The sequence below is a fragment of the Amphiprion ocellaris genome, chromosome 4, assembly GCF_022539595.1.
Source record: "Amphiprion ocellaris isolate individual 3 ecotype Okinawa chromosome 4, ASM2253959v1, whole genome shotgun sequence".
Lineage (NCBI taxonomy): Eukaryota > Metazoa > Chordata > Actinopteri > Pomacentridae > Amphiprion > Amphiprion ocellaris.
Genome location: NC_072769.1, coordinates 11,414,389 through 11,531,733, shown reverse-complemented (window position 1 = coordinate 11,531,733; position 117,345 = coordinate 11,414,389). Strand labels below are relative to the sequence as shown.

Below are 117,345 nucleotides of genomic sequence, written 5' to 3'. Positions count from 1 at the left end.
CCTGTCCCCATGGTGACAGATCGCCACAGCAACTGCCTCTGATGTTCGGTGTGAAACAGCGAGGCTCTCTGCAGATGATTAAGTCAGCGGCCTATCCAGATACACTGTCCAGCCTTCAAACTCTGATCACACATGCACACACTTACACATATGCACTGCTCTGCTGAGTCCACACCTGCGCACACACACAGGCAATGAAATGCAATCTCATACTGTACAAGCACACCTTTTCCCAATAAATTTAATTTTATTCCACTTCATTTAATATTGATAGTCATTTTTATTTTTAATTAGCCTTTCCCATGAATAATTCTATCATCTATTGCTCTGTGGTATCTTCACGTATTATTTACGTTACATCTGCATCTGAATTCATACACAGAATAATGGCAATAACATATTGCATGATGTGAAATTTAAAGAGTTTTATTGTAGTCATGAGAAGAGCAGCCTTGGTCATGTTCAAGTCCAGTTTTTGCATCATTGATCCAGTTAGACTTGACCCTGTGCACAGATGATGGAAATGATCCCACGCTGGAGGTGGCTATAAACTAGTGGGAGGTACCGTATTATGCTAAATGATGCATGTATTTTTGCCAGACCATGGAGGCGATGCAGCCGAGGAGACTGAAAGGACCCAACTGACTGACAGACTGGGTTACACACATAGCATTAAAAAAAAATGTTAAAAGATGTAAAAAAAAAAAAATAAAAAAAAACACTGGTCAGTGTTTGTGTGAGGCTCCTTTTAGAGCCATGCATGAGTAGGAAATCTACAGAATATGTAGATACTGTGGGTACCTTTAAAAAGCAGCCCAAGACTTTTTAAACTTGCTTTTCTTTTTGTTTTACATTTCTGATTTCTTTATTTCTTGTCGTTTGTACTGTCTTGTCTATCATCTTTTACAGTGAAGAACTATTTGATGTCTTACCAAGAAAGTCTACTTACTTATGCAAAAGTGCAACCAGCAAAAGGCTTAAATACCCATCCAGGCTCTGTAATGACAGCACACACTGGTGGATAGGTGTTCAAATATACTTAATAAGTGTCAGATAATTCATTCAAGTGCAGATGTCGCTTAAAAAAAAAAAATTAAAGATGCAAGCTACAGGCACCAGAAACAATTATGGGAAAAATTAATGCAAAATAAAAATTACTATAAAATTATAAAAAATAGTTTAAACTACAAATAAATAGGAATGGAAGTTATTTTAAACTATTAAATTCAAAAATATAGAAAGAAATTTTGGTTCAATGAAACATATTTTCCCCAAACATATAAGAATTTCACCATAAAGGGAAAATGTGCATGTTTTCCTGTTTTAATTTTGAAATGGGTAATTAAATAGTTTGGAAATCTCCCTCAAAATAAATCTTATTTCTGTTTATTTCCCCAGTTACTTTGCTTTATGAGGTGCTTCTCAGCATGCAGAGTCAAACAAAAAGGAGCAGGAACAGAAAAGTACCGTCAGCCGGAGATAATAACCTTAACTGTCAGTTCACTGTCATGATGACAGACGGGCTGCAGCCTGTTGTTACCGACTGCACAGACTCAGAGGTTTCCTTAATTAAACCCCACTGATTAAATATTTTGTTGTTCTCACTGATGTGCTTTGAAGCTTGTGAGTTTCAACCTGTGATGTACAAATGCAGATTTGTAACATTATAAATACAACACGCTGATTTATCTAATTGACTCTTCGACTTTGCTCGTTTTGTACAGAAACATCAAGTCACCAGAGATGTCAAAGCAGCTTCATGGGTGATTTGTAGAATCATAATTAATCTTGGATGTCTTTCCCACTTTAGTTCTTAGTTTTGGAACACGCTGTTCATCACAATATCACCAGAACCCCAATATTCATTATCACCTTCATCAGTGCTGGAGGGGGTTAAATGATTAGCAGATCCATATTAAAATGAATTATATGAGGGACTGTTTTCGGGAGGAAACCAGCTAAGAATAAGAAAATATTGTGCAACTGAGTTTGTAAGTATATACTTAAATATCACAAATTTGCATGAAAAGGAAAAACTTGAATCTTTTTCAAAAACAGGGACTGTCTGCACATGCACGAGTACACAGTGAAAAAAAATAATAATTAGCCCACAAACAAAAAAATATCTGGAAAACACAACAACTTCGCTTCCTCCAACACACCAACAAACAAGAGAACTAACTTAGACATTTTTTCTTGTTTGTTTTGCAGATTGATTGGAATCATTAAATAAACAGATGATAAAATCTGTGCCCTTACTATGTCCTACGCATGCAAGAAATTAAAAACAAAAACAGCTCACAGCTTAAAAAAGACAGGACTGCTTTTCTGAGCTAATCAGTTATAGATATAGACAGTCAGATCAAACACACTTTTACAAGGATCTCAAATTTTATATGTTAATTGAACTGATTCAAAAAATCTGAAAATATCAATAAAATTACAAAAATAGATCATCAGTTTACATGCCTGATGTAAAATAGCATTTAAAAAAAACTGTGATTCTGAATAACCACTAAATTTATTTCAAATCAATATTTGAGAGAGGAATAAACTGCTGAATGTCTCACTAGTATTTCACAGTCGCTGTATATGGTCAGTTCAAAGTGTGGATTGGAAAACCTAGTGCACATCAACATACAAGCCACTAATTAAGTCAACAGCAATATTACATGTAAGCTGAATGACACAGAAGCCTTAACTGAATAATCGCTGCATATTTATGGTGATTTTTTTGTAGCGACAGTTCTAAAACAGACATCCAAATGAACATTATCGAACTCCTTTCCCACAGGCGGCAGAGTAATGGGATTTTATACACTTTAGTAGAGTTTTTGTTAGGTCCAGTGGGGGAGCTGATCTGTGTCTGGATCCATTCTCTCCTCCATTACTCTGAACCGTCCCAGTAACTCAGCAGGCAGTGAGGGCATAGAGGGCTGCAGATGTGTGGAAATGACAAAAACAGAGGAGGATAACATACATCACTGTCCTGGAAGTGTACACAGGCACAAAAAAGATATACTTCATGGATTTATGTCCTCATACTAAACAAGCAGCATAATCTGATAAACATTTAAATCATCATCAGTGGGAACTATATCTAAAAAAAAAAAAAATTGGAGACACATTGAGCAAACATTATACAAATGGCACCTACTGTTTTAACTATTTAGACAGAATTTTAGTTTTCAGTTTGTCTTCAGCTGACATCTGCTTTCAGTTGGCTAAGCTCTTCCAATGTTTAAGACGAACTAAGGATTTGTGTTCGTAAATTTACAGTGTTTCTGTCCTGTGCATATGGTTTATATACGGAATCAAAGCTAAAGAAAAAACCCACACACCTGAAATGGGCATTTATCAAAGACAAGTGTGAAACTGGTACACTACGATACCTCAGTGAATTTTAACTAATCAGCAGCATAGTTAAGTTAAAACATCATATGAAGGGTGGGATTTAAACCAAGGACTTTCCTCTCATAAGCAGCACTGTTGGCTTTCACATAAGACACAAGAGGTTTTTAGATCTCCCAAAAGAACCCCATCAGTTGGATGCTTCCCTCCTGGTGCACTGTGGCACTGAGCTCAGCCAAAAAGAGCCAGATGTTGGATGTGCTCCACAGCCTCCAAGATCACTCAGAACTCATCATAATATTCCAATGCCAGCAGGGCAGCATCCTCTTCCTTGACCAGTTCATGCATCAACAGGCCCATCTGTCCTCAAGGCGTCGAGTCAAGTGCACACGATTCTGGACAAGCACAGAGTGGAGCAAGGCAGGATCATACATGATTCTTCCTTACTTCTCCATGTTGTCGTCAGTGGAAAGAACAGAGAAGGCTACCATCAACAACCTGATATCTACTCTTCTACTGTATGTGTCAGTGTGCTCAGATGTTTGGGGATGTGTGTTTATATAACCGTGTCAGCTTTGTTTTAGCACTTTTCAGAAGTAAACCACATGTTTGTCCAGCTGTACAAAGTATCACACATCAAATATAACCTTCAAATTTCTCTTGACTTCATGTATTGTATTGCACTGCAGCCCACACACTCCACTTGTCCCTATTCATGCACAGTCACTGTCAGTTCCGCTGTGCATTAGCCTGTCATTGTTTGACTCAGTGCAGCAAGCATGACTTTAAGTTGAACTAACAGTCTGTTTTGCAAGTTGGGTGACACTTTTTCTCTTCACTGCAAGTTTAACCATTAGGAATAACAGAGGTGACGTGATGTAATTCACCAACCACAGGCTGAAGAAGGGCACAATGAGGAATGACATGAGATTTCAAATTTAGCACGGACACTTGAGGTTTGGTGCGCTGTTCTGGGAATATTTGGTTTTTTCCCACTTTGTCAAACTGATAAACACATTTTTTTAAATGTCATTTTATTATAAAATCATTTATTTGGGGAGATTTTTAGTCGAATATTAGCCAAAATTAGAATGTGTTTGCCTAAAAATCTTAGAAAATGGCCTATCCTATCAAGTTTTATTTGCAAAGTCTTGGTTCCTGTCACCTTGAATCTGTACACTGTTATGAACAAAAAATGGCAAGGAATACTTCATTTTACAGATTATTATCATTTAAATTTATTATACAACCAATCACCAAGCAAGGATTGACCAAAACATTCTGCTTGAATAGGTTCAATGACAAAAAATGATTAAAGAAAGAATTAGAAAAATGTTTGCAATGAACATTAAAAAACACCCAAACATGTTTATTGCCAACATTTTCTTTTTTTTTTTTTTTTTTTTTGTCTTTACAGTAATTGCACAAGATAATTATGATAAAATGAAAGAGAAGAAAACTTATTGTTTCTGACAAATAAATGTGAGTGATAAAGTTTAGGGGAAAACTGGAAATACAATACTAATGGCACTAAAAAAGGGTCATTATTGAACTTAAAGGCACAGACTTACAATTCTGTTTTTCCTTCTTACATAAGGGTGTATTGCTTCCTATAGTGGCACAGTGACATGAGACAGAAGCTATAAAGTGCAGAAAAATCAAATATGGGATACTGGACTAATACTGTACACAGAGGAGCCAACAAGTATTTGTGCAGTTAATCTGTCAGCAAACATCCATGAGCTTCTTAAGATTATTTAGCAAATGTTAGTTAGGCTGGGAGCTGCACATTAGCTTGGTGGTTAGCACTTTCGCCTTGCAGCTAGAAAATCCCTGGTTCACATTCTGGCCTTCCTGGGATCTTTCTGCATGCAGTTTGCATGTTCTCCCTGTGCATGTGTGGGTTCTCTCCAGGTTCTCCAGCTTCCTCCTACAGTCCAAAAACATGCTGAGGTTAATTGATTATTCTAAATTGTCGGTAGGTGTGAATGGGAATGTGATTGTTTGTCTCTATATGTAGTCCTGTGATAGACTGGTGACCTGTCCAGGGTTTCCCCTGCCTTCATCCTAAGTCAGCTGAGATAGACTCCAGCCTGCAACTCTAATGAGGATTAAGTGTAAGGTGTATAGATAATGGATGGATGGATAGTTAAGCTGGATCTGTTCATAGAGAAGCAAATGCAGTCTTACACCAAAACATGTAATAGCTAGTCCACAATGTACAACGTATTAGTTTCATAGTAAAGACTTTTAAATTAGTCAGTGTTTTGATGGCCTATTAGTTCATATTGGCCTGTGTGCACATCGTGTGGCTCTCAAGTTTCTTTCATTTTGGGCATAAAAACTGAACAATAAAGCACATGTAAGGAAAGATGGCGGGATGAAGGTTACAGAAACCACAGGACGTTCACTCAGGATGTGTTTGAGTCCTATGTTGGACTGTTGTTTTGTGAAATTCTTAGTTTTATGTCACTTCTTTGAGTGTTTTTCAATCTGTGGTTGCTTTTGTTTATGCTGCAAAACTATTTCATTAAAGTTGGGTAGAAAAACTACTTGGTTATGTGAGGAAAAGATAATGATTAAAATCGGTCCATGCAAATGCTAAACAGAAATCTCTGGTTGTTTTCTACTTTTCCAGATTGGTGAGTCCTGTCCCAAGAGCAGCAACTTTTTGTGAAAATGATGCATCTTGTGCTATTGACCAACATAGTAATTATACATTTTCACTGTGAAACTGGGCGGGAAAATCACAATAAGCGCAACTGTAAAAGAAAAATAAATTTAAAAATCTACTTCGACCTTAAATATCTAATTTGTTGGTGGGGTTTCTTCCACTCATTCATTCACAACTGAAAAGTTCCAGGAATTAATGAAACACAAGAATGAAGTCATGATGACATGCAAAAGAAAATGATCACACCTTTTAGAAGCCAACATCCTGTCCTCTGCCACACCTGAGGGGAGGTTGTGCATCTCTGACTGGTTGCAAATCTTGAGCTTACTCTGTTTTGCATCATCTGACCTTCTTGTGCTCTAAAGCTTGACAAGGCAACAAACAGGGACACATTTATCAGTGTTAAATGCATTATATTTGAATTATTATTAGCTGTTGTGTGTTTTGTTTTTGTTTGTTTTTCAACTTGGAACTTCCTCACAACGTTGCTCAAATGCTTCAGAAGAATCAGGACAAAAAACATGTGAAATGTCCTCAGTTTGTGTCAGTGTTACAACAAACAGTTGTCGTTTGGGATACAAGGCTCAAAGTGAAAGAAATGAGGGAAAATATACATAAAACACCATAATTATGGTGTGTGCATGTGTTGCCTTTTCTGCACCTAACTAAAAAACAAAAGTTCTGTGATTAAAGGTTTCAGTTTCACAGTTTTACACAGGTGCTACTCTGAGAAGCTAGTTTTGTATTTTTGATTCCCTTAATTGCTCAAATAAAGGCTCAAACACCAACAAGTTATGTTCTGTGTCGGTCTGCAGCAGGAGAACAATTCTCTAACGATGGAGCTGGATGAAACTGAGACCTGCTGTTGTTTAATTACCACAATAAAAATCCATTGTGCAGTTTCTCAAGCTGAAGGTGTTGATGTCGACCATTATCACAAGCTTTCAGTTCTGGAGAGACTATTGAAGAATCAAAATGAAGAGTCCTCACTTCCAGCTGCTCTAATAGGAAAGGAGCCACCTAAGCACTCCATGAATCAGTGTTGTCACAAACTAAAGGAGAGGTTTTGTCTAGTATTTACATCATGATGGACAACATCCTAAGAAGAATAACTGGGGACTTGAGGAGGAAATACCGCTCATGAGCTCAAAGAATAGGACAACTAGGATTAAATCTGCACAAGAACATACACAGAAAGACGAAGACAGCAGCTTGTGGAGACTTGTGTTATTTTCAGATGAGTCCAATTTCAGCCTACATGGATGTAATGGTAGAACACTTGTGTGAAAAGAGCCAAGGGAAGAATTCCTGAGGCTGCACAGAGGGGCACAGTGAGGCATGGAGGCGGGAATGTCAAAGTCTGTTTTTATTTCAGTGATGCAGGTGAACCGTGAGGATGAAAAGAATGTCAGCTTGTTGATATTCTGGTGAGGATGAACGTAAAGCTATGTTGGCTGAAGCATGGAGGAAACATTCATCACAGCTATTACACAAAGCGTTTGTGTCCATGTCCAAGATTGAAGGATGGCACATGAAGCAGTATTCAGTTCTCAATTTTTCAACAGTATATGTGTTGTTTTATCAACAAACTAATTAGTTCAGTTCAATTCAGTTTTCGGAAATTTATTTGCTTCACAAGTGTGTTTCTGCTGTCTTAATTAAGGATAAATATCATTTACTTCCTAACTGTTATGTAATATAATATAGTTACATTGTTAAGAGCAGCTTGAGTGTCATTTCAAGGCCGCATTAAACACTATTAAATGATTATTTGTCATCAAATTGTACTCAAATTGTAGTTTTCTTGACAAATGGCACACAATATCAAGTATCTTGTGTTAAGGTACACACACACACACACACACACACACACACACACACACACACACACACACACACACACACACACACACACACACACAGAAAAAGTATTAAATGGTCCGACTGCACACATAAACAAATACAAACACATCCGCCCCCTCAGAGGACAAAGCCATTACAGTTAACTCCACTATGAAACATGTCTTTCCACAGAAGGCTCTGTATGACCTGCCATGGACATTATAAATATTCCACCTACCATCTACTGCAATTCTCTTTAATAGCCTTTTCCAAGTCCAGACTGCAGCTCAAGTCTGCAGTGCAACCACACTTACGGAAGGAAGAAAGAAGAAGAAAAAAGGAAAAATAAAACACTGTAGACACTACTGCCTTTTGAATGTGTCCAAAAAGAAACACGAACAGGGAGAAAGAAGTGAAACTTTAAAGTGATGGACATATATTGGTTTAGAGAGAGACAGAGGCTATCAAGGGAAATTTATTTAGGCTTGAGGCTGAGGCTGCTGCTGGTACACAGGCTTTATTGGTGTTTGGAGGAAGGTGGATGTTAAGCCCTCTGCACACTGAGGCACATATTTTGTTTTCGTTTTTTTTTCTTTAGGTAATGGGTCTACCAGAAGATGGAGGTGTTTCGATGTGCAGAGGATATAATTAGGCATTTAAAACATTAATGTCCTCATGCTTTTTACATTTTGGGAAAGAGACAGCGTAGTGAACACACAAAAAGCAGGATATCTTCATCGACGGCTTTTGAGACAGAGACAGTGATTTGTTTCTGGCGTGGGCTAATTGTCCAAACACTAAAACCAAATTTCTAATAATAGCTTACAAGCCTAGAGCTGAAATTACACACATTATTTTATCATTCGTTTCCTGCTAAATTTATGCTTTAGGTGGTTTTGTTTTTATAGGCAGAACCTGGAGGCAAAGTGAAGTTTATTTCTTCACATTAGGACTAAAGCACTCATAAATATGAGTACAGACACCGAGTAGGAGACGTCAAAGGCCTCGCAGTTGTACCCCATTAAAGCAACTCACACAAACAACACGATAAATATGAACTACAAAACTATTGCAAAGCAGCAGAATGTAAAAATGCACCTGCTATAAAGCTCTTTGTGCTACACTGTAGAGGAGGGAGAGACGAAAGAAGGATGCAAAACTTTTTCTCAGAGTTAAGCATCTGCAAAGCTTGAATATACAAATAATATATCACATACACTCCCCTCCAAAAGTATTGGAACAGTGAGGCCAATTCCTTTTATTCTGCTGTAGACTGAAAGCATTTGGGTCTGACATCAAAAGATGAACATGAGACAAGTGATCAACATCTCAGCTTTATTTCCAGGTATTTACATCTAGATCTGATACACAACTTAGAAGACAGCACCTTTTGTTTGAACCCATCCCATTTTTCATGTGAGCGAAAGTATTGGAATGTGACTGACAGGTGTGTTTTGTTGCCCTGCTGTGTCCTATTACATGGGTTATTCAAATAATAAAATTTGTGTATACACTACCATTCAAAAGTTTGGGGTCACCCAGGCAATTTCATGTTTCCCATGAAAACTCACGCTTTTATTCATGTGCTAACATAACTGCACAAGGGTTTTCTAATCATCAATTAGCCTTTCAACACCATTAGCTAACACACTGTACCATTAGAACACAGGAGTGATGGTTGCTGGAAATGGACCTCTGTACCTCTATGTAGATATTCTATTAACCCTTTGATGGAAATCATGTGTCAAAAGTGACCCATATTCAGTGGAAAATGGGTATCTCCTGATACATGTTGTGCATCAGAGGGTTAAAAATCAGCCGTTTCCAGCTAGAATAATCATGTACCATATCAACAATGTCTCAACTGTATTTCTGATTAATTTCATGTTTCGTGTTTCATGTTCATTGAAAAAAGCTGGTTTCGTGTTTCATGTTCATTGAAAAAAGCTGCTTTTCTTTCAAAAATAAGGACATTTCTAAGTGACTCCAAACTTTTGAACAGTAGTGTATTTACACCGATCAGCCACAACATTATGACCACTGACAGGTGAAGTGAATACCATCCATCATCTTGTTACAATGCAACGTTCTGCTGGGAAACCTTGAGTCCTGACATTCATGTGGATGTTTGACATGTACCACCCACCTAAACATTGCAGGTCAATCCACCCCCCACACCCCATGTCAACAGCAGTCCTTGATGCCAGTTGCCACCCTCAGTAGTGCAATCCACCCCGACACACCGCAAAACTGCTCAGGAGTGGCCCGAGGAACACAACAGAGCCAAGCTGTTCACCCAGGTTACACACTCCCCAGATCCAAATCTTGTTGAGCATCTGTATGTGCCAGGATAAGCCTGATCTGGGTAGGTGCCACCCTACAACCCACAAGACCCACAGAATTCACTGCCACAGGACATCCCCAGAGGTCCCGTGTACATGCCCCACTGGGTCAGAGGAGTTTTAGCAGCATAAAGGAGACCAACACAATATTACGCAGGTGGTCATAATGTTATGCCTGATCGGTGTATATGAGACGTATAATTTTACACTTGTATGTCTTTCTTTGGCTCTATTGTCTTTCTTTAGTCTCATTGTCAGTGGTTAAACTTGACCGCTGCAGTGTAAGGAAGAAAAATGGATTTGTTAATTGTGGGTGAAAAAGAATCACACTCAAAGTGAGGATGTTGAAGTCAGCGTTTTTTTATTCAGGCATTGCGCAGAATCTCACACAACACAAGGTTGTGGGAGAGGAGCTCCCTGAACAAAAGGCACAACAGAGTTTATGCACTTGTATCACGTTGTTTAGCTACATGTAAGTTCTCTCTATTATGCACAGTTTCTCTTTGTTCTGACATGGGAAGATATCTTAACTGGCACAGGGATGTAACTCTCTCTTCAGGGCCACCTGCACAGTCTCACACTTTTAGACTCCTACAGTACAAGTAATACAATCCTGAGTACTTTTCCATCATTAATGAAAAGCAGGAGCACCATGGAGTCATTTATACACCTCATGTAAATAAGTCTCCTCTGTTGTCAGTCGATACACACAATAAACACTCCCCAAGGCTTTATATCACTTCTCTTCATCTTGTCAGTTTTGTCATCTTATTGTATTCATTTTCCCATCATCTGACAGTGTTTCAGTTTCTCTAACTTCCTCGTTATTTGCCATTTTATCATCTTACACTGCCCGTCCTTGCGTTCACTATTTCCTCTCTGCCTTTAAAACACACACACAGTGAAGTAGACACACAAAGAGGGACTGGGATACTTAATCTCTTATTTTCATAAACACACACACATACATCATCTGCGTCTCTCTTCCTTGTGCTTTTCATACATTTTTGTGTGTGCGTACACAGTCATCCCTCCACCTTCTGTTGAGTCGGAGTCGGTCTCCAGCGGGCCGACCTGTCCGTTCCAACCAAGGTCGCCACGGTGACATGATGGAGAGCCTGGCCGAAAACATTTAGCCAGCTCCATTACTCCCCTTCCTGGGCCCTTGTGTCTCTGCGTGTGTGTGTGTGTGTGTGTGTGTGTGTGTGTGTGTACATTGTGTGTGAGGCTGCACTATGAAGTGATTAACAGAAGCAGGGCTATCAGAGGTGGACAGAACAGAGGGTAGAGGGGAGCACAGGAGGGAAGAAAGGAGGGAGGAGCAGAGCAGAGTAGTACGTCAAGACAGAAGTGAAGCCAGAAACTCAAGACACATTTTCAGAATTCTATCTTAGATCATCAGGGATCTTCTGCTCAACCATTTCTGATTTGCTTGAAACTTTTTCTTTTTTTTAATCATAAACTATGGACGTTTAAAATGGTGTCTCTGATTGATGTGATTTAGACTGATATATCAAATACTTCCCCACAGAGGTTTTTTTTGTTTAAAACTTGCCCGCCGACCCACTTTCAGCAAATTGAGGTTATATTTGAAAGACAATATCCTGAAAATATTAAACATAAAAGCCTCAAGTTCTTACTGTTATTTCTCATCATGTTATTTCTCATTGATTCAGAATCTCCAATATTTGACAAGTGCATCAAATAGTCTGATAATGAGTGAGCTGAAAAAAAGTTTTGTTTTTGTTTTTTTTTTTTTTTTTTAAAGTATGATAATTGATTGAACAGATGTGACAACAACAAAGATAGACTGATCCAAGTAGTTTCAGAGTTCTAAAATGGTTCTCAACATATAAGGAAGACCAACACTATGGAAGACCTCCTGTCTGGTTTTGGTGCCCAAGAAGTCATCACCATCGGACCTGAACAACTGCCGACCCGTTGCCCTCACCTCTCATATGATAAAGGTGCTGGAGAGGCTGGTCTTTACCCACTTGGAGCCACAGGTGAAACCATCTTTGGACCCTCTGCAGTTCACCTACCAGCCCTGTCTTGGTGTGGATGATGCAGTCATCTATCTGCAGCAGTGTGCTCTCCCACATCTGGATGGTGTCGAGTGCACCATGAGAATCACATTCTGTAATTTCTCCAGTGGATTCAACACCATCCAGCCATTTCTGCTGAGAGAGAAGCTGTGGGTGATGAGTGCAGACACACCCACAATCTCCTGGATCACTGATTACTTGACAGACAGACCGCAGTTTGTTCGTCTGGGCAGCGCGATGTCGGATGTCGTGGTTAGTGGTACAGGACCTCCACAGAAAACTGTAGTCTCCTTTTCTGTTCACCTTATACACCTCTGACTTTCAGTACTACTCTGGGTCATGCCACTTGCAGAAGTTCTCTGATGACTCGGCTGTGGTTGGGTGTATCAGTGATGGACAGGAGGGGGAGTACAGGCCTTTTGGGTGATTTTGTAGAGTGCTCCGGTAGGAATCATCTGCATCTCCGTGTGGTCAAGACCAGGGACATGGTGATCTACTTCCTGAAGAAGAGGACAGCTACACAGCCGCTGCACATCCTGGGTGAGGACATCGCCATTGTGGAATAGTATAAGTACCTGGGTGTCTACCTTGACAGTGAACTGAACTGGAGGACCAACACTGACGCTATGTATAAGATGGGGATGAGCCACCTCTATTTTCTGAGGAAGCTGAGGTTCTTTAACGTGTGCAGCAGGATGTTGGAGGTCTTTTACCAGACAGCTGTGGTCAGCGCCCTGTACTTTGTAGTGGCCTGCAGGGGGAGCAGCATCACAACCGACTGACCAAAATGATCAGGAAAGCTGGCTCTGAGATTGGCTGTAAACTGGACTGTTCTGAAGCTGTAGTGGAAAGAAGGACTTTGAATGAACTGTTGTCCATCCTGGACCACCCTGACCACCTGCTTCACCCCCTGCTGGACAGGCAGCGGAGCAGCTTTTCCAACAAGCCGGTCCAGCTCTGCTGCCACAAGGACAGATAGAGGAAATCTTTCCTGCCACAAGCAATAACTCTGCTCAGTACATCACCCCTGGCTGGCAGAGAGCTCTTAACCCCCTCTGCCTTGTAGCATCTGTTTCTGGTTCTGTAATTTGGAATTGCACACTTTTTTTGTATATGGGTTAGGGTTAGGGGTTATATAGGGTTGTGACTAATGTATATATGTGTATATATAGGGTTTTATAGATAGATAGATAGATAGATAGATAGATAGATAGATAGATAGATAGATAGATAGATAGATAGATAGATAGATAGATAGATAGATAGATAGATAGATAGATAGATAGATAGATAGATAGATAGATAGATAGATAGATAGATAGATAGATAGATAGATAGATAGATAGATAGATAGATAGATAGAACCCTGACTGCCCGGATATAATATATATTTAATTTACTGCACATTTTTGCTTATTTATCTGTATTAATGGTGATGGGAACTTTATTCTTTCTGCTGTAGCAACCAAATTTCCCCTTGGGGATTATTAAAGTATTTGTATTCTATTCTATTCTATTGGTCATATCTAAGCTCACAGCTGAGAAGTTTCAGAGGCTAATAAAACAAATGATACAGTTTACAAAGTCAGGATGAGGTCAACATCTTGTCCTCTGCCACACCTGAAGGGAAGTTGTTGAAAATCTTGAGCTTATTCTGTTTTGCATTATCTGACCTTCTTGTGCTCTAAAGCTTGACAGGATTATGGCAACAAACAGGGACATATTTATCAGTGTTAGCTGCAAAATGCTTAAACTATTATTAGTTGAGGTTTTGTTTTTTGTATTTTTTTTCCAAATTAGAATTACCTCGCAACTCAGATGCTCCAGAAGACTAAAGACCGCCGAAACCAAAAGAAATGTGCTCTGTATGTGTCACGAATACAACAAATACAGTTTTTCTTTGACGGAAATAAGGAAAAATTCTCAATATTGCCCTTTTCTCTTGTTGATATAGTTCATGTATGGAGTATTGATGTGTTACCTTTTCTACTCCTAACTAATAACAAAAGTCTGGGATTAAAGGTTTCTGTTTGTGACACAGCTCATCACAGGCACTATTCATTTAAGTTAGCTTTGTGTTTTTGACACATGGAAAAACTAAAAAAAAAATTAAAGCTAACTTACCTACAAGTTATGTTCTGTGTCAGTCTGCAGCAGGAGAGCAATTCTCCAAAGACGTAGCTGGATGAAACTGAGGCCTGCTGTTGTTCAATTACCACAATAAAAATCCATCGTGCAGTTTTTCAGGCTGAAGGTGTTGATATCGACCATTATTAACAGCTTTCAGTCCTAGAGAGACTATTGAAGAATCAAAATGAAGAGCCTTCACTTTCAGCTGCTACGTGAATAAGTGTTGTCACAAAGTGAAGCAGCTCTTGAAGGAGAGGATTTGTCCAGTATTTACAGTTCGCCTGTAGATGGAAAATGGTGTGCTTTGAGGGGAAAACCAAGGTCCAGTTTTATTCTGTGAAGGTTAAACAAGCAAAAATGGAGGGAAGATGTCAAAGGGACCCAGGCGAGAGGAGAAAATGACCAGATAGCAACCATTAAGGTCTCCAAATCAAATGACAAAATATAAGATCAGCAACATATCTTTATGAATCTGTTAAAAATCTAATCTGTTTTAAGATTTAACATTTGTGTGGCCAAGGATTAGGTTTAGGCACATTTGCTTATGTCAGTAAAAGTTTGGAATTTAGATGAGCTTTGTCGATATAAATAAAATTGTAAATCTGTGGTTTTAACAGAACAATGGTGGTCATGCTTAAAAGAAACTAATACTGACTGAAACTGACAGCAGTTTTCCATGTTGGGTCAGACATTTTATTGATGCATTTAATCACACTGAACTCCTCTCTGTGTAGTCTTTGCTCCCCTAAATAATTTATAATCTTACTCATACACACTAATATATATTATCTTAATTTTGGGCCACAGACTGAGACAACCGATGCTATTTTTCTTCTTAATGCTAGTGCAACAGCTGCTTAAAAACATCCAACCATAACCTTACTTCAATGCCACTGAAATGTGAACTAATTCAACGGACCTAAAAACTTGTCAGCGGATGTAAAAGGGTATGTTATCATTAGAAAATCACTAAAAATATAGCATTTATCATAGCCAGAATGTTGTGACATTTTAAGATCCAACAAACGATAAAATTAGACAAATAGGATTTGTGAATCAAATTCAAGAGCTAACAAAGTTACCTTATAAAAAAAAAATCTGTGACTTTTAATTTCAGCTACAGTCTGTGTTAACACATAGGAAACACTTCTGAGAGAGTAAGAGCAGAATCAAACAATAAAACTAACAAACAAAATAAATGTGGCACGATTCAGAATTTGTAAACAGAGTAACAAAGTTGTCTGTAAGTCATTGGAAGATACTTTCCTCAGTGGAAGTGTTTTTCCAGAGTTTATATACAGAGCAGAGTAAAACCACCTACTTTGTAAGCGTTGTAAAAATGTAAATAGTACAGTACGTATAGCATGTACAGCACTTGAAAAAAGTTTATTTTTTTCTTTAATGTGATTCATGACATTATAGCTCCGTTATACAACACAGAAGACGTTTTTGAGTTCTGTCTACTTCTAGGGCTTTTTATTGCAGTGACAATGAGCCCAAAGTGAGTACAAATGTGACAGGAGCAAAAAAAACGAACAGAAACGGTTTGGACTTGAGATGATTAAACCGCATACAAATTTTCAAGCCATCTGTGGTTCTCTTTTTGAGTCAGTTCAGACTGACTGACTTCCATTATGGTCAACACCGTCATCAGAATCAACAGTTCCTTTAGCTGCTACGTTGCAGATAGTTAAGGACAGACCAGATGTTAGAAGGCCACAGTGTTTTATCAGCTCAGCTAGACGGAAAGTACACTGGAAGAAAACGGGTGTCGTTCACATTTTTTTTTTACATTTGTTTATTTTATGTCTCAGTTATTGGGGTTTTCAGTACAAAACAAGCATTACAGCCACACTGTCAATTTGGACGTATTGCAGATGGAGAAAAATAATGGTGTCACAAAAAGATTATGCTTATCTTTTTTAATGTGCTTCCAAACAACACAGTCTGTAGGTAGCTACAACTTCCAAGTAGCTTTGTAACATTGTTGACTTGTCATTCTCTAAGTGCAGGGAAACCATGTGTTACATGTGTGTGTGCAGATGCAGGTGCAGTGTGAGCATGCATCATAGATTATGCATGTATAGTAGCATTTTCTTTCCATTTTCCATCCATCTTTGCAGTGTTTTCAATGAACATGTTATGGCAGGTTCAAAAGGCTCAGGAAGAGGAAATGAAACAACTCCAGCGTGAATGTTTTAAAAATGCTTTTATTCACAACAAGAAACTCTATACAGGAATCACAACTGGAATCTTAGACAAAGAAGAACTAAACTACTACTAGAACTAAAAAACAAAAACCATCCAGAGGTACGGAGGAATAACTACATGAACATGGAAACTGAAACTAAGGTTAACCCACGTATGGTAACACCAAGGTAGGGAAACAACTGAAAATACAAAACTAACCCAGCCTAGACTACCAGTAATTATGAGCTGAAACCCCAGACTAAAGCTATCCTATGCAAAGCATAAAATACATGAAGTTAAACACGGAACGCAGATTACTTAATTCGACGTATTAACAATACAAGTAGTCTGGCGATACTGGGGCTTGGAAACTTAACTGATGAGCTGAGAACACTCCTCTTGGTTTGACTTCATCCAGAACTCTCCCTCCCGGTGTTCGCCATGTGCTTGGTAAGTTGGTGTCTGTACAAAGGCAGATGTTCCATGAGAAAGTCCTCTTTTCAGGTGTACGTTGATGTTCCCAGGTGAAGCTGGGGACAGGTGGAGATCCTCCAGAGAAGAAGGCAGAATCCACGGTAGGGCGGAAAACCAGCAGACAAAGGAACCCAGGCAACTCAGCAGGCAGGAATCAGCTTACTAAACACAGAAAACAGAATTACTGGAAATTCTAGGCTGGTGGCAAAGACAGTTCTACTCCCAGCACTACCTGGAGATTAGACAACGGTCCAGCTTCGACTGACCGGTGCCATCTGCTTTTATAGAGACGTTCAGAGACCAGTCACTCAGCTCCACCTGCAGCTCGTCTGCTGATTACGATGCACCACACCTGCTGCCAGCTTCACCAAGAACACACCTAGGAGAGAGAGAGAGAACAGGGCTGGAGGAGGAAGCACTACCACAGTCCACAGCCTTAAGCTGTGGCTGTGACAGAACAGGCCACTCCACAGCCTCCCAGAGTCTTTTTTTTCCCTGTTCACACAAAACATTCCTAAACCAATGTTTTACTTTAGCTTGGTGCAAATTTAGCTTATATTTTCTTCTGATACTAGGAGAGGCAGAAGCACATGATGATTACCGGAAGATAAAAGGAGACAAAGTGACAGTGTATGACAATGAAGATGTTCTTAGACCACTCACATCTTTTCTCATACTTCATCTTCCATATCACTTTAGTTCAAAAATACTTCTTCTTTCTGTGTGGTGGGTGTGTTCGGTCGTTGCATTTCCCTTCTGATTTGTCGCACCATAAAGCCTTATGAAGCCTACTAAACAGATGATAACTATTCCCATTGGGTGAAGGACTGAATTACCATTAATGCTTTTAGTGTAAAGCGAATACCCTCTAACCTTGCAAATGAATATTTTCAAAGGTAATTACCCACAATCCCTCAAAATGTGATTAATCATTACAAATGAGCCAGGGGGAAGTACTGAGTTGAACCCTGCATTAGTCACATGTATAATGTATGCATATATATTTCAGTCCGAAGCTGAGCTTACATGTGTATTAATCAAGTCGTCATCATCAATAATTTTTCTGAACACATTACCTCAGACGTAAAGTCAGAGGGGATTTAGCCTGCTGCCTTTAACATGCTCTGTGTCACTGAGAAGCCTTGCCTTATATAAGTTGATCACCTGCTTCATGTGTAAGAGTGCAGGTTACAACATGCTGTGTTAATGAAGTCATTTGCAGGTGAGCCCTGATAAAACTGGCAGATCCTATGGTTTGCATCTCATAGACGGTGTGATGAGATTGTCAAATACCATGAGCTGTTTACACAGTATGTGGTAAAACGTGGACTCTTTTTCATGTTTTTTAATGCTACATCTCTATCTACATAATAATTATCTGTTTAAAATAAATACATTTGATTTCAATGAATCTAGGACCAAATAATGTAAAGCACACTGAGAAATCAATTCTCAGTCAGAGCCTCAATCCAAGAATGAGACAGGTACGAGATGGTTTTAAAAAGCATCTCAAGATTGGACTTGATTACTTCAGCCCTACTTAGTTACAACTGCTAGTAATCAGCAGTGACAAAGCCTTGTTTGAGTGTTCAAATCTTATTACCTGAGAAATAATTTCCTAAATAACCAGAAGAATGTGTTATGGGGCCCAAATTTAGTGATTGAGACCATAATGACTTGCTTTAAAAAATTATTGATATAGTAATTTGAGAGGGTATCAATGCTTTCTGATTGGGAGTTAGTTGGAGGCGATTATTTTTGGAGTCAGCATCTGGCGGCCTATGCAGGCATTGCACATTAAAGTCACTTTGAAGGCATGCATGGATGGGAGACAGATGGTTCACCTTCTGTTTAACTAAAGTTTTCCTGTGTTGGATGTTTGCCCTTTTGGTTCCTTGTTGTACTCAGTATTATTCATGTACAAATCATCCTTTAAAGGCAGTTCACTGGCCTCAGACTGAGGATGATCACCTACTTTGATTGGGTCTAATGATGTTCATCAGGGCCACTTATGGAGGTTTGACCCTGTGCATCTATGTGTAGGTGCCTGTTAATGACATGGAGCTTATCTGACCTCCTGGAAGCCTTTGGGACAGCAAAGTCAGTTGACTTTCAACTAGACGTGCAATTACACAAACTCTGACCCTGTCAAGAGGAACAAAATCATCTTGAGTTGATGCCTATAAACATGAGCCTCCCAGACGCCAAGATGCACTTTATTGTCTGAAGAATGATTTTGTCACCATACGCAGTGGTTGACTTAGTGGATTGCACCATTGTCAGGGAGAACATACAGATATTTAGAAATGCTGCCTCATGTCTTCTTGTTGTTCAAGTTTAAAGGTTTATCAATGAAAAATATCAGCAGAGATTCCATACTTTTAAAAGTAGATATATATATAGATATATATTACTACTGATGAGACAAAGAAAAGACTATTGTGAGCAGTAAAATGTCCCTCTGGGCTGCAGTTTCACATGACTGCAATCAAAGGATTCACTACAAACTGTAGCGAGGTTGTTTTAATGCAACTGACTGTGCCACCAGCAGTGTTGTTACTGGTCAACTGATCCATACAATGTGAACAGAGGAGTAGAGGTTTTGGCTATGTAGAAAGGTTGAGTAAAACGCACATACTTCCCCGGTACACATGGCTCTTTCTTCAATGGCTCACATTTGTTTGTGTGTCTCCTGTGTATTATTCAACTTGACAATACTGGTTATGGAAACTGCAATAAGCTTTAAGAGGTAAACAGCCATAGTCTGAATCGCTGTGGGTTCTACTGTCCTTCATGCAATGTTTTGCCTTTGAAGGTTATTCCATAGGCTACCAGATGGCCGCTGTAGAGAGTGTTTGTGTATTTGTGTGTAAGTGAGAGTGTGTCTGTGCAGTGTATAAGCACATAAGCAGGTCCTGCATGTGCAGCCTCTTATCTCTGTTCTGACTGATGCAGTTTGTCCAGGGGCCAGAGAGCAGTCAGGCCCTTTCACTCTTGTAAAAACAAACGTACGCACTCACCTGCCTCGCAATGGATTATCTGTGCTGTGCTCCGCTTGATCCTCACAAGGCGGAGAGAAAATACAAACAGGCAATGAAGAGTGATCATTTATCTCTCAGCCAACTCATTTTACTTGACCTTTTTTTTTTAAGCTGACCTTTTCACTTCAAGCGAATCACAACTATGTTCAACGAGGAAACAGAAAGCTATTCAATACAATTATCATTTCATCTACAAAAAAAATTAGCATACGATGGTGCACAGCACACTCTGAGAACAGAAGAGAGGAAGAAATATGCTTTTAAGATCCATGAGCTCAGAGCATCTTTGTACATAACATACTTTCATCCTATTAGACCTCTGTGGGTTTATTTTCATGAATTATGGACATATGGAGAAAAGCACAGTCACTGGCATAAACTGAATTGTGGTTGCCTGAAACTGGTTTGCCCAGACAAAAAGAAGCCTGTTTAGTAATTGTCTTAGTACTTTACACTCTTTACACATGTGATGATATTTAACATGTTCACACCATTTATCGTTATTAAATTCACAGTAATAAACTAACAACAGTGGTATCGATTGTGATTCTTCCTTTAAAGGAGAAAGCTGTGGGGATCTCAATTCACACACTGCTTTTTGTGATTCCTTGTTCTCCCAGATCTCTACCATGGAGTTAGAAGACCCACAATATCCACATTACAGTGGCATACACCGGTTTCAAATAAACCAGAAAGCTCCTTAAAGGTCTATTTAACATTTTGTCAATGTGCAGTTGTTCATTATAGACTTTTGTCATTACTGATAAGAACAATTAAGAGTGTTGCATGACTTCATGTTTTAGCCCTGCTGTTTTTGAGAAGCCTAAATGTGAATTATTACTTATAAGAGTTTTGTAGTTGGTAGGAGACATTGCCACCCAGGCCTAATTTTCCAACCATTTTCACCAGACAGACTGATGAACTGCAATCTAGGTGACTTCTGTTTCATACCGACCACATGGCTTCATGACATCACTCCTTCCAGTGTCAACAAATGCGTTCAATACAGCAAAGTCTGGTTTGAAAACACTGCTACTATGTTTTTTTTGTGCTAGGGAGAATCATTTGTTTTTCTCTTTGGTTTAAAGCCTACCATGAATACATTTTGTTTGTGTAAACAGGGCAAAGCCATGCAACATCATATCCTTAGATGGCTTCAGTGGCACTTACTGAAGAATCAGACACAGAAATCATTCTCAGCTTGGACTACAGAGCAGTGACCATGGAAAGAATTATTGTCCTAATTTTTTCTTGTATTGCTGTTGAGGCAGATATAGGAAAACACATTTATATCTCTAAGACTTTGAATTGGAATGATGCTCAGGCTTACTGACGACAATATCACACTGATCTTTCCTTTTTTAATAGCCAAAGTGATATAGAAAAGCTCTGACAAGATGCAGGTGGAAATATTTACCGAGGATGGATCAGCCATCACCGAGATCTCAACAACACTGCTTGAATGTGATCAGGAGGGGGACACATTACATACAGGAACTGGGCTGCTGGACAACCAAATAATAAGTCAGGCAATCAGAAAAATGCAGTCATCAATCTTGATGGAAAATGGGGGGATTAACTCCTTCCATTTTTACTGCATGGATGTCATGTTGTCCTGGAAGGAGGAATGTTGTTGAGGGTCCGCATTGTTCAAGTGCTGTTACAATGAAGCACCAACACACAACAACCAAGTTACAGGACATCATTAAAATTTACCTCAAGACTAAAACAAATGAAAATATATCAAATGTATCTAGTCTTCATATGTGATGATCGCCCTGAGAAGCTCACTCTGTGTTGTCAGTAAATAACACATTCCATATTTCATGGCTGTGCATTACTAAGACATAGTTGAATCATCTTAATCCCACAAATGAACTCATTGCCACTCAGTTTTCCCACCAATATTAGCAGGGGGTTTCATTCTTTATATCTTTTACAAACATTCATTGTAGACAGTAGTGACGGTTTAGAATACAGGTGATAAAAATCATTCTGTTTCTTCCTGAAATCGACCACATGACTTTATGACACCACTCCTTCATGTGTCAATAAACTTGGTGTACATTGCAGCCTGGTTTCTCAACCTTTAAGCCTACCATGAATACGTTTTGTTTGTGTAAACAGGACAAAGCCATGCAGCGTCATATCCTTAGATGGCTTCTGTGGCACTTACTGAAGAAACAGACACAGAAATCATTCTCAGCTTTGACTACAGAGCAGTGACCATGGAAAGAATCATTGTCCTACTTTTTTTTTGCATTGCTGTTGAAGGAGATATAGGAAAGCACATTTATATCTCAAAGAGTTTGAATTGGAATGATGCTCAGGCTTACTGTCGACGATATCACACTGATCTTTCCTTTTTTAATAGACAGAGTGATATAGACAGACTCAGAAAAGATGTAGGCAGAAATATTTCCCGTGGATGGATCGGCCTTCACCGAGATCCAGACGACACTGCTTGGGTGTGGTCAGGAGGGGGACACATTACATACCAGAACTGGGCTGCTGGACAACCAAATAATCATAAGGGCAAACAGAAGAATGTAGTTATCAAACCTGATGGAACATGGAATGATCTCAATGGCAAGGTAACCTTCCATTTTTACTGCGTGGATGTGACTGTGGTGGAGGAGAAGATGTCCTGGGAGGACGCTCTAAACCACTGCAGAGAGAAACAAACTGATCTCCCCAGTCTGCTCTCTGACACTGATCTCCTTCTGGCCCAGACTGAGATCAAGAACATCACTGAGCGAGTGTGGATTGGCCTGCGTTTCCTGGGTGACCACTGGATGTGGGTGAACGGTGACCCTCTGGAATATGAGGCCTGGTCCCAAGAAGGAGGTCAGGACCACCAGTGTCCAATCAGGAAACGCTGTGGAGCTTTAACAAACGAGAGACTGTGGGAGAACCGGGACTGTCAAGAGAAACTCTACTTCATCTGTGTCTGACACATTCTGAAGAGAGAACATACTAACATCCACATATGCTGATATTTATACTATATAAATGAATCTAAACTGCCAACTTCATTTACTTTTTTGCAGTGATGCTATAGTCATTTTTTCTATTCTTATTTGAGGGTTTGTAATTGTCAGGTGAAGGTTTTGTGATTTACATTAGAATACATTGTCAGGCTTTTTAATACATTAGTGATTTTCAAAATATCCTCTGGTTGTGTTGTTGTAGATTAAAGTTTTCGAGACAGCTGACATGATAACTTGTTCACAGTTTGTTGTTCACCAAGAGCAAGCACTAAAAGAAATCAAATCAGGTATGTGTTCTGTGCTTTTTTCACTTTGTGGGATGTTTTTTTGTGTGAAAAGGGACAGTTTATAGCTTAAATATAAATGTCACATTCGATGTACCTTTTCTTTTGTCTTATTTGGTGGCTTGTACTTGTCAGGTGAAGTGTCTTTTGACTGAAATTAGAATGCAATGTTGGGGATTGAATGGATCAGTCATAAAATATCCTCTAATTGTGCTGTACAATAAAGTTATGGTGAGAGTTAAAATGTTAACTTGCTCATAATTTGACTTTTTCAGTATGTTACAATAAAACGTTCTTCCATTGCATGTGCATTTTGTAATGAAAAGCCGGGAATTCCCTTAAACTAAATATATTGCCATTTAACATTTAAATATTGTCATGATAAGCTGATTATAACCTGTCCTGAACTGACATTGTCTTTTTTTCATACTCATCTTATAAATCCTGACTCGTATGTCAAAACTTTGAGACTAAACATATTCTCAAAAGAATTAACTGCTGTGGTCAGTGTTTGTACATCGCATTATTGTACATGAATACATGAATTGTATGTGTTTATACTGGAGTCCCTTTCAGGAAAAAAATGGTTTTCAATGATTAAGTAACATCCTACAAAATGAAAAAAGAAATTAAGCAACTGTTAGACAGAGAGCAATGAAAACACACTCAACACAGTATTATTGTTTCTGGTTTTATAGAGAACGCCCGCACAGACACTAATGAGGAAGGAGGAGAGCAGAGACTACATGAAGAAGGTGTTTATTTAAAATATGTTATGGTTTTTTTCAGTGCAAACAGAGAGACGTGACACAGAGTATTGTTTTTACAATTTTTTGACAATATTAACACATTATACAAAACGGTACAAGAGGTAAGGGAGCAGGGACAAGGGCGACAATAAAAAGCAGGGAATAAATCTAGAGAATCTAGAGAGGCCCAACAAGAGGTCAGGGGAATGCAGGCAGAGAGTGGCGTGGCTGCAGAAATCCAGGAAGCGTGACCAGGGTGGAGCAGTGTGCTGGGAGAATGGTTACCATGAACCGCGATCCAGGCAGGAGTGGAATGCTGACAGCATGGAATCAGAAGAACTGGACTGGGAGCAGCACAGAGAACTGAGCAAGAGAAACACAGTTCGCACAAGCGGCACAACAGAACAAGAACTTGAACTGAGCAGGCCTGAGTTGACTGACTGGTTGTAGTACAATGGTCCGGTGTCGAGTAGTGGACTGAGCTCTTCTTTTATGGCAGGCAGACAGTGTAGAACAGGTGAACCACTCCCAGTCACAGGTGTCCATGCTCAGCTGATTTTCCAATCAACTGCACGAGGAAATCACACACTCACACATACCACACTCATGGTCACAATGGAAAGGAATGGAGAGGAGGAGGAAGAGCTGCCAGCGGAGCAGTGGAGATGGAGGCCATGACAATATGTGAAATAAGCAAAGGGGTATACTGTGAAGCAAGTTTGACATAATTAGGCTTTCTTTGTTTAAGTTGGCACGACAAAAAATAAAACTTTGTGCTTCAAATTCTGTGCACGTTCCCACAAAAGTGGATATTTAACATGTCGTGACATTTCTTGTTGAGAATAATGAGGAATATAAAAATGTACAATGGTAAAAAGCACTGCTTCTGCAAATGATGCAAGACAGGAACGCTGGTAGAAAACTGTTAAAGGTGCATAATTATTTATTTTGTTGATATATATATATATATATATATATATATATATGTGTGTGTGTATAGACACACACACACTGTTTTTTATTTGCTTTTCTGCAATAACTTTATATTTATTTCTTGTTTTCCTTACTTTGTTTTGTGACTGAAATTAGAATACACATCAGGAATTGGAGACAGCTGCGGTGATCGGCTCACCTGCCTGTAATCACCTCCTTCTATAAAAGCATAGCTCATTCATCTACTCTCCGCCAGACCATAGACTCTTCAAGACTCTGTTTCCCTCATAGTCCTGCCGGTCCCCGATCTGTCTTCAGCCTGCTTTTCCTGAGCTGCTGCCTTCTGCCTGCCCTGCATCGCCGACACACTTGCCAGCCCAATCCTGCCTTACCTGCAGCCTGATCCTGCCTGTACCTGCTGCCAGCCCAGCTCGTTTGCCGACCCTGGATTTCCCAAGACTGCCTGCCTCCCTCAGTTTAGCGCCCTGTCTTGTAAGTAAGCCGTTTTGTTAGTTTAGTTTAGTGTTTGATCTGTGGTTTTTGTAGCATTTCCCCTTTGAGGGTTAGTTGAATTTTTTTTCTAGGATTTTGCCTTTTTTTTGTATTAGGTTTGGTTTAGTTTTTTCCCCAAGCTTAGTTTCTCCTTTTTCCCTGGTTTGAGGTTGTTTCTGGATGAAAAAAATTCTTTTGAACCCTCCACCTGTCTGTCTGTTCTCTGTCCGCACTTGGGTTCTCTACCCCGTGAACAGTGAACTTCTTCACAGACTGACCTTTTCAGCATGATATAATTAATAAATTATATTTCTTTTTATGTAGGTATCCAGTAAAATTTGGAATGTCATTCCTTAGAATGTCTTGTTACTGGTGTTAGTGGTGTTATTACAGAAGAAAGACTGTTTAAGTTAGTTTTGACAGTGTTGATAGAGCTGAAGCTCCTCATTAGACAGCCTATTTCATTTGTAACTGCTACAGAGAAAGCTGACTGCTCAAAAGCAGCACAACAAAATAGTGTCGTACAATCTTTGTCCCCGTTTGCTGAAGGAGAGCCCAAGCGCAGACACTAATGAGGACGAAAAGATCAGAGACTAAGTGAAGAAAATGTTTATTTACAAAAGCAAATTACAAAGTGAAATCAAAGTGCAAATACACAGTGAATTACTCAGTGCAGGAATCACAGAACAAATAACAAAACAACCCAGGGGAGTGAACTAGAAAGGGTCAGCAACTAACTAAACTCAAGACTGAGTAAACTACAAACATAGAACAGGGGGCAAGCAACAAACACTAGGATATAAAGCTAAACACATGGGCCTATGAATCAAATGGGATAACACAATACACTAATGATCGGCAGAATGGGGAAACAGGGCATGTAATAAACAAAACTGAGAAAGCAAAACTAAAGAAAAGATTGAAACACACACACAGTCTGGAGGGCAGTCCAGAGCCTGGTCAGGCAGACAAACGTGTAAAGAACAAAAATGTCCCAATACATGAGGGTTAACCACCATCCCTAACCATGACTTGTTAGAGCTGTCGGAGGTGATATTACCAAGGGAGCCCGTTTCATTTTTTAAGTTACTTTTGACAGGGTTGATAGAAATTTAAACTCCTCACATCATTAGACAGGCTATTTTATTTGTGGCTACTACAGAGAAAGCTGACTGTTCAAAGGCAACACAGTAAAATAATATAGTACATTCATGTACACAGGATATTCTTGAGAGTGTAACAGAAAACAGAGCAAGTGTAAACAAAATCTGCATATCATCATAATTTATGTTAAGTTTAAAATCAAATGTGTCTAATTTTCTGTTCTCTTAAATTCTTCCTTTCTGTATTTCTGGGAGTCATTTGTTTTTCCATTTGGTCTTAGGTTACCATGAATATGTTTTGTTTGTGTAAACAAAACATATTCATGCAAAGTCATATCCTTAACTTATTTAAATGACATTTGAAGAAACAGCCAGAGAAAACATTCTCAGCTTGAGCTACTCAACGGTAACCATGGAAAGAACCATCGTCTTTGTTTTTCTGTGTATCGCTGTTGAAGGAGATTTAGGAAAACACATTTTTATCCAGAACAAAGTGAACTGGACTGAAGCTCAGGCTCACTGTCGACGATATCACACTGATCTTTCCTATTTTAATAGCCAGAGTGATATAGAAAAGCTCCGAAAAGATGCAGGTGGAAAAATTTACCATGGATGGATCGGCCTTCAGAAAGATCCCAACAACAGCACTGCTTGGATGTGGTCAGGAGGGGGACACATTACATACCAGAACTGGGCTGCCTGGGAACCAAATAATCGTAAGGACAATCAGAACAATGCGGTCATCAGACCTAATGGAAAATGGAATGATGCCAAAGGCAAAAATCCCTTCCATTTTTACTGCGTGAATGTGACTGTGGTGGAGGAGAAGATGTCCTGGGAGGACGCTCTGAGCCACTGCAGAGAGAAACAAACTGATCTCCCCAGTCTGCTCTCTGACACTGATCTCCTTCTGGCCCAGACTGAGATCAAGAACATCACTGAGCGAGTGTGGATTGGCCTGCGTTTCCTGGGCGACCACTGGATGTGGGTGAACGGTGACCCTCTGGAATATGAGGCCTGGTCCCAAGAAGGAGGTCAGGACCACCAGTGTCCAATCAGGAAACGCTGTGGAGTTTTAACCAACGAGAGACTGTGGGAGAACCGGGACTGTCAAGAGAAACTCTACTTCATCTGTGTCTGACACATTCTGAAGAGAGAACGTATTAACATCTACATATGCTGATATTTATACTATATAAATGAATCTAACCTGTCACTTTCCATTTACATTTCTGTTGTGATGTCATGTTAATTTTTTATTTTCTTATTTGGGTGTCTGCACTTGTCAGGTGAAGTATTTTGCGTGTTTCATGACCTTATTTTGTGATTAAAAGTAGAAGACATTGTCAGGGTTTTGAATAGATCAGTGATTTTCAAAACTTTCTCAGGTCACGTTGCAGAATAAAGTGACAGATAACATGTTAACTTCTTCACAGTTTAACCTGTTTAACATGTTATGATCAATAAAAAAGTTTAAAAAAAAAAAAAAACTTCTCCTTCTGCACGTGTCATCTGTAATGAAAAGCTGGGCATCACAAGAACCTAAAAAATAATGTCATTAAACCTTTAAAAACTTTAATGATGAGCTGATTATAATCTGTCCTGATCTGACATCAAGTCTTTTTTCATACTCATCTCATGAATCCTGAACCTTATGTCAAAACTTTGCAAGTCTGAACATGCTCCTAAAATAATTAACTACTGTGTGCAGTGTTTGTGCATTGTATTACTAAACGTGTATTACTACACATACAATGGAGTGCTTTTCACCAAAAAAAAAATGTTATTCAACGATTATGTTACCTTCAAGTAACATCATGAGAATGGAAGAGGAAATCTTGTAATTATCACGCAAAGAGAGCAATGAAAAACACTCCAGACAGTATTATGGCTTCTTTCTACAAGAAAAAACAACAAAATATGTATTATTTTTACATGACTTTGTATAGCATAGAAAATGAAGGAATTGCATTATGTAAAACTGTGACTCATTAATTGCAATATATTGTTTTCCATCTTAATTGACCTGAAAGTCTTTTCAGAAATACTTCCTTTTCGACGTGCAACAGTAAGTTGTTAAAATATTCCAGAAGTAGTTTCTGCACATCCAAACAATATGCAAAGAGTAGCACTGCACAAGTTAAACTGCAATAATGTACAGTATCAATGCTAATAATAATAATAATAATAATATAGATTCTTGTAATACTTGTGCTTTGATGAAGCTTGACTGTACTCTGGAGTTTCTACAGGATCTGGAGCCAAAAAGCACACCAAATATATCTGCTCTGCTTTGACTATGACCTCATGCTGATCTGGCATCTACTGTGTTTACTGAAGTTACAAGTGTTTCCCAGACCCCAGGTAGGAGCAGGAGAGATTTTCTTTTTGTTTTTCATTAATTAGATTTGGAATTCACACCCTGCCCTCACTGCAGAATTTTACACTACATTTGATACAGTTACATGTCAACTTACAACCAATGCTGGTGAGCAAAGCATGAACAAGCAGTGATAAAACAACGTGCAATGTAGCATTAAAGTTGTATAATGAACTGCAGGACGTGCACGTGAGCTAATCAGATATCTAATAGCAGCAGAACAACAGAAAATGGTACAGCGTTTGTGGCGTACTAAGGAGCAGAACAACACTTTATTGCCAGGTGCATTTTCAAAGCAACACACATCCAGAGATCCTTTCTCACACCTGTAAATTTGGTGGGAGACCATTTGAGAAGACAGCTACCCTAAACTTTCACCTGAATGCAACACGTAAGTCAGATGTTTACATCAAAATTACCACTCAAGGCTCTGGTGGAGACAAGAGGAAGAAATCCTGAGGATAACCACACCTCTGGAGAAGAGGAGTCTATGTTCTTTACTGTGACCTCTTGACCTTTCTTTACCCTTAACACCCAGAACTTTCTACACAGAAAGGAACTGAACAGTTTAAATCCCAATTAAGAAAATCTAACATCACCAAAATAATGATCCCAACATCTGCACTCAATCTATGATACCAGGTCATAAGGACTACTACTGAAGAAGAACAGTTCACATGTGGAGTATCTTGAAATTCCACACTTTCTATTCATGTTTCCTTTTTTTTTTATCTCAGGAACCATATGAGATACACATATCATGTTTGATATGATTGTAGTGACCTGGTCAGTGGTATTTTAGAACATGGCTTCATGATACCCCTCCTTCCTCTGTCAACCAATGCAGTGTACACTGCAAAGCCTGGTGCTACAACCTTGTACGTGTGTTTTCGGTTCTTGTGAGAGTCATTTGTTTTCCCCTTTGGTTTTCAGCCTACCATGACTGTGTTTTGTGTAAACAAGCCAAAGCTCATGCAAAGTCATATCCTTAGCTGATTTACATGACACACCCTGACAGCCACAGAAAACAATCTCAGCATAGCCAACAGAGTGATGAGCATGGAAGAAACCGTCTTCTTAATTGTCATTTTTTGCATTGTTGTTACGGGAGATGTAGGAAAACACAATTTTTCAATTCAGAAAATATATTGAAATGAAGCACAGTTTTACTGTTGATGTTATCTAACTGATTGACACTGTTTGTGTGTGTGTGTGTGTGTGTGTGTGTGTGTGCGCATGCGTGAAAATGGTAAGGAGAAATTGTTGAGGGCCTTTTGGAGCATCTTTATTTACGTCAAGCTCACATTTTATCTCTGTACTGAGCAGAATGAATGAAAACCAATGTTATAACAACCACTTGGTCTCAGCTCATATGGTGGTGGGGTCACATTCAGCCACATGTAGATACAAAAATCCCACCCTGCAAAGATGCACACACTCCCACCACACACATTCAAACACACATACATCTTCAAAGTTGAAGATGAAGTCACGCTTGCCACACACACAGGCCCACACGCATCTTCAGTGCTCAAAAACCAATTGTTACTCGAACACAGAAATGCACTGCACCTTCGAGGTATGATACATTTCATTCTATTGAGTCTGTAGACCTGGGTGTGCCTGTTTGTGCATGTCTGAGAGTGGGTAAAGTCGGGTATATGTTGGGTTGAAAGGGACAGGGCAAGAGACAGGAGGACACACACACACACACACACATACACACCCATACACACACCACACTGTATCATCTCTACCAACACTCCCAAACCATTTCAGTTGGATACATTTATTCCATTGCCAAGTACGGCCTTGCACCTATTTATTTGGCTGAACTTCTTTCTGTCCGAAACCCTGACAGGGCGTTAAGGTCCACAAATCAGGTGTTTCTGGAAGTCCCTAGGGCCAGGTACAAACACTGGGGTGATCAGGTACAAACACTGGGGTGATCAGGTACAAACACTGGGGTGATCAGGTACAAACACTGGGGTGATCAGGTACAAACACTGGGGTGATCAGGTACAAACACTGGGGTGATCAGGTACAAACACTGGGGTGATCAGGTACAAACACTGGGGTGATCGAGCTCTTTCAGTCGCTGGGCCCAGACTTTGGAACAAACTGCCCCCTGACATGTGCACCATCACTGACTTTTGCTTTTTCAAAGCCCGCCTCAAAAAGTATTTTTTCAGACTGGCTTTTAATACTCAGTAATGTGGTGACATTTTATCTAATTTTATTTGATTTTATTTGATTTTATTTTCTTGACATTTGTTCTATTGTTGCTTTCTTTTAATTTGTTTTTATTCTAATTTTACTGTTTGATTTTAACTGGAAAGCATTTTGATCAAATTGAGTGTTGTAAAGTGCTCTATAAATAAATTTTGATTGATTGATTGAAGTAGTGCCTTATATTACAACAAAATACGATAAAACGGAAAAAAATCCTGTATTTGCCCCATAAGGCAAATATGAAAAAAAAAAATACAAGATCTGGTCGAAAACAGTAAAAATGTCAATTTCGAAGCCAAGATATCAGAGTGAAATCTTAATAACATAGACTGTATTATTTGAGGATTTAATGGTATCATGCTCAAAAAAGAAGTATTACTGGACTTCAATGGGAACATTTTTGAACATAAGGACCTAGCTGTATTTTTTTGTACACAGTGTATTATTGATGCACTATGGGAGTTGAAATTGAAATTCCCCCCAAAATACATACCTTTTCCAAAAAAAAAATTAAATAAAGAAATCAAACATGTCCTTTTGGTCACGTGATTTAACCACCCTCCCTTACATTGACTTGTTACTAGTGTTTGTGATTTTATTACACAAGCAAACCTGTTGAATTTTTCAGTTAGTTTTGACAGTGTTTATAAAACTAAAGACAGACTATTGCATTTGTGGCTGCTACAGAGAAAATTGACTGCTTTAAAACAGCAGAACACAATAGTACGATCATTAATGTACAGAGAATATTCTTGAGAGTCGAACAGAAAATGCCAAACAAGAGTAAAAAAAATCATGCAAGGGAGAAAAGGGCCAAGTCATTTAAAATTTTATTACCAAAGGACCAGTTTAAAACATGGTCTAAGAAGAACAAAGCTCTGAACATTGGATTTCTCAGAACACTACAGTAATGGAAGTGCACTGACTTTTTTGTTTTTAGTTTTTATCGTTTATCTACCAGTCACCTCTACACTGTTTAAATGCTGTTACACTGCAGCGCAGACACACAACAACCAGTGCTAATTATGTGCAGCTCTCTTGCTTTGGAGACACATACTAGTATATGGATCCTGCTGTCATTTAATGTCACAAGTATTTGATAAACTCAGGCGGAAAACTACAATCAAACCTAATTTCATGTTGTTACTGTGTTTTAATCACAGTTCAATTTGTAGCCTAAAAGATTCGAAATTAAAAAACAAATTGGCAGAAAAATGCATGTTTTATTTTTGTGTTTGACACACAAGCCATGTCTTTTGTTCTCTGTGATGTTATTGGATGGAGATTGGTGCCAAAATGTTGATAAAGTCTTCTCTAAATCATTTCACACAACTGAGAGTATTGTTTGCTTGTGCGTGCCTATCTGGTACTGTGACTGGGTACAATTCACACTTGTGCTGTATTAAATGAAATGTAAATTAAAAGAAAGAGCATTAAAAGAACAGGTTGATTGTCACCAATGCTTATTCCTTTTTCAAACATTTAGTTAAGGCAGTGGTGATGATTTGGAATCAAGATCCATTTATCCATCTATTATCTATACACCACTTAATCCTCATTAGGGTCACGGGGGGCTTTAGTCTATCCCAGCAGACTTATGGTAAAGACAGGGGACACCCTGGACAGGTCACCAGTCTATCACAGGGCTACACATAGAGACAATCACACTCACATTCACACCTATGAACAATTTAGAATCACCAATTAACCTCAGCGTGTTTTTGGACTGTGGGAGGAAACTGGAGAACCCGGAGAAAACCCACGCATGCACAGGGAGAACATATAAACTCCATTGGAATCAAGATAATAAAAATATTTCTGCTCCCTATTGATATCAAAATCTTGTTTTTTTGACATCAATACTTCCAGTTTTAACAAATGTGGTGTACACTGCAGCCTGGTTTCTCAACCTTTAAGCCTACCATGAATGTGTTTTGTTTGTGTAAACAGGACAAAGCCATGCAAAGTCGTATCCTTGGATGACCTCTGTGGCACTTACCGAAGAAACAGCCAGAGAAATCATTCTCAGCTTGGACTACAGAGCAGTGACCATGGAAAGAATCATCTTTCTCATTCTTTTTTGTATTGCTGTTGAGGGAGATGCAGTCAAACACATTTATATCTCTAAGAGTTTGACCTGGACTGAAGCTCAGGCTTACTGTCGACGATATCACACTGATCTTTCCTATTTTAATAGCCAGAGTGATATAGACAAGCTCCGAAAAGATGCGGGTGGAAATATTTACCATGGATGGATCGGCCTTCAACGAGATCCCAACAACAGCACTGCTTGGATGTGGTCAGGAGGGGGACACATTACATACCAGAACTGGGCTGCTGGACAACCAAATAATTATATGGGCCTTGAGAACAATGGAAACATCAATCCTGATGGAACATGGAATGATGCCAGTGGCAGCTCTTTCTTCCATTTTTACTGCATGGATGTGACTGTGGTGGAGGAGAAGATGTCCTGGGAGGACGCTCTGAGCCACTGCAGAGAGAAACAAACTGATCTCCCCAGTCTGCTCTCTGACACTGATCTCCTTCTGGCCCAGACTGAGATCAAGAACATCACTGAGCAGGTGTGGATCGGCCTGCGTTTCCTGGGTGACCACTGGCTGTGGGTGAACGGTGACCCTCTGGAATATGAGGCCTGGTCCCAAGAAGGAGGTCAGGACCACCAGTGTCCAATCAGGAAACGCTGTGGAGCTTTAACCAAAGAGAGACTGTGGGAGAACCGGGACTGTCAAGACAAACTCTACTTCATCTGTGTCTGACACATTCTGAAGAGATAACGTATTAACATCCACTTAAAATTATATTCATACTATATAACTAAGTCTAAACTGTCATTTTTTATTTGCCTTTCTATTGATATTACACTCATTTCTTATTTGGGGGTTTGTACTTGTCAGGTGAAGTGTAAAATTAGAATGCATTGTCAGAGTTTTGAAAAGATCAGTAAGTATTTTTTTTTTTATTCATTTATTTTTTAAAATGGGACAATTCGTATTGATGTACATTTTCATGTAAATACGATAGATTGTAGCCATACGGCTAATTTCCGTCTCGAGTCCCATTGGATCAAAAGATCAAAATTAGAGAACATCATAAGACCATAACTGAACAAAAACATATATATATATATATATATATATATATATATATATATATATATATATATATATATATATATATATATATTAAAAAGACAATAACACTTAGTGGACATGAGAGACAAAAGCTGAGATATCGAGGCAGCTACCAACCACTAATTAATTAATATTTACACATGATTATATTGCAAATATCTCTTTGTTGCTATTGCACATATCCCTCTAAGTATTTTTTAAAATATCCTCTGTCTTAGAAAAAAAGCTAAAGTGACAGTTAACTTGTTCACCTTTTGACCATGCTTTGATCAGTGAATTAAAAAATAATAATTAAAGCCCTTTTTGCTGGTTTCATTTGTATTTTAACCTCTGTCCATTAACATGAATGGTTACTGCTGTGGGTGGTGTCATTCCACAAATAAGCATGTCAAAGTTGACATGGAGCAAAACTTACTCTATGTAAGTTGAGCATCCCCTAAACACACACAAAAAAAAATAGCATTTTGATATTTAGTATTTGGGACTGAGTTGATCTTCAAGTCTGTTTCTATACTCATTAATTATGAATGTTGTGTCAAAAATCTGAGCATAAGCTTAAAAAAATCTGAACTGATGTGTACAGTATTTGTGCATATTAATAATAAACATGACTACATTTCCACTGGAGTTCTCTACAGTAAAATGTTGTTGGATACATTGTAAACCTCAAGTAACATCATGAAAAGGAAAAAAGAAATCAAGTAATTTTCACACAGAGAGCACTGGCAAAAAGCATTGCACACAGTATTATGTCTTGTTTATTACAAACCTGAACCTGCTTATGTTCACATGCATTTGTAATGCAAATGAAATGAAGGAATTGCATTATTTAAAAGTGCTACCCATCAAGTGGAGTGTATATGCGCGGTGTAGTGATTGTCCTGAAAGTCTTTTAAAATTAATTTCCTTTTAGACATGTGGAAATGGAGGAAAACATGCCATAAGCAAATACTATACATCTAAACAATTTTCAAAGTGCAATAATATGCTAAAAACAAAAAAAGAAAGAAAAAATCAGTTTTGCATAGTGTCACTGCTAATGAAATTTAAATTGAGTGTGACTGTATGCTGGAGTTCCTGCAGGGTTTTGGTGCACATACACACACACACTAAAAGAAAACTAGACACATTCATGTGAAAGGAGGTTCTTGTAGCATACAAGTTAGGCACCTCATAGTACTTAATGACATTATATGAGTCTAATGTCAGCAGAAAAAAATCACTGACACAAGCACAGCAACAATGGAAACACTCCGGGTATGGCAGTCTGCCAGTTAACGGACTCTCCAGCTGTTGCCAAATATGGCAGCAGACACTAAAAGTCAAGTCCAGCTGTCAATCCGCCCGGCCTTCTAGCTTGTCCTCCAAATTAAATGACAAAACGTGTCATGGTTCCTGCTCTTCTCACAAGCAGAGGCAGTAGCAAGAGAAGTAACCAGATCCTTTACTGAAATAAAGGTTGCAACATGACAATGCAAAAATATTTGTTTTGCGAGTTGCATTTTTAAAAAAAAAGTAAAAGTCATGATTATGTTGTGAAATGTTCCCTAAATGGAAATGTCTTGTCAGTGGAGTCACCAACAACTCACAGACATATTTAAGGATAATAACTTAAGATGTCATATGCAAAAAGGTTCAAGACAAATTTTTAAAAATGTGTTGGATTTTATATTTTGAACTTTCTTTTTTTTTCTGGGAGCACCACTATTACTGTCGAATAAATGTAGTGCAAGCAAAGGCACAATATTTCCCTCTGAACTGTAACAAATTACAATTAATAGTATAGTACAAAGTGGAAACAATCTCAAATTATATTTATGTAGGTAATTTATACTTCAAAATTATGTTTATTAATAAATTATATTTTTATGTGAAATACAATACCTAATTAATTTAGTGCATTTAATTAGTTTTCTGTATTGTGTTGAATTTTCTGATTTGAAGGCACAATCGACTTGGTAAACATTGCACAAAAGTAACTACTTCATTAAGGATGATGTTTTCAAAGGCTTTTGGCTGCTCCTAATGGTCTTAACACTTCATACGTATTTGATATTTATTTCAGTAGAAATATCCTACAAGTTATTATCTTGCTTTGTTAGCTTAAATTTTGATTTTAGCAGGTTTACCTTGTTTGATGTTTTGCATATAAATTTGTAGCTGCCTGCCTGACAACATGTGCAACTGTCCGGTAAATTCTGGTTGCTATATAAATACGTTTGGTTTGATTTGATAATTACTGTAGTCATCAGAGGTGTTATTTTCTATACCGTGTCAACTGTAAGTAGTTTAGAGGTTTTCTCTGCAGCCACTGTTGCTGCCATTTTTACAAAGTACACTGTCTCAGATTGTAAAGGACTAAGATACATTTTCAATAATCATGTAATACAAGCAACAGGTATTTAGATCACTCACTATGTCAGCAAAGTAATAATTTCCCTACATCTCGTTGGGAAATACATGCATTTTGAAGGGTAAAACTCAGGTACTGGTTTGAAGGAGATGTTTGAGGCTAAGAGCTGATAAACCAAAGCTCCAATAAAGAACAACAACAGAGGCTATGGAGTGAACACAAATTGTTCTCTTGCATGGTCGGATTGTTTTCTGGTCAGTTCGTAAGTGAACAAGAGAGGTAGCTGCACGTTTAGGAGTTCACAAATGAGAAGCAATAAATACCGCAACTAAATCGTGGGCAGGTAGATTGTTTAAACAGAGCATCTTATTGCAAAGAGTCCACTGGATTTACTGTACGTATATCGTATCACAGCAAGTACTCATAAGTCACTGCATTACATCATAGGTTTTGCTCCATTAAAGAAACACATATTTCCCTTTTTTGGAGGCCAGATATTACATTTTTTCAACACTGAGTGAGCTGGGGGAATATTTCTGTGGACATGAACTGCAAAGAGGAAACATGTTTATTGAACATGGGTTACGAAAAAAATAAATTAAAAAAAAATAATCTCTATAAAAATCTCTATAAATACGATGCTTGGACCAAGCTGAGAATTTAATATTTCCTTCAAAACGTTGTAAAGATTAAAGCAACACTGCTGATTGCCCTCAAAACACTCTGGCAAGCTTTAAAGCCAGCCTGAATTAGTATGAACAAGTCATCAAGAAAAACACACACACAACTTCCTATAAAAAGTAGGAAAAGTGTGCTCCAATTTGCTGACTTAAAAATCAAACCCAGTGCTCAGTAACATTTCCCACCCTGCTGTGATACCTGAAATAATTTCTGAAATGTCACTCATCACTCAGCGAAATGGCTGCAAGATTCATCAGCAGATGAATGTTACAGAATCAAAACTGAAAACATGCCACCAAGCCTGCTCCCCTCACTGTGTAGTTTCTAGTGTGTGTGTGTGTGTGTGTGTGTGTGTGTGTGTGTGTGTGTGTGTGTGTGTGTGTGTGTGTGTGTGTGTGTGTGTGTGTGTGTGTGTGTGTGCGTGCGTGCATATAGTATGTATACTGAAAACAATAAATGTGGCTGAAAAGGGCTCCACAAATAGAAACTACACTGACTACTGTATGGGTTTTAGTTGTGTGGGAGTCTTGTGTATCCATGGCAACCATCATTCTCCAAATTGGTGACGTTTGACCATGCACAAGTCAAGTGTCAGCACCTCTGCTTATAGAAACCACTTAGAGTACAGTCAGGAAGCCTGCTATTAGTCCACATTTGCTCTTTATCTTTACTTTTTCTGTTCTTGAGCATCATTTGTGAGCTGCTTTTGCAAAGCAGCTCACAAATGATGCTCAGGACTGCAATGTATACTAGGAAGGCTGTAACAGAATCAGAAAAAGATACAAATACAACATCAACGCTGCCCCCTCTTCCCTCAGAAATTTCCAGGTTGTATTTATTTGTATAACACAATTTAATTACAGCAATGAACTGTAATAATAGCAGATATAACGAAATCCTGCAGACAAACAACCAGTTAAAAAAAATAAACCAAAGTGTCTCTTAAAATGAGAGGGGAGTTTGTTTGTTGCTGCTTTATATTATACTTTATTATACTCCAGCGACAGAACAACAATAAATCTGAACATCTCACATATGAAAGCCATGTAGGATTTTTCATATGTATTTTCCGTTCTAATTTGAATTTATTATTAGTTTGTTGACTTTGTTCGCCACTTAAATGCGTAGTGGAAGACAAGGTGCCATCAAGGTAGTTGACTGCATTTGCTTTAATTACCTTAATTGATTTCAAACAACTTCCCTGGAGAGGGAGGAAATCCTTTCACACTCTCCCGTGTCAACATCCAACTGTTACTTCAGCTTTTGTGGGCCTTCACCTCTGGGTCCACCTCCTGCAGGTCTGTGTTTCATGGCGCAAAAGAAAGAGACGAGTTGTTCTTCGTATTATATCACGATCATCGTTTCTCTCCTCCCAATCTGTCTGGCCATGTCTGACCTGACATTAGAAACAGTGCAGCTCTGGTTCTTTTTGCACTGTTTTCGCTTTGTAAAATATCCTTCTTAGTCATTTCATGGTGTCACATTTTATTACACTTTGAGGAAGGCAGTGTGCTTTTCGACTCACTGTCATCCCATCGGTCACGCACACACTACTTTCTTTGAGAGGGCATTCACTGGTATAATGTATTTCATAGCTCCTTACCTTAACCTTGACTCTAAATGACTAACATAAACTCTTACCATACCACCGATTCTACTAGAACTCTACATCAAGTCTTAATCCTCAAACAGCCCAAAGTATGTCAGAAACAGAGGGCCAACAAAAATGTTTCCCAAAATGTCCTAATTCCTAGGATCTAAAACTCAAACTGGTCCTCGCAAAGATATATACACAAGGATTAGCCTCTCACTCACAACTCACATAAAAATGTCTCTATTCTTTTTTTCTGCCTTTGGCAAAAATACAAAAGTATTCATCAAACACTTTTCTCCAAGCACATCATCACTTGATGAACTACAGCTCTTCACATCAAAGGAAATCAAAGGAATCTATTCACAGATGTCCTCATTCCAACCATGTTTCAATTTCAGCAAAAGTAAAAGAAATGTCCTTATTAACGGTTCCTAGTTTCAAGGTGGCCAGTGTAGCCCTCATTCCCAAAATACTCTCATCTGCAGGTTTGGACTAATAGCACTAATTGCACTGACCCTGTGTGTGTATGTAAAGATGTGTTATTATGAGAAAGTTTGTTTTGTTTTGTTTTGTTTTTTTGTTTTGTTTTTTGTCCCCCAGGGACTCTCAACAATATAAAACCAATCAATTCAATTTATTTTTATTTTTCCAGCACCAATTTATAATATATGTAATCTCAAGCCACTTCACATGGTAAAATGAAGACCTGACAATAGTACAGAGAGAAACTAGGAGCTGGTTCCACAGCAGAAGAGTCTGATAGCTGAAGGCTCTGCCTCTCATTCTGCTTTTGGAAACTCCAGAAGTAAACCTGCACCCTGAGGGAAGTGATCTGTTGGGATAATATGATATAATAAGGTCTTTAGGATAAGATGGAGCTTTATCATTAAGAGCTTTGTAGATTAAGAGATAGATTTCACATTATATTCTAGATTTTACAGGGTACCAGTGAGGAGAAGCTAATATGGAAGAAATAGGATCTGTCTCACTGGTTCCTGACAGAACTCTGGCTGCAGCTTTTTTTTTTTTTTAATCAGTTGGAGTCTTTTCAGAGAGTCATTGGGATATTGTGATAACAAATACTTAGAAGACAAACATCCTTGAGATTTGGTTTATGTGTAAAACAACATATCCTATTCGAAAATCTTCTGAGTAAGAATGAGTAAGAACATCCGGCTCTGCCCCTTCCAGTACAGAGCATCTGTGTTTGTGGACCAGTCCAGTTTGTTGTCAAGGTGCCAACCCAGATATTTGTAAGTTTACATCGCGTCAACGTCCCCCCCTCCAACACTGACAGGCTGTAGCAGGGACTTAGACCTGCAGAAGGTATGGTCTTTATTAGGGCATCTTATCTGGGGACATGAGTCATTTCAGCTGTTTTGTGCCCAGACTTCTAAACCTTTCTACACTATGAGTAAGTTGCTTGTCGTTGTATCTTGAGATGAAGGCTACTGATCAGATTTACAGTGGGTCACCATTGTGCAGGCACTGGAATGGCATAACTTTCTTTCATAATAACTCACTAGAATCATTGGTTGCCTCTAGGTTGTTATCTGATGCTACTGTCTCAGCAGGTTTTGGGGGTCTTCAGGTATGGCCAAGAAGCTTCGATCCTTGCCTGGTAGCTGCCAGCCTAAAACTCTGTTATAATCTATTTCCCTTTCTGCAGGAAAACAATGGTAAAGAAACTGATTGTCATGTTTTGTAACATGATGCATCAGTCATCATTATTATTGCCAACATTTTATCAAACCAATCAAGTCCAAACATGATCTGGTTCTCTATTTGTTCACCTCTTTCACTCTTGAATCTTTAAACTTAATTTCTAAAGTCCAGTTTCATGTGAGACATCCATTTCCACCCTTCAGTTTCTGGTTCACTGAGAATGGATACTGTTGCTGGGGTTTCCATCTGCTTCCTCTTCAGTGGACTAAAGAAATTTCACCCAGAGGGCAACGATAACATCTTACTTACTCTTTAGTTTATATGTAAATACCCTCTTAGAAGAGTTCTTTTGTGGCTTTTAGTGTTTTTTTTAGATGTGGGGAGTTTATTTCACATACTAAGAAATTTAATCCTTTGCATGACCTCACTATATCGTACTTCTCTAAAGATAAGCATAAACATCCCATTAACCTTAAGCTTTCAAAGCTAATTAAAATTATAAAGGTGCTCTGATCACCATTGCTTCCATTCTCTTCTATGACTCTATACCTGGAATGGATAATGCAAGGGGAGATGGGCATCTGCTCAGCACAGATTCTGGGAAGACCTTGTCCATGGGTTGGTTTGCTCACCTCCACATCCCATTGCAATGCTGTGGTCTCCCCTGTAAGCTACAAACCCATTCTTTCTGCTCATCCTCTGCAGCGTATGAACAATTCCTCTGTACTGAATGCCATCAAATATTGCTCAAATGTATATATATATCTATATCTATATCTATATATCTATATCTCTATATATATATATATATATATATATATATATATATATATATATATATATAGTTATGAGCTTGTGTGGTGTCTTGCCCAATTTTGGTGGCCATATGTTTGTGAGGGGACTTTTTAATTCATGAGTGACCACAGTGAAGGAAATAATGCTTAAAACACATTGATCAGTTCACTTGAGTTTTGTGTCTTGTATTTTTGGCCATTTCAAACTTGTTTTGTGGCTTTGTGACTGCAAATTTGTGTTGTTTTGCTGTTTTTCCATATGTGTCTATGTGATCACTGTTGGGACGCTGGTTGATTAGGCTGAGTGGCTACAGCTGCTGCATCCGACACACCTGCTGGAGTGATTGGTGACACTCCTTTAAAAGACAGACTCTTGAGCTGTTCAGATGGGCTCCGACTTCAGAGAACTGCACATCATATTTCTCTGTTCGTTTGAGAGCGTGTGTCAAATAGCTCTCTTGTGAGAAATAAAGCCCCTTTGAATTGTGTTTACACTCTAAGCACATTTATTTCACCCTCCCCTCCTTTTGTTTCGTTTTGTTTATTATAATTCTTCTACTGGCTTAGTGGGTGATAGAGGCAATCTACCTCTATCACCTTTCCGAACCCATTTTGTGACCTTTTGTGTGGTTTATTTGTGTTGGGGTTCTTTGTTTTGTTCCGGTTTTCCTTTTGATACTTTAATAAAGTTTGGGGTTCTGGGTATTTTCCTGGGGTCCCGCTTATATATATATATATATATATATATATATATATATATATATATAAAAAAACAATTGAGATATATACACATAAAATATATACATATACGTATATTATGTTGCAAACTCACACTGAGAACACAGGAAATTTGTCAAGGTTTGAAGTAAAAAGAAAATATCTACATATGTTTAAAAAAGAACGTTAAATATCAAGGAATACAGTCAAACACAACTGGAAGTTTAACCCTTTGATGTGCAACATGGGTCAAAAGTGACCCAATTTAAATGGAAAATGGGTATCTCCTGAGCCACACTGCGCATCAAAGGGTTAAAAACACATCTGAATCAGTTTAATACATTCATACTTCATAAAGAGTTCATTTGGACTAGAAACTTTGAATTTTAAAGGGAGCACTACAGTGTTTCTAAGGGCACAATAATCACCATACAGTTTTGAACTCAGCAACCAGACGTGTCTTTGCACACTAGTTATTATCAGAAAGCCACAGGGAGACAAAGAGAGCTTGTTCTCTTTGTTTAACAGACTACTAAACCCACTCATGCATCTTTTCTTTTGCCAGTTAAAGCTGTTGTTCACTGATCACACTGACCCTGCAATAACTGGTGGTCCGTCAGTGTGTGGCATTTGACTGTAACACAATTACCCATAAGATATTGACTCATACCAAAAAGCATTGGCTGTGATTGTATTATTTTTTGAGCGAGCACAAGGAAGGCTGCACCGTGTCCTTGATGAGTGTTTGGTCTTCAGGGTTGCTGCCTCTGCAAGTAGCTCAAGGTGCCGAGGTGAGTGAAACAGACAGTTTTTTTAGAGACCGTTCTCTGTCTTCATTTTAAATTAAACATTCCCTCTCCATCTCATAGATTCTCTGAGGTATCCTCACATGCATACAGACACTCATGACTGCAGACTTGTAAGGAGTTTGTTCCTTCTTTGATTTGTTCATACCCTTCTGCTCAATTTGTGGACTGAGGGAAATGAAGGAATAACATGGATTTTTCTGGTCTTATTCTAGTACCTGTTTCAGTGAGAAACTGCATTTTCTGTGGAGTGCAGGAACTTAGACACTGTTTACTGTATATATATATATATATATATATATATATATATATATATATATATGTATATATATATATATATATATATATATATATATATATATGACAAGAGTCATCATGTAAGCATGAAACGGCCACCATGTGATTGTTTATACATTAAAGATGCTCTCTGGTGTCAGATGTGAATATTGCATTGCTATATTACAGAGAAGTGGATACTAGATTGCATGACACTAAATGGCGCACGCAGTGAAAAACTTTTCCGGGCTTCCTTCACACCCGTATGTTCCACAGACTTCTGCAATTATGGGCCTGAAAACTTTTCATTAGTTTCCTTCTCAGTCAAGCCCAAAGACAGCATGTGCGACCGAAACTGCCGCCAGCCAGGCTGGCTGACTTCTCGTTGGCTCCATACACACATGAATATGAATAAATGAAAGAATCAGAGAGCTCTTCTAGACATTCCAAATATTAATCAACCAAATGGGTCAGATCCTGATCATTAAAAAGAGTTACTTCTCTGTGTCTGTGATAGTCAGAAAAGTTTATTTCTTTTTTTCCTCTATGATTTTATGTGGAGGGAACGTTTTCTGGGCCCATTTGAATCACATGATGACTGTAGTAACACAGCTGGCCACTACGCTAGGACCACTGCACAACCCAGAACTGGTCCTGGGTTGTGGGTGCTTTGAATACATGCCTTAACCTAGCCATATACACTGACTCTGGTTGATGACCTTTGAGTTCTGCCCAGTCAATGCTGTGATCCTTACTGTTTCCCTACCCTAGCATTCATCACAGCTGTTGCACCTTCTGTCTATATATAACCTCTCACTACATTTGCAATGTTCCTAGATTGTACAAGCCTTGATATCAGCGTGTTAAATGATTTGTGTTAAATCTTGATTCTTTGTGTCTTGAATATTCTAAATGCTCCAACAGTCCAGCCACATCAGCAAATTCTCCTGGGATGTTTCTGCTGGTCTCTGAAAAGTTATAGTGGTGTCTGTTCTAGTCTTAAATTGGGGCGGGAAAAGTGTCATTTGCCGTAATGAAGGTGAAGTAACTGAAAGCTCGTCTTTAACATTAATTACTCCTATTGGACCCAAGTGTGCCTTCTTTTCTCTATATTCAGACGGAGTGCCCCAAGAAAAAGAATTTCGATATGGACATTGCGTTTTACTTAAACATAGTGTGATTAGCAGTGAAGCTGACACTTAAGTTTATTCACTTTCTGTAGAAGAGTTACGGGAGAAGATGAGTACTATTCTTGTGTCATTAAATAGCAGGCTACAGCAAGCAGCGTAGCTCCACCATCTCTAAAGCTGAATATTTAGCATCTTACATTTTTCTTGTTCCCACAAATACTGAAATGTAAAAACACCAATGTGGCACTCAACAATTCCTTGGCAGATAACCAGATGACAGAAAGCCAGCAGAGACTCCAGAATGTTTCTGAAATTGCAGTAATATAACAGCAGGGTGTCATTTTTACACTGGTTTCCAACTGATTCAGGCGAGACACTTCTCTGATTTCATTTTTTTTCTAGTTATTTTTTGTCCTAGCTTTATACAAGCATTATAAAAGCACCCATTTTCTGATGTGACTCCTCGCTAGTAGTCTGATAAGAGTATTTCCCAAAATGTATTCGTCAAACTTCTTCTAGCTAAAATCATCGAGTAACACGCTGAATTAGATTTGTACTGGATTGTCTTTTCATCTACAGAATCATATCAGAGGTGTAGTGCCAGAAAAATACTCAATAACCCTGATTATGAAATAGCCTCTTCAGATTTTCACTTCATTTCCTCTGTAATTGAAATCTGATGAGCTTCAAGCTCCTGAAACACTACCACGGTAAGCTAATGTCTGCAGCAATATCAGCCAGCCATATATAGTCTTTTCCTCTGTTCCTCGTGGACAGAAATGATGCTGTGAACCTGTCAGGCAAGACGCTCTGAGGAATGAGAGAATTCCAAGGGAATTCCCCACTGCAGCTGCGAAGGAAGCAGATGGAAGGAGGGTACGGAAGCTGAGAGGCGTCATTTATCTTCATAAGACCCTCGTTCCAGTGGGGTCGGAGCAGGCAGAGGAAGAGGAAAGAGAGGAGAGGGAAATGAAGAATGGAGGGAAGGGACAGAGAAAGATGTGGGTTATCTGTAAATGTTGCAGTCGGAGATATCTGTGTTAGCGTGTCTCTGCTGAAGGAAGGTTGCGTCTGTTGTCAGCTTGCGGTGCGTCTCCATGGGAATAGGAAGAAAAGCATGTGTGGTTATGAGGAATGGGTGGGAAAGAAATGATGGATGAGGAAGGAGGAAAAGTGGGAAGTAGCAGGGAAGAATGGGATGCATGGCTGGAGACAGATGGAGAGGGAGGAGGGGGTTCTGGAGTAAAGACAAGAAATAGGTCGATGCTAATTAGGCTATTTAAAAATGCAAACTAGTGTATGCTGTTTGGTAATTTAAACATACAACATGTACAGACATAGTAATGGTGCAAGAGTCTACTGCCATGCTAGCAACTGGAAGGCCACATTTCGGGAGAGCAGCCAATGTCAGTTTGCTACCATAGTTTCAATGCAAACTTCCTGACGTTTAGCATCTGATCGCCCTCTGAGTTCAAAATATTACTATGTTTTTTTAATGTTTTTTTTTTTACTATGTCATTTGTTAATTAGCACAGAAAAGCAGCTGACGTTCATGACTGTTTTGTGTGTTTTCCAAATTTGTTGCCGTTGCTGCTGTAAAATAAGTGGCAATCCATCCAATGGAGATGTTTAATCAAACACGTCAACCTGTTAGTGGTATTAGAGGAAAGGTTTGTAGGATTCAGTGAACGGTTGCACAAATTTCTATGTCAGTTGTTGAGTTCCTACATTGCCACTAGCTTGGCTTTTGGGATATAAAACTCAGTGCAAATAATCTGCTGCTTACTTGATAAAGGTAGTTTATTTCAGCCATTAGACACTTGTTAGGCCCCCCATCAGTAGTAGGTAGCATGTATTGTCATGCTTTCTTCACATGTATTGTTTGAAGCAAATATCATGAATACATGGTCCTCAATTACCAAAAATATACTGTGCATTTCTAATTGCCCTCTACAAGCCCTTTGTTAGAGTACCTTCTCTTTCTATGCTAGAAGATTAGAGTGTAAATAAAGATGGACTATGTCACCATTCTGCCACCCAAAACTGGCCTGATGAGCATTTTTAAGCTCAGTGCTGTACCTTTGCCAACTTGGTAGTGTATAACTCCTAGCTAATCCAAAGTGGCCACATCCTCAATTCCGCATAACTTTAAGCCCTAATACAATTTTAGTGGGTGAGGATTCACCAGGGAATGAGGAAATAGCTACAGACCAGATGTACCAGAATGCTAATTTCTGCTGTAGCGTTCGACATTTTCATGTTAGGGTCCATGGGATTGTCTTGCATTTGGCACCAGCTTCAAGTGGCCACTCAAGGAACTGCAATTTTTCTAGAACTTGGTGTTCGGCTTTATTTTCAGCACCAGAGGTTGTCATTTGGTTAGAATTTGATTGGCCTCTTGTCGTTGCTGCATCCTTGTATCTAGAGAGATAATTTATGCAGATAGTGACATATCAGCATCTTTCAGGCTTGCTTAGGTCTACAATGAGCACTTGACCATCCACTTCAACCCACTACTAAGGTGTTCTGTACTACCACGCAGTAACAGGTAAAGAGGAAATAAAGAAAGGTCTCAGGACCGCCTCGAGAGGCTCCAGTGGTGTGGGTGAAGATGAAGAAGCTCTATGCTGTGTTAGTTTAAAAATGCAAACCCAGGTGCAGAGATAATAACCAGATGGTGGAGCATGGTGATGAGATGTTCTAATATTTCCTGGGGTCATGGGGAAAAGTTGCAATTGTTGTTTATATATTACACCGTTTTTTTAAAATTCCCACCAGCTTATACACCCTCTTCTTTTTCTGTAAAGAGTGAGATCTTCAAAGCAACCACTGAAAGGCGTGTGGTATAGATACACACATCCACTAAAAATACAAATAAATTTGTTTGTCTTGTTACACTATACTCCATAAAAGCATAACCTGTGTGCTGTACATACTCTGGCTGCATTAGAGGCAGGTAAATGCATGGCTAATCATAGCTTTAGAGAGCTGAGTGGCTTCACAACATATTTGTAAAAGCCCAAAGAGCACATATTGCCAGCAGGCAAGCATATGTCTCCAACCAACACCAAATGGCCTGTTTTTCAGTGTAATTCTCAAAATTTTCATGTAAGTGGGTATTAAGCACCACGGGCTAAAATCCCAACATACACTATGCATCTGCCCTTACAGCAGCTCGTATAGAACAAGCTTTTATATTTCTGCTTTTTAAACCCAATACTCCCATATGGGAAATGAAGGATTCAGCAGCTGGCCAAAGGGTAATCCCCACCTCCCAGACAAGTGGGATATTTAGGCTTACAAGTCTTCAGGCAGTGCTGCTACTCTACCTGGGAAAAGCTTTTTCCTTCCCTGTCAGTCGGCGTCTGTGAGCCCCAGTGACTGCTAAGAAGACGGGGGGTTGCAGTCTAATCAGGAGACCATGGGTGATGGGAGACAAGAGCGTGCTCCGAATAAAACCCAGTTCAAAGCGACTGTGCTCTGCTGTCACAGTCTGGAGAAAAGATAGGAAGGAGAAACATAAGGGCGATGAGTCAGTGAATTCAGTAAAAGGAAATGAATTGAAAAATAAGAATGAGTGATAGAAATAGAGAAGACAAGGAGAAGAAGAGGGAGAGGGGATCCGTCATCGGCTCACCACCTACTCACAGTCTGTTGATAAGAGTTTAATTAAAGATCAGGGAGGGTGAGGAAGTGACGGAGTAGAGATGAAAGCAACAAAACATTTAATAGTCGTGCAGCAGTGAACATTCTCAAAAAAAACGATCTGATATGAGTGTGATCATGTCGATCTGTGGCCCGTGAATGAATAGGGATTATATTCTACATGCTTTCACTCTAAAACACCAGTTACTCCCACTGGTGGCCAGAAAGAAAACCTGCTGTTTCAATGGCACATAGCAGCCCACCTCCACCATTTTTGACCCCAAAACCTTAGAAAACAGATTTGATTGTTCTGCCAATGTCAACTTTACAGCACATAATCTTCATGATAAGCACCAGATCGAATCCTACTATGGTGGAATATGCTTTTTTTTTTCAGTGCCATAGTGTTTGGCTCCATCTTCTGGAAGTTTCAGAAAAGAAAACTGTCCCCACTGTGAAAAATGTTAATACTGAAAAAGAGCAAACCTTAAACGGCTTAATAATGCTGTGGATAAGAGATTATAATAAAAAAAAACTTCAAAAAGGAACATGATCAAATCAGAGAATTAAGGTTCTGATCTACGACAGGTTTTCATCTTATCAGCGCTTCTAAACTTTTTCATAGCATAGGTTTAATGTTTTTTTTATCTATTATTTTGCTATGAACCTTCCACCAGAGGGAGAAGTTGCTCCAAGGAGGTTGTCTTAGTCTCAGGTTGTTCCCAGTCTTGGCCCAGGCCTGTTTTTTCTCCCCACAAAGCCGAGTCCTGCTCTCTTATGTAACTTTACAATGCTGTGAGTTTTGAACTGCACAGTTCATTAACACAGGAACCATGTGTCGATGCCAGACTTAAAACATATCCCATTACACATTATAATATTTTGTGGTGCACAGGTCCACCCTGAGTTTCCCCACACATTTTCTGTGTGTGGCAATCAATACTTGGGTTTAAAAAAGAAAAAAAACTAATAGCATACAGGCACGTTTCTCCTTTCACACACATAAATGAGGTTGTCACATGCTTAACTTTTCCACTATAGCTGCAGAGAAACCAGTTTAATGACCCTGTCACCACCACTAGCACTCTGTCTTCCTGCTATTTCTCTCAGGACACGCCTTTGCTTCACTTCTTTAAGTCTCGATTTCGTGTTCCCATTTGGATAATTGCATTGGAATTATGTTATGTAATGGTCACTTCTTTTTCGTCTGTCCACGTGTATTTATGTATTTTAAAGCATATGACCTTAGCATCATGTAATTTGGTTCATGTGGCCTTAAAAGCGGTATGAGCTGAAGTGGCAACGGTGTGTTTTTGTGTGAAATACCATACTACCAGACTGCCAGGAACCCCATCGCAACGGACCAGACCAGTCAGCAGGGAACTTGCTCACTCCTCCTCTTGAAAAAACAAACTCTCTTACCATGAAACACCTGTCACCACCACCACACACACTTCTTTCTTCTCTCTCACCACCCCTTTACCTACTTTTATTCACTGTTCTTTCCTCTGGACGTTTCCTGTTTTCCCACATCAGTCCTTTCTCATAAAGCAGTGTCTCCCTGGGTATTTTTGTGTGTTGTGTTGCACCCGGCTCGTACCTCTCAGCCGCATGAGAGAAACAGCACAAAATGGGGTCATTTGGCTTCTGACATCACTTTATTTTCTCAGTCTATGTATTATAAGGATGTGTTCATATCACCGTAGCACATCTCGTTACTGTTGTTCTTTCAGGGTCATACCGCAGAAAGGCTAAGGTTAATTCACACCGTGGTCACATATAAAATCTTAAGGACAAGTTTTAAATTGTACTGAGCATTTCCATTTTCCACAAATCCCTATACTTGATGATATTGTGATTTTTTTACTGGACTGCAACATATTAAACATAAATGTAAATAAACCAACTCATAGTTTTAATCATACCCTTGACCTCGTTCTGACTTATGGCATAGAAATCAAACAGTTAACAGTACTTCCCCGGAACCCTCTTCTTTCTGACCATTTTATGATAACATTTCAATTTACAACAATAGATTGTATAGGAGTTAAGAATAAATATCATTACAGTAGATGTCTGTCTCACAATTCGGTGACTAAATTTAAGGAAATAATACCCTCTCTATTTAGTCCAGCACCACTTACTGATATAATGGAAGGGAAATATTATAATTTTACCCCCACAGAAGTGGATTATATTGTTAATAATGCTGCAGCCTCACTGCGTACAACACTTGATAGTGTTGCACCTGTAAAAAAGAAAGTTCTATCTCAGAGAGGACCTGCTCCTTGGTATAATTCCCAGCTGCGGACTTTAAAGCAGGCGTCCCGAAAGCTGGAAAGGAAGTGGTATTCCACTAATTTAGAGGAAGTTTATGTAGCTTGGAAAAATAGTCTAGTAATTTATAAAAAAGCTCTTCGTAATGCCAGGACAACATATTATTCATCTTTAATAGAGGAAAACAAGAACAACCCCAGGTTTCTTTTCAGCACTGTAGCCAGGCTGACAAAGAGTCAGAGCTCTGTTGAACCTTGTATTCCTTTAGCTTTGAGCAGTAACAACTTCATGAGCTTCTTTACAAATAAAATTATTACGATTAGAGAAAAAATTACTCTGGCCCTTCCTGCAAATGTCACAGATGTATCATCGAGTACAGATGCTTTAGAATTGGCTGTAAGACCAGATGGATATTTAGAATTTTTCACCCCCATACATCTCTCTGAACTCATTTCAATAGTTTCTACATCCAAACCATCAACATGTCTTTTAGATCCTATCCCAACTAGACTGTTCAAGGAGGCTTTACCTTTAATTAATTCCTCAATGTTAGATCTGATTAATCTCTCTCTAGTAACAGGTTATGTACCACAGGCTTTTAAGGTTGCTGTAATCAAACCTTTACTTAAAAAGCCCACTCTAGATCCAGATGTTTTAGCCAACTATAGACCAATTTCCAACCTCCCATTTCTCTCCAAAATTCTGGAAAGAACAGTTGCAAATCAATTATGTGAACATTTACAAAGGAATAGCTTGTTTGAAGAGTTTCAGTCAGGCTTCAGAGTGCATCATAGCACAGAAACAGCTCTGGTGAAAGTTACTAATGACCTTCTCATAGCGTCAGATAATGGACTGGTCTCTATACTTATTTTATTGGACCTTAGTGCAGCATTCGATACAATCGACCACAAACTTTTATTACAGCGACTAGAACATTCTATTGGCATTAAAGGGACAGCACTGGACTGGTTTAAATCCTACTTATCAGACAGGTTCCAATTTGTGCATGTCAACAATGACTCTTCTGAGCATACTAGGGTTAATCATGGAGTTCCTCAGGGTTCTGTCTTAGGACCAATACTGTTCACATTATACATGCTTCCCTTAGGCAACATTATTAGGAAGCACTGTATTAATTTCCATTGTTATGCTGACGACACTCAATTGTATTTATCTATGAAGCCAAATGAAACTAATCAGCTAGCTAGACTGCAAGATTGTCTTAAGGACATAAAGACCTGGATGACCTATAATTTCTTACTACTAAATTCAGACAAGACTGAAGTCATTGTATTTGGCCCCAAACATCTTAGAGAATTGCTTTCAAAGCATATAGTTACTCTGGATGGCATTACATTGGCCTCCAGTACTACTGTGAGGAACCTCGGTGTTATCTTTGACCAGGACATGTCCTTTAACTCGCACATAAAACAAATCTGTAGGACTTCCTTTTTCCACCTGAGAAATATTGTGAAAATCAGGAACATCCTGTCTCAGAGTGATGCAGAAAAACTAGTCCATGCATTTGTTACTTCTAGGCTTGACTACTGTAATTCCTTATTATCAGGTTGTCCCAATAGCTCTCTGAAATATCTACAGCTGATCCAAAACGCTGCAGCCAGAGTACTGACGGGAGTTAGCAAGAGAGATCATATTTCTCCTATATTGGTTTCTCTTCATTGGCTTCCTGTTAAATCTAGAATAGAATTCAAAATCCTTCTTCTGACATATAAAGCTCTTAACAACCAATCTCCATCATATCTTAAAGACCTGATAGTACCATATTATCCTAGCAGAACTCTTCGCTCTCAAACTGCAGGCTTACTTGTTGTTCCTAGAATCTCTAAAAGTAGAATGGGAGGCAGAGCCTTCAGTTATCAGGCACCTCTCCTGTGGAACCAGCTCCCAGTTTGGGTTCGGGAGGCGGACACCCTCTCTATTTTTAAGACCAGGCTTAAAACCTTCCTTTTCGACAAAGCTTATAGTTAGGGCTGACTGGGGGACCCTGACGGGGTGAGCTGGTGTTTTCATTTGCACAACTGACTTCCCCTCTTGACGTCCCTTTAGTTTGCCCCTAGTTATGCTGCTATAGGCCTATAGGCTGCTGGGGGACCTCTCTTGATGCACTGAGCCCTTCTCTAACTACCTATGTATTTACTATATATAACATTATTGCATTACATTCACTCTGTTTCTTTCTGTGTCCTTTCTCCGAGTGTCCCTGGTCCCAGAGCTGGATGCTGGATGCTTCAGATGTGTGGCTGTGTTTTATGGTCCTTGTGTCCCACCCCCCACCTCTCTATCTCTACCCCTCTATCTGTATCCCTCTATCTCTACCTCTCTACCTCTACCCCTCTACTTCTATCCCTCTATCTCTACCTTTCTACCTCTTCTGTCCCTCTCAACCCGCCCGGCCAGCAGGCAGATGGGTCCCCCCACATTAGAGCCGGGTTCTGCTCGAGGTTTTTTTCCCTGTTAAAAGGGTGTTTTCCTTGCCACTGTCGCCTTTTGGCTTGCTCTGGGGGTCAGGCATATGGGTTCTGTAAAGCGTCTCGAGACAATTTGACTGTAATTGGCGCTATATAAATAAAATTGAATTGAATTGAATTGAATTAAACAATTGTAGTATACTTCTTACTTAGATGACAGTTTTTAATACAAAGAATATGATCAATATATGATACAAAATTAAGTATCTCTGCCTGATTTTACAGATTTCTATTTAAATACTAAATAATATTTTGAAGTTAATTTTCAGAATCACAGTTCATGACCATCACTGTAGAAGATATTCTACTATTAAATGTTTAAGCATAAAAAAATTGTTTATTTTTTTTCCTGGAGATATAAGATGTCTATTTGTTTTGGAGAAATAAGCCAAAAGCATATTTACTGGCATACATACAGGGTTTCTGTTTTTTAGTAACTGATTCTTCATTGATGAAAGACAATGAGTTTTTAAATGCCTTAAAATGACCATTACTGTAAACATGGTGTACCTGCTTGTAGTAAAACTAGAAGGGGGGATGGGAATACCTGATGAATGAATTAGACTCATTGAATGGATGAAATGGTTTTATGCATCAGTGAAATAATCTAAAGATATAACATTCTGAAAAGGAGGCATTCGGCATTAAGAGTGCCTCTAATTAGCCTCTAGATTACAGGCAAAAATTTCATGTATAATGAAATGTTTTTACAGTGTGGTAGTGCAGAACACATATTTCTGTTTAGTTTGTTCATATTGGGAAGTAAAGTAGGATAGCAGATGGAGAACAAACAAACAAAACATTAGAGAACAACAAACACTTTTGATGCCACTTCACTCTTCTTCTCACACTAATCATCTCACAAGCATTCATATATATCCAGTAATCCTTTCTAGAAACTCCGTCCTTGGTTTGAAAGCTACTGGACTTAATTACCTAACTATATATGAAGCAAATAAAATTACAGTAGTTCCACTTTGACGTGTTACCACAGTGAAATTCTGCTTATAATAATGACTAATAGTGATAATGATATAATGATCATCTATCCATTATCTACACTGCGCAGCCCTCATTAGGGTTGCAGGGAGGCTGGAGTCTATCCCAGCTGACTTAGGGTGAAGGTAGGGGACACCCTGGACAGGTCACCAGTCTATCACAGGACTACACAGAGAGACAAACAAACACACTCACACCTACGGACAATTTAGAATCATCAGTTAACCTGAGCCTGTTTTAGGACTGTGAGAGGAAGTACCCAGAGAAAATCCAGCATTGACAGGGAGAACGTGAACACTCCATGCAGAAAGATCCCGGGCCCAGACCGAGACACAAACCGGGATCTTCTAGCTGCAAGGCAACAGCACAAACCACCTCACCACTGTGCAGCCCATATAATGATCAGTTATGATATTTTTCTGCTACTTTTCAATCACTTTAAATGCATCTTGCTGGAAACATTAGTCTGCTTTTATTTAACCCTTTGAGTGGCAGATCTACTTACAGTTAATGTCTACATTGTTGTACAGGTGCTTCTTCCACTACTGCATTTTATTTCTAAGAATCTTCTTATTACAGCAAAACTCTCATCCAGCTTCCTAATCAAATGAAGAACAAATTCTCCCTGGTGGTGACCCAAACTTTAAGTATTTCACGTGTTCCATAATAAAGTGTCTTGTGTTGAAGGACATGTATAATTCTCTAAAACAGGTCAGGCAGAATAATAACCATAAAACTTATCACAGGGAAGTGCTTACTACATAAAGTAAACCATTAGCCCGTCTAAAGGCAGACTTCAAAACAGAACATTAGTTTTACATCTCTGTGTCAGTGTTTCTGATTGTCTCCTGTTCGGCATCAGTGGAGAGGCTGAAAACAGAAGCAGTCACAGGACTTCCAGAGCTCCCCCCGTACCATGACCACCAGAGGATTAAAATAGATGGGCCGTGACTTTGTCTCTTTGGCCACACCATTAGAGCTATGACTGACAGTTTCCTGACGTGGTTTCCTTTTTTAAATTGAGAGTAATGACTCCCCTCCATGGCCTCCAATGTGTTTTTCAGTGAAATTTAGGTAGATTGTAGAACAGATTCAAGCGAAGTTACAGGGAATTACAAATATTTTTGAACTGATCTACTATTTTATAACTTTGTTGTGTTAGACAGAAAAAAGAATTTGCTTTCTTTCCAAGAAGAAGGTGAAAAGATTCCTGTTTTTCGTGAAGTTATAGTTGGCAAATCTTTATCTTAGCTTACAAAGCCTGAAAACGTAGAAAATCTCTGTCCAGCGTGTGTCTAACAGCACCTCTAAACTTTACCAGTTAACATGCTGTACCTCATTTGTTTAACTAAAGCAAAATCCCAAAACGCTGTGGTTTTATGGTAATGTGACTGGCAGCTGTCTGTAGCCTCACATTTACTGTACAGATATAAGAGTGATAAATCTTCTCATTTAAAGCATCAGTCACAAAAAACTCATTGATCTTTTCACTATTTTTTCATCACTGTTCTCGCTTTTCCTGTTTACTCTCCGGTGTCATTTTGTTCACTATTACACACCGTTTTGTTCAATAAAGTTACCAAAGAAGGAGAGTAAAGACCTCTAAGGCAGGGAGCAAGCGGATTGTTAGTTTACTAGCAGAGTTTAGTCACTAATGAGAAAATATGTTCTCATAGTTTATTCAACAGGTGTATTTGTACTATTGACTACTGTCACAAAACTCTCTGCAAACCATTCCTCTTTTGTGGAGTTTTAAAGAAGTCAGTGTTGAAATCACCTCGCTGTGTCTCAGAAATTGCAGATCTGCTTGAGGCTGGTGAAGATTTAGTCAGGGGAGGAACAGGAGAGGTGGGGATGTTTACTGTGTCAGTAGCTCGTATTCCTCGCTCCCTTTTGAGGATTATCCATGTTGTAGCGACTGCGTCAGGGCATTGATGAGACCTGCCAAATCAGCATGAGATGTCCTGTTGTAATCTCAAACTGAAGAGCGCTGCTTGGCAAAGGACTGTGAATGCCCAATGTCTGTCTCAAGGCCAAGTCAAGATCAAGGATGGAGAAAAAGACTGTTAGATACATATATATCACAAGCAAACTTTACATTTTGAGTGGGAATATAAAGAGCACATTCATATAAAAAAGTAGAGAACCAATAACCAATCATTTATTTTCCAGGCATAAAGCATATTGCTCCAGATACAACTGAAAGCTCGTGAGTAAATAATGATGGGTAAAATGGCACAAATTTCAAAATGAATAATCTTTATTAAGCCTGACATCAAATAAGCCTATGGGAAATTGATCATCACTTTTTGATTGTTTGATAGACACTCAGGAATGGCTAATGTAACTAGGAGTTCCCAGCACATCCCATAATCGCAGCCCATGTGAGAAAACATGTGATACTTTTTTGCCCTTTTAGGTCTAAGCCAGAATGTTAAAAGTGTACATGGACATTCATAGCAAGATCCTGACTTTCAAAACCTCTGCATATCACATTTCTTTCATCAAAAGAGTTCTCTGTGTTGGGGCAGGTGTGGCTGGAAACCTGTGGTTGGGAAAAAAAAAAAAAAACGAGAGGCGGAGGAGGCCAACCCTCATATGTGCTGCCCTTAAAACAATAATCCTGCTTTCAACCTCGACTCCGCCATTCTTTCCAAGTGATCATATCCTCATCACTCCGGTGTCAGCACCATGTGGTTAGAAATAATAAGTCAGAAGCAGCCAACCCACCTGAATTCAAGATGAAGCTTTCAAAGAGAACAAAACAATCAAAACCTGCTTTTAAAAACCCTGGAAACACATTTTCTCAGACAGTGATGGACACAGACACAGAGAGGTATGTTCACTCTCTCTGACAACTGCTATTATTTTACTATTTGCTTAATACACTCCACTTCAATTTTCTGTCCTGGCACCCACATTGGTCTGGAAAAACAGAAGGAATTCCTCCCCCAACTCCTTCTTCTTTCTTTTTTTTCCCCCCCAGAGGTGGAGGCCTTATTAATGTTACCGTGCTGTCTGGCCCAGCTGAATATATTTTCTTAGCGTTATGAGAAAGGTGGCCGCAAGAAGCAGGAATGTGCCAAAGTGTGACTTGAAAGCAGCTGTTACATTTTAATTTTTTAACACATAAAACAAATACAGAGCAGCCCTGCGAATTTTATGAATGGCTGCATTCATTCCAAAACCCGGCAACCAATCAGCAAACTGCCCCAGTAGTAAAGCCACGCCCATACGTCGCGCATGGGCTGCTGCCTGCACGCTGATTGGTTAGATTTATGGAGAGGGGCGTGGCCTCCCTGGGACTCACAGCGGGTATAAATTAGAGTCTAGACTCTTATCCAGTAGAAAAAGGACCAAGGTCCCAGCTGAGAGGAGACTGTAACTCATTGTGAAAAAATTAAGACCAACAATCATTCGGTAGATTGTTGCTTGAAGGTATTTTTATTAACTTTATTTGTATTTTATGACACTTTTAATTGGCCAGTCATGGCATTTCTGATCTACCTGACTGTTCTGACAACAGCTGTCATCACACAGGTAAGATATTTTACTTGATGCTGTAGCTGTGTGTGAGCAATAGTCTGCTTATAAATTAAATTTTAAGATTAGTTAAATGTGCTGTGGACTATTTGTTGCTGTGATTTTATAAAAGAAAGAGCTCTGTCAGCTTAAAAACAAAAACAAAACAAAAAGTTTTAAAGGTGAGGTTATCACTCCCAGTACATCTCTGCTTATATAATAATGAATACAGGTTTTTTGGGGAAGATGGTTGCGTTTCCTGGCAATCAGCGTGTCGACTCATGTCTGCTTCTTAAAGCACAGCGGCATGTTGATTCCTCCAAACTGGAACAAGTTGGCTCTAGTGCTGAGCCATGACTCAAAGTCAGGAGCCAGCAGGGGGACTGGGTACCGGCTGTCTAGACACTCAGGGATGACTGGCCAGCAGCAACTTGATTTACTTACTGTAGAGGCGGTGCCTTGTCTGTGGAAGAAATCAAGATCAGACACAAATCCCGAGGAGTCTGCAAGACAATACAGATTCAAAAGTTAAGCTCTTCACAGCTCTTCCTGGCACTTTGATGCTGCAGCTGGTGCACTGAACACTTTGACTTTAACACTGTGGTTGCCATACAGTTATAACGTGTGTGGCTTAGCTAGACTTTATGAAGATTTGGCAAAGAGTTGTAGATGTTTAGTGTTCTCCAAGAAAGATCTGCGTTCACTGTTTTAGTTTTTACTTCGCTAGTGGTACAAAATGTTGCCTAAACCAACCGAAAAATCATTTGTCTGATTCCTTCAGGTGACTGCTAGCTGCCCAGCAGAGTGTGAGTGTCCTGCAGAGCCTCCGGTTTGCCCTCCAGGTGTTAGCACTGTGCCAGATAGATGTGGGTGCTGCAAGGTGTGTGCTGCACAACTCAATCAAGACTGCAGTCCCATCAGGCCTTGCGACCACCACAAAGGCCTGGAGTGTAATTACGGCAATGATGTGACCATGGCCTGGGGCATCTGTCGAGGTGAGAATAGAGCGAACGATGTATGTCTTCAGGGAAGGAATCTTACCTGGAAAAAAAGTTTCAGATCAAAACAATGCAGGATTTGCATTATGCAGCATGTCTGACTAAGGGTTAAATATCTCATGCGGTTAAGCTCTCCCACATGTTTTAATTCTAATACACAGTGAATATTGAATGCAATCAAATTGGAATCACAATATCAGTCAAAAAAAATTGAAACCATGATCATTCAGCCCTAATTTGGACCCCATTTTGCTCCCTCATTCATGTCAACCCTAATCTTAACATGTATCTTAAAATGGTCATCAACATGATGAATGTGATGTGCTCTAAAAGCCAAAAAAGTCATGACAAAGGCCATAATAAAAGCCATTACAGCTCGGTGATTAAGCAACATGTAACCTTGCACATCCTGGCACAGCACAGGGGGCATTTTAATGATTAGTCGATGTTTTATGACAGCAGCAGGGGCTTTCAGAGATAAAAATACTCGTTCCATCTGCACCAGTGCAGAGCCACAAACTATGAATAGCTGGTTCTTCCCTGCTTCGGAGACGAGGAGTCTGACACTTCCTGTTTACTTTTTTTTTCCCACTCACCTTTCGATCTCAGTCGTCCCCTGTGCGATTTTGTGTACTGTTGCAGTGTGGAGTTACTGTGCTAGTTTCAATGAAGTCAGGAGTAACTGTGCATATGTCAAAGGTTTTAGCTGTTGAAATAAGATAATGTGGGGAATGCTTTTCACACCTAACTGCTGTGGCCCCTTCAGACTTAAGGAACTGCCACTTTGACAAACCCAACCCTTGGATTTTGTGACAGGAATACCACAGATGCCCTTTGCTTAATGAGTTATAACAGCAGGTTCTTGTTTGTAATGAAACTGGGCTACATTTCACCAATTTGCTTGTGTCTTTTTAGCAAAATCCGAGGGACGCACATGTGAGTACAACGGCAGGATCTACCAGAATGGTGAGAGCTTCCGTGCCGGCTGTAAACACCAGTGTACCTGCATCGATGGAGCTGTTGGCTGCGCTCCTCTGTGCAACAACAAGCTGCCCCCTGCTTCACCGTCCTGCCCCTATCCTCGTCTGGTCTGGATCCCCGGCCAGTGCTGCTTCAGTGTCGACTGCCATAAGGGCACTTGGCGGCTTCCTCCAAAGCATCAGGTGTGTTTTGTCATGTAGTGGCAAAAGTCCATTTCCCCTTTTAAGAAATTTTGCAAAATGCATTTTATGAAATTTGTTTCAGAACATGTGGAAGAGTGTCAAATGGTGGGAGAAGACTTCATTACCTGGAATTGATGGGAAAAAAGATGATGGATTAGAGACAAGTTTTGTGCAACGCAAATACGACAGACAATAAATATAATTGTTTTCAGCCAAACAAACTGCAGAAAACCAATTAAGCAGCAACTAACTGTTAATTTCAATGCTGATTGAAGTAGTTTGTCATTTAAGCAATGATTTGTTTGGTCAAAAATGTAACAAAACTAGTTCTCTGACCAGCAGTTGGTTTCAATATGTTGAAGTTTTTGGTTCAGTTAATGCTGTAGTTTATGCACTGGCAGAAACAGAGAACAAAAACAGAGACACTTTATCGTGTTTTCTATCATGTAAAACAGGCTTACGTTTGAGAGGCATTGCTGTTTTCATATTAAAACCTGTGAATATTTCCTGTCAGATAAAGCTGCACCTGCTGGCACGGACTAGGTCCTGTTTCATAAGTGCTTTAAACACGACCTCTCCTCTGACCGATTCCAGCGGAGTAGCAACTTCATAATCAGGGCACTGTGGTGATAACACTGTGGAAAAGCACACAAAAGACAGACATGGTCACGGAAGAGACGAATCCCCAGCAAACAGCAGCGTCTCATCTTATCTTATCTCTTTCCACAGGTGCCTCCGCCACAACAACACCTGCCCAAACCTTGGCACCATCCTGAGCGGCACCACCCTGAAAATGAGCTGGTCCTTGCCAACAAGCTTACAGAAGTGAAGTCCAGCAGCTGGGAGGGTGAACAAGGATACAAACACCTGCCTGGTAAGAGAAAGAGAGATTTCACTGACTCTGGAATAATAAATAGGCAGTGCATTTTTGCAGACTGAAAGCAGGCTTTAGTTCCTTGCAATGCTTTATTCTGGGGTTTTCCACTGCAGCTAATAAAACAGCAACCAGCACAAGCTAATAAAATACTCACACATAGAAAGCAAATTCTGTGACATGAATGATTATGACTCAGAAAACAAAATAAGAGTCTACAGACGTGCTAGAAGGTCTGTTTACAGACTACAAGTGTAGCAGAATAAGAAAATCCATATGTATATATTCTGTACATATCATATACTCGACTTTAATGTATATACTGGCTCTCATGTCTTCCTGTAAATCACTAGTCATCAACTTGGCAATAAACACAAAAAATAAACACATCAAACAATATCCAGGTCCAATTTTAAAGTGATTATGGTGTTAGATGAAAAGTCAGGGATCACCAAAGTTATTACAGTTAATCCAGAGAATCCAGGAGACATGAATGTCTGAACAAATTTTCATGGTAATCCATGTCTTAGTTCTAGAGACATTTCACTCAAAACAACATATCGAGCTGAAGGGTTCACAAGACGAAAGGTCGGGGCAAATCCAAAGTCATGAGAATTTATTACCCAGGGAGAATAATGTCTCTATCGAAGTTTTGGAGATTTCAGTCTGATCCAAAGTGGTTTATCAACAGACTGATATGCTGCAAGCGAAAAAGTGGTTGAACCAAGGAGTGCGGAAGTTTTAGTGTTTAACAGAATCTGATCAGAGCGAACGCTTGATTTCTGGCAAAATTTTAAATAAGGCATGTTTAAAAAAAAAGTGATTTTTGTTGTTGAAATATCACAATTTTATGTTTAGATTTGGTTGAGTTTTTCAACAGAACAGCACATCGTGGATAAATAGCTGAAGGACTACAGGAAAATTGAAAATCAAACAATTCAGTTCTAAAAAGTTGGTGTGATTTTGGCATTTTAAAAAATCCCCACCGGCCCATATAGCTCAACGCGTCAAGCGGGTGACCCATGTACAGGCTGGTCCCCGACGCAGCGGCCCGGGTTTGATTCCCACTCACGGCCCTTTGCTGCATGTCTTCCCCCAACTCTTCTCCCCTGTTTCCTGTCTTTCTCTCACTGCGCCTATGAAAATAAAACTGAAAAAAAGGCCAAAAAAAATAACTTAAAAAAAATCCCCACCATACCTCTTCAATTTGTCAGTGGGCTTTAGGATTCAGAGGCCTATTTTTGTTGCCACCACTTTAGATATATTGACATTATCGAATTGATTTTTATGTTTCTCTCTGCCTCCCATCGTCCATCTGTTCCTCCTTCCTCAGCGTTTAACCCCTTGAAGGAGAAGAAGTGTCCGGTCCAGACCACTGACTGGTCCCAGTGCTCCCGCAGCTGTGGGATGGGCGTTTCCTCACGAATCACCAACAAGAACCCTCAGTGCAAACTGGAGAGAGAGACGAGGATCTGCACAGTGCGACCGTGTCACAGCTTACCTGTCCCAGCTAAGGTGAGCTGAACCAATCCAACAAACACAGAGCAAAGGTCAAATATACATATTACTGCCAAGATACCTTCTAATCACAACAGTCAATCTCTTGCACAGAGTAAAACCTTGTCACACTCTGATAACATTCACCAATAAGTGGTAAGTCCACCTCTTATCTTGCCCTGTCTGGATATGTAGAGAAAAACAATACCTGATTTCTTGTTTCTCTCTTGCAACTAAAAAGCAGAGGCTGAAAACATCAAATCTATGCCGCAAAGAATAAAAAAATTAGATGTTCTGGCCCTGAGTAAATATGCTCTTACTGCTAAAGCCATCTTTATCCTGAGCTTAAGAAGAGAGATTATCTTAGCAGTGCTTTCGGGAAGCTCCACATCCAGTGGGAACTGGGCAGTGCTGATTTACTCAGCAGTGTTTTGGTGGCAGGCAGGCGCCTTTTTAAATATAGTCCCCCACCCCCGGCATTCCTGCCAAGCAACTGTCCATAGCTAGCCCCCGTCTGTGTACTCAGAGTCCAGGGAAGTGGTGTGTCTATATTAATCCTCCATGTTGGACACACACTAAGGGCTCTTTTCTCTGCTCTACCGGGTTAAAACCTCAGAACAGTCATCGGTGTTGGTGTGTTTAGCAGAAACGGACGCACACATGTGGAATCAATCTTTAATCTTAAAATGAATCACTTAAATCTAAAAATAATCTCTCTCTAAGTCCTCGTTTTGGCACAACAAGTGGAAGTTTGGTCCTCCTAATGTGAAACTAATGAGTTGGAGTGTAAAGCCGCTTAAATCTGCTGTTATGTGAAAAGACAGGGCAGACGGGTATAAAAGTCAAAGCTTATTAGATTTTTTTTTTTTTTTTTTTTTTAAATAGTATGACTTGTTTGGGTGAATTTTGCCACTGAAGTCGGCTGGGAACGACTCACTAACAGTCCAGACTGAGACTCATCTCTTTACTCTTTTAATCCACACACAGAAAGGGAGGACCTGTTCACCAACCCAGAAATCCATAGAGCCTGTCCACCTGTCCTATGGAGAATGTCTGAGCGTCCGCCTCTACCGGCCAAACTACTGCGGCGTGTGCACGGATGGACGGTGTTGCTCGCCACGACGCACTCGCACTGTGCCGGTGACCTTTGTGTGTCCGGACGGCGAGCGCTTCCAGAGGCAGGCCATGTTCATCCAGTCATGTAAATGCAGCGACGACTGCGGCCACCTCAATGAAGTGGCCCTTCCTCCACAGCACTGGATGTACGGAGACACGCACAAGTTCATAGACTAGTACTGAGGATTGTTTTGACGTGAATGTGATGAGGTCAGCTTTCTTAAAGAAGGAGGACACTTCCGAGACGAGGGGCCGATTTATTTTTTTCTGGCTCCAAGTGAGTGAAGGCCAAAGGCAGGAAGAACCACCCTGGTATTATACACAACCATAAAGGCAACCCATATTGTATTGTAGTACGTGTGACCAGAGTGGATTGTACACTTGCCTGCTCCTGTTCAAACTGACGAGGGACCTAAATTAGAGCCCTGAAACGCCAAGGACTTCCTGCACTCTGAACTAATTGCTGGTTCAGGTGTCGAGGATTATTTCTAGAAAAAATTTTGAGACCCTCAGATCCGCCTGAGAGGAGAAACACTACAAAAGCAACAAAGCACTTTATTTAGCACTGAAACCTGACTGTAACATGTGAGCAGTGCACAAGAATCTCCAACAAGATCGCCTCACCTGCATCAGTAGATTTAACTACTGTAATGACTTCATTTCCCACAATGCACTGTGACTTTTTAGCGACAAACAGCAAAAGAACAACTTTTGCGGTTTTATGTAGAAAACGCCACATTGTAATGCAAAATGTGGACTTTTTCCCCCCAAAAAATATACAAAATGAGCACAGAATGTTACAAATATAAACAAATACATCATATATGCCTTTTATGTGTGTGTACACGCTGCCATGTACACACATCAGTGAATGAGTTTCCTTGTAACAGGAAAAAAAGTAATTCCTGGACCTGACGAGCATTCAGCAAGGACTGAACCGATGCCAACTGATTTCTTGTTTTTGCATGAAATGCAACACAGAAAAATGTCTTACACAAACCTGTATTTCTTCAGAATTTATGTTGGATCACAATGTATTCTGCAACTACATTTCTTTATTTTGATCCAATTTTGTATTATTGTCACATTTATACACTTTTATGAATTGACACACTACAGTGTAGCTGTCACAAGTTTTTGCTGGTCCATCCATGTGATAAAACTGGCTTCCAAGCTCGGGTTTCATGTGAGGTTTTATTTTAACTCAACTTGTACAGTTTCAAATTATGCTACTTGGCAGGCAGTTCCCAGCTGAAGTAAACAGTGGTTGTCTTCAAACTGACAACAGCGCCCTCTGCTTGTGAACATAATTACTTACAATTACAAGTGCTCAAAGTTCAACTGGCATCTTAGTGAGATCTGACAAATACTGAAGGTGTGCAAAATTAAATCCAAAACCATTAAGTGAGGTATAAAAAGTTTATTTCTTTAACCAAAACAATATATCCACGGTTTTATCAAGGAAAAACACTAAAACAAGCACTCTGCAAAGACATGACAAAATAAAAATGCCTTCTTACTGACTTGTCTACATATATGGTGGTAAGTGGGCATTCAAATAAATGTAAAGAGCTTTCTTGTCTTTCTGCTGAAATACAGCAACAACAAGGGTCACACGGTCTTCATAGGAGCAACATTTCAGACTCATCTGGACTGCTCAACTGCAAAAAGAAAAAAGATATTAGGATATAAGATAAGACAGAAAAGTTGTGTAATGTAACTTTATATACACTAGCTATCATATGAGATGTTGCAGATCAGTGTATTGCTGTGCCTTAATATATTATAGCAACGTTTTCTCCCCGGTGACAAAATACCGGCGCCAAAAGCCTTATTGCATCCACCATAATAATAGTGAAGATATGACACACATGTACAAGTGTAAACACGTAAAAAACTGTTAATTACCAGGATACCTGTGCTTATTAAAAACAAATGCTGCTACTAACAGTGAACATCTTCTAGCCAAATGAATGGCACCTGTAAGCAACAAGAAAACTTACTGTAGGAGGAGATGTCGATCTCCTCTGGCAGCTCTGCTACATTGACCTCAAAGCGATCTTGGACCTCGTTCAGGGTCTTGGCATCAGTTTCGTCTGACACAAAAGTGATGGCAAGACCTTTGGTTCCAAACCTGCCAGCACGGGCCACCTGAGGTTAAAAGAAGGAAGTTGAGGCTCAAAATAGGCTCTGCTTCAAAGAAATAGGAACACCACCATGTTTCCAAATATGTAAAGTTGTTATTTTTACACTGGTGCTGCTATGAGTTTCTAAAAATATAAAGTTAGAAAAAGGTTGTCGTGATTATAAGCAGTTACTAAACAGTAGCTCTACAAAGGAGCAGATTCATCTGTGCTTGTACAAACATCTTTTATTCAAAAAATGTATCTTATACGTCATTATTTGTTTTGGAAATGAGAAAATACAGATATCTGTCACAAACAACTTAAATTATGTTGTAGCTGAACTTACTCTGTGAAGGTATGTGTCAGAATCCTCAGGCATGTCATAGTTGAATACGATGTTCACTCGCTCTATGTCCATGCCTCGGCCAAACAGGTTGGTTGCCACCAGGATCCGCCGCTGGAAGTCTTTAAACTGCTGATATCGGGATAACCTGAGGGGCAGAAGACCAACAACATAATTAACAGCATAGACAAGATGATATTCCAATCTAATGGGCATTAAGCATATCAACAACCTGCCAGGTTCTTACATTTCACACAAAACTGAAGAGCAACACATAGTTATATGATTCGCTTAGCAGCCTAGCTTGGGTAGGATGCCAATGTTGTCCACAGTGCATCATTACTACAACTTTAGAATATAATTAGTGTGCAGTGACTTCACTGTCACATGAAGTGATACATTTTGAGACAGATTTAACCCTTTGATGCGCAGTGTGGGTCAGGAGATGCCCATTTCCCATTGGATTCGGGTCCCTTTTGACCCATTTTGTGTATCAAAGGGTTAAGGAACCACTGCCAAATTTGAAGTGTGAAGCAGCACTTACCTCTCCTCCTGGGCCATGCCCCTGTGGATGGCTATAGCAGGGAAGTTCTGCTCCACCAGTAACTGAGAGAGAGCAACACAACGATGCACCGACTTCACAAAGATCACCACCTATCAGGAACCAAAACAAAACACGCGCACATTTTCTGTATCAAAAAAGGCAAAGACGGGAAAGTGGAAGGGTCTCATGCTCCTAAAAATCTACAGAACAAAACTTTAACTTAGAAAATGACAAAACCTACAAACTGGATGAAGACCAAGACTTTAAATGTATAGTTGTTTGTGTTAAGCCCTTTAAGAAGGATGCAAAATACTGTAATAAATAAGTTAAATACCTGGTTGAACTCGAGCACATCGAGCAGGTCAAACAACTTTCGGTTCTTCTCGCTGTCCTTCAGCTTGCAGTAATACTGCTGTAAGCCATGAAGTGTCAGCTTGGTCTCATCATCTACAAATACTTCCATCGGCTACACGGCAAACGAGAGGAGGAACAACGTTAGTCTAACACACAACTCTGCAAACACCAGAAATGTAGAAGCATGAATGATGCTCATGGTTCCCGAAGCTTTGACATATTTGTTCTCCTGCACCGCAGCACAGCTACGAGGACGACTGTCCTCACCAAGCCAGATCTGCTGAGGAGGTTCAATGTGCCCCTCTGATATGGCCACTTATGACACAGACAGCCACAAGTGGGCAAAGCAAAAAGGGACTTGACCAAAAGCACAACACTATTTCCAACTATGTGCACATGGCAACAATACAGAGAGAATCTTAACTTAGAGGTAGGCCATGAATAAAAAAATATTTCTGAAGTTCTGCTGTCGTCAGGAGCAGAATCATAAAATTCTATAAAGCAGTTTTTGACCAACAACTCATTTGTGAGTGCAGGTAAACATTTATGCCAAATTTGAAGGAATTCCTTACAGGCATTCCTGAAATATCACATTCTCAAGCATAGGACAGATGCAGCCACAGCTGTCGTCAGCATGGAGGCATTAAAAAAAACAAACATAAGCTTGACCAATCAGAATGAAAGATTCAATGTCGCTGATTTATACACTTTTAAAAAAGGGTAAAATCTTATCTTCCACAGTGTATTATTACTATCATTAAGGCAAAGATTGTACAATCGAATTTGCATTTTAAAGACGATTTCAGCTCAGTGATCTTTCTGTCTCCTACAAAAGCTCATCATACCAGTTTACAATGAAGCTGCACAGTGGATGTAATCAGTAACAATGGGTGATAACTCACATCCTGCATGAACTTGCGGCAGACTGGACGGATCTCTTTGCTTAGAGTTGCACTGAACATCATGACTTGCTTCTCGTGGGGTGTCAGCCTAAAGATTTCCTGGACGTCACACCTCATGTCTGAGGGAAAAAGCAAATAGCATATTTAAAACTATTTTAAATGAACCGTTCTCTCACATGACTTTAAAGTTGCTCATTGCCTCTATAGGTCAGGTAGTCAATTTCCAAGTTTACTTCATATAATTAACAAAAATGACTAACTACTAGATCAGTCAGTTGTCAATTTCACTGACAAAATGTTTAAATCAATTACTAAAGCTACAATTCACTTCTATTCCATTCACTCACCCAACTGCTCCAGCATCTTATCACACTCATCAAGCACAAAGTGTTTGATGTTCTTCACGCTGAGGGTCTTGTTACGAATGAGGGCCAGGGTACGTCCTGGAGTTCCTACGACAATGTGAGGGCAGTTCTTTTTCAGGGTTTCCTCGTCCTTCTTGATGGCCATGCCACCAAAGAACACAGACACCTTGACGCTAGGCATGTATTTGGAGAAACGCTCATACTCTTTGCTGATCTGGAAGGCCAGCTCTCGTGTGTGGCACATCACAAGGACAGACACCTGGCATACAAGAAAAGTCGACAATAGTCTTATTAACTGTTAAGTCCTTATATAGAGTGTCCCAAATGTTTTACTGCTCCTTGAGTTTTTCAATTTCATAAAGGACTTTAATATATCAGACATATTTCAGTGCTGTTGTTAATACTCCTTCACAAATCCAAATGAGCATGAACTATTTAGAATTTCAAATTAAATGACACTTTGATATGAAAATTAAGATTCCAGAATCACCCTTTTGATTTAACTGCTAAGCGGCTGAACGTCCACTGCAACTCCCTTAGCTCACATTCAGCCAGGGACCTCTCTCAACATTTCTCGTTGGGCATAAAACAGCATACAATTTCTAAATATTAATGCTGAACCTCAGGGCTGCATTGTTTGTGATGACAGTTGTGACATGGCCCAGTGCTAAAATATTGACTGCATTATTATGATGAATTACAGCAGATACACATAAACCAAATTCCCCTCAACCAATCTTGTTCATAGGCAGCTGGCTTCTGTTGTTACATACAGACCTATCCATAGTGTTTTCAACACAATAAAGCAGACATAGAACTTTGCAAGGAATAAAGCTACTGTTCTTTCGTTTTCATAACAACCACACATAGGCTACATTTATAGGATTCACTCTAACGCTTTTAAGTTACTAGTTACAAGATTTAAAAAAAAAAAAAAGGTGTGTGGAATCAGAGGTTCTGCTGTTTATGTCACCAAATCCCACTCTTTCCAAAATGTCCGTATACATAAATGCATGATAGTGGACAAGATGGTCTAGGGGAAATGCAAACCGGGTCAGTTAAGCCTCTTTAATGCATATCAACAGGCCCCGGGTTTGAAAACTATATTCATTTGTTTTTTCCATTTTACAGCCACAGAAAATATTGCAAGGGAATACAGATTTACATAACAGAATCACACCATTGTACACACCACCTAGTGAGTATACAGGAATACGGAGGAGGTGTAAAGGCTCAGAATGAAGCATGAACCTGTAAAAATGTGCATTGACCAACTCACCTGACCATCTACAGGCTCTATCTGCTGCAGGGTGGCCAGCACAAACACTGCTGTCTTTCCCATACCAGACTTGGCCTGACACAGGATATCCATGCCCAGGATAGCTTGAGGAATACACTCATGTTGGACTGAAAATAAGACAAATGGCAATTATAAGTGATGGAAATTTTCAAAAAAGTCTTAATGTATACTATCAGGAGGTCATAATACCAACAAAGTAATAATTTATAGATTGTCATTGCTATTATATGTTTTTTGAACTTTAATCAATACAAAACTGTTACTCACCTTCGGAAGGATGCTCAAAACCACAGTCAACAATGGCACGGAGCAGCTCTGGTTTCAGGAGAAAGTCTCTGAAGCCTGAGCTGTGGATGGACACATAGGAGCCCTTAACCTCCTTCTTGTTTGCTGGGATGCCACTCTCTGGGGCTCCCTGGGGCTCCTCATCCTCCTCATAGTCCAGAAGCTCATTATCAACATCGGTCTCTGCCATCTGCATAGGAAGGATGTAAAGAAGGGAAAACACCTCTGAAACGGCAGGTTATGTCAAAGTGACAGGTCCATTTTAGATAAAAGCTAGGTGGCCTTATAGGTAGACATAGATGTGATCAAATATTCTTCAAAACTTCTAAAACCTGGCGATGACAATTTAGCATTATACCTGACATGCATATCACCTAATCAAGGAACTGAATCTGTGTGAGATGTATGCTTTTTGCCTGTTAAAATTTACAGTACAGTAAAAATAAATGCTGCTACTATCCCAGCTGTCGTGTAAATGTGCTAAGATTGCAGTAATGTTCAAGGATCACTTGGCCTACGTTAGCATAGCGTAGCTCAGATCCAAATGAATGGACCGTTGAGAAGAGAAAGCTAAAACTTAACACTGCGTTTAGTGTTTAATTAGCAACGTGATACCGTTAGATCTGACAGGTGCGTTTCTGATCGGGATGATAGCGGACCGGTGTGTGAACCGGCAGAGACAGCGCCGTCATAAACAATGGAGTCCTCCTGATTCGCTTTCATTCATACCGGCTAGCTAGCAGCAAGCTAGCACCAACAATTAATTTATCTACTTACCAACTTCCTTATGATCACACCGTTACGCGTGTATGGTTAAAAACAACACTACTCACGACAAACCAGAGCTAACTAAAGCTAAACACCTAACGTTATCTCAAATGCGAAATTGGCTAAATCAAAGCTAATGTTAATGCGCCTAGCATGCTAGCTAGCGAAGCAACCGTCAAATGTACAAATGCGGTTGCTGCTAATGTATTGAAAACTTTTCTCTGTTGGTGAAAAAAAATAACATGGCAACACACTTACGAGTGTGATGTGCAAAGAAGAAAAGAACAACAACGGTACCTTGCTGTGGTGGTTTATATTCCGCAGATGTCGATGTGCGTGAAACTACCGAGCTAGCAAGGAGCGATTCACAGCACAGTGAGCACACATGTATGCTGCGTTCAAGGACAGCTCGAAAACATTTCCTGTCTTCGCTGCGGGAGCTAACCAATAGTCGCGAAATGAACGAGTTTAGCTTTTTTTTTTTTTTTTGCCAAATGACACCAAACGAACGTCACAACAAATATATCAGGATGCTTTTATTTTATCATATACATCATATCGTGTTGGTCAGGGGGTTGAGTTGATTATTCTTTAAACTACCACTAATTGGATCTCTTAGCACCACTCAATAGCTGCGTGTTTAGATTTTTCGCCGCCTAAATTGACCCACGGACAGCTCTGAAGTCAAAAACCATGCTTCTGTTATATATAGGATACGTACTATCGAGGACGTTTTATAATTACGATATTTGAGTTAATCTTGAAGGCATCAGCACCGGGGATTGTACGGAATGAGTACAAAAACGGAACAAACTGGACAAAAAATAAATAATTTAACAATCTGTATATGAATGTGTGTAGATGTGTATGGATTCACAATTATCAGAATCAGAATCAGCTCTAATGGCCAAACACGTACACAACATACATGGAATTTGGTTTCGGCTGTTGGTGTCACCCTAAGAATATGGAAGAGAATATTAAAAAACAAAGAAACTATAGAAAGAGGAACAGGGAGGGGAAAAGAGAGCAGTAATAAAATTAAATATAGCTCAATATATACAGAAGTTTACAGTAGTGCAAAAAATGATAACTGATTACAGACAGTAAATGTTTCGTATAAGACAGTATAAAAGAGAGATGGCATTAAATATATAGATGTAGTGAAATATTTAGTGCTATAACCCATAAGAACCTGGGAAGCTCCCCTCTCTCCCCTTCCCCCTGGGAAGTACCCAATCTGTCCACTGGATGGCAATAAGGTCTTTGGCCAGATAAACATCTTCCCTTCTCTTATGGGGAAGGTCAAAATTTCATTCTTGAATCCAATTCAAGCCAATTCTGAACAGTGAAGGCAAGTATGAAATTTACATCCTGGGATAGTAATACTGTTTGTGTGGAATACAGTGACAACAAAGATCCAGAGCTGGGCAAAATAATTCCTCCCCTGTTTTTGTGAAAAAAGACATTAAATGAAAGAGATCAGCAACGTATCTCCCTCTGTGCTTTAAACATGGATACACTATGGACTACCGCTATACATTAAAACACAGGTAGCATTAAGTGTAAAAGCACCTGACAAGCATCTAATATTTTGTCCAACATGTTTCTTTTCACACAGTGTTTGGACTGCTAGCCATTACAAACATTACAACCACTCACTTACGGGTATAGAAACAGTCAGAAACGGTTCTACTTATCACAAAAGAAGGTTCATATCATCTGCTGCAAATGGCCAAATAAATGAATCTAAAAGGATTCTACTTTGCACCTTCACATACAGTGTTCAATCTGTTCTTTCACCACTGACCACATATTTTCTGCTGTTTATTGCTGATTAAGCATCTCTTGTAAGTAACGAATCATTGACTTCCCAAAAGAGCACACAAATTATTATTGCTGAATTTTTCAATAATATAGAATAGAGAGAGGGGGGGCACTACAAAAAAAATCATAGAACCTTCACACTGGCAGTCTACTGATACAAACGTCTCATTAAACACATGATGGTTGTATTGTAATGCACACAATCAACTTCCCCATTAAAAAAGTGTCCTGTTGCAGATACATGGTGAAAGTAATCCCATCCCATCTTGAAAATATTATAAATAATATCAATCCAGTCTTCTCTTGTAGGTATTTCTAGCCTTTCCTGCTATCTGCACTCCAGATCTGTACTAGACAGCTAATGTATCCTTCTCTGAAGGCATGTCCCTGAAGTACAGGGTATGTAATCTCATGAACATCATGACAGAAAGAAGTTAACAATGAGCAAAGCAAAATATATGAAAGTGATTTGCCTCAGAAAGCCAGCAATGTCTCCAGCAATTCGGAGAATAGGTACAGTGTGTCTTTTGAGCTGCAGTAATGAAGCATCTCAGTGGTTTGACCTTCCATTTTTGTTGTTGTATGATTTTGACATCTTTTTTTGGCCGATTCATATGCCTCTGTGAGGACTCTCAGTAAAACGTCCAAGTACTTTTTGTGATTTCCTTCATTAGCTGCTCTGTATAGTGCATGGGGTTTTTTTGTTTTGTTTTGTTGTTTTGTTTTGTTTTGTTTTGTTTTGTTTTGTTTTGTTTTGTTTTGTTTTGTTTTGTTTTGTTTTGTTTTGTTTTGTTTTTTTTAAAGCTTTTTTTTAACGGAGGAACTGACTCAGATGTGGAATCACCATGCAGTGATATGCAAACTGCAACCCATCTCAGGACAGTTTCCGTCTGTTTACACCGAACAGGTACTTCCTACTACTAAGAACAGCAGTAAAGAATACAGACTCTTGTAGTTTTGACAAGACTACATTGAGTTGCTTTGGCATAATCAATCACAGTGACTAAAGCTATCCCATATAACATTTTTGTCACGTAATTAATAATTTAGCTGCCACACATAAATCCGTTTAACTGACACCGCTGTGTGACACCTGCGGGGCCCGCCTTCCAGCAGAATAAAGCTCGATGGTGATTGGCTCCACTTGCTGTCCTTCTACGGGGATCCCGCTGTCTGGCACTCTTATCGGTCTACAACACGTCAATCACAGCTCGCTCTGCAATCTGATTGGCTCGCCCCACCTCGTGCTCGGCAGCAGCAGCCACAGGACGCCAGCCATTCTGTGTGATTTACTCGCTGTGACTGATGCGGCCGTTAATAGCAACATCCCCGCTGAACCGTCGGCTCTGTCACACGGCTGTCATGGTCCTCTCAGCCTCCGGAGACATTTCTCTCCTCTGATTTCGGTTCGCGGACGGAAAACCCCCCGCACAGGAGCTATCGAAGCAGCGGTGCGACGCGGCGCTGCCTCCCTCCCGGTTTGTTCGGCGGCAGGAGGAGGATGGCACTGCGCCGGACGGGCTCTGTCTGTCTGTCTGTCCTCGGTGGTCCATTAAGATTTTAATTAGCCTGATAAGACGCCGTTTGACATTTACGACGGTCCGGCGTGGGGAGCGACCATAAACGCACCGCTCCGATTATGGAAAAGGAGTGCAGGTAAGCTTTAAGGGCTTTTATTTGCTTATTTAAGGGATTTATTTTGACGGGCCCGGGAGCTTATTAATGTGGAGCACATCAATTGAGAACCAAACAGGCCCACGGTGAGGCTCCATCAGTCCGTCTGCTCTATTTATCTCCGCGAAAAATTCCACTGAACAGCGTGCCAGCGGAGACGCGGCCCATTCATTAGCACATAAACCATATTTCTGGCTAAGCACGCCGCTGTAGGAGCAATAGTCCATATTGTCTCAGCTTTAACGCCTCGTCCTCATTTCATGCCGTTACACAATCGTGTTTGAGAAGCCGGGACATTTGGTGGCGCAAAGAGGAGGATGATGATGATGTGTCATTTTGGCCACAGATGTTGATCCACTGCAGAGCATCATAAGGCCTGTTGTTCAGGCAGCAGCAGCATTATAGGCCTGGAGACCGAGCTGTCATGTCCAAACACACCGGTCAGCAGTGAGAAACTGCAAGAGAAATGCATAATAGGAGTCGTCCTCAGCTGTCATACATAGATGGAAAATCAGTGGGTGGATGGCAGATATGTTGTTGCTATGTTGGATCAACACACACGTCTGTCCAGATGTTGATTAAGCCGTCATTGCTAAACATAGACACTGAGGCTCTCTAACGAGTCTCATTGGCTAAAATTCAGTCCTTATTTCAAATCAGTTTAGTTCTATATAGTGCGAGTTCACAACATTAGTCTTCTCAGGGCAAGGTGAAGACCTCACAGTGTTATAGCATGGAGAGAAACCCAAAAGATTCCCCTTGAGAACTGAGAAATGGTCCGTTGGTCCGTTAGTTAAAGTAAAATGGAACTCATTTGCTAAAAACCGTAGACTCATTTGGGGTATAAAATGTTGAAAATTAGGAAAACATGCCCGCCAGTTAATTTTATTTTCATGTCCAAAAATTCTAAGATATTCAGTTGACCTTCCCAGAAGACAGAGAGCTAGCATTTAATTCAATTAAGTTCACAACATCAGTCATCTCAAGGAATTTGCAAAGTAAGATGACCTTACAATATTATATTACAGGGAGAAACTCAACAGATTACCTTTGAAGTTGCACACCTAGTTTTCTCTAGTAGTGGCTGGCTTAGGTTGACTCTGGAGCTGTCTGTGAATAATGTTGTACCTTAAGTATAATGTAATCAAATATAGGGTCACCACTGCCAGAAACAGTTTTTCAGTGTTGACTAATATGTTAGGTCTCCACCAGTTTACATCATTTTTCCATCCTAAAACTCGACGATATAGCTTTATTTATACTGTGGGGATTCACAACATCAGTGTTCACAGGGCAAAGTAAAGACCTTTCGATATATTGTGGAGAGAAAACCAATAAATTCCCTTTGAACATGCACTTTGATGATAATGGCAAGAAAAAACTACCCTTTAAGAGGAAGAAACCTAGTTTCCTCTTGTGTGTATGTATGACTCAGGCTCAGTCTATGAATAATGTTGATCCTATAGTCAAATATAGGGTCACAACTGCCAAAACTGTTCTTCAGTGTTGACTAATCTGTTTGGTGTATAAAATGGCCAAAATGAGGGGAAACACACCCACCACTTCAGATTGTTTTCACATCATAACACTTAATGATATTCAGTTTACCGTCCCATACAACAGAGAACACAAGAACACAGCCACCTTTAAGGAGCTGCAGCCCGAGACTAGTCACCTTGGCTAGAATTATTACTGAAGTCCATAGAGTTTAATTCATTTCAGTTTCATTTATGCAGTGCTTTTCACAGCATATATCATCTTAAGATACTTCATACACTATGGTGAAGACCCTACAGTGTTATGTGTATGTATATGAGAGAGAAAAAAACCCAACAAATCCAGTGATTCCCTTTGAGCATGCTCAATAAACAGGAAGAACCCTCCGGCAGAACAGGGTTCAGTGAGGGTGATCGTCTGCCTCGACTGGTTAGGGTGAGTTTAAAGTAGAGAGAGAACAGGATGGAAATCAGACCAACAACTTACAGAAGAAAGATAAACACTGGGAAAGTTGGTGAGACCAGTAACTACAGATCAGAACTGTGCAGCTTCAGATCCAGGAAACCTACAGAGACGACAAAACACAAACTACAGGAGAGAAAACGTGCACTGGTGGCATATATATCTAAATATATGGAGAGAGAGACAGTAGAGGAGACGTGCTTCATTGTTGTATTTAAATGAGCTTGACGGGCTTGTAAAACAGAAAAACAGCCACCCTATAAACCCAGAGGACCAGGACTGGAAAGTTAAATGACTCAGAGTAAATCTAGGCCAGACGCATATAAGTTATAATTGTAATAAAAAGTAGGGAACTGACATAGTTTTTGGGTTATTCTGTTGAAGGATTAAGGATATAGCTGACTAGTCACAAAATGGAAGAGCTCCCTCAAGCAATTATCTTTTTTTTTTTTTAGGAACGGGGGGGGGGGGGGGGGGGGGCTAATCAAGGAATTAATTATCTCACTGTGTTGCTTGTAAGTACAGCTTGGATGCCCCATGACTGAGGCCACGCACCGCTGAGTAATGGCCTCATCGTATCTTTTGTACGCGGCCCAATGAGATTACTTTGAGGCTTATCTATGAAATCCACTCACCATGCAAAAGGCCTCACACGTTTCCTCGTCAAGGAAACAGGTATCAGATTCTCACATCCTGGTGACCTTGTTTTTAAGTGCAGAAGACTCGAAACTTCTGCTTTTATCTGATCCACACAATCGCATGCACACAAAAGGACTGAATACAACCTCTGTGACACGCAAGCTTTATCCCCGCCAGCCTTTTCCTCTGCACTATCTGCTGCTGCCGCCTATTTATTCATCTGTGTTAAGAGAGCGATGAGCCAAAACACTCTGGACAGTGTCTTCAGGATAAACACTCTCTCAGATGTGTGCAAATGTGGATGCTTTTGATTGTGTGCGTGCAGAGCAGGAGGAGGGATATCATCTGGCAGCTTTCTCGGTACAGTTCTCCGCCTGCTGCTGTCCAGGTTTATTATTTCCTGCCACCGTGTTTGGTTGTACAACAGGGATGTCAGTAAGAAACACCAGCAAAGATGGCCTGACTGATACTGTGGCAGTAAATAAGGGTGATTGTGTTTTTCTTTTTCACGGTGAGGGTTAACATTCACTCCACTAGTGGCTTAATCCAGCAAGGAAACATGAGATGAATAATCAAAGAGGAGCATTATAACTTTTTAAGAAACTGTAGTTGTGGTTGTAGGAAATCTTTATCACCTCTTATGCTTAAAATCTATTTCTAGGCTGTTCTATTTTTCAGCTTCAAAACTGTATTGTTTGAACAAATCAGGGAGTGTAACTCAATAATGAAAAGATTAGTCACACTGTTGCTCTTCAGGCTTAATCTCGTCTCCGTAAAGTCCTCAGATGCACTTTCTGTTCAAGCGTCTGACAGGATCAGGCACAACTTTTTCTCATAGTACAGAAGTTTTATTAATTCATGAGGTTAACGTAGACGTTTTTTCTAGTGACAGCTGCTCTAGTTTGACCCTGGAACAGGTGATGAATGAGGCTGGTCCTTTAGTCAAAGTTAAACATAGTCAAATATAACAACTGCTGCATCTGCCCGAAATATTTTCTAAGTGTTGACTAGTCTGCCATTTAACTTCTCAGTTAATCGACTAGTTATAAATATTCAGTTTACCTTCCCAGAAAAGAAAAACACAAGAAAATATTCACCTTTAAGTCCAGAACCAGAGACGTTATTGCCTGAAAATGGGAATTAATCGTGTGTCAAAACAGTTGCTGGCTGATTCATTTTCATATTTAATCATGCTGGTTTTGGTTGTTTTCTACGTTCTAACATTTCTACATTGTTTTTAACAGATTTTAACATTTTTTTTTGAATAATTTACTGTTATTTTAAAGATTCTCCCTGTTTTCTTAAAAATGAGATAATAACTGCTAAAATCACAGAAACCAAACTATTTATTTACATATTAACTCTAGAAAAACAGGTCAAAACTGTGAATGTGTCCACATCAAGAATTTGTGTGCTTACAAATGTTACATTCTTTTACATTCTTTTACGGTGTTCAGTTATGAAATGACTATTTTTATTGTATTAAAGCTTTGCTGTATTTCATTATTATACAGATATTTGCCATTATTTGAAAGAAAAAGTAGCTATGTTAAGGATTTTAAAGATCACTAAAAACTGTTATTTTACAGATTTTCCCTGTTTTCTTCAATTACAGATAGAGTAAAATCAAAGAAAAACAATATTCATTTACATCTTTAAAAATATACAGATCAAAACTATATATATTGTCTGCATCGTAAATCTGTATTTTTTCCAAATGGTAATTCATTCTTTCACAATGTGTGACTCTAAAATGACATTGTTGTACTGCATTTAAATCAGCTAAAAACTGAATTATTTTAGAGATATTTGTTATTATTTTCACAGGTTTTGAACAGAATAGGATTCCATCATTTTTAACATATACGTTCTGGCGCTGATGTTTTTTCAACAGAATGTTTTTACAGTGAAATAGATTCACCGTCCAAACAAAAGGATTTATGGAAATCACTGTTTAAAAGTTTTCGATTTTTTTTTTTTTTTTTTTTTTTTTTTAAAATAATTAAATTTATTTTTTTAAAAGAACATTATCCCTTTATAGGGCTCATATCTGGACTGTTGCTTGTCTTCTTGCCTGTTTTGCTGGCTGCATGCTGCCGTTCAGGCCTGTACACGGTTCTGCACTTCATCTGCTGTGCTGACACATGAAAACGGGGAGCAGCTTGACGACCTGGATGCTGTGGTTCAAGCTCGCTACATCTGCAGCTCCTCCACAGCTCTCCTCTCTCTGCTCCATTGTTCTAGCAGGCTGCAGATTAGTAACTGGATCTGCACGGCCTGCAGCTTTTACACCGGCTGAATCTCATGTTCCGACTGCTGCATGTTGGATTTATACCTACATGGAAATCATCCTCAAATAATAAGCCAGAGCCGTACCCAGAGTCAAGACGTTTCTGGTGCCTGTCTGTAAATTGACCTGTGCTGTGCTCTGTTACCTTCCTCTTTATTTGGTCACCTGTTTGACAAGTCATTTAATCTGTCTCCTCACCCAACATTGTTTGCTTCGGCAAACAACAAGGGTTAGCATTTCATAAGCATGTGGCATTTAAAACCAAATTTACCTTTAATAACTGCCTGTTTTTGTGATTTCTCATGCAGGCGCAAACGTGCCTCATTTCTGTACTAAAAGGTTTCTTCGGCACAGTCAACGTGCTGTTATTGTTTAAAATGAACACACAGCAATGATTTACTGCAGGATGAATCTGTGGGAGTATGATTAACAATGCAGACAGGTTGCCAGGGGAGAGACTGTGGCATTTTGAAACGTGTCGTCACACTGGCTTGTTGATTTGCGCGATCAACCTGTAATATTACTGTGAGCTAACAGGTTATCGGTGTATCGGTGCTGTATTTGCAGTAAACGGTGTAGAGGTGAAAAGGTTTGCAGCTCGGGTGGCGATGAAATGTCTTCAGATTGGTTTGTTTACGTTGAGTTTTTAGCTATAGATTGCTGGAATAAATGAGCTCCATCCATCACTTTTTACATATTTAGTTTTTTCTTGTTTATATCTGAAGCGGATCTAAACTCCTACAGCGTATACACGTGTGAACATCTGCCCAGGTCACCTTAACCGACAGGACAGTTTGATCACTTTGTTATTTTCTTTTGAGGTAGTTATGGAATACAAGAAAAAGAGAAAATTAAAAAAAAAAAACATCTAACAAATTTCATTTTTGAGATGTTGTTTGTGGGTTTGAGCTGTTTGACTGTTTCTTCCACTCACAGCCATTTCAAAGGCAAACAGCAGATGTTTGTAATCAGAATGAGTGACTAAAAAGCTCCACTACCGATCAGTGTTTGTGCCGCTGGGAAAGTATGAAAATTAAAAATGATGTAACGAGTGCAACAGGGAAACTAGTATCAGTTATTGGTTTTTAGGGTGTTTGCACTACCCTGGGTTGGCTCATGTCATCTGCAGTGTGCTGTGCTGTGCCAAGCCGTGACAAAATGTGTCTCCACTGCAGTCTCAAAGCAGGGGATTGTTGCGCTGGGCTGAACTGCTGTGGTCCTGCAAGTGTTTGTGGACAGTATTTGTAGTTTCAAATAACAGCCCCATATTACTATTTGCTTGCAGCCTTATCCAAGCTGTTGAATTACCGCCGAACATTTTCTGCCTTCACACTAAAAGCTTTCCACTAAGAAACCAGTGGGATGTAAGGAAGTTACAGGAAATGCAATGGGCTCATCACAGAGTTCATTTGTGGGTTTGGTGACGTGCTTTACCTCGTCACAGCTGTTCGGCTCTGCAGGTTTACAGCATTTAAATTGGAGAAACAATCTATGTATGTGACTGCTGTAGCGCCCAGTTTGTAACACTTCAGCTACCTTCCATGTAGTTTGACACACCAGATGTAGACCGTAGGCATTTCACATGGTTTTCTCCTCTCCTTTCTTTATCTATGTTACCGTTTTCAAGATCCATTTCACTGAAGGAAACAACAAACTCTGGTTAGCAACTTACACACTGAAAATGTCATGTTTTGTCCACATTTTTTCAGTGAATTATCCATTTTAATGGCAATACTCACCTCCCTGCATGCAATGTTCCACACGAACAATTACTGTCAGTATTTCGAGTGAACACCATCCTGTTCTTAGCTCCACCCAGGAAGATTGTGATTGGCTGAAAGAAATGCAAACATGTCAGAGCTTTTTTTTTTTTCCTCCAGTAGCAGGATGATAATGAGGTGTAGTCAGGCCATTCTACACAACATAATGATCTGACTATGTGAGACTATCCTCCATGAAACCCTCATGCAATCCACTTGTGAGATTAGTGGTTTTTGTAGTATGCTTTAGTATGTTTTCTCACATATTGAATAATCTGATCAGTATTAGAAATAATGTCCTTATCATTTAGTGGTAGAAAAGGGCAGAGTCGGGTTGTGGGGAGTAGCTTTTTCTAGGCAATTTACACTGACAGTAGCACTCGGGAACCAAATAATCTCAAGAGGCATGCTAACTAAATGTAGAGCAGGAAAGCACAAGTCATACAAAGTGAGCGTCCTCAGTAGATTTAGAGGAAAATGTCTGGAAAACATTCATTGTCATTCATTCTTCAATACTTCAATTGCCCCAAATGCGTCTCCTCCTCGTCTATGCTTAATGTCACGGCAAATTCATATTTAACAAATCCCAGAAAACATCTGCTGCTCGGCATGAACAGAAGAGAGTTACGTGGATCTCAGTGATTTGTACTGTGCTGTCAGTACATTAGGGCTAAACAGATTGTCATTACCATAATGATCATGCTGGATGATGTTCTCAGGGTTCTCAGGTAACCAAGTACACAGAGATGTGAACATAAACCACGGAGCCTTCAGCACACAGTCAGATTCACTGTTGAATTACTCCAGCATGATTTACTTTAGTTAAAGGACTAGTACAATCATATAAAAAGCTTCCATTACGATTAAAAATTCCCAACGAATTCTCAGACTAAACAGTCAGTGGTCCAGTTGCACTGTGGGGAATATTGGTGCCAGGTATGGACAAAGACAAAATATACAATTCCTTTGATTCTGATTGTCTTTTTTTTTTTTTTTTTTTTAATTTTGCATCATGAGTTCAATAACATTAGCGTTAAAATTGCAATGCTAGAAGTATCAAAAGTAAAATAACTGTAGAATTGGCCCTTTGTCAGTGTTTCCTGTTTTGTGTATGTAAACTACATCTGTAAAGTACATGGAAATTCTACTGCATATCCGTCCGTAATGTACTTCAGTAAAGGTGCTTTTAACCGCTGTCAGGCCTGCTTTCATCATCCACAAATTGATCAGGATCTATTTTAACACACCATTGCTCTTTCACACTATACGTGGAGTGTTTTTAACTCGTCAATACGTCGGCATCAGTTCTCTGAAAGTTAATTCCATGCTTCGGTTTAAGCTAATTGAGTCATTTTGATTCCACTTATGGCTTTCACAGAACAGGGAGGGAAGGAGAGAGAATTAAGGGGGAAAAGAAGCATCACATCCCGTCCTAACAATGGGATGCTTTGAGCAACATGGACCCAGCAGCAGTCACAAGAACAGCGGTACAGTAGCTGAATAGCATGAAAGTGGACAGTGCACGTGTCGGCAGCCAAACATGAGCTCATGAGTTGGAACAACAGCTACAGATTAACCAAAGAGGCGGTTGCGCTTGATGTCCCAGCAGGAAGGTCCACAATTAGCAAGGTCCAGGTGCCTTTGAAAAGCAACAGATTTTTTTTTTGCCTGTTTGCTTTTCACAAAATGCCGATCAGTTTTTTACATTTTTGTGTTTCTGTGTTTGTCTCAGTCTCTGGGGAAGTCATTTATGCCTCACAGTGTGTCTTGTGTGTGTTATCCTCCTTATTTTAACTGCCCCAGGCTGGATCAGACTCCATGTCACCAGGACCAGATGGGGACTGTGAAAAGCTTCTTTACACCAAGAAAAGAGTATTTTGTAAATTAGAGACATGCTGCACTAACGTTTTCATGCACATCATGCATACAGAATTTCAAATGTGGAAGGGCAAAGGGGATGTTAGTTCATGTTGGCGTGTGTGTGTGTGTGTGTGTGTGTGTGTGTGTGTGTGTGTGTGTGTGTGTGTGTGTGTGTGTGTGTGTGTGTGTGTGTGTGTGTGTGTGTGTGTGTGTGTGTGTGTGTGTGTGTGTGTGTGTGTGTGTGTGTGTGTGTGTGCGTGTGTGCGTGTGTGTGCGTGCGCGCGTGTGTAGGTCAGGAGGAAACAATAGCTCCGTCTGTTAGACAGCCAGAGCTTGGAGAGGATGCGTTCCAGCATAAAACTACACACAACACAATAATTGTGCCTGGTGATTTAGTTGAATTAGAAACTAAACACATTTGCACACTTCCATTTTGCATATATGTATCATGTCACACAGCAGGACTCCCACACAGACCACATGCCAGCTGTTTCACATGTATGGACGCATGTCACTGCACATGCTAATCGGTAACCTTTCATGTACCGCACACACAAATATGAGTGGATTATCATGCTGGCATGCTGTAGTTTCTTCCAAGCACACAACAACAATCCAGCCAGCCTGCTGTCATATCCACAGCAACAGCCAAGCTTGGAGAATCTGGCTTATTTTGCTTTGTCAGAGACCTTCACAATGTCCTTCCATTAACCAGTATGTGTGTGTGTGTGTGTGTGTGTGTGTGTGAGAGAGAGGAAAAACTCTTTAGCCCTGCATGACTCACACCTTCTACAGTGTGGGTTGACCACAATGACACAGCTGAAAAGCCCTCTGTCGTGCTGAAACCTCTCTGAAGCATCTATTCTTTTATTCTGTCGTCTCTAAAAGGGTGACACTTAACAAGGTGCTTTCACAGCACAATGCATTTCATTAGCCCGGTATTCTATTAATCTGATGGCCTCTTTATTAAGAAGTCCATGTTCCTCTCTGAGATTGTCGCAGCCAAAGTGTAGTGGCTTGTTAAAAAGTTAAAATACAATTTTCAGTTTTTGGCTTCAAGAGTGGCTTTATGGATTAGTCTGAATCTGCAGCTGCAGTTATTTAAACTCGGCAAGGAAAATCTGGTGCAGAGATTCGGACATATAAGTAAAATGAAACTTTCTGTTGGTGATTGAGTTCTCTGTCCGTCTAGACCCGGCTTCCATATTGCTTTTTTCCCACGTGCCTTTGATGTAAAACATCTCAGACTGGCTAAAATGATGCGCATGAACCTGCTGTATTCACCTTTACTGTCAGCTGGATTTTAATGTCCTGAAGGTAAACGTGTAGATATCTTGTTCATCTTTTTTTCAAGCTCACTTCAGTCTTACTGCTGGGGTTGAGGTGAATATATGACTGACAAGGCAGATGCATCACTGCCTGAGGCTTCCCCATGTGTCGGATGATTTTTAGACAGATTGACATTGTCCTTTGATTGTTGCAGCAAATTCTTGTTTTTGAGAAAATCTGCTCTGTCGTTACTTTCTGTTAGCCAAACTTTCCTTATCAAAATGAATGTGCTTCAGATTGTATTTTGAAAAAGGCGTCTTACAAATGTGGTCAGTTTCGTTAATGGCTCTTTTGATAGGGAGCGTTGCAATGCATGAATGTGGTCCTTGTTTCTTCCCCATGCAGTGCTCAGATAGTTATATGCTCCTCTCCTCTCCTGCAGGCGATATTTCTGCTTTCCTTGTGTTGCTGCATGTCATCATCATATGCTTCATGTTTTATAGGCTGCTGAATGTTTCTCCCAACCATCACGCTTGATCACATGGAAAATAATCAATTCTTCTTTGCATTGTGTTGGAGTTTAATCTGGTGTTTTTCCACCAGTTCACTGTATTGAAGAGAATAAGGCTGACTAGATTAGTGTGTGTGTGCATGTTGTGTGATTTGTTTCATCTATATGACTGCATAGCCCCTATATTTATTATATAATACAGGTTATTATTAGCTGGTTGTCAACTACGTTGCCTTTTTTGTGTGTGTTTTCTGCAAGTCGCCCCTTTAAAACAGCTGCCATCTATAAAGCAGACAAAAGAGATCCATGGGGATCGACTGTAGCTCCACATTTTAGCTCCCAGTTGTAGAGAAGCTTTTCAGCCTTTTAGCTCATTTGCTCCACAGACCAATTGCAGCTTCTCATTGGTTGCCTCTCTGGTGGGTTGCTGCAGCAGAGACATCCATTTATATCTGTACACAATATGGTTGTTTGTCCTAAGAGAGTCCTCAGCTCTGAGATATTTGTTTTCTTCTGGCACATCTTCACACTGGCCCTTTAAAGCAAACACTCTATCTGCATGAATGTAGTTTTAAAGGTGAAAATGATGCAGGAAAGCAAAGCCCAATGTCCAGATGTGGTGTCTAAAATTGGCAAGTGTGTGTGTTGCATTGAATCCATAAATGCCTGCTCTTTGTGTGTCCACAATCAGTTTAAGTATCAAACTGGGAACACACACATGGCATTGCTTATAAATCATTTATAAAACCCGTAATCAATAAGAATTTGCCTTCAACCCAAACAGTGTAGCTGGATCAGTTTTCTTCTGTGAAATCATACCTGGGTCTACATGAGAAGGAAATCAGTTAAAGGCTCATCTGTTTCAGGCCTGCAGTGTCAGCTGTGAGACACCTGAGTTAATTCTCTGGCTGTTTCCAGTCAGTTTCTAGCACCGCTTATGAATGCATGCCAACATGTGATCATGCAGGCTGATATTAATGAATAACAGTATATCAGGTTATTAGCTGTTACAACTCAGTGTGAATGTACAAGTGTGTTAAAAAACAGGTTGGTTCTATGACTCCCCCTCCTGTTGAAATATTGATACAGAAATTATGAATATCTACCAATCACAGCAGTTCATTCAAAGCTATAGATCACAGTCACAGCAGTGTTTCCACCATCTGCTTTTAATCATTTTTGTAATGTTCTGCTGTCTTTTTCAATGTTTTGTTATTGCTCTTTTTTTTGTAAAAGCTAGAAGATCTATAGGGTGCTATCCATAAGTACTATTCTTGAAAGTAAACACCTCTGTGATGGCAGAGTTTATCAGCAGGGACGGACCATGATGCATTCACGGTGACGTCATTACAGTGACTAAGAGCCACTCCTTCCCTTTGAGAAAGGGTGTGGTTGGGGAATTATTAACATTTTAATGTGGATCTCCAGCTCATTGATGTTGTCTTACGCCCTTTTTTCCTTCTAATTTTCACAGCACATAAACTAACAATGTGAATAATAGGAATATTTGGTCTTGGAGAGGATGAGAAAGAGTAAATATTGACATACTTGTCTTTCCACTTAATATAGTTCAGCAGAATCCGAAACTATTGCTAAATGGACACATTTCTAGTACAGCTGAAGGTAGATTTTAATGCTATGGTGTTGCATTAACTTTTTAAACTAGTATTTGTCTGTTGGAGATGGTGAATATATACAAAAGTATTACAAGAACAGCATCAGCTTCATATCCAAATGTTGTAGTATTTATTGAAATATGACTCACATGCTAAATGGTAAATTATCAACTAATTCCATTTAATCAATAAGCTTTTCATCTGTTGCAAAATAATAAGTTTCAGTCAAGCATGAGGCAAGATTATATAGGAGACATTAGAGCAAACCTGCCATGCACAATTAATGGTCTAGTTGAACAATACAGAACATGTCATGCTATGATGCCAAAGTTTGAACTGAGTTGTAGTTTTAATTTCACAAATTTGTTGCGGTGGTTTTGGTGATGACATCACCTGCCACATTTCCATTCATTTAATTCACTGTGGTCGTTTTCATTAACATTTTTTTGCATCCGTGATAGGTTTAAAGACCTCTGATCGTATTGGCACCAGGGCCAGCCAGGTGGCCACTCAGCCGACAACCAGGTCCACTGAGATCCACAGGGAGACCCTCCTACCAGACCTCCACTGCTGCACCCGCCCCCCTCCATCCTCAACATGTCTATCCCCAGCGGCAGCCCAGAAAGAGAGGGCTCTGGTGGGACACCTCCTCAGCTCGAGTGCCCTTCTTCCCCTCCCGGCATGGACGCAGACCCCCCGTCCACAGGCAGCCCGGTGCTCAGCCCAGATTCTTCTTCCCACGATGCAGTGCTGTCAGCACCAGCAGCCTCTCCAGCAGACTCTGAGAATCTGAGTCCTGATGAACTGGAGCTGCTGGCCAAACTGGAGGAGCAGAACAGGTGAGAACAGCAGCCGTCTTTACTGTGTTAATCTTTTGAACCCCACTTGCATCACTGCCAAAATCAGTTGGTCCTTGTGTCATTTCTGACTTTCCCTGAAAATTTCATCCATATCCATTTTTGAATTATGTTGCGAACAAAAAATAGAGAGAATCGTTAAATTTTCCAATGGTGCTTGAACTAGTCATGTGATTCCATGTAATCCAAGTTTAAAATAATGATATTTCATTAAATTAAATTTATTCTACATGTCTCATGTAAAAAGATTCTGAAAATGAAACTTTGAAACTAACCAGATTCAGTTAAAAAAAAAAAAATTTTAATTAAAATCTACACTTTTCAGTGTAACTAGAAAGCCATGACCAACTCTTCTGTGGCTAAGATTGACGTGGCAAAGGTTCAGGGACTATTCAACTGAACTGCAGGTTGTGTAGGAGACAAGTAAACAAATGAAAAATGGAAGTAAATTATCTAAAGATTATAGAATCACTTTTTTCCCAGTCTTGATAACATTTGTGGGCATTTGGAAAAATGTTGCACATTTATCCCATTTTTTTCAATATGGTAAAATGAAGAATCAAAGAAAGTCAACTTTTTCTTTTTTTCACATGGAACTTTATCGTACTGTACAGACAGCTTTGATTTCATTTTCCTTCTAGCCATGGTTGTGCTGTTTCTGCAGAGGTGTAGGACTTTATATTGCAGTAAAAAATTTGCTCACATTGAGTAAAAATGTCTCGGGAACCAAAAAAACAAAATGAAACTGCTTGTGTTTCAGAGGGTTGAACTACTGCAGTGAAAACAAAGCAGCTACTACCTCTTAATTATGACTAAGTGTCGCCCAGGCTTAAGCTGTACAGTGGCAAATTTGATTTGAATTGATCAGAGACTGCAAATGCAGTCTTGGTGCCCGATCGCCCACACACAACTATACAGTAATTTTTGAAACAATGTTTTCACACAGAAGTAAACAAAATGAGGCTTCCCAGTTCTCTGATGCCTGATGACCATGGAGTTAGTCAGCTGAGACGACGGCTGTCTCGAGCAGATTTTATCAGCTAGCTTGGATTAATGTTGGTGCTGAAACTGATTAGGGTAGGGGTTTTTCAAAAATAATGAGACTTGATAGGGGTCTTATATAAGCACTACATGGCTGCACGCATGATGAATTATAATTCTAAAAGAGAAACGCCTCAAGCAAAAAGTCAGCATCCTCATTATCATGCTAATAATCTGTGCAAAAGACATGGACACAAAGGAGCAACAGTGTGTGTACAGCAGGCTTTGGTTAAACTTAGCCTGAGTATTTCAGTATAGTATTTAAATAGAAATGTAATTAAAATGTTATTCATTCTGAAAGAAACCTTGGATGGTTTGAAAGCTTATTTTGGAGGAGTTCAATGCTGTGTTGCTGCTGTAGGTGATGGTTAGATTGCGTATGCTAACGTTTGGAGCTTACATTACATTACAGTTTCTAAGCTGTGACTTGATAATCATTTGGGAACAGGTTTAGTTAACAGCCATTTACTACTGAAGGAACAGGTGCATGTAAAGCCTGCATGTATTACAACTGCGTACGAGCCTTAAAGATGGCACCTGCTCACCTCAGTTAAAATTACTCATCTTAAAATGTTTCAGACTTCATGGTTTGCTTCTGCATCGTGTAGCTCACTTCATATACTATATATGTTAGTGTTTCACTGACTTTCCTCAGCCCACTGACTCAAATCTCCCTGGTTTCAACCATTAATAATAGAAGGTATAAAACTGACCTTGTTGGTCGGAGACGTCCTGTCAACAGTTTTGCCGACATCTCTTTTAAAATCGTGGTCTATGAGGAAAGAGCTTTTTGTTCCACAGAGCAGTTTTCTTATTGCTGTGTCTCGGAAAGCCTTTGGGAGATATTAGCTGTAAGGTTGAGTGGAGGCACCATATCCTGCTCTCTTTATACATCCAAGATGTTAAGTAGACTTCAGAAAAGTTACAGAAGTCATCACTGATCATCTCAGCACCGTTTTGTACTGTATGATGGGATTATTAAAAGACTCCAGCCTGAGAGAATCATTTGAAAACTCTGAATAGCAGATGGTTAAAGGAAAATTCTTAATCAACTGGATATTTCGTTCAGTAACATTAATATGTGCGATATATTACATAAGGCCAGAAATTGTGGCTTGCATAGCAACCACTGATATTACTGACCTTGATGAAAACATTCAACAGCCAGAAACATACTGACCTGAAGACAACAGTCTGTCCTTTATGCACCACACTAGATCTTTATTCCTATTTTTTCATTTATCAAGAATGAGATGAATGTGGAGTGAAATGAGTAGTCTAACACCGACTCCTTGGGGTTGTCAGCCTTCATTGATAAAGACGTGTACGGAGCAGTTCAATGCAAAGGGCTTTGTGTAAAATGACCACCAGTCGATGTTAAATTGACCCAGAAATACAAATATGCAGGCCATGAATTTCTGAGGAATGCAGTGGATTACAAAAAATAGATGTATAGGTTAGTATCTCAGAAAGTAACAAATAGTAGAGGTTCAGACATTCCTTTGTCGGGATAATCACTACCTTTTAAAAACGTTTTTATCAGTAATTTTAAATTGACAGTGAGCACGAGACATTCATCTTAATAAACAGTTTTCTGAAAATAACAGTTCAACCAGTATTTGTCATACAGTTGAATGTAAAACATTTGGACACATCTGGGCCCATTATGTTTTTAGTTTCATCCTGCACTGCTATACACTACTGTTTAAAAGTTTGGGGTCACTTAGAAGTGTCCTTATTTTTGAAAGAAAAGCATTTTTTTTACAATGAAGATAACATTAAATTAGTGAGAAATACAGTGTAGACATTGTTAATGTGGTAAATGACTATTCTAGCTGGAAACGGCTGATTTTTAATGGAATATCTCCATAGGGGTACAGAGGAACATTTCCAGCAACCATCACTCCTGTGTTCTAATGCTACATTGTGTTAGTTAATGGTGTTGAAAGGCTAATTGTTGATTAGAAAACCCTTGTGCAGTTATGGTAGCACATGAATAAAAGTGAGTTTTCATGGAAAACATGAAATTGTCTGGGTGACCCCAAATTTTTGAACCGTAGTATAGAAATTCCTGCACCTCTGTGGAAACAATACAACCATGGCTAGAAAAAGAGAGAACTTAAAAATGTCTTTTGTACACTGTGGCACAGTTGTAACAGCATAAATCACAAAAAAGTAAATGAAAGTTGAATTTCTTTGATTATTTATTTCACAAAAAACAGATATGTACAGATGTTGCCACTACTAGAAAAAATGGTGACTCTACGTACTATCAATATTTTACTTACATTTTTAATTTTTCATATTTTTCTACTATCTCCTCTATGGAAACACATCCTGCAATTCAGGCCAAATTTCCTAGAATTTTTGTTGTATGACTGTTAATTGCAGTTTAGTCTCTAATGGCTTCTTGGTTGCGCTGAATGTGCTGTAAATGATGGATTTTTGGTATAATCTCACATGAGACATGTAGAACAGAGTGATTTATGAAGAAAACATGAATTTAAGCTTAGATTTTGTTATGTTTTCACACGAGTGTTCAAGGGCATTGGAAGTTTGAAAATTCTCTCAGTTTTCACAACTCTCACTCCAATAAATGGTGTAATTTTAGTGATTTATTAAATATAACAAGCCTTTTAAACCCACTAGCAATTCTGGGGATCAAAAAGGTTGATGTCTATTAGTGCAGGGGTTGTATTTGCATCTTTTCACTTTGAAAAACTACGGCGTTTGACCAGTGGTGCCTCAGTGTTTGCATACAGCTATATATTAGTATAGGTTATGTTGTATGCCATAGCATGTGTGACAGCAAATATTGTTTATTGAGATGTACTTTTTGTCTCTTTCACTACTACAAAGACTTCACTTTCTCTGAGTGAGATTTGAAACACTTGGTAAAGGTCAAATTTTTCAGTTTTGCTTCCATTTGGCATTTTGTCTTACATGATGGAAAGGAGATTATTCCTACGAACATAATAAATTACAATTTGTAGTTAAAATAATGACATGTTACAGTACACCATCTTACAACATAAATACTTGAAGTTACTTTTTGTTCTTTCATGAGGACAAATAAAATGTAAAATGAATCACCTGGCTTCTCCACAATGTTTAGAATTAAAATAAAAAGACTTTTCTGTTCAAGGATGAGGTTTAATCCCTGTGTTAGATAAGGTTTAATCCCACACGACGAAGAGCACCAGACTCTGCAAGTGAATTTGTAAATGCAGATCTGTTTCTCCTTACATAACCCACCAATGCAGAAAACTGCATTCTGTTTTGATCTGACTAAAACACAATAAATCACTTTCAAGAAAAGTGGTTGCACAGTTCGAGTTTAAATTTCACAGCCAGTTTCAGCAGATGGGTCAGAGTGCAGGATGGAGGAGTTAAGTGACCTAAAAGAGTCTGACACTAGGGGTCAAACAGGACTGAACATGACACCCTCGGGGTAAAAGAGCTGCCTCTTTAATCACATCATCTCTGCTTTCTGCTGTCCTGCTGCCCTACTGCCTCCACAAGGATTGAAAATATAAATAAAAACGCTTAACAGCAGATTCGCTTAGCTTGGCATAAAGACTAGAAAAGGCTATCAGCTTTTTATCAGCTTGACCCACCAGTAGCTGAGTTTAAGGTTGAACAACCACAACTTCTGTTATATGCAGATGATGTAGTTCTGCGTGCCGAAAATGAAAAAACTTGCAGAATATGCTGAACGCTGTAGAGGAGTGGCGCTGGAAATGGAGACTAGTGATGAATCAAGATAAAACACAAATAGTGCATTTCAGGAGAAAATCATTGGAGAAAGGTTCAGTTATTTTTAATGTTGGTCCAATAGTGCTGTGACATTCAGGAGATGAGGAGTATTATGGTTCTTAGGATTAGAGAAAAACGGTCTGTTTATATTTGGTATAAGCCAAAATTACGAACTCATTGCCTTATAAAGGACAGATACAATGTGGAACCTTATGTTAAGCATAGTTTAAATAAAAGACAGAGATCCGTGTGTGCACAGTTACTCTCAGGAGCATTACCATTAGCTTCAGAGGTTTAGTGCTACTCCAGAGAAGGACAGACTTTGTTTGCTGTGTAATTTAGGGGAAGTTGAAAATGAGGTTCGTTTTATGTTTTACTGTCCTGTATACGAAGATGTAAGAGAGGTACTTTTCAGTAAGATGTCCTCTGTTTATTTTGATTTCTTTTGGTTGGATGACAATGGAAATGAAGCATTTTCTCTATTGTATATGATCGCAGCCTGCTATATGCGGTGGCACATGGCTCAGCTTCCAGTACTCTACTTTAAGGCAACAAGCCCTGAGGCCTCTGGAGCCTTTCCAAGAGTGCAATTCTTCATAATGTCACAGTCTGCTTCAATGTCACATCTGCCAGCCATGACTCTTAATGCTGATATTTTTTGCTCTCCAGTGTGTGCAGCATCTTGTATGAGACCAATATGCTGCTCTGTGTTCCCATCAGAAAAAAAAAATCTTTGATAATTTCAGCCTCCTTTCCTAATAAACTCTCTCTGCATGCAGGCTGCTGGAGGCTGATTCCAAGTCCATGCGGTCGATGAGCGGCTCGCGACGCAACAGCGGCTCCTCACTGGTGTCGAGCTCCTCGGCCTCCTCGAACCTGTCGCACCTGGAGGAAGACACCTGGATCTTATGGGGACGCATAGTCAACGAGTGGGAGGAGTGGAGACGCAAGAAGGACAAACTCCTGAAGGTGGGAGGGAATTATGGTATCAGATGTTGCGTTTTCCACAGACTGAGCCAGTGAATATAATTTAAAGTAAGAAGACCTGTCAGGAAACATCACACTAGGCAGGGGAAGTTTCGCTAGAAGTTTGCGGGATTTTTTTACAGGAAAAAAAAAACCACACAGGGCTTGTTATTGCTGTGCACGTAGACTTTGTCACTGGTCTGTTTTAAATCATAAAGGCGAAGTGTATGTCCTTTTTAGCTAAATGCATTTGTGTAACAAAAGTGTTTGGAGGAAAATTCTATATACTTATTGTACTAATACTAAAACTTTCATGTAGGGATGCCCTGGTCAGTTATTTTTGGCCCCAGGTCAATCCAAGTAATATAATCTATAGCCAAGATCTGATACAATTTTTCTAGAAACACAAGCTTCAAGTTATTGAAAACACTTCAGTGTATGTGCTTGATAAGTGAATAGCTCTACCATGCATTTTGAAAAAAATTTCCTTTCTGAGTCCAAGCTGTTCCTTAATGTAGCCAAGATGGTCTCGAACCTTGTTGTAAAGCTCCATTAGAGCACTGTCTGAAATGTAGTATTGAGAGTGTAGGTTCTACTGTGCCTCTAAAACTCAAAAAGACAGCAGAAACCCATATTTTTCACATGCAAGTCATGTTTAATACTGTACAGACTGGAGGAGACAGTCACTCAGACCACAGGCATGCTGACAAGCAGAAAGCATTGTAGGATTTTAGCTTGTAACAGTCACCACGACTAAGACTTCTGTGACACTTAATGGACTCCAACCAAAGCTTGAAACAAGTCAGGATCCACTTGTTCCTATATCCCAGTGTCATATGTAACAGAGCTGACCTGGCAGCCCATATCTTGTGTCCACTGACTAAAATGATCTAAAATTTGTTGTTTGATCACAGATTGATAAAGGTCTGTCTTAGGTTTGTACCAATACCAATCAGTTTACAAAAGCCTTGATTGGATCTGATCCCGATCTTTGAAATGAAAGGGATACTCCTACAGGCAACACAAGTGACAGATCCATACAAATAACACTGTTATGTGTTAAAAGTGTCTTTTCAAGACTCTACAGCAGTGCTTTTTAGTTGCATTGCACCAATAGTCCTCTTTGTTCGTCCTCTGCCTCCCCTCCCTCTTTGTCTCTCTGTGTCCTCTGTCACAAAAAGAGTAAACCCAGGGGAAGAGAAGATGGATGAGAGAGCAGACAGCAAAATTGAGTCAGGGCAAAATGAGAGAAAAGACAAACCAACCATAAATACAATGGCTGCCTGCAACCTCTACAAATGGAAAAAAAGAAAAGGGAAGAGAAATCAATCATAATGTACTGAGTGTAATTATAGATGATACTAAATAGCCCTTGTAAATGTAAGTGTTCATCATTCTGTAATTGAGTCTTCTTCTCTCATCTGTCTGCTCTTAGAGATCCCACTTTAAGATCCTTAAATTGCATCCCTTTGTACTTAAAGAAGCAAGAGATCAATCAGTTGTCCTCTTTATTGTCTCTTTCTCTTTCGACCTTCCAGGAGTTAATCAGGAAGGGAATCCCTCATCATTTCCGGGCCATCGTCTGGCAGCTGCTGGGTAACGCCACTGACATGCCGGTGAAGAACCAGTACTCCGAGCTGCTGAAGATGTCCTCCCCCTGCGAGAAGCTCATCCGCCGAGACATCGCCCGCACCTACCCCGAGCACGAGTTCTTCAAAGGCCAGGACAGCCTGGGACAAGAAGTCCTCTTCAACGTCATGAAGGTCTGATCTTCTCAGTGTGATGTTTAACCATTTAAATCCTTCTGTTTGCACATGTATGTGCAAGTAACTTGGGTTTTTTTTAAGTCCTTTAACATGCATCTCACTGGGATTTGGCAGCTAATCGAGGCCCAGATTATGTTTACATGGGTAAAATTGCATGATCTGGTGGTCAAGGGGTTAAAGATGCTACATGTGTAATTGCAGTGTTGGCTGTCCCTTAATTTTAGTCGCCAAAACACTTGGTGTCTAACAAATAGGTTAAATGCATTTCCTTTCCATAAGGCAGATTTTCTTTAATGTTTTTAACTGTGCGTTGTTTACATCCTTGTTTTCTAACTAGAAGTCTTCTTATTTGACTGCCTTGCTGCGTTTCTTTGAACTTTGCCGCCACAAACGCTCAATGAGCAGCATGACAACTGCAGCATGAGTGTGTTTTATGCATGGTCACATGCACAGTTCAAACAAGCACCCACACATGAATGCTTAACAAATCTATATGGGTTCTTTCAAATGGTGTTTTTTTTTTTCTTTTAGTTTAATGTTTTTATATTCCATCACATTTTTTTCAAAGACCAAGGTGACGTCTCTGAACAATATTGGCAGACCAGCAGTTCAAAACCTAAATATGTTAAATTGACAGTGATATAAAACAGACAAAAGCAGCAAACGTTTGCAATTGGGAAACTGGGATCATCATATGTTTGCTCTTCTCTCTTTAATTTGACTTTATTAATTAAGTGTTTATCAAACTTGTTCCTGTTAGCTTGATGGATTAGTCCTATGTGGCATTAACGACAAAAATAACATGTAAATCAGAGTGCCTTGTTTCATTCCTGCAGTGAACTGGAAAGATCCGGTTCGCTGCCATTAGTGTCTCTATTTTGCCAGGCTCAATATTACCTTCCTAGTGTGATTTTGTTCCTGAAACAAAATCTACAGAGACACAAGAAAATGTGGAACTGTGTCGCTGAACACCATGGAAACAAGCTTGTTGACTGTCATAAAATCATTCAGGTTCCCTTGTAGCCGAGCTGCTCAGGAAATGAAGGGATGTCTGGTGACACGTTGATCCTGTTGCTCACAGTCTGAATGTTCAGTCAGGATTACAGATGTCGCTTTTCTACAAATACAGAGCAGAGGAAATGTAATGAAACGTGTGTGGTTTGCAGGCGTACTCTCTGGTGGATCGAGAAGTGGGCTACTGCCAAGGCAGCGCGTTCATCGTTGGCTTGCTTCTAATGCAGGTAATGATCAAGTGCTGTATTTCTGGAAAACGATCCATAATGAGGATGTTTTGCCTCAAGCCTCTGTGCGGTGCTCCTGAGCTTCATTATGATTAATCCCACTAGATTTCTCTAAGGAATTACAGTGCACTTAAGTTGTGTCTCGAGGTTATCTGTGAAATATGAGAGTCACTGTATAATAAACAGTTTAGCAGAGGCAGTTTTTAATTTGTAACTAATGAGGGAACCTCACTCATCCCCCTCTCACCTCCCAGATGCCAGAGGAGGAGGCGTTTTGCGTTTTTGTGCGTCTGATGCAGGAGTATCGTCTGAGGGAACTGTTCAAACCCAGCATGGCAGAGCTCGGCCTCTGCATCTACCAGTTTGAATATCTGCTACAGGTAAATATGAAGCAGGAGATTCTGACAACATGTAGTGTGAAACTTGTCCACAAAGGGGCAGCAAATCATTCATTTTATCTCTAGCTCATCATTTCCTTTTCTTATATGTACATTTGGGCCTATTTTGGATAGTTGAGGTTTAAACCTTTGCTCTTTTATCGCCTCAGGAGCAGCTTCCAGAGCTGAATGTCCATTTCCGCTCCCAGAGTTTCCACACATCGATGTACGCCTCGTCCTGGTTCCTCACCCTTTTTCTCACCTTCCTCCCTCTGCCTGTCGCCACACGCATCTTTGATATTTTCATGTATGAGGTAGGAAACATTGTGAGCATCTGCTTTAAGTATCAGCAGATGTGTTTTGACTGTGCGCATTCAGGTCTGTTATTTCATCCTGCAAAGTACAAATCTGAAAACATACGACCTCTCTGCAGGGCCTAGAGATTATCTTCCGTGTGGGTTTGGCCATCCTGCAGTACAACCAGACTGACCTCATCCAGCTGGACATGGAGGGCATGTCGCAGGTAAGCAGTCGCAGTTTTGTGCCGCTTTCTGCACAAATGAGTTTCGTGTGCAGATTCAGCCACGAATCAGATTCTCTACGTCTCACTTTCCCTTCTGCACATGAGCGTCCTGAGCCACATATCTAAAGTTAAGGTCTACCTGATTAAAAAAGAAGTTTCACTCTGGTACAGTCATTCACCATGCTGGAATATCAGTCTTTTACATGAAATGAAACACTGGTTACATATGGTTGCAGGTTGTTTGCTTAAAACATTTTTCTTAACCCGTTAAGTGTGTCCTCAGCAGCAGTTGTGTTTATAGTAATGCAGCAGAAAATTAAGTTTTGTTGATTGTTAGCAAAATCCGATCAAGATTTAGATCTCAATCTTTATTTATAGTATCTGATCTTTAATTAAAGACTAAATCAAGGTTGTAGCTTCCAGCTTCAGGACATTTTTTTCAGCTATTGGATTTTTTTTTTTCATTTATAGTCTTTACATGCTTTTTTGTTTTTATTTCATTTTTTTAAATTTACTTTAAACAGTTGTTTTGCCTGTAAAAAGTAATAATAATTTCACAATTATTTCCATAAATAATAATGATGGCATCTTCAGATTCTTTGTCAAATTTCACCAGCAATTGAAAGCTACAAGATCATCAAATTATTCATCATTTTCTTCATTTTTGACAAAGAAAAGCAACAAGTATTCACAATTGAGAACCTAAAACCAGATAATTTTGATGTTTTTGGCATCTTGATAAAAGACAGTGACAATTTATTAGTTATTAAAATACAGCAGTGGTTCTCATTTTTTTATCCATCATCACATTGATTAATTGTCATTCAGCTTTGTCACATAATAAACTCCTTCAGCAATTTGCAGATGCTGATGAACTGTTTATTGATTTGTTGTCAGTTTTGTACTGTTTGTATCTTTCCGTGCCTTTTTCATTTTGTAAAATAATTTTTACTCTAAATAAATATTTCTATGAACTTCATTTCAGTAGCCTGATCTGCAAATAACATTTTATGATGCAGTAAATTATGAGTTATGTTTTGCAAGTTTTGAATTCATTTTGAAACCTAAATGTAGTTTATTGTCTTTGATTCATGTATAGTAGTCGTAGTTCTGATTATGTAGCTGCTGCTGGTTCGCCCACAAAGCCTCTGTAGATCCTCAGCTGCTCTTCCTCACTCATCTAAAAAACATTCTTCATAAATTACGAATGAGCATCTTTGTCTCATGTGTGTTTCCCTCTGGGTCCGCCAGCATTTCCAGAAGGTGATCCCCCACCAGTTTGACAGCTGTCCAGACAAGCTGATTCTCAGGGCCTACCAGGTCAAATACAACCCCAAGAGGATGAAGAAGTAAGAAAACGCTCATTAGAGTCTGCAGTGCTGGATGGGCTGAATGTCACCCAGAAGGATTTTTGTTTCTGTCTTAGTAATGTTGAGGTTTCTGCACCGACATCCGGTGTTGTGTAAAGTGTGTTTGTTTTGTTTTAAGTGTTGCATTAAGTGGGAAGAAGCACTTTCCTGTTCAATCCTCTTCTGATATTTGCTTTTGAAGCGTTAAATAATTAAAAGACGAGTCTGATTACTAAAGCAAAGAAATAAAGGGAAGAAATTCTGCGTTTAAACTCAGAGGTAACATACAATCCTTTTGGCTTGTTTGTCTTTCAGGCTTGAGAAAGAATACACCACAATCAAGAACAAAGAAATGGAGGAACAGATTGAGATTAAGGTGCGTGTGTTTTGTATATATTTGTGCCTAATGTGGGTAGTTAAATTTTAAAATGAAGAGGCCAAATAAAATCACTCTTCCTCTTCTCTGTGTTCAGAGGTTACGCACAGAAAACAGGCTGCTGAAGCAAAGGATTGAGACGCTTGAGAAGGTGAGTGATGCGCTTTGACTCGTTTTATCTAAATGCTAATATAAATCGGCAGCATAACCGAGACAAAATAGCCAGGTTAGGGCTCTGAACATATAAAATAGGCCGAAGAAGCTCCGGTTAAGCGCTGTAGTGATGATTTAAATTCATGAGCTCATTTTCTGTGGCTGGGTTTCTTCCCCAGTGGAGCTTGTTCTTGTATGTGTGCATCTGTGGATGATTGGTCAAGTTGTTTTTCCCTTCTGCTTACTGACAGAAGCTGTAGCTTTTAATCTTCTCTTCCAGTAAAATGCTTTATTCTGAGTGATCTCTTTTTTTCCTCACAAACATCTCTATGCTTCTCAACATTTGTTTGGTTCCTCAACCTCTGATTCCATTTCTTTCTTTCTTTCCCTCCTGGGTTTTCTGCTGGTTTTCTCCTCCCTGGTGTCCCACTGTCTTCCTCTCTCTTCATCACTTATTTTTCATCCTCTTGTTCCTCTCCTTGGTGGCGCTTTAGGAGAGTGCTGCTCTGGCAGACAGGCTGATCCAGGTAGAGTACTGTCAACCACTTTCCCTCCTCTAACCTCCTCTGCTGTCCTGCACTGTTTCTCTTCCTCTTCTGAACAGTAACCAGACAAAATGCATGAAAGAACTGATGTTATATATCTGTTGAATCCACAAAAGCACCCTGTAACCCCTGAATGCATGTAGTGTTTGTCCAAGACTGAAATCGATATGAAGTTGTACAACCCCTGCATGTGGCATGTTAAAGTTTAATATTACTATTATTACATTTTTTTTTATTACACAGACCAGTAGTTTGCCAAAACATGAATGAAATGTCCTGTATACAGTTTGACATTTTTGGGAAATTTTGCTTTCTTGCCAAAAATTAGAAAAGGAGGTAAATATGAAGCCGCTGCCAGAAGATGGTTCACGTATCTCAGCAGAAGCACTAGAAACAGCTACAGTGAGGGAATTTGATCCCATACATGATTCTGGCCACGTCCCAAAAACATCTCTAATTTTAATAGTAGTTCTATGTGACCAACATCATGAAATCTGTATCGGATCAAATACTTATTTTCCTCATCCAATTCTGACATACTCTGACTCTCTCTGAAATTTTGCGTGTAACCTGATAGACTCATCATTTGTGCATTTCATAAGATATAGCATGAGTTTTAACTGTGCTGGTAGGCATTTTGTTACCTTCAGCTCCAGCCAAGCGAGCTGTTTACCCTTGTTTTCATTCTTTATGCTACGGCCGCTTGCTGTTTTCATATTCAAACTAGAGTTGAAGATAGATTGATATTCTTAACAAATAAGCATCTGAGCATCTTTCCCAAAATATTGAAATACTCCTTTAAAGGCTTAAATGACACTTGCCAAAGTTCGTCTTAACCTTAATAATGTTGCATTCCCAGTATTTACCAGAATTACCTCGTTTTACCCGACATTGTTTGCATTTTAAAGTTCAGACTCTACAGATGATATTGACCTCCGTCCTGCTCTGACATGTTATTTCAGGGTCAGGTAACGAGGGCGCAGGAAGCCGAGGAGAACTATGTGATCAAGCGGGAGCTGGCGGTGGTGAGGCAGCAGTGCAGCACGGCCAGCGAGAGCCTGGAGAAAGCCCAGGACACCATCCGAGAGCTGCAGCAGCAGAAGGTAAATGAATGAGTGAATGAAAACTGGATGTTTCCTCCTAAGTTACGCTCGCAGATGTGACCTTTTCCTCGAACTCTTCACAAGAAAGCAAGTCTACTTCCTAAAATGTTGAACTGTTTCTTTCATTTTATGACACAAACCACAACAATTCTGACATTTCTTGAAGTTGTCAAGTCATCTTACCGACCAAGGGTCGATCTCAGGGCAAACATTTAGGAAGTGATTTTGCCACAGCACAACGCTGTTTGCTCAGAGTTCTGTGGAAATTTGCAGCACAAGGCGCCAACATATATTACCTCTTTCACAGCCTGAATACAAGTGAATTCTCAACATGCAGAAACACAGCAATGGATCATTTAAGTTCATGTCAAATCAAGAGAAATAATTTCAAAGTGATACACAGATGGAGATGGAGTAATGAGAAAATAACAAATAGATGATAAACAGGTTGATTAAAAAAAATATGAAACGATTAAGTTTTCACACTAAGAATATTAATAACAGATAATGATGTTTGTGTGTCATGATGATGACTCCACCTATAATGTGGCCAGCATGAAAATGAAACTCCCTCTCTCTTTAAACCTGATTTTACGTTGATATTAAATGTTTTACATTTATCTTAAAGATTTTACATGTAATTAATGTAAAGCTGCATTGTGTTTGAGCTTCTTGTAAGCTGTGACTCCTTAACAGGCCTTTGCTTCTTGACTCACACATTAAAGAGTCCAAATCACAACACTGCAGCTGCTGATTCTGCTGCCTCATTTGGCTGAATTATTCTCACTTTGAAGAAAACAACAAAACATTTTTAATTCCAATACGAGGTCAAAGACTGTACTGATGCCCCGATCTACACATCCCCCTTCTTTCTTCTATTATCACTGTCTGATTAATCATATTAAATCCAAAAATATATCTGAACATATATTTGATGACAATTAATACATCATTAAGCAAATTGTGAGAATGCAGCTAACATGCTGTGGAATTTTGTTGTAAACAAAGAGTGTTACTCACCAAAATGCCTTGTTTGTGTCCTTAAGGTTTGAATTTAATGTAAAACATTTAACGTTGTTCTTTATAAAAGCTTAAAACCAACTTAAAGTACGTATTTTATGTCACTTCCGTGGCCAGAAAAAACAACAAACAATGACTCACACATAAAAAAATGCTAAAAATTCTACATCATATCTTCAAATGTTTGGTATTATCTCTGGTAATGTAGTGAAATGTGCTTTTTATCACTGATGATCATCCATCATCCTGCTTCGACTGAATTTTCTGTGCTGCCTCCACATCAGTCAAGCCTCCACATTGTCAGTGTCATATTCAAACACACCCAGACCAGGAGCTACACACCCAGGGTGGGAGCGTGTGCTGTGTGCAGCCTTAACTGGATGTGTTGCTCACGTATAAAGTCAGGGAAAACCCAAGTTGTGTAATTACTTGCAGAATGCACCCCAATTCAGTCAGAAATGTGTGTTGATATCTGTGCCAATGCTGTCAAACACTGATTTATAGTTAAAATGTACACACTGGCCTCAACAACTCAAGTTTATCTGTGAGAAAATGGTGTGAAAGATGTTCACCAAGCAAATTATTGACGAAAATGACAACCAAAAGTTACTTCAAAAGTCATTGATTTCATGTCAGGTGATTTTATTCCAGCTCAGATTGCCGGCAGCCACCAGGGTTCACACACCTCCAGACACTCACAGTCTCTCTTTGACAACAAAGACTGAGAGGCTCAATATGACACATCGAGAATCTTGTACTCACGCTATGTGCTCGCCCAATTTCAAGCTTTCTTTAGTATTTCGCCTAGTATTTTCGCCTACATAGGAAAGTAATTTTCCAGTCAGCGCTGTCTCTGCGCTGCTGTCATACTTTATAGTTTCACCTTGATGTGGTGACATGAAAATGTACAGTAGCTTTCTATTTTCTGACATCACTCTGAGTCACAGCGGCAAAAGTGCTGCTTGATTCCAATTTTGATGATCCGCTATTTTGAAGTTTGTAGGTTTTTTTGGCAGAAATTTACCAAAGACACTAAACAGAAGAATGAATCAAGTTTGTTTGGGCCTTTGATGAAATTCAAATCATGAAATCTTGTTGTTGAGACCAGCTACAGGTGGCCGGGGATGATTTATGCTCCGATATATTTGTCAGAGAAATAAAGAAAAATACAGTAACTTCGGGGCTGCAGCCAGGAATCCAGTGTATCACCTTCCCCACATGCAGCTTGATGGCAACTGTATCTCTCAGGAGCGCAGCTTATTATGAGTTCTGCTTTTCTTAGCTGAAAACAGAAAGAGAAAGAGATAAAACAGAAGCTTGTGGCAGAATTCACACCCACTGAGACACTGTGGTCTCAACTGAGCTCAGCTCATGACGAACTCCATCCATGCAGCTGGTCTGCATGTGGCAAGAAAATGGAAACTTGACCCGACAAACTCGGTAATAGTAGCATTCTCCGCAATTGGTATGTGTACAGCAACACAATTCTAAGGAAGTTAGTCGAGAAAATGATGCAGGTTGGCTTGAAGCACCACTGATCTGGTTCACAACGTAACACTGTGATGTTTGTTTCAGTACACGGAGCCGTTTGTGAGCAACCTGCAGACCCAGCTGGAGCAGTCGAGGCTGCGTGAGGCCGAGCTGCTCGGAGCGCTGAAGGAAATGCAAGACAAGGTGCTCGACCTGGAGAAGGTGAGTTAACAGGCGCACAGCTTGCTGCATGAGAGAAACCAGAGTGTAAATGCTGAAGAGACAAGCAGGCGTGCGCATCTGTGAACGCGTTAGATTTTATCTGTAAGTGTAACATCAAAGTAAATGACAGACACACACACACTACCAGTCAAAGGTTTGAACACACGTTCTCATTCAGTGGTTTTTATTTAATTAGTTTCTACATTGTAGATTAATACTGAAGACATCAGAACTATAAAAGAACACATATGGAGTTATGTTGTAAACAAAAAAGTGTTCATCTTCAGTAGTATTAATGTGCAATGTAGAAAATAATACTAATAAAAAGCACTGAATGAGGTGTGTCCAAACTTTTGACTGCATACTTAAGTTTTCAAGCTTCCTGAGGTGTTGCAACACAACAACTTTGCCTCCTCATGATAATGATTTTACTGTAGTATATCTTTCACAGTTATTAATCCATTTGTGTTTTTTTTTAATTTATTTAGCCTTTATTTATACAGGTAATCTCATTTAGACACTGGGTCTCATTCTCAAGAGAGACTTGTCCTCAAATAACATGACAACAATTCAAATAACAAGACAACATTGAGTCACTGACAAACAACACTAAGGGACCAGTACTAGACAATATAATAATACAATACAACACAGACAGGTTCATGACAAAACACAACATAGACATCAAAATGGATGTGCAATGAAGTTAAAATGTAAAAACAGTAAGAACAACAAGAAGTCCTAAAAGATGATGTTTCCATAGTGTTTAAAAGGCGTTTGAAGTCGGACGGTTTCAGACTCTGCTTTAGAGAATTCCACATTGAGGGGGCAGAGTAAGAAAAAGCTGTCTTGCTGAGTTCTTTGCAGACTGAGGGGGCGGTGAAAGTAATGAAGTTCTGGGAACGTAGACTGTGACCGAATTGTTTATGTGACGGAAAGAGTATAAATATGTGGGCAGCAGACCAAGAATGGATTTGTAAATGAAATGACACCAGTGGAGAAGTCTGCATAGGGACAGTGATGACCAGTTAACCAGTTAATTTGTAGCCACGCAAACAGCTCTAGACTCTAGTGGGTTATCCTTCCACTTTAATCCAGACTGAAATAACTCCACAACAACTGGATGGAGGAAATGTAGTCCTTGTTTGATTTGTAATAGGTCTGCTGACCCCTATCAGTATCAGTAACTTGTTTAATACTTTATCTGCAAAATTAATGACGTTGTCATCAGTCCCATCTGTAGTTTGTGCTTAGTGGTGATTGAAAACCTCTAAGTGTCATCACTAAGGTGTAACAATGATTATCGTCCTCATAAACTTCTTTGCTAACATCTTGGTGAACCTGAAATGTTCGTCCATCCAGAGGAGCAGTTGCCTGCCGGATGAGAACAACATGGCCGCCCTGCAGGAAGAGGTGAAGCAGATGAAGCTGAGGGAGCTGGAGACACTGCGCTCATTCAGAGAGATGCAGGACACTGTCACTGAGCTGAACCAGCGCTGGCAGGTGAAACACACAAACTCCTCTCAAACTGTTTCTCTATAAAGTATCTGCATGTGCACAGAGTTACACCAACTCACGCTTTGTTTCTGCAGCATCATATGTCCCGCGGCAGCAGCACCGGTGGAGGCGGCGGACACTGGAAAGAATCCCCGAAGAAGAACGCCATGAACGAGCTGCAGGACAAACTGATGACAGTCAGACTGAGGGAGGCTCAGGCTCAGGCTGAACTCCGAGAGGTCAAACTCAAAGCTCTGCAGCTGGAGAGTCAGGTCAGACTTACTGCATAAACACACACTGCCAGTCAGAGAGAGAGGGCATTCCCTGTCCTTATATACACAAATAAGAGGCACAAAGAACTGTTTGAAAGCATCTGTTTGAACTGGGACAATGAAATAGTAAAGGCAGATCAGCCATGTGTTGTCAGGATAATGTAGCAATGATTAGTTAAATTACTGAAAAAATGTGTTTTCTTAGTATCCTGCCTTTACTTCTTGTCCCATGCATAACACCTGGGAAAGGACGACCAAATTTGATTTCACTCATTTACAGTTCTTTTTGCTTTGATAAGTGAGCATTGTCCCCAACAAATTCAACAAATACTGAAAAATTAATCAAAATGTAAACAAAATAGTCAGTTGTCATTTATTAAGCCAAAGCGTCACTTTAGAAATGTGACTGATTAGTGGATTGTTTTCAGTTTTACATCACTGTAAATTTTAGTAACTTTGGGCTCCTCTCTCTTGGCTAGGTAGACATCAACTTAGGTCTTAGGAAATCATGTTTTATCAGCATTTAGCTTTATTTATAGACATGTCAGTGACTGCTTTTATAATCATTAATTCATTGTTTAAATAGTTGGAGCCTTATTCTCACTGTCTCCCATTCGACTTCCTTCCCTCCAGAACCAGATCCACAGCAAACTGATTGGTCGCAACGAGCAGGAACGCTCCGCCCTGCAGGACCGACTACAGATGCTGGCCAATCAGAACAAAGCTCTGCAGGCCCAACTCAACGAGATGAAAAGGAAACAGGCTGAGTCCGACTGCAAGGTCTGAATGGAGAGTAGAGGGACAGGAGAATGAGTTTGCAGAAGGAGAGAGGATTAACTAAGAGAAAGGCTAAATGGAGGACAAGCAACATTTTCTGAAACATCTGAAAGTTTAGTAATGAGACATCATAAATGCAGGACAAACAGGCTTAGGAACAGTTTCTACCCATGGTCCATCAGACTCCTGAACTCCAAACACCTGGCTACCTGAATGCACAATTGTCACTTTTTGCTGCTTTCGTGCAGTTTCATAACATATTTATCATATTCTACTGGTTCTTATTCCATTTCATTTACCTCCCATATTGCACATATCTGGCCTCCTTTGCAGATGTGTCTTTTTTAATATTGTTTTGTTATACATGTATATTTGATTTTATTATTTGATGTTGATATTTCAGTACTTATTGCTTGTTGTTGTGCATCGTCCAGTGGAAGCTACTTATATTTTTGTCATACCATGTATGATGACAATAAAGCCATTCTAATTCTAATTAAAACCTGGTTGGAAGACATTCAAACATTGATGAAGTACATAAAAACAGGGAAGAAACAACAGAGAAGGAGGGACCAGATAGACATTGTGAAGCAGAAATAGATAACAGAGGAGGAATGGATAGAGTCTGTTCATAAATTCTGGGATTCACATCCTGAAAAGATGGACAGATGCAATGAAGGAACGAAATGGAGGATGTAGATGATGGGACAGTTTGTGATGCATCCTGAATATCCATAATTTGCAGCGACAGCATGCAGCTATTAACCAGCAAATGTCATGTTCCATCTTTTTCTTTCCGCTGACCCACTTTCTCCCTCCCCCATGATGCATGTAGAGTAAGGAGGAGGTGATGGCAGTGCGACTGAGGGAAGCAGACAGTATGGCTGCCATGGCTGAACTCAGGCAGAAGATCGCTGAACTCGAGATACAGGTGTGTCTGTCTGGATGTGTCTTTGTTTGTGTGTTTGTTCGATCTGTGTGCTGAGTCAGTGATTCGAGTGATTTAACAGCATATTGACAATAAAAGGGACTGCGATGTTAATCTGTGTGTGTCCGATGTGTTTTTTCAGAAGGAGGAAGGGCTGATCCAGGGCCAGCTGAACCACTCAGACTCCAGACAGTACATCAACCAGCTCCGGGACCAGATCACTGAGCTCAAGAACGAGGTTCTACATGCAGACACACTCGCGCTCAATACCGAAATGCACTGTTCACAGTGTTTCATAATAAATGTGCCACAAGTAGCATTTGAAACAGGGACGAAGTGCATGAAAATAGACTTTAGAACCTTTTTGGAAACCGTTAATTAACAACTCATGCCATCCCTGCACATGAAATTAAATTAGCATCTGCAGTGTGTTTTCCATGAACTTCTCACTGTTTCTCTTGGAGCTCAGAGTTGATTACATGATTAGTTGTTCAGAAGAAAAATAATTTGAATATTGATAATTCATCACAAAAGACTAACAGGGCTTCCTCAGTGCACGATCCAAATCCTCTGTAAGGCTTTCCAGTTTTAGAGTAGTAGGTTGCTAGCTTGGAAGTGGCTGCTGTTGTTTCCTGTTGTGAAGAAAACAGAAACCCACAGGTAGGGAAGGGCCAGCTGAATTACTCACAGGTAGCGGATGGAAAGACAAATGGACATGATCTTTGGCTTATACTCACATCCTTCATCTGGTGAGTCAGACTAATAGCTTTTACTGACTGCATTACTTTGCCGGTTGAACAAAACAAGGATTTCTTTCCACAGTGTTATAGTATTTTAAATTCCAAATGGTTCATTGGAGGAAAGAAAATTGTATAATGACAACAAATAATTACTGAAATAAATACAAAACTAGGTCTATTTGAATCCTGTGCTCTATTTGAATCCTGTCGTGTAGCCTTGCAGAGATTCAGAGATGTTTGTTCTATAAATCTTTAGCAGATTCTTGTGGAATCTGACCTAGAGGCAGTTATATTTGAGTTTTCTTTGTGTAACACCAACTCACAGCGTAAGTCATCTGAGAGCAGCTCACATAGGAAGCTCAACCCCTTTTAATATTACAGAGAGATACCCACTGATTCCCTTTGAACAAGCACATGGCAACAATGGGGTGAAAATAAAGTCTGCTTTAACATCAAGAAAGCTCCAACAGCACCAGACTCAGAGATGGCGGCCCTCTGCGTTCACCAGATGATGACAAATGATGTAAAACATCGTTTAGCGCCAGTTTTTCAGTCTTGTTTGATGACAGTGACAATGTATGGGCCATGATCTGTTAGGCTTTTGAGATTATAACTGATGAACGCATAGCTAATCATTCTTTTCAGTGTAAGTGAAACTTTAAAATGGCCTTTGGCGGTGTGTGTACAGTGTATATACACACAGATATCTTGCAGCTTTGCTAACCATACACACACACACACATACACACACATGCACACACACACTCACACACACACACACACACACACACACACAGCTGTTTCAGTATCTTTCTTGTAACAAGAGACCACTGCTCTTCCCCAACAGCTGCGTTCTCACCAACCTTTTCACAGTGAACTTTAATTCTGAAAGATGACTGAGGTTCACACAAATAGGTGTATGACATTCATAAAGGTTTTTTTTTCTCTTGTCGAACCCACAGAGTTGTAGCATCTGTACAGAGTTCACTCACTCTGCTGGGTTAAAGAGAAATGTATCGTCTCACCAGTTGTGCTGATTTACATGTTTTACTTTTACTTGCAGGCTGCTTGTGGTTTTAGCAAATTCAATGACATCTTGGGTTTATGAAGATAGTAGTTTCCAGCCCTGATTGGTCACATAGTTCTCGTTCTGTTCATACATTCTGGGTTTGTTCATTCAGAGAGTAGCAGTGCGTGACAAGGAGGGAGTGTGTTCAAACTTAAAAGTGAGGGGGAGTGATGAGACTGCCCTGCCCTTTACCGTACCGTTCCACTACACATCTTTTTCTTTTTTTTATAATCAAAGCAGTGGTTTTATAAATGAGACTGAAACTTGCGTGAGTACAGATGAGGAAGCAATGAACCATTTTGAAAAATCTCAGTGCAGTGCTCTGAGCGATCTTCTTGCAATTGAGTCATATTGACAGTACTGATACATAATGACACATTCTATACCATGAAGCTGAATTATTTAAATATTCATACACATTCATATATATTTATCGTGACTCAAACTGACATGATTTTATTTTCTAAATAAAAGACATAATGTTTGGGCATTTGGTTCTTTTTATTATTTTGATATTATTTAACCTGTTTATACTGAAAAATACAAAATGATAGAAAATGACCCAAAAAGCCTGGCTTCCTTTTTGCTGCAGCTTGACAATCAGTCACAGTCAAAACATTTCCATTGGTTAACCACTGGTTTCTCCTCCCCCCACCCTGCAGCTAGCCTGAGAGTATGATAGGGGGAAAACAAAAACCTCTGAGATTTGTTGCGAGTCACTGTGGTGCATGCAGGGTTAACATGCAAACAATGCATGTGAAGATAAACTGGTGGTAGCATCTCTGTCATGCAAGAAAGGCCTCTGTACTTTGAAAGCTGAACAGCAGAAATAATCCAGACACACTTGTTTTTTCCATGCGTAGTTAAAGTCAGAGCACCCCGCTGTGACTCGACTGTCAGGTGGGTGCTCTGATTTTGTTGTAAGCAGCCCACGGCCCTATTTGCACAACCACTAAATGGTAAAACAGACACATATCAGTGGGTTTCACAGGGTTTTTTACACGCCCAACATAGGGTTAAAAAATTCCCAGTACCTGACAGTTAATGCTTTTGCAAAGACTCGGCTAACCGATTTAACACAGTTCACTGACCAATAAACCCACCCTATGACACAGTTAACTTCTTTACTCGTGCTATTTTCTGCAAAAGCTGTAACCCCTTCCACTGCATTTCACTGATATTTTCAAAGCCAACAACTTTTCGTCAGTTATTTTGAAAGAAACACTAAGCTTTTACGATGACAAGCACATATTGTCTATTGCTCATTCTCGTGTCCTGTTAAACTTTTGTAAAAAGAGAACATCTCCAGGCATTACATCATCTTCTTCCAAATGGGCCAGATGTTTTGATAGAAATGAACAGTACCTATAAAAAAATATTCACCCCTCTTGGAAGTTTTCCCTATTTATTGCTTTTCAACATTGAATCATGATCATTGATTAAATTCTTGACTTTTTGACAAGAATCATAAAAATACATTCATGTCAAAATGAACAAATTTCTACAAAGTAATGCCAATTAAATGTAAAATAAGTGACAGCATAAGTATTCACCTCTTTAAAGAAACTCACATAATTTAACACAGGTGCAACCAGTTGGTGCCCAAAATCACACAATTAGTGAAACTGAGATAATCTGAGTGCAGTAAATGTGTCACTAATGATTTTAGTATAAAGACACCTGAATCTGAAAGGTCCAGTCACTGGTAAACCAGTACTCCTTGCTATAACTACACCATGAACACAAAAGAACATTCCAAGCAACTCTAGCAAAAAGTTACTGAAAAGCCTAAGTCAGGGGATGGATACAAGGAAATATCCAAGTCCCTAAATATCCCCTGGAGTACAGTTAAAGCCGTCTTTAGGAAATGAAAGAAATATGGCACAATTGTAGATCTTCCTAGAGCAGGTTGTCCTCAAAAAATGACTAACTGTGTAAGAAGGAAAGGCCACCAAGACACCTATGACTCCTCTAAAAGAGTTTCAGAGTTTAAGCTTCAGCATATGAGATTGGAAAGACTGTGCATACAACTGTTGCTTAGCAAAGAAAAAGCCAAAATCTAGACTGGAATTCCCAGGAGGCATGTGAGAGACTCTGAAGTCAACTGGAAGAACGTTCTCTGGTGTAATGAGACTAAAATTGAGCTTTTCGGTTCGTCACATGAGATGTTATTCATAAGACGCATCAGCGTCACCACGAAGCAAGGTGGTGGAAGCATCATGAGGTGGGGATGCCTCTCAGCAGCCCTGGGACGCTTGTAAAGGTAGAGGGTGAAATGAATGCAGCGAAACATAGGGAAATCCTGGAGAGAAGAGAACTGCAGCATTGGAGGAGACTCGTTTTCCAGCAAGATAATAGCCCACAGCATAAATCCAAAGCTACAGAGAAATAGTTTAAAGACAGTGAATGTTGTGGAGTGGTCAGACCTACTTTTGAGCCATTTCCACGCTCACAATCCTGCTGCTACTTAATCAGGTACCAAATGTGTATTTACCGTGTTAAAAACAGTAACCAACAAATACGCATTTACTTCTGTTTGAGCAACATTTTGTCAAAAGAAATAAAAACTAAAAACTCGGATCTTGAAAAGGAAGCACTAAATTTTTGACACATTTTATATTTTCAGGGGAATAGATACACTGAAGTGCTGAAGACATGGTTGTTTGGGGATTTCATTGGGATTTATTGACAAGACAAATGCACAAGAATATCAGACTTTTAAAATCCAGTTTCTGAATATACACTTAAACTATAGAACGCCTCAGAGAAGTAAAAACCTTCTTCTGTACTCAGGTCAGGCTGTTGCGCGGGCAGAAAGCAGCCCCCAGCTCCAGGCTCAGCGGTGGTGGAGGAAGTACCAACTACCAAGATCTCTGCCTGGCCAGCCCTGCCTCCGCTGAGGGGGACTACCTCAGTTCGGACGAGGACCTCCTCCCCAGCCCACTGCCTGCCACCGCCCTCTACCCCAGCTTGTCCGGCCCATGCCACCCGTCTGCCCGCCTCGACAGTGAAGGCAGCACGGACAGCGAGGCAGAAGAGCGAGTTCAGACACATCCGGACCCACAGCAGCTATATGGCAGCATGGTGTGTGCCGAGGCACTGGATAACTGAGACCTGCAGAGGGGTGCAGTGATTTCTTTGGAATTCTTTGACCTAACGAGATACTGGAGCTCTACAGGACAAACTGCTACAGTAAACTGGGGTTGTACTATCCATCCCAGTCCTCCTCCTCCTCGGCTTTTCCAGTGTTTACCTTTTACTTGATGCAGACATAGTGGCATTGATTGGACCTCTTCTGGTCATCACTACCTGTTGTCTCCGCTCCTGTTGCCGTCTCCACCACCTTGTTGCCCACAATGTTCAGTCCTGTGTTCCCCGACAAGGAGGTAATGTAAAGCCTCTCTCCTCCTTCCCACGTGTAATTGCACCAGAAACTGTCCGTCGAGATGCATATCCATCTAAACATGAACACATGACATGCATACAAACAAAATATACTGAAAAGCCGGACCAGCACGACTGTTGCTGCTCGAGATCCACCACTGGACCTGAATCTGTGGCTGTGGTGAGGAATGAATGATGGGTAGACAGACAGAAAATAATTCCTCCCTCTCCCTGTAAACGGAATAATAGACACTTGACACACTGTGTACTCTGTCTGCCCTTATATTACTCTCCTTCCTGATTGGTTCAGAATTAAATCCATCCTCATCCTCCCTTTACCCCTTTTTACACTTCTCATAAGGAAGCCTCACATCCATCTTCACTGCCTTCAGGAAAAAAAAACTTCTATCAGCCATCTGTTCACCTCTGTGTAGACCAAGTGTTAAAAAGAACATTCAATGACCTTGACGAGAACACACACATCAATATCAAACTGGTAGGGATATCACAAGATGGCATTCAGAAGTGAATCATTAGCATACTAAATATTTGTGTTGTTTTGTGTGGCTTGCAGAAGACAAGAGGGCAAGCCATTTCCTGTGAAAGCTTATTCACAATAACCCACAAAAAAGGAAGAAACTCAATGTTGCCAAATCTTTAGTTTTGTTTTTTTTTTATTATTTTTGTGTTGTAATTTATTTTGATATTTTTTGATATGAAACTGTAGGAGTGTAGAGATACCGACAGAGGCCAAACTTTCTGCACCGTCCTTTGTGCCAACTTGTCTGTCACAAGTTTACTGTGATACTGAGTGTTTCAGAGACAGAAAATGTGCTGCTATGATTTTGGATTTATTCCTTCCATTTTGTTCTTGTTGTTATTTTTTAAATTTTATTTTATTTTACTTTGTTCAACCTGACAGTAACTCTGCTATACATTAGGTTAACAGTTACTGTGCAGAGCAATCACATCTAAAAAAAAGAACTGAATAGTTTAGCTTCCTCTCTGGAGCTGCTCGACTTTTAGTAGTGATGGGAAAAGTTTCCTTCAAAAACCAACACTGTTATGTGTGACCCAATAGGAATAGTTGGACATTTTGGCAAATGCTGTCGCACTGAGATTGACATGAGAAGATTGACACCACTCCAATGTCTCTCTGAGGCCTTTAGCTTTCTGTGCTGCTTTATCATCTATTTTACTATAAATGGAACCGTAATTTGAATAGAATTCAAAATCCTTCTTCTGACATATAAAGCTCTTAACAACCAATCTCCATCATATCTTAAAGACCTGATAGTACCATATTATCCTAGCAGAACTCTTCGCTCTCAAACTGCAGGCTTACTTGTTGTTCCTAGAATCTCTAAAAGTAGAATGGGAGGCAGAGCCTTCAGTTATCAGGCACCTCTCCTGTGGAACCAGCTCCCAGTTTGGGTTCGGGAGGCGGACACCCTCTCTATTTTTAAGACCAGGCTTAAAACCTTCCTTTTCGACAAAGCTTATAGTTAGGGCTGACTGGGGGACCCTGACGGGGTATGCTGGTGTTTTCATTTGCACAACTGACTTCCCCTCTTGACGTCCCTTTAGTTTGCCCCTAGTTATGCTGCTATAGGCCTAGGCTGCTGGGGAACCTCTCTTGATGCACTGAGCCCTTCTCTAACTACCTATGTATTTACTATATATACCATTATTGCATTACATTCACTCTGTTTCTTTCTGTGTCCTTTCTCCGAGTGTCCCTGGTCCCAGAGCTGGATGCTGGATGCTTCAGATGTGTGGCTGTGTTTTATGGTCCTTGTGTCCCACCCCCCCACCTCTCTATCTCTACCCCTCTATCTGTATCCCTCTATCTCTACCTCTCTACCTATACCCCTCTACTTCTATCCCTCTATCTCTACCTTTCTACCTCTTCTGTCCCTCTCAACCCGCCCGGCCAGCAGGCAGATGGGTCCCCCCACATTAGAGCCGGGTTCTGCTCGAGGTTTTTTTCCCTGTTAAAAGGGTGTTTTCCTTGCCACTGTCGCCTTTTGGCTTGCTCTGGGGGTCAGGCATATGGGTTCTGTAAAGCGTCTCGAGACAATTTGACTGTAATTGGCGCTATATAAATAAAATTGAATTGAATTGAATTGAATTAATTTACAAAACAAACACCATGCTATGTTAAAAAAGACTTGAAAGTAGCAAGTGCACCATAAATACATTAGGAGAACGGTTACTGAGGCAAGAAATCAAGTAAGACGTAGGGTCATTTTCTCATAGATTTCTATATAATCTGACTTTAGAGGAGTCACCCCCTGCTGGCTGTTAGAAGGAATGCAGCATGTGCACTGACTATATTTTTCAGTCCGGGAGTCTACGTTCATCTTTTATATTTAGTCAATGGTTTAAGCCCAACTTGTTTTTATACTTTAAGATTAAAGCAGGACTATGTAGCTTTTACTGAACAAAGGCCGTCAGTGCTATAATGATAATGTCTCACACATTGTGCAACATTAGCACAAGTAGAAGAGGGTCATAAAGCCAGTAAACTGAATTAGTAATGTTAACTACATAGCAATATCTTGCTAGTGTAACACTCCTGAGATGATATAGTAGAGCATTTTAATTAAACTTTGAATTGGTAAATAGAAGAATTTCATCTTTCATACATGACATAGTTTTGGCTGTTTCCTCTTTCTTCTAGTCTTCATGCTAGCTAAGCTAACTCAGTTCCAAGATACAGCTTCATATTTAACAGACAAACATGTGGGTGGTGTCAGTCCTCTCTTCACACTGTTCCTTTAATTGTCAGTGTCCGGTAAAGACAAACAAACAAAAATACCCAGGTAAAGGTGTTGATCTGGAATCAACAGTTTATGTGCTTGCATCACTTCCTGATGGCTAAATCTGTGGGCCAATGACAGAGGGCGGTGGTAGTTTCATTTTCTAAGGGTGCTGACAAAAGGCTGTCGTCATGGCTGGAGAGTGTGTGGATGGAAATATTTTACATATCAAACGTTAATATATTCTGTTTAGAAAAAGGTTGTAAAATGTATGGAGAAATATGAAATATACCGTTTTGACAGTTACAAAAGTATATAGATGATATTTAAAGCTGTTTCACTGTCGGTCAAGTCAGAGGGTTTATCAAACAGGGTATCATATGTACAGAGCAGTGATCTTTGCTGTTTGCACTACAGAGGAAGACAAACTCTCCACTCATGACATTAAGCTGTGAGAGATGGTGTGAATTAATAGATTCATGGTGGGATCATTTCTTATGATTTTCATCTCTTCAGAGAGACTTCAAGATTATACATCCTGACTTTGTATCGTGCTTCATTAATCGTCAGTCAGATTTTCTCTAAACTCGTCCTCCTTTTTCCTTCACAGTGCTAACATATTCTGTGCAATGCAAATGAAACAATTACAAAGCAGAGTATTGTTGCTATCTCCTGAGAAATAAGGAAACTGGATCTTCCAGTAATGGCCATCAAAAAGCTAAAGAGGATGTTGGTTTGCCCACCATACTGTTGCACATAACAGCTTTTTAGTGGTGGATGTAGCAACTGAAATCTCTACGCTGGAATCAGTGTTTGGATATCGTCAGGCCAAACGGCGGTTGTGCAAATGTTTCCTTTAAGTTCTCAGTACGGACTGTAGTTTGGCTTCGGCTCTGTTGAACATGAGATCTAGATGTGTTTACTTTAAATCATATCTGGCTGAATTTCATACTTAAAGTTATAATCCTGAAGATTATTCATCATATCAGACCCCATTTGTGATCATATTTGTGTTTTTTGATGCATTTACGTAATGCAGTCGCCTCTCTGTATGGAAGTTTTAAATGTTACTGATAGAGATGAACCAAGGACAGACGCAGCAAACATGAAATAAATGCTGAATTTTATGTGACATTGGAGAAGAATTGTAGCACAGATGTATGCGGATCCGTAAGGAGACCAATATGTCTCAAATTAATACACGAAACAAATGTAAATGCCATATTTCCATGATAGATTTCCATAATATGAGGTTTAACTTGAGCTCTTTACACCTCTTTAGCAGTGGTTTAATTAAACAGAAAAAATTTGTACCAATGACTGGAAACGGACATGATCTGCAAAATCTTGATGATTTTCTGGAGATTTTCCTGAATTTTGCACCCTATTTAAATGGAAACCTGCCTTTTGTTGACTGTCTTCATTAAAACACTGAGGCAATACATCTTTGTTTAGTTGCTCTGTTAACATACGCATGCAGGTTTCAGACCACACTCTTGGAGCTGCATTATTAATCCCACCAGTAACTACAGATGTTGCCAAATCCAGCGTGACTTGAATCTTAAGGATTATAACTTTAAAATTTCTGTCTGAGTTCCATCCAAAATCACATAAAGTAATTGCAGGAAGCTTCTATTCACAGTAGTTTCCTCTCTGACTTTCATCTGGATCCATACCAGTGTCCTTCCACACATTAACACATGTACAGCTGTTTAGTGATGGTGCTCTGTTCTCACCACTGTCTCAATACAACTCTATCTACTGTGACGAAACATTTTGATATGTTTGTAAATTAGTTTTGAATACGGTAATCGCCTTCATCCTTAGTATTATTTTTATATTCAACATCAGTACTTTGGTTCCTCCTGCTAACAGCGTTACATGAGATGATTAAACATCCTAATGTGCCATAAAAGTAGAGATTTACACAGTATGCCGAATGACTTCATCGAAGTTTCATCGACCAGTTAGTCACTTCATGAAACAGCCGTGTAATATGAAGTGAATTTTCACGTAAAATACGATCACACTGTGTTACTCCAGATTTATCATCATGAAACTGCAACATCCACCACGTTTCCCCTGATTTAAAACAGGAACTTAAACAACACAGTAAAAAAACAGTGAGTTTTTTTCCATTTTAGATCTGATGGGGGATTTCTCAGATTTGTGTACTGTATATCCACAGCATCATACCCAGGAGCCTCATCCACCCTCTCTCTTCCTCTCTTGCAGTTCAGCTGATGTTGTCAAATATATTAAATGACAGTAAAAATTATATTAATTCCTGTATGATGGGGAAAAAATACATTTCAGTGTTCTGTATCCTATGAATGATACAAATAAACTTTGACATTGCACCTTTGCAAAGGCCTCATTTTGTTGTCGTTGTGAGTTACTGGTTACTGAACAGAGGACTGTGTCATGAAGCCAGTTTGACATTGTGCAAATCTGCTTGACAAAAACTAAAGCCACAGTTTCAAACGTGTACATTTCTTTATTAACTCAGGCTTTCTGCTTCAAACTCTATGCACGTTCACATAAAAGGGGGCGCATTGCACATCATGTGACTTATCTTCTTCACAAAATGAGATGATCATGTGCCACTATATTTATTTTACTGACCGATGCAGCCTCTTATTTCTGCACAGCTGCACAATAAAGCTGTTAAACTTCAAACTTCATGTAACCAACCATGATATTGTATTGAAGTGCATTTAGGTCTCACATGGTCCCTTATTGCAAGATATTTCTCTGAAATAAGTACCAGTAGAATAATCAGTTTTTTAATCTGTGTTCTATCAGCTGTAGTACCAGCAGTGAAACGGACATGACAGCAAAGCAGGACCAAAAATAAAAACATATTTATATGATTTCTGCACCACGAATCAAATACATGTCAGGTTCCCATGGCAACGCGAGGCATACAGTGTGTGATACTGTAACTCCACGGCTTCATTCTGTGGTTTTAGTAACGTACAGCTCAACGTGTTTGCAGATACTATATTTTCCCTCGGCTGAGAATCTGTATTGTTCATAAATAATTGTCAGGAAACATTTTGGTGCGAGAGAGATGTTTCTTACAGCTGATTTAAATCCGAAACTCTGATCATAACCTGCTCCTGACCAGGTTAACTCCACAGCATCAGTTACCATGGTGATGTAGTCAGGTAAAAAGAGAGCCACCTTCGTGAAACTGAAAATTCTGACTTTTGGCTCAACATACCTCGCTAACCCACTAATCTTGCTTCATAGTACAGCCCTCTGGAGTCAGCTGCATCAGCTCTTTGATTTCAAATCTAGCTTCATTAAAAAGCAAGTCTTTTGCAAAGTGGAGATTTATGTATCACTACATTAAACCCTTACACTGCCACATATCACTATTATGTAGCTAACAGAGCTAAAGCAGAGCAAACGTTAGCTTTTCAATATATCATTTGTTTAGATTGAAGACTGAAAAGGTGACAAATTGAAGAAAAAGGATTAATACTTGACCCTTACAATGAGAGGATCCAGTAACTGTGTTATGCTGTTGGGGGCATTTTGTTAATACAGTTTGAGTCATGGATTGAGTTCTGAGGGATGGCCTTTATACTACGATTAAACATTTCTATCGTTTCTATCGTGAAGGAAGTTTTTTCTTCCAGGATGACAGTGCCCCCATCCGTAGGGCAAGAAGGATCATTGAATAGTTTTAGTAGTATGAAAATTATGATTTTTTGCGGAAGATGTGGTTCTGTTTCTCCACCAGGCTGT

General features: G+C 39.6%; 4 protein-coding genes across 6 annotated transcripts; 3 read left to right on the top strand and 1 right to left on the bottom strand.

Annotated features, from left to right (window-relative positions):
• Positions 1 to 33,301: 33,301 nt before the first annotated feature.
• Positions 33,302 to 34,353, top strand: LOC129348826 (C-type lectin lectoxin-Lio2-like). The gene has a single exon (XM_055010343.1). It carries the CDS (start codon positions 33,304 to 33,306, stop codon positions 34,030 to 34,032), a length of 729 nt encoding a protein of 242 aa, XP_054866318.1. The 5' UTR covers positions 33,302 to 33,303; the 3' UTR covers positions 34,033 to 34,353.
• A 22,832-nt stretch (positions 34,354 to 57,185) lies between these two features.
• On the top strand, positions 57,186 to 64,176 carry LOC111564227 (CCN family member 1-like). Its single transcript, XM_023263684.3, has 6 exons — positions 57,186 to 57,373; positions 58,137 to 58,350; positions 59,269 to 59,516; positions 60,246 to 60,390; positions 61,724 to 61,905; positions 62,875 to 64,176. Exons 1-6 carry the CDS (start codon positions 57,323 to 57,325, stop codon positions 63,178 to 63,180), a joined length of 1,146 nt encoding a protein of 381 aa, XP_023119452.2. The 5' UTR covers positions 57,186 to 57,322; the 3' UTR covers positions 63,181 to 64,176.
• Positions 64,177 to 64,408: 232 nt separating this feature from the next.
• On the bottom strand, positions 64,409 to 70,439 carry LOC111564226 (ATP-dependent RNA helicase DDX39A-like). Of its 2 annotated transcripts, XM_023263683.2 has the most exons (10): positions 70,288 to 70,439; positions 69,205 to 69,412; positions 68,917 to 69,044; positions 67,620 to 67,896; positions 67,273 to 67,391; positions 66,351 to 66,482; positions 66,017 to 66,126; positions 65,476 to 65,620; positions 65,007 to 65,154; positions 64,409 to 64,664 (listed from the first exon to the last, which is right to left on the bottom strand). In XM_023263683.2, exons 2-10 carry the CDS (start codon positions 69,410 to 69,412, stop codon positions 64,648 to 64,650), a joined length of 1,284 nt encoding a protein of 427 aa, XP_023119451.1. In that variant the 5' UTR covers positions 70,288 to 70,439; the 3' UTR covers positions 64,409 to 64,647. The 2 variants fall into 2 exon arrangements, with proteins under 2 accessions (XP_023119451.1, XP_035801064.1); XM_035945171.2 differs by lacking the exon at positions 70,288 to 70,439 and having other exon boundaries at positions 69,205 to 69,418.
• A 2,639-nt stretch (positions 70,440 to 73,078) lies between these two features.
• evi5l (ecotropic viral integration site 5 like) lies at positions 73,079 to 115,966 on the top strand. Of its 2 annotated transcripts, XM_023263696.3 has the most exons (20): positions 73,079 to 73,473; positions 85,857 to 86,234; positions 91,829 to 92,018; positions 93,554 to 93,778; positions 94,948 to 95,022; positions 95,277 to 95,402; positions 95,570 to 95,713; positions 95,833 to 95,922; positions 97,174 to 97,271; positions 97,587 to 97,647; positions 97,745 to 97,798; positions 98,295 to 98,327; positions 99,308 to 99,448; positions 102,044 to 102,160; positions 103,523 to 103,663; positions 103,753 to 103,929; positions 104,563 to 104,709; positions 105,542 to 105,637; positions 105,777 to 105,872; positions 110,237 to 115,966. In XM_023263696.3, the coding sequence occupies exons 2-20, from the start codon at positions 85,993 to 85,995 to the stop codon at positions 110,552 to 110,554; spliced, it is 2,571 nt and encodes an 856-aa protein (XP_023119464.2). In that variant the 5' UTR covers positions 73,079 to 73,473; positions 85,857 to 85,992; the 3' UTR covers positions 110,555 to 115,966. The 2 variants fall into 2 exon arrangements, with proteins under 2 accessions (XP_023119464.2, XP_023119466.2); XM_023263698.3 differs by lacking the exon at positions 98,295 to 98,327.
• The last annotated feature ends 1,379 nt before the right edge of the window (positions 115,967 to 117,345 follow it).

Excerpts from the sequence above, each read along its gene's own strand:
- LOC129348826 (XM_055010343.1), top strand. The coding sequence starts at position 33,304 with ATGGAAAGAATCATCTTTCTCATTCTTTTTTGTATTGCTGTTGAGGGA.
- LOC111564227 (XM_023263684.3), top strand. The coding sequence starts at position 57,323 with ATGGCATTTCTGATCTACCTGACTGTTCTGACAACAGCTGTCATCACA. Across the intron at positions 57,374-58,136 it reads CAACAGCTGTCATCACACAG|GTGACTGCTAGCTGCCCAGC; the intron begins GTAAGATATTTT and ends TGATTCCTTCAG. Across the intron at positions 58,351-59,268 it reads GGCCTGGGGCATCTGTCGAG|CAAAATCCGAGGGACGCACA; the intron begins GTGAGAATAGAG and ends GTGTCTTTTTAG.
- LOC111564226 (XM_035945171.2), bottom strand. The coding sequence starts at position 69,418 with ATGCAGATGGCAGAGACCGATGTTGATAATGAGCTTCTGGACTATGAG. Across the intron at positions 67,392-67,619 it reads TAAGATGCTGGAGCAGTTGG|ACATGAGGTGTGACGTCCAG; the intron begins GTGAGTGAATGG and ends TTTTTCCCTCAG. Across the intron at positions 66,483-67,272 it reads GCCGCAAGTTCATGCAGGAT|CCGATGGAAGTATTTGTAGA; the intron begins GTGAGTTATCAC and ends TTTGCCGTGTAG.
- evi5l (XM_023263696.3), top strand. The coding sequence starts at position 85,993 with ATGTCTATCCCCAGCGGCAGCCCAGAAAGAGAGGGCTCTGGTGGGACA. Across the intron at positions 97,272-97,586 it reads AACCCCAAGAGGATGAAGAA|GCTTGAGAAAGAATACACCA; the intron begins GTAAGAAAACGC and ends TTTGTCTTTCAG. Across the intron at positions 105,638-105,776 it reads TCGCTGAACTCGAGATACAG|AAGGAGGAAGGGCTGATCCA; the intron begins GTGTGTCTGTCT and ends GTGTTTTTTCAG.